Genomic DNA, 144,179 nt, shown 5'->3' on the forward strand with positions numbered 1-144,179 from the left:
TGCACGCTAAGGAGGAAATTAGGCATATGTGATCCTTTTTATTGAAAAAATATAAAAGGGAGCAAGTAGTCTCATGATACATTCCTCCAATTTCTAAAAATCCATGAAACATGAGTCACACTTGTTATCTATAGATTCCTTCCTCATGTATCATTGTCCCAGAAAGAATTTATAAGGATTGAAAGCAAGGAAAATTTTTAGAAGCAAAAAAAAAAAGGAAGAGAAAAGAAAAATTCTGCACTTGGGTCAACCCAACCCAGAATAGGGTCGACCCAACGTTGAGTCGACCCAAGAAATTTCTTGAGTCGACCCAACGTCGGGACCCCACTGTTAAAAGGGGGACCCGTAAGCTATCTAGGGCACTGTTTACCCTTTGTCCTCTTCCGAAAACCCTATTTCCCACTCTCAATTAGAGTCTCCCTAGGCTGATCTTAGCATCTATATTTAGAGCCTAGGCTAGAAATCTAGTTCTCGTATGTATCTTGCCTTTTCTCATATGTATCTTGCTTTTTCTCTTATGAATCTTGTCTTTCCCTTATATCTTTAAATCTTGATTGTGGAACATTGTACTTTTCATCATTTTGAGCATTAATATATAAAAATGTTCCTATTTTGATCAATGAAGTCTGAAGTTTGTTCTTTATTGCATCTTTTCCCATATATATGTTTTTGATGATAACAAAAAGGGGGAGAAGAGAAGGAAAGAGTATATAAAGGAGAAGAGAAGGAAAGAGTATATAAAAGAGAAGAGAAGGAAAGAGTATATAAAGGGAGAAGAGGAAAGAGTATATAAAGGAGAAGAGAAGGAAAGAGTATATAAAAGAGAAGAGAAGGAAAGAGTATATAAAGGGAGAAGAAAAGAGTATATAAAGGGGGAGACGAAAAGATAGAGTATTCACTCTAAGAAAAGAAAGAGTATTTCATTTGAGACGAAAGAGTATTACTTTTGTGAGAAAGAGTGAGTAAAGAAGTTATGAAAAGAAAAGAGAAATAAATGGGCAAACAAATTGAAAATCATATAAGAAAGCTTACATATCTAAGGGGGAGCAATTTGTAACAATGAAAATCATCAAATCAAAAATTTCTATCATAATTCAGAATTTGGCACATATAAATTCAGAATTTGGCACGCTCCTTTCTCACCCCGATACATAAGCTGAAACTCTTATTTTATCTCAAATTTTTGAAGTTTCATTGCTAATGAATTATAAATGAAAGGGGGAGCCATTCAAAAAATCAAATTGGCAAATTTTGAATGATATAGGGGGAGATTTTACTTATATATATGAAAAGCTGAAATTCTGAAATTCAATCCCTTTTATAAACTGATTTTAAAGACAAGTATCAATAGGCTTATACTCTTTATTTTGTAATCATCAAAAAGGGGGAGATTGAGGATGATAGTGTTATTTTGATGATTAACAAGCAATTCTCTAGAGTATGCTATAAGTTAAAATTGATACTTCATTTATAAGTTCATTGCTCTCAGTACATTTGCTTAATTGGAAATATATATATGGTCTTGTTCATTTGGATGAAACTAACCTTGAGAATGCAGCAAAGTGTGGATTGAGTCGACCCATAGGTTGATTGGGTCGACCCCGGCACATCGAGGAATCATTTGGCACACTCCTGCAAAAACAGCACAAATGAACAGTGAGTTGGGTCGACCCAAGGTAAGCAAGAGTCGACCCAACCTCCAAAGAACCTCAAAATGCAAAGGAAGAATGCTCTCTGGATTTACTGAGAGGGTCGACCCAAGAAGAAGTTGAGTCGACCCAAGTAAACCTTGAGTCGACCCAAAGAAAGGTTGAGTCGACCCAAGTGAAGAAAGGCTGAAATTCAAGGCTCTGAATTTTCTGAAGCTGACCTTGGGTCGACCCAAAGAAAGGTTGGGTCGACCCAAGGCAACAGAAGGCTGAATTTCAAGTTTCTGTGTTTTCTGAGAGGGTCGACCCAAGAAATGGTTGAGTCGACCCAAGTGAAGGTTGGGTCGACCCAAGGACAGGTTGAGCCGACCCAAACACGGGCTGAACATAACGGCTAGTTGTGCAGAAATGCTTTTTGGACTCCCAACGGCTATAAACGGCTAGTTTCTTCAATCCAACGGTCAGATAGGACTATTTGGAGGTTGGAGAAGTATTTAAGAGGGAGTATTCATCAGAGGAAGCAAGCTTTGGGGAAAAAACATCAAGTGCATTCAAGAGAGAACCCTAGGAAGGCAAGCTTCATCCAAGTGCTTCATTCAAGAATCAAAAGAAAGGGGTTGAGCAGTTTCAAAGAGCCATCAAGAGCTCCATCCTCCCTTGAAGAAGTGAAGCATCCTTGACAAAGAAGAGAGAAGCCACTTCAAAGCGATAAATATTTTCTAACTCTTCTTTGTAGTTTATATTGTTTCATTTGCTCATTTAGGAGTTTGAATCTTTCTTTTTGTTTGTCAAACTACTTGTTGTAAGGTTTGTTGGTAAGCCCGTAAAACCAACATTGTAGGTTGTTGGTAAGCCCGTAAAACCAACGTAGGTTGTTGGTAAGCCCGTAAAACCAACGTAGGTTGTTGGTAAGCCCGTAAAACCAACGTAGGTTGTTGGTAAGCCCGTAAAACCAACGTAGGTTGTTGGTAACCCCGTAAAACCAACATAGGTTCTTGGTAAGCCCGTAAAACCAATTGTGAAGGTTTGTTGGTGAGCCCGTAAAACCAACATAGGTTCTTGGTGATCCCGAAAAACCAAATTGTAAAGGTTTTGGATTGTGAGCCCGGAAAACAATCCTACTGTAATCCGAGGGGTTATAGTAAAATTCCCAAGGGGACGCTTGGGGAGTGGACGTAGGTGCCTTGGGGTGCACCGAACCACTATATATCGCTGTGTTTGTGTTGTGCTTGTTCTTATGCTTATTATTGCATTATCTTTCATCTTTACTCTAGTTTAATTCATTCAAGTAATTTAAGAAAGCATTCACCGCACTTAATTAAGAAAACTTTTAAAACACCAAAAGTTTAGAAGAAACCAATTCACCCCCCCCTCTTGGGTTGTCACCTCGGGCAACACTAACCATTGGGGCTTGTCCAATGGATGAAGGAAACTATTTAAAGTGGCACTATTCATCAGAGAAAACATCCTTTTGCAAAATATCAAAGAGTACACAAGAAAGACAAAGTGCCCTAACCTTCTTCATCCAAGTGCTTCATTCAAGAGTCAAAAGAAAGTGGTTGAGCAGATTCCAAGAGTCATTAAGAGCTCCATCCACCCTTGAAGAGTGAAGCATCCTTGACAAAGAAAAGAGAAGTCTCATCAAGCGATAACTATTCTCTAAACTCTTCTTTGTAGATTATATTGTTATATTTGCTCATCTAGGAGCTTAAATCTTCTTACTTCTTTTATTAATCACCTTGTAAAGGTTTGTTAGTAAGCTCGCAAAACCAACGGTGTAGGTTGATTGGTGAACCCGTAAAACCAATTGTAAAGGTTCGTTGGTGAGCCCGAAAAACCAACATAGGTTCGTTGGTGAGCCCGTAAAACCAACATAGGTTTTTGGTTAACCCGAAAAACCAAAGTGTAAAGGTTTTTGGATTGTGAGCCCGGAAAACAATCCAACTGTAATCCGCGGGATTATAGTGAATTCCCAAAGGGTCGCTTGGAGAGTGGACGTAGGTGCTTAGGAGAGCACCGAACCACTATACTTCTTGTGTGTTTGTATTGTGCTTTGTTAAATTCCACCAACTCATCAATTGACATAAGTAAGATAGTAAACATTAAGAGAAACCAATTCACCCCCCCTCTTGGCTTGTCACCTTGGGCAACAATGTCCATACATCATTGACCTTCATGGATTCTATTTCGGATTGCATGGCTCCAAGCCATGCATGAGAGTCATGCCTCTGCATAGCATCCATATAAGTGATCGGATCCCCATCATTTTCATCAAGTTCGACAGGATTTCCGTCCCTGACCAAGAAACCGTAGTATCTGTCTGGCTGACGTGGTATTCTACCTGCACCTTAATGGTGCATCTAAGATGGGTTCGGGATCTGATCTAATCAAATCTAACTCAATAGGTTCAGTGGATGGTGTTGGATCTTCTACATATTGAACTTTCCTAAGTTCTACATTAGAGCTTCTACTTCCTTCTCCAAGGAATTCCTTCTCCAAGAATATAGAGATTGCTTACGAACAACTTTTGTTCTTCAGCAAGATAGAAATAATATCCTTTAGTTTCTTTAGAATAACCGACAAAGAAACATTTATCAGATTTGGCTTCAAGTTTGTCTGTTTTCAAACGTTTGATATAAGCCGGACACCCTCAAACCCTAAGGTGAGAAAGCACCGATTTCCGTCCTGTCCACATCTCATGTGGTGTTTTATTCACAGATTTATATGAAACCTTATTAAGTATATAACAGGCTGACTCAAGTGCATATCCCCAAAAGGATATGGGCAGATCAGCAAATCCCATCATGGATCGAACCATGTCTAACAAAGTTTGATTTCTCCTTTCTGACACATCATTATATTGCGGTGTACCAGGAGGAGTCCATTGGGAAAGAATCCCATTTTTTTCTAGATATGTCAAAAACTCATTGAAGAGGTATTCACCTTCTCAATCTAATTGAAGAGTTTTAATACTCTTTCCAGTTTGTTTTTCTACTTCATTACGATATAATTTGAACATTTCAAATGATTCAGATTTATGTCTCATTAAATAGACATAACTATACCTAGAAAGGTCGTCTGTAAACGTAATAAAATATGAATACCCACCTCTAGCATTTGTGCTCATTGGCCCACATACATCAGAATGTACAAGGGTCAATAAGTCATTGGCTCGTTCATCTTTTTCGGTGAAAGGTGATTTGGTCATATTTCTAAGAAGATATGACTCACAGGTTGTCAATGATTCACAATCATTAACATTGAGGATTTCCTCTTTACTTAACCTATTCATCCTATTTTTGTTAATATGACCTAGCCTATGATGCCAAAGGTAGACATCCGTGACATTATTTATTCTAGGGTGCTTACTTGATTTGTACATTACATTAACAGGCTGTGACAATATATAAATTCCATTGCTCAAATGTCCATGCATTATAGTAACACCATTCATAATGATATCATAATAATCTCTTTTTATTGAAATCTCATAACCATTCATGGCCAAAAGGCCTACAGAAATTATGTTCAATAAAAAACTTGGACAAAAATGACAGTCACTTAAAATAATTTCTAAAGAATTGAATAAAGAATTGAATACAAGTTTCAGACTTTCTAAAGCTAGAACTGGAACTAATCTTCTATCTCTAATGTTCAGAAATCTTTCGCTTTCTCCAAATTTTTCACTGACTTGCAGTCTCTGCAACGAATTGCAAATGTTAAAAGGACTACCGGTATACAATACCCAAGTCGAATTATCACATATTGAGAAATTACAAAATATTATCATATAAGTACCTTGATCAACAACTGATTGCATCTTTCTCTTTTGCCTGTTTGGGTCAAGGGAGGCAATGTACTGAGGACAGTTCCTCTTCCAATGCCCTTGCTTTTTGCAGAAGAAGCACTCTGCCTTACTTTAATCAGCCTTCTTCTTCTTAGTCTGACTCGGCTCAGCACGATGCACCTTTTTCTTTTGATTCTTATTTTTCTTCTTTCCTTTCTTAAAGGGACCACGACCTCCGGATAAACCTCCCACTAAATTCACCAACCCTTTTGGGAGTTGGTGATCCTTTTCAAAAGTTTGTAGTAAACCCAACAATTGGTGATAATTTACTACCGATTTCGTCATATGAAAGTTGGTGAGAAATGGGCGGTACGAACCAGGAAGAGAGTTCAGTATAGCATCTTTTTCCAGTTGATCATGAAGGGAAAAACCGAGAGTGCTCAAGTGCTCGATCAACTCAATCATATACAATACATGATCGGTCACCGATGCTCCATCCTTCATTCGTGCACTGAAAATAGCACAACTAGTCTTATGCCTTTTAACGTCGTCGGGAGTACCAAAAGATTCGTTCAATACTTGAACGATCTCTTTAGGCTGGGCATTCTCAAACCTACGATTGAACTCATCATTCATTGCAGCAAACATAATGCAAATACGGTTACAAAGCCACTTCTGATAAGTGTCTCTGACTGTACCCCATGCATTAGTGTGGAGTGATTGGTTATATCCCTATTTGATTTTGATAAGCTCAAAGCATTTGAGTATATTTCATGTTGTACTAATGAATTCAATCTAGTGATTCAGGCAAATATATGTGAATTTATCTTTAAGAGCATCGAGCTTTTGTTCAAGATTATTTGGCTAAGTGTTGAACACAATTAAGCCAAAATCTGAAGCTCGAGTCGACTCCGGAAGCTTGCGAGTCGACTCCAAGTGTTTCAAAGGTTCTAGCACAAGCTCGAGTCGACTCCGGTACACTACGAGTCGACTCCGACTGAGAACAGACAGAAGGACAGAAAGATGAATTTCAGACCCTATCACCGAGTCGACTCCGATGCTTGCCGAGTCGACTCCCGACAGTTTCAAGTCGACTTCAAAGGGTAACAGACAGAAGGACAGAACGATGTTTGTTGGACCCTGTTACCGAGTCGACTCCAGAAGGTTACGAGTCGACTCCGAAGTTTGGCGAGTCGACTCCTAAACATGCAAGAGTCGACTCTCAGAGGAAAGCAGACTGAAAGGCAGAAAACCAAACAAAGTGACTCTGTGAACGAGTCGACTCCGAGAATACGAGAGTCGACCCCAACAAAGTACGAGTCGACTCCGAGGCAGTGCAACTCGAAAGACAGAGGATCAGTTTTTGGACTCTGAGAACCGAGTCGACTCCAAGATAATCCGAGTCGACTCCAAGGCAGTTCAACTTCAAAGACAGAGGATCAGTTTTCGGGCTCTGAGAGTCGAGTCGACTCGGATGGAGTCGACTCGAGAAAGAAATGCAGAAATATAGATCTCTAGAATCTTGAGAACGAGCCGACTCCAAAAGTGCCGAGTCATCTCCGGATATTGGTGAGTCGACTCCAGGTTTGGCCGAGTCGACTCCAGAACGGGACAGCACTTTAATTCAAATCCTGTACAGTGGGCGAGTCGTCTTCAGTAAAGCAAGAGTCGACTCCAGCAACAGCCGAGTCGACTCCAGATCGAGCGAGTCGACTCCGACCCCAATGGATACATTGTCAGGAGGTGCAGACTGTGCAGAACGGCCATAAATCAGTGTCTAACGGCTATTTCTCAAGTGGGACTGTTTAAATAGCCTGATTGAACAGTAGTAAACACCAAGAGAGTTACTCCATTTGTGCATGTTGCCCAGAGATGGTCACCCAAGAGGGGGGTGAATTGGGTGTTTTAAAACTTTTTGCCTAATTAAGAGTAAAACACGCAAATGTATGAACTAAAGTAAAGATAGAGGGATGAGAAGAGTCAATCGCAAACACAAGGTTTTATAGTGGTTCGGAGCTTCCACTGCTCCTACATCCACTCCCCAAAGCACCTTTGGGAATTTCCACTATAATCCAAGATTACAGTCCGGTAGTTTTGCGAGTGCACTACCCAACTCGTTGTTTTACACCGGGCTAACAACGAACCCTAAAACCCCCAATTTAACCTAGGCTTGGGACGCCTTTTCCTTGTTCCAAGTCCCTTGACTGGAACAAGCACAATATTGAAAGAGTTTTACAAACAATTAGAAAGCTCTAAATAAGCAAATATGATAATGATAAACAATAGAACCCGGAAGAATCCTTTTGCCGTTGGAAGCGTGGGAAATGGTGATTCTTCCGATGTGGATTGCGTAGGTTTGAGTGTGAGCTTTGAATCCCGGACGGAAGAGAGTAGTTGAGCTTGAAATCACTTGGGAAGCTTGAAAGCACTTGATTTCTTCACTTGAATGCACTAACTCCCTTGAACCTCTTTTTCTTTCTTCTCTCTTGAATGATTTTGCTTTGGGTTGGTAAAAAGTTTTTTGAGAAGCACTTAAGAGCTCCCTTTTATAGCTCAAAAAGCAAATATAGCCGTTAGAGATAAAGTAAAAGAGATTTGAAATTCAAACCAAACCTGTAAAAGCTGTCAGTCGCGTCCCAGGCGCTCCGGGGACGTCTCTGCTTCAACGAGAGACGTCTCGGCTACAAGATTTTACTTTTTACGTTGTCTGGGGACGACTCGGCTCTTTACGGGGACGACTCTGGAATTGTACCGTTTGAATCCTTGCCTTTCTGATTTGCTGAGAGGGTCGTCTCTGCACTTTACGGGGACGTCTCGGCTTGTTTGCACTTTTTGAATGGGGACGACTCCGCTGCCTCGGGGACGACTCCGCTTCTTTATCTCAGAAAAATATGTCTTCTGGAATTCCCTGAGAGAGTCGACTCCGCTCTTTCAGGGGACGTCTCCGCTGCCTTATCACCGAAAAAGTCATTCTCTGGAAAACCCTGAGAGAGCCGTCTCCGCTATCTTGGGGACGACTCGGGAAGTCTGCTTTTTACTTGCGGGGACGACTCCGCGTACGGTGGGGACGTCTCGCGCATATCTCTTGAAAACTGCCTTTCTGCCGCTACTGAGAGAGTCGACTCCGCTATCGCGGGGACGACTCGGCAGGTGCCAGGGACGTCTCCAGACGTGCCAGTTCTTCCTGTTTGTGCCAGAGACGTCTCTGAGACAACCCGGAGACGTCTCGGCTGTCCCTGAACTTTTTCTTTCATCTCAAAAATTCTTTAATAAGTCCTTAAAAATCATGGGAACTTGCCTAGACATTTCTTAACAATATTCCTAATAAAATACATGAAATCCTCAATTAAATTGTTAAGATAAATGGAAATATACTCTAGTGTTTTGTATTCATCAAAATCCATTAGGGGGTCAACAGTGCATTAAGTGTTTTCCATCTACCAAGAGTCTATTGAGAGAAAAGACAAGCAAAAGAAGGAAGAAACGCATTCAATACATTCCTAGAAGTCTTTCCTTCGCATTCAAGGCTCTTCCTCTGACATCAGATCTTCAGTGCACTCAAAGAAGAGACTCAGAGTTCGAGAAGCCCCTTCTTCCTCTTCCAAAATCTGTTTGAGGGCTTCTAACTCTACTCTATTCATATTGGTTTATATTTGCTTATTAAGAAGCTTTCCTTGTAACTTTTTCCAAATTATTTTCTTACTTGATTCAATCAGGGAATTGAATCAAGGGTTGTAAGATTTGTTGGTGAGCCAAGGTTAAAACCAACGGTGTAAGGGTTCGATTGTGATCCCAAAAAAATAATCGGGTGGTTCTAGTCGGTGAACCTGTGAAAACCGACCGAGTTCGTTGTGATCTCGCGAAAACAATAAGTTGGGTTGTGAACTTGTAAAACAACCGGCTGTAATCCAAGAGATTATAGTGAACTCCCAAGTGAAGCTTGGGGAATGGACGTAGGAGTAAGGGTTAGCTCCGAACCACTATAAATTGGTTTGTGTTTGTATTGGCTGCTGTCCTCTCTCTCTCTCTTCATTCACTTCATCTAGTAACTTAACTAGTTTGCTTGCAATAGATTTAGTTAATTACTAATCATAGTTTTTTAATTGGTCGAGATTTAATCCAAACCCAATTCACCCCCCCTCTTGGGTTGTCTTCTTGGGCAACAAGTGGTATCAGAGCCGGAGCTCTTATATTAAAAAAGTAAGAAGATCAAAATGACAACCCCTTTTGGATCTTCTCTTACTAAGGGGCAATCCACCAATAGGCCTCCATTCTTCAATGGAACTAACTACACATATTGGAAGGCTAGAATGAGGATATTTATCCAAGCCCAAGACTATGATGTTTGGAGTATCATAGTTAATGGACCATATATTCCTTCTATCTGTGTAGATAACATTTCTATACCCAAGCTTGAAAAAGATTGGGATGATAGTGATAGAAGGAAGGCACAACTAAATGCCAAAGCAATGAATGTGCTATTTTGTGCCTTAGACCCTAATGAATTCAATAGAATCTCTACTTGCAATTCTGCAAAAGAGATATGGGAGAGACTTGAAGTGACCCACGAGGGCACGAATCAAGTCAAGGAATCCAAAATAAACATGCTAGTTCATAAGTATGAACTATTCAAAATGAAATCTAATGAAACTATCACTTGTATGTTTACTAGATTTACTGATATTGTCAATGACCTAAAAAGTCTTGGCAAAAGTTATACTAACAGTGACCTTGTCAGAAAAGTTCTTCGATCTTTACCAAGGTCATGGGAAGCCAAGGTAACGGCGATCCAAGAAGCCAAAGACTTGAACAAGCTGGCACTCGAAGAGCTTCTTGGATCTTTGATGACACATGAGCTCACAATGAAACAACACAGTGAAGAAGAGTCCTCCCACAAGAAAAAGGTAATTGCCCTTAAGTCTACTTCTTCTAACAAGAATCCCTCTTGCAGTAGCAGCAGTGAAGAAGAAGACAATGAGGAAGATGAAGATGAGGCACTTCTTGTACGAAAGTTTAGAAGATTCATCAACCGAAAGAAGTCCTTTCATCAAAAGAGAGGTTCCTCAAGTTCCTACAACAAGGACAAAGATAAGAAAAGGGAAAGTGAGGGAATCGGTTGCTATGAATGCAAGAAGCCGGGATATTTCAGAATCGACTGTCCCTTGCTGAAGAAGGGCAGCAAATATAAGAAGAAGAAAGCTCTTGTCTCCGCCTTGACAGACTCCGATCAATCTTCATCATCATCGGATGAGGAACAAGAGGAAAAAGCAAATTTTTGCTTCATGGCAAATGATAATGAGGTAATATCTGAAACACATTTAGATTTTACCTTTGATGAATTGTATGGTGCCTTTAATGAACTAATAGATGAATATAAGACAATAAACCTTAAAAACAAAGAATTAAAACTAACTAATCTATCTCACACTCATAAGTATGATAAATTAATTAAGGACAAGAATTCTATCATCAAAGAAAACTTAGAACTTAAAACAAGCAACCAAATGCTAACTCAAAAAACTAATACCTTAAATAAAGATAACGAAAGACTAACTAAGGAAGTTTCAAAACTTAAAGACAGTAACCGAACTCTAAAAGATAACTTTACAAAAGATCTAAATTTACTAAAAATAGAAAACTAAACTTAACAAAAGAACTTGAAAAGTATAAACCTATAGTTGAGAAGTTTACCTTTAGTTCTGAAAAACTAGACATGATACTTAATAGTCAAAGAGCTGTATTTAGTAAAGCTGGCTTAGGGTATAAGCCTAACAACAAACAAAAATTTCTTAAAAACTTCTTTGTAAAAGCCGGAGAAAGTAAAACCAGAAATGCAACTTGTTTTCGTTGTGGCAAAGTAGGACATATAGCCAATGTATGTAACCACAAAAATCCTGAAATTAAAAGAAAGATTAAAAAGATTTGGGTTCCAAAAGGAACCAACATTACTAACCTTGAAGGACCCAAAAATACTTGGGTACCTAAAATTGTATGATTTTCTTGTGTAGGAGTGTCTTGCAGCCAAGGTCGACAAAAACTGTTGGTACTTGGATAGTGGCTGCTCAAGACATATGACGGATGACAAGGAGTAATTCTTCACCCTAGAGCCTAAAAAGGAAGGTGCTGTGACTTTTGAAGACAATAATCAAGATCACATCGTTGGTATAGGTAAAGTACAAATTACCTCTTCAACCTTCATTGATAATGTACAATTTGTAGATGGTCTTAAGCATAACTTACTTAGCGTTAGTCAATTATGTGATAGAGGTTTTGATATTTTGTTTAAGCTATCTTTATCCATCATAACCAACTCAATTGACAATGGCTTAGTATTTAAAGGAATTAGACGTGATAACGTCTATGTAGTAGATCTTGAAGATCTCGCTAAAAATAGTCCTTGCTTAGTAGCTAATGATACTAAGGTTAGTGATTGCACTCAAATTTCGTCGGCTGCTGTAGGACACATGTTTCTTTCATCTGAACGGTCTGATTGATATTCTGATACTTTTACGACCATTAAATTAATATAAACTTTGCTGCTGTCTGCTTTGAATTTTCTGTGTTTAATTTTTTTTGGTTTAGAATCAGAATTTTATTATCATCATATCTCATTAACCCTTGTTGCTACTTGAAAATTGATAAGAACTTTAAGAAAAGATCAAGGTTAATCATTATATAAAAAAAAAAAACAAACAAATAAATAAACTCTGAAATTTTGTATGCTAGGTTGGAATAGGGACAACACTGGACGTCTGAGTCGACAACCTTTTGACAATTCCTTAGGACACATCCTTGAAATTCCTTCGCAGTATCTCACACCTTGTGAGATGGCAAATTTTCCTGATGATGTAGGAAGTCACCATGGTGATGAAGGTAGACCCCCAGTTATGACACTTCGACAATACTTACATCCCACTAGGACTAGTCAACCTTCATGCATGATTATTCCTAAAAATGTAGGACACTTTGAAATCAAACCAGGAGTAATTCAATTGCTGCCAAAGTATAATGGAATGGAATCCGAGAACCCTTATCTTCACCTTAAGGATTTTGAGGAAATTAGCATCACATTTAGAGTGCCAAATGTATCGGAAGATGTCCTTAAATTAACCTTGTTTCCTTTTTCCTTGAAGGATAAAGCCAAAACATGGCTGAACTCCTTGAGACCAAGATCGTTAGGAACATGGCATGATATGCAAAGAGAATTTTTAAAAAAGTTCTTTCCCGCACAAAGGACTAATTTTTTGAAAAGGCACATTAGTAATTTTCAACAAAAAGACCATGAAACATTTTATGAATGCTGGGAGAGATTTAAAGATTTGCTACTCTCTTGTCCTCATCATGGGTTTGAAACATGGAGAACCATTAGTTTCTTTTACGAGGGATTGTCTCCACAATTAAAACAATTTATAGAGACTATGTGCAATGGTCTATTTCTGGAAAAGCAACCCGATGAGGCATGGGACTATTTAGACTCTCTCGCAGAGACTGCACAATTATGGGATACAGGGGATAGAGTGAATAAACCTTTGCCTAAGACTACTAGCATTCCACACGGGGGCCTTTACAACCTTAATACTCAGGATGATATTCAAGCTAAAATGGCAGCCCTTACTAGGAAGGTAGAGAAAATTGAACTTAGAAGGACTGAACCCGTCAAGACCGTAGAGCATAACAACGAGTGTTGTAGGATTTGCGAGATGCTTGGCCATCTCATCACTGATTGCCCCACAATACCCGCATTCAAGGAAGTCTTGCACGATCAGGCCAATGTTATGAATACCTATCAAAAATCTTTCAATAATCCTTTTTCGGGTACTTACAACCCTGGATGGAAGAACCATCCAAATTTTAGGTGGAGGAATGACCAACCTCAACAAGTATATAACCCAACTCCTCCACCTCCGCACCCTCATTATGCACATGCACCCCCTCAAAAATCCAGTCTCGAAGAAACTTTGCAATCTTTCATGCAAGGTCAAGCTAAAATCAATGATGACTTAAGAAATCAACTGACAACGCTGACCACTACTTTAAGTGCTCAAGAGAAGGGTAAGCTACCAGCTCAACCACAACCTAATCCTCAAATCTATGGCGGTAGTAATGCATCATCTTCAACTTCACATAAAGAGCAAGCAAAGAGTATAATAACTTTGCGAAGTGGAAAGATTATTGACCGACCAGTCCCAGAACAAACACAAGTCATACCTGATTCTGACCCTCCCAAGACAAAAGAAAAGGATAACGAAGAAACTGAAGCACCAACATCTACTGAAAAAATCAAATGTCCTTTTCCTGCACCATTTCCACAAAGATTAAAGCCCTTGCAAAAGCTTGAACCAAACTCTGAAATTCTTGAGCTTTTTAAGCAAGTAAAAATCAATGTACCTCTTCTTGATGCAATCAAACAAGTGCCTTCATATGCAAAATTTTTAAAAGATTTATGCACTGTCAAGCGTCGTTTAAATGTCAAGAAGAAGGCATTTTTGGCTGAAAATGTAAGTGCAATTTTACAGCATAACATTCTCCCTAAATATAAGGATCCAGGTTGCCCAACTATCTCGTGCATCATTGGCAATTTTAGGATTGAGCGAGCATTGTTAGATTTAGGAGCGAGTGTGAATTTGTTGCCATATACGGTATATGAGCAACTTGGTTTGGGTGAGTTGAAGCCAACAACTGTGACCTTACAATTAGCTGACCGGTCAGTGAAGGTCCCTAGAGGGATTATCGAAGATGTGTTGGTCCAAGTAGACAAGTTCTATTTTCCTGTCGACTTTATCGTACTGGACACACATCCGGCTTCCAATTCACCATCTCAGATTCCAGTCATCTTAGGACGTCCATTCCTTGCAACTTCTAATGCATTGATCAATTGTAGGAATGGTATCATGAAGCTTTCTTTTGGCAATATGACTTTGGAACTGAACGTCTTTAGTATAGGCAAACAACCCAGTGATCATGAAGAAAGTAAAGAAGTTGAATGGGTTGAAACCATTGCGGAAGAATATTTGTTAAAAGAAACATTTACTGAATCGGCCGACAATGGTTTGATAGATTGGTGTTCTGAAGGTACTGCTGATGATATGGTCCCACCTATTTTAGATAACTCGGATGTCATGATGGTCAATGGGTGGAGACCAAGAATAGAGGAATTTGAACAGTTGCCACCTCTAAAAGCAAAGATGTACCATCCCATGAACAAACACCTAAGCTCGAGTTGAAACCTTTACCGAAGGAACTCATGTATGCCTTTCTTGGATCCAAGGACACATTTCCTATAATCATCTCATCTGATCTGGATCATGCCCAAGAAAGAAAATTACTTGGTGTTCTAACGAAATATAAGGGAGCTTTAGGATGGTCTATTGCCGACTTGAAGGGGATTAGCCCTTTAATTTGCCAAAAACTTGATGCAAAAATAAAATTGTTCTCCCAAGTGCAGGAGAATCGCACAAGTAGTAAAATCTCGGAAGTCCGAGGTCGAATCCTCAGGGAACGAAATTTATAGATTATTAGCGTAATTTTTAGATTAATTAATTAAATAAAATTTGTGGATTAAAATGATGTTTTGATTTTCAGAAATTAAATGCAGAGAATAATAAACACAATTCAATGAAATAAAAATGGTAGGGATCTGGAATCCCCCTTGATGATATTGCATCCAAGGAATAAACTCTATGGTTCTTGATTAAAGATTAAATGTAGGATAGATCTAATCATGGTATATGTTTCATAAACATATGAACTCAATTTCTAAGCATTCATCGTGCTTTCTACGTCTACGACGAATCAAATACTAAAGCAATCCATATATCAATAATCATAATCCATTAAAGATCTATCTACGAAATAACTATGCATGGATTAAGAACATGTCAATAAATATAAATCATTGAAAGCAAAAGTTTAGAGTTTACTTCAAAGAGCAATACATCAAAGGTTCCTCCATCACCCTCCCTAGGACTTTAGCCTTCCATTTCCCACATTAATCCCCCTTTCATTTTCTTTCTTCTTTTTTTTTTTCTCTTTTCTTTTCGGAAACAGGGCCTCCCCTGTTTCCTCTCTCTGTTTTTTTCTTTGAATGGGGAAAGAGAAGGATGCGGGACGCTGGGTGGAAAAACTAGACATGATACTTAATAGTCAAAGAGCTGTATTTAGTAAGCCTAACAACAAACAAAAATTTCTTAAAAACTTCTTTGTAAAAGCCGGAGAAAGTAAAACCAGAAATGCAACTTGTTTTCGTTGTGGTAAAGTAGGACATATAGCCAATTTATGTAACCACAAAAATCCTGAAATTAAAAGAAAGATTAAAAAGATTTGGGTTCCAAAAGGAACCAACATTACTAACCTTGAAGGACCCAGAAATACTTGGGTACCTAAAATTGTATGATTTTCTTGTGTAGGAGTGTCTTGCAGCCAAGGTCGACAAAAACTGTTGGTACTTGGATAGTGGCTGCTCAAGACACATGATGGATGACAAGGAGTAATTTTTCACCCTAGAGCCTAAAAAGGAAGGTGCTGTGACTATTGGAGACAATAATCAAGATCACATCGTTGGTAAAGGTAAAGTACAAATTACCTCTTCAACCTTCATTGATAATGTACAATTTGTAGATAGTCTTAAGCATAACTTACTTAGCATTAGTCAATTATGTGATAGAGGTTTTGATGTTTTGTTTAAGCTATCTTTATGCATCATAACCAACTCAATTGACAATGGCTTAGTATTTAAAGGAATTAGACGTGGTAACGTCTATGTAGTAGATCTTGAAGATCTCGCTAAAAATAGTCCTTGCTTAGTAGCTAATGATACTAAGGTTAGTGATGTAAGTTGGTTATGGCACCGTAAATTAGGTCATGCAAGTATGGATACAATATCTAAATTAGTTAAAAGAGATTCCGTGATTGGTTTGCCAAAGCTAAAATTTGAGAAAAATAAAATTTGTGAAGCATGTCAATATGGCAAACAATCTAGAAGTTCCTTAAATTCATAAATTGTGTCTCTACTGCAAGACCCCTTGAACTACTTCATATGGATCTTTTTGGACCAACTAGAACCACAAGCCTTGGTGGAAACAAGTATGGTCTTGTCATTGTAGATGATTTTTCTAGATACACATGGATCATATTTTTAGCTCATAAAGATGAAGCATTTTCTGTATTTAAGAAATTTTATAAAGAAGTAGCCAACTCAAGAAATACTTCAGTTATAGCTATTAGGAGTGATCATGGAATAGAATTTGAAAATCATCTATTTGATGAATTCTGTAGTAAAAAGAGAATAACTCATAATTTCTCTGCACCTAGGACACCATAACAAAATGGAGTTGTGGAGAAAAAGAATAGAACCCTAGAGAAAATGGCTAGAACCATGTTGTGTGAAAGTAACCTCCCTAAGTATTTTTGGGGAGAAGCCGTTAACACATCATGTCATATATTAAATAGAGTTTTATTGAGACCCATTATAAAGAAAACACCTTATGAACTTTGGAGAGATAGAAAGCCCAAAGTAAACTATTTTCATATTTTTGGGTGTAGGTGTTTCATTCATAATAATGACAAAGATAACTTAGGCAAATTTGATTCCAAATCTGATGAAGGTATCTTTTTGGGATATTCTACATCAAGTAAAGTTTATAGAGTCTTCAACAAAAGAACCCTTGTTATTGAAGAGTCTATACATGTTGTTTTTGATGATACTAATGATGTCTCTTCTAGCAAGAGAGTAGTTTTTGATTATGATGCAGGGATACTTGAGGAAAAGATGAATGACATGACATTACAAGAAAATGAACCGAAACAGATTGGAGATACATCAACAAACCAAGAGGCAATTGTTGATCATGGGCTTACTAAGGCTTGGAGGTATGCTCATGGTCATCCTAAAGAATTAATCTTTGATGATCCATCTCAACCTATTAGAACTAGAGCCTCTCTTAGGAACTTAAATAATCATCTTGCATTTGTTTCACATTTAGAACCTAAAAACATAGAAGAAGCTGAGAGTGATGTAAATTGGATAAATGCTATGCAAGAGGAACTTAACCAATTTACAAGAAATAAAGTATGGAACTTAGTTGAAAGACCCACTGAATACTCAATAATAGGAACTAAATGGATATATAAAAATAAACTTGATAAAAATGGAATTGTGATTAGGAACAAGGCTAGACTAGTAGCAAAGGGCTATAATCAAGAAGAAGGTATAGATTTTGATGAGACTTTTGCTCCTGTAGCTAGACTTGAGGCAATTAGATTGTTACTAGCATTTGCATGCAATAAAGATTTCAAATTATTCCAAATGGATGTAAAAAGTGCCTTCTTAAATGGGTATATTAATAAAAAAGTTTATGTAGAACAACCTTCTGGTTTTGAGAATCATCAATATCCCAATCATGTTTATAAACTAAATAAAGCACTTTATGGTCTAAAACAAGCCCCTAGAGCATGGTATGAAAGACATAACAAATTTCTATTAGACCATGAATTTTCTAGAGGAAATGTTGATACAACTCTATTTTTGAAAAAGGAAAACAAAAATATGTTGGTAGTGCAGATTTATGTAGATGATATTATTTTCGGTGCTACTAACAATCGCCTTTGCGAAGAGTTTGCTGAGTTAATGCAGAGTGAATTTGAGATGAGCATGATGGAAGAGTTGAACTACTTCCTCGGACTTCAAATCAAACAATCCAAGGAAGGAATTTTCATCAATCAAGCTAAATACATCAAGGAAATGCTAAAGAAGTTTGATATGGATGGAAATAAGTCAATTGGCAACCCCATGAGCTCATCATGCAAACTAGACAAAGATTAATCAGGTAAATCAGTTGATCAAAAGCTGTATAGAGGTATGATAGGATCTTTACTATATCTTACAGCAAGTAGACCTGATATTATGTTTAGTGTATGCATGTGTGCTAGATATCAATCTAATCCTAAAGAATCACACCTAATTGCAGTTAAGAGAATTTTTAAATATCTCATAGGAACAAAAAACATAGGTCTATGGTACTCTAAAGAATCAAGCATAAATTTAATAGGGTACACTGATTCAGACTTCGTTGGTTGTAAACTTTATAGAAAAAGCACCAGCGGATCTTGTCAATTTTTGGGAGAAAACTTAATTTCATGGTTTAGCAAGAAACAAAACTCGGTTGCACTATCTACGGCTGAAGCCAAATATGTTGCTGTCGGGAGTTGTTGTGCTCAAATTTTATGGATCAAGCAACAACTTGAAGATTATGACATTAAACAAGATAAGATTCCCATAAATTGTGATAATACAAGTGCCATAAATCTAACTAAAAATCCAATTCAACACTCAAGAACTAAACATATTGAGATAAGACATCACTTCATAAGAGATTATGTGTTAAAGGGTGATGTAGTGCTTGAATTTGTTTGCACTGATGATCAACTTGCTGATATCTTCACTAAACCCTTACGTGAAGATCGATTTTGTATTCTTAGAAGAGGGTTAGGAGTGATTGATCCATTCTTATGATACTCCCCTCTAATTGATTGATTTTGATGATTAGCTTATGTTAGACATAGGATTTCTTATCTATGGTCATCAAATTAGTTTTTAAATCTTAGATATGTCCATAGCTCTCTCCTTTGGCACGGTAATAACAAGTTTGTTGGTTATGTGCCAGAGTTCGAGTCGACTCGAATAGATTTTAGAGTCGGCTCATGGGCGAGTCGACTCGCGCATATTTAGGAGTCGACTCGAGGTCGAGTCGACTCGCGACTTATCGGAGTCGACTCGAGGTCGAAAATCCGATTTTTAACCCTAATCGAAACGTTTATTCCTCACTTCTATTCTCGGCCGCCACTGTTCCAAAATCCTAGAGTCGTCTCCGACCTCGTCTCCGACCCGTTCTAGGTCCTCTTCCTCGAGTTTTCTTCCATTTCTCTTGTCCATCCCTCGATTTGTAGGTCAAAATGCCTAGGAAAGTCGTTGTCCCAAGCCGGAAGAGACATCTCTCCGCGAGCGGCACCGAGCGACGGTCCAAGGCACGGAACGAACCCGTGAGGCCACCACCTCCGGTTCCTTCCCCGCCCAGGCCGGTTCCCTCGCGTCCGTGCGCCGGAAGGGCAGTCTCTACCAGGAGGAAAGTCAACTTTGACTTCCTCTCCCGGGAAGGGTTCACCCTAGGGCATCATCTTAGGGCTCAAGGGTTAGAGTTGTTCTGTTCTTTAGACCTCCCTACCTACCCAGGATTAGTTAGAAAATTTTATGGGAGTTGTTAACCCCCTAATGGATTTTGATGAATACAAAACACTAGAGTAAAATTCCATTATATCTTAACAATTCAATTGAGAAATTCATGTGTTTTATTTAGAATATTGTTAAGAAATGTCTAGGCAAGTTCCCATAATTTTTATGAATTTATTGAAGAATATTTTGAGCTAAAGAAAAAGTTCAGGGACAGCCGAGACGTCTCCTGATAGTTTCAGAGACGTCTCTGGCACAAACAGGAAGAACTGGCACACTTGGAGACGTCCCCGGCTCCTGTCGAGTCGTCCCCGCGTTAGCGGAGTCGACTCTCTCAGTAGCGGAGTCGACTCTCTCAGTGGCGGCAGAAAGACGCTTTTCAAGGGATATGCGCGAGACGTCCCCGCTGTACGCGGAGTCGTCCCCGCAAGCAAAAAGGAGACTTCCCGAGTCGTCCCCAAGATGGCGGAGACGGCTCTCTCAGGGTTTTTCAGAGAATGGTTTTTTCGGTGATAAGGAAGCGGAGTCGTCCCCACTCAAAAAGCGCTAACACGCCGAGACGTTCCCGTAAAGTGCCGAGTCGACCCCAGATAAAGTAAAAAGTAAAATCCTGTAGGCGAGACGTCTCTCGTTGTAGCGGAGACGTCCCCGGAGCGCCTGGGACGCGACTGACAGCTTTTCAGGTTTGATTTGAATTTCAAATCTTCTCTACTTTATCTCTAACGGCTATATTTGCTTTTTGGGCTATAAAAGGGAGCTCTTAAGTGCTTCTCAACAACTCTTCACCAACCAAAAGCAAAATCATTCAAGAGAGAAGTTAGAAAGAAAAGCTCAATAGAGTGAGTGCATTCAAGAAAGGAAATCAAGTGCTTTCAAGTCTCCCAAGCGATTTCAAGCTCATCCACTCTTGTGTGCTCGGGATTCAAAGCTCACACCCAACCCTACGCGTCCCACATCGGAAGAATCAACATCTCCCACGCTTCCAACGGCAAAAAGATTCTTCCGGGTTTCATTGTTCATAAGTGCTATATTTGCTTTCTAGAGCTTTTGTATCCTTTTGTACACTCTTTTATTGTGGTGCTTGTTCCAGTCAAGGGACTTGGAACAAGGGAAAGGGCGTCCCAAGCCTAAGAGAAATTGGGGGTTTTGGGTTTGTTGTGAGCCCGGTGTAAAACAACGAGTTGGGTAGTGAACTCGCAAAACTACCGTACTGTAATCTTGGATTATAGTGGAAATTCCCAAAGGCGCTTTGGGGAGTGGATGTAGGAGCGGTGAAGGCTCCGAACCACTATAAAACCGTGTGTTTGTGGTTGTCTCTTCTTATCGCTTTATCTTTGCTTTAGTTCATATATTTGTGTGTTTTATTTTTAAATTAGCCAAAAAGTTTTAAAACACCCAATTCACCCCCCTCTTGGGTGACCATCTCTGGGCAACAAGTGGTATCAGAGCGGGTGCTCTTATATTCCTTGAAAGACCTAACCGTCTTAGCCAAAGATCTAGATGGCAACACCCTTTAACAATGTTCCAGCCGAGGGGCAAGCAACCAATAGACCTCCACTCTTCAATGGGACAAATTATACCTATTGGAAGACTAGAATGAGAATCTTCATTCAAGCACAAGACTATGCCTTGTGGAGGGTTATAGTCAAGGGACCACAAGAACCATCACATGTGGTCAATGGCATTCGAGTTCCCAAACCTGAGGAGGATTGGGATGAGAATGATGATAGGATGGCTCAACTCAATTCTAGAGCCATGAACTCATTATTTTGTTCCTTAGATGTAAATGAGTTTAATAGAGTCTCCACATGTACTTCCGCTAAGGAAATATGGGATAGACTTGAAGTTACCCACGAGGGTACAAATCAAGTTAAAGAGTCCAAAGTGAACATTCTAGTTCACAAATATGAGTTGTTTAAGATGGAACCCAATGAAACCATCACATGCATGTTTACACGCTTTACTGATATAATTAATGGTCTAAAGAGTTTGGGTAAATCTTATACTAACCCGGAACTTGTGAGTAAAATTCTCAGGTCTTTGCCAAAAGCTTGGGAAGCAAAAGTCACGGCGATCATAGAAGCTAAAGATCTTAACACCTTGGGGCTAGAACAACTTTTGGGCTCATTGATGACGCATGAGCTCACGATGAAGCAGCATGAAGAAGAGTTGCCAAAGAAAAGGACAATCGCACTCAAGGCTACCTCAAGTGTATGTGAAGAAGAGAGCTGTGAGAGTGAAGAAGAAAGTCAAGATGAGGACTTGGGTTTGATAGTAAGGAAGTTTAAAAAGTTCATGAGAAGAAAGAAACCCTTCCCAAGAAAGAAATTTGGAGGGAGAAATGATTGGGAAAAAGAAAAAGAAAAAGAAAGAGACCCAATTGTATGCTATGATTGCAAGAGACCGGGACATATTCGTTCCGAATGCCCTCAACAAAAGAAGTATTTTGGAAAGAAGAAGAAGAAGGCATTGAAGGCAACTTGGGATGATAGTGACACATCATCCTCCGAGGAAGAGACCGCCAATCTATGCTTCATGGCGTTCGAAGATGACGAGGTATGTCAAAACCCAACCATAAATTTTACTTTAGAAGAATTATATGAAGCCTTTCAAGAACTTATGGGTGATTGTAGTATGTTAGGAGCAAAGAATAAAGAATTAAAAGCCTCCAATCAAAAACTGAAGGAAAATATCGAAAACCTATTAATTGAAAAGGAGAGCGTTAAAAATATTAACACTACTAACCTAGAAATCAAAAATTCAAAACTTAGCATTGAAAATGAAAAGGCAAAAACACTAATTAAGGAATTAAATCTGAAAGTAAAATCCCTACTCGATAATATTACCTCACTTGCACAAAACATTGAATCTCTTAGAAAAGATAAGGAAGAACTAGTTAAAGAAAATTTGAATCTTAAGAATGAGGTACATAAGTACAAACCAATTGTTGAAAAATTCACACAAAGCTCTGAAAAATTAAATCTCATTCTTTCAAATCAAAGAGCTGTTTTCAATAAAGCCGGATTAGGATATAAAACTAATAAACAACAAAAGTATCTAAAGAATTTCTTTGTAAAAGCAAAAGATGTAAAAACTGAAAAACCTACATGCTTTCATTGTGGAAAGAATGGACATAAAGCCTACTCTTGTATTGAAAGAAAAATTCAAACTAACAAGAGTACATTTGTGAAAGCCAAAAACATAACTAAAGTATGGGTGCCTAAGGGAACCAACCACACTAACCACGAAGGACCCAAGAAAACTTGGGTACCTAAAAGCTTCACATGATCATTTTGCAGGTATGCCTTGCAGCCGGAAATAAAAAGAGAATGTGGTATCTTGATAGCGGTTGCTCAAGGCATATGACCGGTAACAAGAGTCTCTTCGTCACCTTGGAATCAAAAGAAGGAGGAGCAGTCACATTTGGAGACAATGCTAAAGGCCGAATCATTGGTGTTGGTAAAATCTCCATATCACCCTCCTCATTTATTGATAATGTATTGTTAGTTAATGGACTAAAACATAATTTATTAAGTATAAGTCAATTTTGTGACAAGGGCTTTAAAGTGTCATTTGAATCGTCACTATGCATAATTAGTAGTCCAATTGATAATGAGATCATACTCACAGGACATAGGCATGGAAATATTTACATGGTAGATCTTGATGATCTCACCATGAAGGATGGCCAATGTCTTGTAGCCATGAATCCCAAAGTCAATGAGACTAGTTGGTTATGGCATCGTAGGTTAGGGCATGCTAACATGGATTTAATCTCTAAATTAATTACAAAGGATCTAGTCAAAGGGCTACCAAAAATAGACTTTGAAAAGAATAAAATTTGTGCTGCATGTCAATTAGGGAAACAAACAAGAAGTTCCTTTAAGTCTAAGAACATAGTTTCAACATCAAAACCCTTAGAACTAATTCACATGGATTTGTTTGGATCCACTAGAACTGCTAGTATAGGGGGTAAGAAATTTGGTCTTGTAATTGTTGATGATTTTTCACGTTTTACATGGGTTTCATTTCTTGCACATAAAGATGAGTCCTTTCCCGCTTTTATTAAGTTTCATAATAGAGTTTCGAATGAACTCAATCTTAAACTAAAAGCAATTAGGAGTGATCATGGTACCGAGTTTGAAAATCAGTATTTTGAAAAATTTTGTGAAGAAAATGGTATCAATCACAACTTCTCGGCACCTAGGACACCCCAACAAAATGGGGTGGTAGAAAGGAAGAATCGCACACTAGCAGATATGGCTCGTACCATGTTGTGCGAATCGGATCTACCAAAGTATTTTTGGGCTGAAGCAATAAATACCTCATGTTATATTTTAAATCGTGCTTTAATTAGATCCATCTTAAAGAAAACACCGTATGAATTGATGAAAGGTAAGAAACCAAATATAAGTTATTTTCGTGTTTTCGGTTGTCGATGCTTTATTTTGAACAATGGAAAGGACAATCTCAGTAAATTTAGTGCTAAATCAGATGAGGGAATCTTCTTAGGTTCTTCCTCATCTAGTAGAGCATACAGGGTCTTCAACAAGAGAACTCTCGTTGTTGAAGAATCCATTCATGTTGTTTTTGATGAAACTAATGGAGATTCTTCTAGAAAAGAAGAAGATGGTGATGCAGGTATACTTGAAGACGGGATCAAAGAATTCTCCATACAAGACAAACAACATGAGGATGAGATCAAAGAGGATACAAATCAGCAAGATGAAGAAGATCAACCTCCATCAAGAAATCAAGATCTTCCTAAAGAATGGAGGTATGCACATGGTCATCCAAAGGATCTAATCCTTGGTGATCCTTCACAAGGTATAAGAACTAGATCCTCTTTAAGAAACACTAGTAATTATCTTGCTTTCGTTTCACAAATAGAGCCTAAATCACTAGAAGAAGCTGAAAAAGATGATAATTGGATGAATGCTATGCAAGAGGAATTAAACCAATTCGAAAGAAATGAAGTTTGGACTCTAATGAAAAGACCCCCTAATGTTTCAATTATAGGCACCAAATGGGTATATAGAAATAAACTAGATGAAGATGGGATAGTAATAAGAAACAAAGCTAGGCTAGTGGCCAAAGGATATAATCAGGAGGAAGGAATAGATTTTGATGAAACTTTTGCTCCTGTTGCTAGGTTAGAGGCTATTAGACTGCTTTTAGCATATGCATGCTTCATGGATTTTAAACTCTATCAAATGGATGTAAAAAGTGCATTCTTAAATGGCTATATAATGGAGGAAGTTTATGTAGGACAACCTCCAGGTTTCGAAAATCACTTACATCCAGATTATGTGTATAAATTGCATAAAGCATTGTATGGACTTAAGCAAGCTCCTAGGGCATGGTATGAAAGATTAAGTAATTTCCTAATTGAGAACAAATTTAAGAGAGGAAATGTAGACAAAACCCTCTTTATTAAAAGAAAAGGAAATGACTTATTGCTTGTACAAATTTATGTGGATGATATAATTTTTGGTGCTACTAATGATAGTCTCTGTCAAGAGTTTGCCAAGCTTATGCAGGGAGAATTTGAAATGAGCATGATTGGTGAGCTCAACTTCTTCCTTGGGCTACAAATAAAACAATCAGAGGAAGGCATCTTCATCAGTCAGTCCAAATACATCAAGGAAATGCTGGAAAAATTCAAGATGAAGGATGCAAAGGAAATCAGCACACCCATAGGCTCAAGTTGCAAGCTTGACAAAGATGAAAAAGGTAAAAGTATAGACTGCAAATTGTACAGAGGTATGATAGGCTCTCTACTTTACCTTACTGCTAGTAGACCAGATATATTATTCAGTGTTTGTGTGTGTGCTAGATACCAAGCATGTCCTAAGGAATCACACTTGCAAGCTGTTAAAAGAATTTTTAGATATCTAGTAGGGACATCTAATGTAGGCTTATGGTATTCTAAACAATCTGATATAAATTTAACTGCTTATTCTGATGCTGATTTTGCTGGGTGCAAACTCGACAGAAAAAGCACAAGTGGCACTTGTCAATTCTTGGGTGCCAATTTGGTTTCTTGGTTTAGCAAGAAACAAAATTCAGTTGCCTTGTCCACAGCTGAGGCTGAGTACATTGCAGCTGGAAGCTGTTGTGCCCAAGTTCTCTGGATCAAGCAACAACTTGAAGACTTCGGTATTAAAATGGACAATATACCAATTAAGTGTGATAATACAAGTGCAATCAACTTAACAAAAAATCCTGTCCAACACTCTAAGTCAAAGCATATAGAGATTAGGCATCATTTTATTAGGGATCATGTGCTGAAAAATGATGTGATGATTGAATATGTATGTACTGAAAATCAATTAGCTGATATCTTTACAAAGCCCCTTTGTAAAGACAGATTCAATTTCTTAAGGAATGCTTTGAGCTTGTATGATCCTAGCAAATGAATTGAACTTGTATTGCATTGCTTTGCTACTCGAACTAGTAATCCATCTCAAGGCAAACATAAGTGAAAACATGAATTCATCTAAACTAAATGACGAACTGTTTGACTTTCCGGAGGATGGTTACCCTCCCTTGGACTCTTCATGGAGATATTTTCAGAGCCTATTTCATAGGTATTCGAAATTTGGTCAAACGTTCCTCATTTCAATATTAATAATTCAAAAATCATTATCAAATTTTTATAGGATGTATCATTGAGGGGGAGGATCACAAACAAATTCACTCTAAGCTTATCAAAAGAGATCATATTGATTGGGGTGATTAAACAAAAAAGGGGAGAAGATAGAATACAGTCTGAAATTTTTCAGTACCGGAGACGTCTCTGGCAAATCGCAGAGACGTCCCCCCAAGCGGAGACGTCTCACCTTAGTCGCGGAGACGTCTCGGGGACCGAATGAGGCCTTTTTAAATAGGTCAAAATCGCTCGAGCCGACTCGAGCTTTCTCCCTCATTCCCGACCAAAACGGAAAGCCCTAGCCTCCATTTGCCCTAAATCACAAACCCTAGCATCCATGGCACCAAAGAAAGCTAGGACGACCCGTGGGAAGCGACCTAGAGTAGCGGGCGACGGTGAGGAACGGCGGGAAGAACCCTCCGCACCTTCTCCTCCGGTTGCTCCGCCAACCACAACGATTTCCTGTGCAAATCGCACAGTCACAACCGGTAGGTATATAGATTTTGCATTTTTAGATCATGAGGGGTTCTCTATTGGAGAGAGACTCCGAGCCCAAGGGTGGGAGCATCTTTGCACCCTCAATACCTCGACCTACCCCGGCCTTGTTAGAAAAATGTTTAGTGATATGGCTTTAGGGGACTTAGGGTTCACCGCACATGTCCGAGGGACATTAGTAGAAATTAATGAGGACATCTTATCCACTGTTTTGCAAATCCCTAGGGACGGCGAGGCTCCAACCTCACATCCCCAAAGGGAAGTAGCTCTAAACTTAATTTTAGGAAGAGAGGACTGCGGCCCTCTTGATGTTGTCAACTCCCAGGACCTAAATGCAGAGATGAGACTCCTTTTAAGCATTGTCAACCGGGTCCTATTTCCTAAAACCGGTCGCTTCGATTTTGTTTCGGAGCGAGACTTAGTTATAATGCATCACATCCTACTAGGGATCCCTCTAAACCTTCCTAGACTCATGCTAAATTACATTGCCCTATGTCATAGGTATTCTAGATTTAGTATACCCTATGGCATGATCTTTACCTTAATCTTCAAACACTTCAAGGTTTCCATTCCATCAAATGAACCTGCAAAGCCCTTAAGAAACACCGACTATTACAATGAGGGCTCAATGAGAAGAATGGAATTTCACAAGATAGATGGGTCTTGGGTCAAGGTTCCAAAAAGAAAAGCACAAACCATAGAGGCTGAGATCCCACATCATGAGTCTGACCATCACTCTCCTCCACCTAGCAACATGGACATCCCTGATATTCCCTCCAGCTCAGCTGGACCTTCCACATCCATGCCACCACCTCCTCCAGTCAGTGGGCCCTCCTTCCTATCAGAGGAGCAGATGCACACCTTAGCATCTGTTATTTGTCAGCAGATGAGGGAGGAGATGAGATCCATGATGTCTGCAGAGCTGGCCCCCATCAGACAAGAGCTGCAGGAAATTAAGGCTCAAATTGAAGCCCAAGAGCAACAAATAGTTGAAGTGGGTGCCACCCAAACCTGCAGATCATTAGAGCTCAAGGACAGCTTGAAGGCCATTTCCAAGAGCCTCAAAGAGTTGACAAAGCCAGATGGCAATGTGGGCACCTTAGTTGCCCAACTTAGAGGCAGAATTGAGATGGCAACCTTAGAGTTTGAAGCACTTGTGGCAGGTTTCCACAAGTCACAGGGAGATCACTTTAAGACCCTCATGGATTCTATCAATGGTTTCATAGATGCAGCCTGTAAGGCTTATGCACAAAGTACAACTGGTAGGCCCCATGAGCAACGACGCCGATGATGGATATCCTGTAGGATCTTCTTTTTGTAAATCCTAGGCCATTTTGAAACACTTTTGTATTAGAAATCAATACTTGTAATGATTTCTTCTTTTGACTATGTACTGACTTCAAAGATCTACAATGACATATGAATGAATACAATTTCTTTTGAAAACCTTGTGTACATTGCCAATTCTGTGTATGTGTTTCTGTGATTGTGTATGTGATTGTGTGATATGCCATAAAAATCCTACCACATACCTTGAGTATTCAAGTTTGATACAAAGAAACAATGCACATAAAACAGGGGGAGCACACCTTGAATATGCTGAATTTTACTAAAAAGGATAATTTGTCCTTCATGTTGATGACAAAAAGGGGGAGTAGATATTTGTATATTGAAAAGGGGAGTAGAAATTAGATATTGTATATTGAAAGGGGGAGTAGACATGGATATTGAATATGGAATGCAAATTTTTTAATCATACTCCAAAGTTGATTTAGAAAAGATAAAATTGAAGAATATTGATTTTAAGATAATTGCCCTTCTGGAAAAGAAAGGGGGAGTCAAAAAGAATCTAGCTTTCAATTATCTTCAGCATCAATATTTCATTCTAACTTGATTCAAACTCAGTTCATATGATAAAATCATTTAAGAACTATAAAGATCAATCTTATGCACAAGAAAAGAACTGAAAATTGAATATTTTGAGTGATGCACATTGTATCTAGTTCAAATCAAAACATTATACTTGTATATCTGATCAATACTGTGTATATGTTTAAATTTCAAATTTTGCATATACTCAGTGTTTTGTCATCATCAAAAAGGGGGAGATTGTTAACCCCCTAATGGATTTTGATGAATACAAAACACTAGAGTAAAATTCCATTATATCTTAACAATTCAATTGAGAAATTCATGTGTTTTATTTAGAATATTGTTAAGAAATGTCTAGGCAAGTTCCCATAATTTTTATGAATTTATTGAAGAATATTTTGAGCTAAAGAAAAAGTTCAGGGATAGCCGAGACGTCTCCTGATAGTTTCAGAGACGTCTCTGGCACAAACAGGAAGAACTGGCACACTTGGAGACGTCCCCGGCTCCTGTCGAGTCGTCCCCGCGTTAGCGGAGTCGACTCTCTCAGTAGCGGAGTCGACTCTCTCAGTGGCGGCAGAAAGACGCTTTTCAAGGGATATGCGCGAGACGTCCCCGCTGTACGCGGAGTCGTCCCCGCAAGCAAAAAGGAGACTTCCCGAGTCGTCCCCAAGATGGCGGAGACGGCTCTCTCAGGGTTTTCCAGAGAATGGTTTTTTCGGTGATAAGGAAGCGGAGTCGTCCCCAAAGCGGCGGAGTCGTCCCCACTCAAAAAGCGCTAACACGCCGAGACGTTCCCGTAAAGTGCCGAGTCGACCCCAGATAAAGTAAAAAGTAAAATCCTGTAGGCGAGACGTCTCTCGTTGTAGCGGAGACGTCCCCGGAGCGCCTGGGACGCGACTGACAGCTTTTCAGGTTTGATTTGAATTTCAAATCTTCTCTACTTTATCTCTAACGGCTATATTTGCTTTTTGGGCTATAAAAGGGAGCTCTTAAGTGCTTCTCAACAACTCTTCACCAACCAAAAGCAAAATCATTCAAGAGAGAAGTTAGAAAGAAAAGCTCAATAGAGTGAGTGCATTCAAGAAAGGAAATCAAGTGCTTTCAAGTCTCCCAAGCGATTTCAAGCTCATCCACTCTTGTGTGCTCGGGATTCAAAGCTCACACCCAACCCTACGCGTCCCACATCGGAAGAATCAACATCTCCCAAGCTTCCAACGGCAAAAAGATTCTTCCGGGTTTCATTGTTCATAAGTACTATATTTGCTTTCTAGAGCTTTTGTATCCTTTTGTACACTCTTTTTGTTGGATTGCCCCACAGCGGCGCGACGTTCGCGGCGGAATCCGCATGCCGGGCCCGGTGCATCGCATACGCCGGAACAGGATCGGGTAGATTTCAAAATTTTTCTGAATCAAAACGATTCAGAACCCTTTTGAATTAAGATGGGGACTAAACTAAGATCTAATAATTAATTATGAATTGTTAAACTACTAGAAAATCAGAAATATAAAATTTCAAATGAAGATCTCATCTTCACCTTTGTGCGGGTAGAAGAACACCGCAACCGATGATCGTGGTTTGGTTCCTTGTAGCCGCACAAACGTCCGGCCTCTACAAGTATCCACACGAGGTTGCTGAAGATCAGAGATGGAGCTTCACCAGGGTGCTAGCTCCTTGCAAAAGCCTCTCTTGGATGTCGAAGAAGAAGGAAGAAGAAATCACAAGGATCCCACCTTGTGCAGCCTTCAAAAGGAAGAAGAAAACCCTTCACCTTTTTATTCTTTTCTCTCCCTATTTGCTGATTTAAAAATCCCCAAAAATCCCTCTTGCTGCCCCACGGCTGGGAGAAGTTCTTCTCTACAAACATGGGACGTGGGGCTCCCTTTTTATGGGGTTCAAAACCCTATGCGCCAGGAAACCTATTCCTAATAGGTTTCCTGGTGCCTTTCTTTATTGGCGGGCCCCTTGATTCTTGGAAAGAATCAAGGGGCGTTGGCTCCCAGCAAAGAAGGAGAGGGGGCCACGCCCCTCCTTGTCCTCTTGGCTGCCCCCTCTTGCCTATTTTGACCCCTCAAAATAAGGCATCAAGAGGGAGGCTCCAATAATAGGAAAAATGCTGAATTTGGCAGGATTTTCAAGGACTCGATCTAGCCAACTTTTGACTAGGATTTGAGTCAAATTTCTTTGGGTCAGACCCAACATAATTTGACTCAATTAATCAGCAAAAGACTTAATTATAATCTAATTATAATTATTTAATTCTTCCATTTAACTCACTAACTCTTAGTGGGTTATTTTGTACATCAATCTTATTGACAATTGACATTGTGATTCTAAATCACAAATCGACAATCCTAATAATCAGAACCTCTAATGTGTGTGACCTCATAGGTTCTAATCTGACTGGTAATGAGACATATTGAGATCTCCATCTCAGTATCATTGAAAACTCCTTTCAATGGGTTGGAACGATTCCAACTCTACTCATTAGGGTTTATCGATCATCAAGATAATCCCTATGAGTCCCACCATCCACCAGTGACACCTAGCAGCATGTAGTGGCTACCCAGCAGAATAGAATGATGAACCTCTAGGTGCAGTTGTCATGTGTTACAGTCCTTCTATCGTGGATCCCTACAAGACGGAGGTCATGGATAACTCGTCAAACCCCTTCGTCTGTCATATGTCAAAATTTATTCGACTTAAGTTCGAGAGTGGAAAACTCTTTCTCCACTGTGCATACTGCCCCGGCCGAGGTCTTACGAACTCAGTCTTATAAATCACATAGGATCTCTCCTTATCTATCAAGGTCGATAGATTCCATATAGGTGCATACCCTACTCCTACAGTAAACTTACTGCAGCCAATCTACACTGCATGGACCCATATGGCTAGAGACCATGTATGTGTGCAGTCAAACTACAATAACCTCACTGTGAGTAGCCGAAGCACCGCAGGTCAAAGGACCAGTCACACTACTGCAACATCAAGCAAGTCACTGATGAGTGGATAGACATCCAAGTGACTTCTTGTCTTGGTCACGCTCAGTACCCTTGTTCTCTAACAAGCACCTGCACTATCATTTCAGTGTCCCTACACTGTGGACTCAAGTCTCGTCCATCCAGAAGGAAAGTGATCTGTGCACTGATCGGATCGATCACCGTCCTCGTGATGATCCATTGATCAAGAGCATTTAGAAACTAATCACCAATGATACATGGCTCAAATTCTCAACTCTTGAGAATATGTATCATCATCTTATTAATTTCTTGGACGATTCATAGACACATAAACAATATGAATGAAAAGATGCCTTTTATTTATTCAATAATAAATAGTCAAGTACAAAATTATGTCCCTAGAATCAATAATGTGTCAGCCAAATTGGCTTCTAGGGCATACATCTAACAATCTCCCACTTGCACTAAAGCCAATTGGTCATATATCTTAGGCCCATCTTCTCAAGGTGGGCTTCAGTCTTTTGCTGACTCAGCTGCTTAGTGAACGGGTCTGCCACGTTATCCGCGGAGTCTACTCTCTGCACCTCTACATATTTCTTCTCAACATAGTCGCGTATGAGATGGAAGCGCCGCTCTATATGCTTAGACTTCTGATGAGACCTTGGCTCCTTAGCAAGGGCTATGGCGCCATTATTATCGCAGTAGAGTGTTATGGCATCTGATGTCATCACGTCCAACTCTGCAATGAATTTCTTGAACCAGAAGCCTTCCTTAGCAGCTTCAGAGGCGGCGATGTATTCGGCTTCCATAGTAGAATCAGCAATGATCGGTTGTTTAGAACTCTTCCAATTTACCGCACCACCATTGCACAAGAATACATATCCAGATGTTGACTTCCTGTCATCGACATCAGTCATGAAGTCTGAATCTGTGTACCCTTCTACTTTTAACTCTGATGATCCTCCAAAAACCAAGAATAAATCTTTAGTTCTTCTCAAGTACTTAAGAATATTCTTCACAGCTGTCCAGTGTTCTTCACCTGGATTCGACTGATATCTGCTTGTGACACTCACAGCAAGAGCTATATCAGGTCGTGTACACAGCATGGCATACATGAGGCTTCCTATTGCCGATGCATAGGGAATCTTGCTCATGCGTTGAATCTCTTCAGATGTGTTGGGGCACATCTTCTTGGAGAGATGAATTCCATGCCTAAGGGGTAAGAGACCCCTCTTGGAGTTTTCCATGCTGAACCTCTTCAGCACCTCCTCTATGTACATTTTCTGTGACAGGCCAAGCATCCTTTTAGATCTATCTCTATAGACCTTTATTCCCAAAATATAGGATGCTTCCCCAAGGTCTTTCATGGAGAATTCTTTTGACAACCAGACCTTGACCGAGGTTAGCATGGGAATATCATTCCCAATCAGGAGAATGTCATCTACGTACAGTACGAGAAAAACGACAGCACTCTCACTAACCTTTTTGTAAACACACGGTTCCTCTTCGTTTTTGATGAAATCAAACGTTTTGATTGCTTCATTGAAACGAGTGTTCCAACTCCGAGATGCTTGCTTTAGTCCATAGATGGACCTTTGCAGCTTGCAGACCTTGTGATCTCCATCACTGGAAGTGAAACCCAAAGGCTGTTCCATATAGATATCTTCATCAAGATATCCATTCAGGAAAGCAGTTTTCACATCCATCTGCCAGATTTCATAATCATGAAATGCTGCAATGGCAAGCAATGTTCGGATGGATTTTAGCATGGCTACAGGTGAAAAGGTCTCCTGATAGTCAATGCCTTCGCGCTGACTATACCCTTTCGCCACAAGCCTTGCCTTATAGGTCTCTACCTCTCCATCCGAACCTATTTTCCTTTTGTAGATCCATTTGCATCCAATAGGTACAATACCTTCTGGTGGGTCTACTAAGGTCCAGACTTGGTTGGAATGCATGGAGTCTATCTCTGACTTCATAGCTTCCAGCCATTTCTCGGAATCGATATCAGATATCGCCTCGTTGTAGGTTTTGGGATCCTGTATGTGATCCCTATCTCCCACTAGGAACATTTCCTCGGTATCCTCTTCTAGTATACCTAAGTATCTATCGGGAGGATGGGAGACCCTACTAGATCTACGAGGTAGTCGAGGGACATCGTGTACTGGCTCTGTATGAATGGGTTCAATAGGATTCATGACTCGTTGCTTTTCAGAGACTTTCTCTTCAAGCTCAATTTTTCTCCCACTGCCTCTATCAAGGATAAACTGGTTTTCCAAGAAGATGGCATGACGGCTCACAATCACATTGTGATCCTCTGAGACGTAAAAATTGTATCCTAATGACTCTTTAGGATATCCTATAAAACGAGCACTTATGGTCCTAGCCTCTAGCTTGTCCGCCTGTAGTCTTTTGACGTGGGCCGGACATCCCCAAATCTTGAGATGACCAAGACTTGGTTTCTTACCATGCCATATCTCATATGGTGTGGTAGGAATGGATTTAGAGGAAACTCTATTCAATAAATAAATTGCTGTGAGTAAGGCATCTCCCCAAAGGAACATAGGTAAATCAGTGAAGCTCATCATGGACCTGACCATATCTAATAGGGTCCGATTCCTCCTCTCTGACACCCCGTTGAGTTGAGGTGTTCCCGGAGGTGTCCATTGTGAGACTATGCCGTTTTCTTTGAGATAGTCCCGGAATTCCCCACTAAGGTATTCTCCTCCTCGATCTGATCGAAGAGCCTTAAGAGGTTTTCCAGTTTGTTTTTCTACTTCATTCTTGAACTCTTTGAACTTTTCAAAGATTCAGACTTGTGTCTCATAAGATACACATACCCATACCGTGAATAATCATCGGTAAAGGTAATGAAGTAAGAATAACGTTCCCTGGCTAGCACATCGAATGGGCCACATACATCTGTATGTACTAGGGTAAGTATTTCAGTGGTCCTCTCCCCATGTCCTACAAAGGGCAGTCTAGCCATTTTTCCTTGAAGACAGGACTCGCAAACTGGATATGACTCGGAAGTCAATGAGCCTAAAAGCCCATCTTTATCCATTTTGTTCATTCTATCTTCTCCAATATGGCCAAGCCTGAGGTGCCACAAATATCTTTGGTTTATCTCATCCCTGGATCTTTTGGATCCTTTGGCACTCACATCTTGCTCGGTAACATTCACAGATACATCCATATGTAAATGATAGAGACTGTCGATCATGAAACCACGTGCGACTATTTTATTTCTTAAATAAATAGAACAGCAGTCTTTGTCAAATGTAAAAACATGACCTTCCTGTGCTAGACATGAAACAGAAATCAAATTTCTGCTAGCAACAGGTACATAATAGCAGTCTCTAAGTAATAAACTAAAACCAGACGGTAGTCGCAGATGGTAGGTGCCCACAGCCACAGCAGCAACTTTTGCCCCGTTGCCAACCCGAAGGATTACCGCACCTTCCGCCAGCCTTCTACTTTCCTTTAGACCCTGCATGGTAGTGCACAAATGAGCACTAGAACCAGAATCTATAACCCAACTAGAAGTAGAAGAAACCGTTAGATTAGTTTCAATTATGAGCAAGTCTATACCTTCTGAAGGTGTGTCAGCCTTCTTGTTCTTCAGGCTCTCGAGGTATGAAGGACAGTTCCTTTTCCAGTGGCCGTCGACATTGCAGTGGAAATATTTTTCTTTGTCATTAGCCTTTTTCTTTTGAACTTCCTTCTTTGGCTTCTTGTCTTTCTTCTGCTTCTTAGCAGGCTTCTTTTTCTTCCAAGTAGACTTTCTCTTGGAACCAGAAGTCAACTCAGCAGCAAGGACATTGCCCCTTGAACCTTTCAAGGCTCCCTCAGCAGTTACCAACATGTTTATCAGTTCAGTCTTAGTGCATTCAATCTTATTCATGTGGTAGTTTACTATAAACTGACCAAATGAATCAGGAAGTGACTGTAGGATCAAATCCACTTGTAATTCCTTGTGCATGTCCATACCGAGCTTCTCAAGCTCCTCTAGATCCTTGATCATAGTCAGACCGTGATCATGGACAGACTGCCCCTCGCGCATCTTCGCTTTGAAAAGCCTCTTGGACACTTCAAAACGAGCTGTGCGACTCTGCTCACCATACAACTCTTGCAGGTGTGCCAGTATGTCCCTAGCAGTCTTCATATTTTCATGCTGGCATTGGAGTTCATTTGACATGGATGCCATCATATAGCATTTTACTCTAATGTCATCATCCAACCACTTTTTATGCATCTCACGCTGAACATCAGTAGGACGTGTTGGTAGTGTGGGGATATCTGAATCGAGTATGTAGCCTATTTTCTCACAGTCCAAAACAATTTTGAGATTTCTAAGCCAGTCCTTGTAATTGGTTCCGGTCAGTCGGTTGGTCTCAAGAATACGGGTCAAAGGGTTTGAAGCCGACATTGTATCTGCAGAGAGTAAAGATTCTAGTTAGACTTTTGTACTTGATCCTAATCTGTTCTAAGGTCTTTTAGAACAAATGTAACTCCCACTATTTTCTCGAATCCCTCACACTCCCCTGGTAGGGAAACGGAAATCCCACACGACTAGGGTTTCTAGTGGGTACTGCGGTCCCATCAATTTACATGCCACCTCACCTAACAGTTATTGGTGACACATAGATTGATGAATGTACAACTCTTGTACAATGCTTCTGAAGCATGTTGCAGTGTAACTTGGTCTCTAAGCCATGAAAACCTCACCTAACAGTTATTGGTCCCATTTCTTAGTTAAGTCAGACCCACCGTATAACCGTAGGAATAAAGTCGTCATTGGGTCCTCACCTAACAGTTATTGGTGCCCAACCCCACCTTTACCCTACAATATCTCATGTCTATAGAGAGGTCCAGCCCCCCGATGCAACTTGACCACTGTGTCCAGCCGAGACAAATCAACATCAGAAAGGCCTTAGCAGCTCTACTACAGTGGAAGACCTATTGACTTAATATTGGTTAATCAGGTCTTTAGTGTTTGCAACTTGAGCTCTTCATAAGAGGTAATCGAACAATTGGCCAGGTAAGCAGGTGGGAGGCTTCCCTTACTCAGAGAGTAAGGTCTTAATTAAGTAACCACCTTTCATGCTTTCCTAGACACCAATTAGATCAATTAATCTAATATGACTTGCTCATGTCGGTTCACTCTCGACTTGATTGAGGAGGTTTTGATTTAGGTCTTAATTGGATTTGCTACATCACATGTAAACCTATCTACCCGACTCTCATTCACATCACATGCAAACGGTACATCACAGGCAGTTATAATCGCAGCATCAAATTAAAGCTAAACTTTAACTAGGTGATGATCATGGATTCTAATTAGGTCGTATTACAAGCACATGCACATCAATCGATCAAGTGGTCTTCAACTCTTGAATTGGTTCCAAGCCTCCTTGATTCGATCCTTGATCAACTCTTGATCCCATCGCCATCAACTGCTTAGATCACCTTTCATCTCATGCCTTGTCTTCAACTTGATCGTTGACGTACATCACATCACAGAAATACAACCAGATAAAAATAAAAATAAAAATAATTTACATCTCCTTTTAGGAGGCACGCAGGCCTCTCATAACATTAAATAAGATGCATGCAAGCATCTGAAAAATTACATGACATCGCAGATCACATCGCAGGTCATTACATTCGATACCAAAAGGGTTTGAATCCTATGATCATCACCACATGCATCTCATGCATGATTTTATCTAATCTGATTTTAATTTTATTATGCAACCATCTGAGATCCAGATCATGCAATTCCTTAATTTTAAACATCATAATCATATCATAATTTTAAAACTAACATCGCATGATCGATCTAACAAAATCAGCATGCTGAAAATTTTCAGCATCACGAAATTTCAGCACGCAGAATTTTTCAGCATGCATAATAATTAAAAAATCAGAACTAATTCACAATTAATTAACTATTATCTTAATTGGATCCCCAAAACCATGGCTCTGATACCACTATTGGATTGCCCCACAGCGGCGCGACGTTCGCGGCGGAATCCGCATGCCGGGCCCGGTGCATCGCATACGCCGGAACAGGATCGGGTAGATTTCAAAATTTTTCTGAATCAAAACGATTCAGAACCCTTTTGAATTAAGATGGGGACTAAACTAAGATCTAATAATTAATTATGAATTGTTAAACTACTAGAAAATCAGAAATATAAAATTTCAAATGAAGATCTCATCTTCACCTTTGTGCGGGTAGAAGAACACCGCAACCGATGATCGTGGTTTGGTTCCTTGTAGCCGCACAAACGTCCGGCCTCTACAAGTATCCACACGAGGTTGCTGAAGATCAGAGATGGGGCTTCACCGGGGTGCTAGCTCCTTGCAAAAGCCTCTCTTGGATGTCGAAGAAGAAGGAAGAAGAAATCACAAGGATCCCACCTTGTGCAGCCTTCAAAAGGAAGAAGAAAACCCTTCACCTTTTTATTCTTTTCTCTCCCTATTTGCTGATTTAAAAATCCCCAAAAATCCCTCTTGCTGCCCCACGGCTGGGAGAAGTTCTTCTCTACAAACATGGGACGTGGGGCTCCCTTTTTATGGGGTTCAAAACCCTATGCGCCAGGAAACCTATTCCTAATAGGTTTCCTGGTGCCTTTCTTTATTGGCGGGCCCCTTGATTCTTGGAAAGAATCAAGGGGCGTTGGCTCCCAGCAAAGAAGGAGAGGGGGCCACGCCCCTCCTTGTCCTCTTGGCTGCCCCCTCTTGCCTATTTTGACCCCTCAAAATAAGGCATCAAGAGGGAGGCTCCAATAATAGGAAAAAGGCTAAATTTGGCAGGATTTTCAAGGACTCGATCTAGCCAACTTTTGACTAGGATTTGAGTCAAATTTCTTTGGGTCAGACCCAACATAATTTGACTCAATTAATCAGCAAAAGACTTAATTATAATCTAATTATAATTATTTAATTCTTCCATTTAACTCACTAACTCTTAGTTGGTTATTTTGTACATCAATCTTATTGACAATTGACATTGTGATTCCAAATCACAAATCGACAATCCTAATAATCAGAACCTCTAATGTGTGTGACCTCATAGGTTCTAATCTGACTGGTAATGAGACATATTGAGATCTCCATCTCAGTATCATTGAAAACTCCTTTCAATGGGTTGGAACGATTCCAACTCTACTCATTAGGGTTTATCGATCATCAAGATAATCCCTATGAGTCCCACCATCCACCAGTGACACCTAGCAGCATGTAGTGGCTACCCAGCAGAATAGAATGATGAACCTCTAGGTGCAGTTGTCATGTGTTACAGTCCTTCTATCGTGGATCCCTACAAGACGGAGGTCATGGATAACTCGTCAAACCCCTTCGTCTGTCATATGTCAAAATTTATTCAACTTAAGTTCGAGAGTGGAAAACTCTTTCTCCACTGTGCATACTGCCCCGGCCGAGGTCTTACGAACTCAGTCTTATAAATCACATAGGATCTCTCCTTATCTATCAAGGTCGATAGATTCCATATAGGTGCATACCCTACTCCTACAGTAAACTTACTGCAGCCAATCTACACTGCATGGACCCATATGGCTAGAGACCATGTATGTGTGCAGTCAAACTACAATAACCTCACTGTGAGTAGCCGAAGCACCGCAGGTCAAAGGACCAGTCACACTACTGCAACATCAAGCAAGTCACTGACGAGTGGATAGACATCCAAGTGACTTCTTGTCTTGGTCACGCTCAGTACCCTTGTTCTCTAACAAGCACCTGCACTATCATTTCAGTGTCCCTACACTGTGGACTCAAGTCTCGTCCATCCAGAAGGAAAGTGATCTGTGCACTGATCGGATCGATCACCGTCCTCGTGATGATCCATTGATCAAGAGCATTTAGAAACTAATCACCAATGATACATGGCTCAAATTCTCAACTCTTGAGAATATGTATCATCATCTTATTAATTTCTTGGACGATTCATAGACACATAAACAATATGAATGAAAAGATGCCTTTTATTTATTCAATAATAAATAGTCAAGTACAAAATTATGTCCCTAGAATCAATAATGTGTCAGCCAAATTGGCTTCTAGGGCATACATCTAACACTTTTATTGTGGTGCTTGTTCCAGTCAAGGGACTTGGAACAAGGAAAAGGGCGTCCCAAGCCTAAGAGAAATTGGGGGTTTTGGGTTTGTTGTGAGCCCGGTGTAAAACAACGAGTTGGGTAGTGAACTCGCAAAACTACCGTACTGTAATCTTGGATTATAGTGGAAATTCCCAAAGGCGCTTTGGGGAGTGGATGTAGGAGCGGTGAAGGTTCCGAACCACTATAAAACCGTGTGTTTGTGGTTGTCTCTTCTTATCGCTTTATCTTTGTTTTAGTTCATATATTTGTATGTTTTATTTTTAAATTAGCCAAAAAGTTTTAAAACACCCAATTCACCCCCCTCTTGGGTGACCATCTCTGGGCAACAGGAGTGTAGCCCGAGGTAGTGGTGGTATCCAGGGAACCGTAGTAGGTGTCCCTATTTTTATTTCGGAGGACTTCATTGCTCGAATCCTCCATCTCTCCCGAGAGAGAATTTTTCCTACTCATTCCCAGGATAGGACTGAGGCCCTTACGGTCGTCTTAGGGAGCCCACCTCAATCCCCAATAGAGGAGGTGTTTGCAAATCAGCTTTCAGCTGAAATGCGGCTCCTCCTAAGTATCATTTCTAGGACTCTCTTTCCCAAAACAGGCAGGTTTGACTTCATCTCCGAGAGAGACCTAGCATTGATGTTCCACATTCTCCAAAACACTCCCATCAACTTTCCAAAACTCATCTACAAATACATCTGTGAACCCCTAGATAAACCTAGATTGAGTCTTCCTTATGGCATGCTATTCACACTCTTCTTTAGGGAGTTAGAGATCCCTATTCTTGAGGGGGAACCCTCTCGTTCACTTAGAAATACTGATCACATGAGTGAGGGGACTCTCCACAGAATGGGGTTCCATAAAGTCGACAATGTCTGGGTTAGAAAAACTTCTCATCCACTCCATCCGACCCAACCACTCATCACTCACCTAGTCCTGATCATGACCAGGACCACTACATAGCTCCTCCCACTTTTTCTTCCACATCTGGTCCATCATTCCCATCCACTTCAGCTGGACCCTCTACTGCACCACCACCTCAGCAGCCCCTGGAAGTCCTAATCAGCTCTGAGCAACTCCAGGAGATGAGACAGGAGATTGTGAGGGAGCTGAGAGATGATTTGTTGAGAGAGCTCCAAGGTCTACTCAGTACTTCCTTCTCTGAAGTTGTTCCCTCCTTAGCAGCCGTGTCCAAGATGGTTGCAGACCTGAAGGAGGAAATCTACAACATCAGGAGCCTTGTCCAAGCTCAATATTGGAATATGAGCGACGTAAAGGATGACACGAGGAAGATGCGAGATGGCATAAGAAATGAACTTGGTAGCCAAAGTCAGGGTGCAGAAAGGCTAGCACATGCCTTGATCTCCAAACTTGACACCCTCCAAGAAAGTTTGACACAGTTCACTTCGATACAGTCTAGGGCCACCTCGAAAATCATCGCACAACTAGGGAACGTCTCTGAGGGGCTAAGCATGGTCATGAAACATACTAGACTGAGTACAGGAGCCACATCCTCCACTACAAAGAGACCCTAGTGTTTTTTTGTTTGATGTACAGTCCCTTGAGAATTTTTTCTGTTATGTAATCTCACTTGTACTCAAATTTGACTTTAATACAATGAGTAAAAATTTACTTTCAACACTGTGCAATTTGAGTTCTTATACTTTTTCTGTATTTTGTGCCTTTTTGCTATGATGACAAAAAGGGGGAGAAGATATGATGAATTGAAATATAAAGGGAATCACTAAAAAGAAAATCTTTAAAGCAAAAAGTAATTTGTTCTTAGTGGATTCGATACCTCGAGGCTCATTATCTCTCTGTTGGGGCTTCTCAAGGAGTAATCTCCAGAATCTATTCAAGGGATATTCAAAGATTAGTTGAATCATACTCAAGAACAAATTGACAGATTTTTCCTCTGAAAGTAAAAATTTAAGCTCAAAAGCTTCATGACATTAAAAGAAAATTCAGAGAACCTAAACAAAATTGAATGTATATATTGAGAGAAAGAATCTAAAATCTTAAGAAAGCAAATTCATTAAATACATATAAGCCAAACAATTGATTGTATGATATGAAGGCTTATATAATTCCAAATGAAAGGGGGAGCTCTAATTTCAGAATTTATTGATTCATACCTTTCAATTTTGGATAAATTAAATAACTAGACATTTGAATTCATTTCAAAAATTTACTATAAATCACCTTTTGGTTGAGCAATTCTCTTTACAAATACTCAATGTTTTGTCATCATCAAAAAGGAGAAGACTGTGGAGTGATTGGTTATACCCCTATTTGATTTTGATGAGCTCAAAGCATTTGAGTATATTTCATATTGTACTAATGAATTCAATCTAGTGATTCAAGCAAATATATGTGAATTTATCTTTAAGAGCATCGAACTTTTGTTCAAGATTATTTGGCTAAGTGTTGAACACAATTAAGCCAAAATCTAAAGCTCGAGTCGACTCCGGAAGCTTGCGAGTCGACTCCAAGTGTTTCAGAGGTTTTGGCATAAGCTCGAGTCGACTCTGGTACACTACGAGTCGACTCCGACTGAGAACAGACAGAAGGACAGAAAGATGAATTTCAGACCCTGTCACCGAGTCGACTCCGATGATTTCGAGTCGACTCTGATGCTTGCTGAGTCGACTCCCGATAGTTTTGAGTCGACTCCAAAGGGTAACAGACAGAAGGACATAACGATGTTTTTTGGATCCTATTACCGAGTCGACTCCAGAAGGTTACGAGCCGACTTCGAAGTTTGGCGAGTCAACTCCTAAACATGCAAGAGTCGACTCTCAGAGAAAAGTAGACTGAAAGGCAGAAAACTAAACAAAGTGACTCTGTGAACGAGTCGACTCCGAGAATACGAGAGTCGACCCCAAATCAGCCGAGTCGACCCCAACAAAATACGAGTCGACTCTGAGGCAGTGCAACTCGAAAGACAGCGGATCAGTTTTCGGACTCTGAGAGCCGAGTCGACTCCAAGATAATCCAAGTCGACTCCAAGGCAGTTCAACTTCAAAGATAGAGGATCAGTTTTCGGGCTCTGAGAGCCGAGTCGACTCCAAGATGATCCGAGTCGACTCGAGAAAGAAATGCAGAAATATAGATCTCTGGAATTCTGAGAACGAGCCGTCTCCAAAAGTGTCGAGTCATCTCCGGATATTGGCGAGTCGACTCCAGGTTTAGCCGAGTCGACTCCAGAACGGGACAGCACTTTAATTCAAATCCTGTACAGTGGGCGAGTCGTCTCCAGTAAAGCAAGAATCGACTCCAGCAATAGCCGAGTCGACTCCAGATCGAGCGAGTCGACTTCAACCCCAACGGATACATTGTAAGGAGGTGCAGACTGTGCAAAACGGCCATAAATCAGTGTCTAACGGCTATTTCTCAAGTGGGACTATATAAATAGCCTAATTGAACAGTAGTAGACACCAAGAGAGTTACTCCATTTGTGCATTAAGTGTTTTCCATCTACCAAGAGTCTATTGAGAGAAAAGACAAGCAAAAAAAGGAAAAAACGCATTCAATACATTCCTAGAAGTCTTCCCTTCACATTCAAGGCTCTTCCTCTGACATCAGATCTTCAGTGCACTCAAAGAGGAGACTCAGAGTTCGAGAAGCCCCTTCTTCCTCTTCCAAAATCTATTTGAGGGCTTCTAACTCTACTCTATTCATATTGGTTAATATTTGCTCATTAAGAAGCTTTCCTTGTAACTTTTTCCAAATTATTTTCTTACTTGGATTAAATCAAGGGTTGTAAGGTTTGTTGGTAAGCAAGGTTAAAACCAACGGTGTAAGGGTTCGATTGTGATCCCGAAAAAACAATCGGGTGGTTCTAGTCGGTGAGCCGTTTTTCTTCTCCAAGAAAGAAAGTTAGGATCCTAAATTTTAGGAACTCTTCTCCATAATAAATTCTGGTTACTTGGACTCTTAATACTCATCAAATAAGGACTCTTAATTGACTTGAGTCAAGCCCAATCCAATTGAATCAAGTTCGATCAATTAGGTTATGCCCAATCGGCTCAGGTCGAACCCCTATCGAATTAGGTCAAACCCTAATTTAGCCCAAATTGAATCTAATTCAATTTGGCTTAATTAAAGTCCAATAATTCAATCAAATTAAATTTATTAGTAATCCAATTACTAATTAACCCTTCAATAATTCAATAATTATTTTAATGTAACTTTTGCTTAGGATAATTTGTCAATCGAATTGACCAAATTATCCCTGAATGATTCTTAATCATCAATCAGCCATTTGATCAATCTAGAAACTTCTATGCGTGTGACCCCATAGGTTCGAACCTAAGCCAGTAGCACAAGAATAACTTCTTGTACTAATCGAAATGACCATCTAGCAATAGTACCCGACGTCCGGATAGGCCGAATATATGCGAAGCAAATATTCTGGAACTCTGGACTATGGTTACTGTATAATTCATCCCTTTGACTCCTAATGCCAGGATGATTTCAGAGTTCTGTCAACTCTCTAATAAGTACATCCTCTATGTGATCAACTTTAGAAATCCTGTGACTCCTCACAAGGATTATCCTGGCCAAGATTTTGCTAAATTGAACACAAAGCATTATTTTCTATTTTCAGGAGGGGTCAATTCCATCTTGACTTACGCACTGATTTTGCAAGTACTTGACTGCACCTAGTAACCTTCCATCCCAGAATTAGAAATTCTGCAAGTCCGATACCAAAGTACAGTAAGTTGTTTACTAGTCACTATGGTGATCTCAGGTCTGAGGGATACTTATACCCATATCCACTCGAAATATCTCTCGATAGTAGAATGTTTCGGAATTGGTTACGTTCAGTGAAATGTACTCCTACACTTCACCTGTGCAATATATCAGTGTCTCCACACTCCTTGGCTAAGAAGACAACCAACATATATGTCTCACAACGACCTAATCTCGATAATGCTATCGTCTTATTAATAGCAAATCATTTGGTCGCGAACAGGTTTAAGGACTTGAAGATAAATTCTCCTTTATTATAAAACAAGTCCTAAGGACTTCATCATATAAGAGTTTATTTGAAGATGTACAATGAAATGTTGAACAATGCCAAATAACATTTTATTAATTTATCAATTTATTTACAAAATTCAATCATCAGCACACTGACGATTGACTCTTAGGATACAATTTTCAACACCCAGTAACCTTCCGTCCTAAAATTAGAAATTCTGCTAGTTCGGTACCAAAGTACAGTGAGTTGCTTGCTAGTCACTGTGGTGATCTCAGATCTGAGGAATACCTATACCCATATCCACTCGAAACATCTTCTGACAGTAGAGCGTTCTGGAATTGGTCACGTTCAGTAAAATGTACTCCTACACTTCACCTGTGTGACATATCAGTGTCTCCACACTCCTTGGTTAAGAGGACAACCAACGTATATGTCTCACAACGACCTAATCTCGACAATGTTGTCGTCCTATTAACAGCATATCATTTGGTCGCAAACAGGTTTAAGGACTTGAAGATAAATCCTTCTTTATCATGAAATAATTCCTAAGGACTTCATCATATAAAAGTTCATTTGAAGATGTACAATGAAATGATGAATAATGCCAAATAACATTTTATTAATTTGTCAATTCATTTACAAAATTCAATCATCAACACACTGACGATTGACATTTAGGATACAATTCCCAACAAGTTAATTGGATCACAAGTTATATAATCCCATCACAAAAAAGCTTATTGTAAGTAGGGATGTGAGGTTCGATGAAGAAAAGATTTGGGTCTTCAATCAAGATGGAGAGAAAGGCAAATCTGTCTAAATTGATATGGAAGAAGAAAGCACTGAGTAAGAAAATGAAGAAGTGCACAGTCTACCGCAATCTCCAATTTTATCTTCATCTTCTTCTTCATCTTCATCAAGTTCTAGTACCCCTCCTAGAAGGATAAGAAGCATACGGGATATTTATGAAGCTACTAGAAACATTGTTGATGATGAAGATATTGTAGATTTTGCATTATTCGCGGATGTGGATCCAATTAGCTTTGAAGAAGCTAATAGAAAAGAGAAGTGGCAGCATGCTATGGACCAAGAGATAGATGCAATTCGAAGAAACAAAACTTAGGAGCTTGTAGAACTTCCTAATGGCAAGAAGGCAATTGATGTGAAGTGGGTTTACAAGACCAAGTTGAACTCACAAAGAGAAATTGACAAGCACAAAGTTCGTTTGGTGGTGAAAGGCTACAAGCAAAAGTATGGTATTGATTTCCAAGAAATGTTTGCACCGATTGCCCGACTTGAAACCATTCAAATGGTGCTAGCACTTTCAGCTCAACGGTAATGAAATTTTTTTTACATGGATGTGAAATCAGCATTTTTAAATGGCTACCTTGAAGAAGAAGTGTATGTGAACCAGCCACTTAGATATGTAAAGAAGGGTGAAGAAAAGAAGGTGTGCAGATTAAGGAAAGCACTTTATGGTTTGAAGCAACCTCCTAGAGCTTGGTACAGCCGCATTGATGGATGTTTTATGAAGAAAGGATTTAAGAAATATCCATTTGAGCATACTCTCTGCACTAAAGAAGGCAAGCAAGGTGAGATTTTGATTGTTTATCTTTATGTTGATTTAATCATTACCGGCAATAATTCGTGTATATGTGAAGAGTTCAAAGAAGTTATGGAACATGAGTTCGAGATGACTGATATGGGTCTCCTACATTTCTTTCTTGGCATTGAGGTTAAGCAAAGTGAAAGAAGAATTTTCATTTCTCAAAAGAAGTATGTGTGGGTGCGTTAGCAAACCTTAACGCAGCCAAGATTTAAAAAAGGAAGATTTTTGGGGAGTGAGGAGAGAGAGGGAGTGACTTGGGATGTGTGCCTAGGTGCGCCAACTTTCGTGCGGCGGGTGGGGAATTTCCCCAAACGCGTGTGGTGAGTGAGGAGGGGGGTCCACGTAGCTTGGGTGGTGCATTAGATTTCGTGCTACCGGTGGAGCATTTGACCGAGCACTTGGCTGTAGTGGAGGATGGCGACATGAGATCCTGCTGAACCGGAGAAGACGGAGACGGGCTTGGGTGATAAGGGGGCGCGGCCTCACCTAAAGGCGGCCGAGAATGGCCGTACGTGGGTGGACATGGCAAAGGGTCCGTCGAGGATGCTGACCTGGACTAATAACCAGATCTCAACAGTGGAGCTGGAAGCCCTAAAACGGTGGTTTATGGATGTGGTGGAGATCTCACCGGAGAAGATGGAGACGGCCAGGGTGGCATGGCAAGACACCGCGGTGATCATGCACAACTTGGGTCGCCGTGTGCCGGTGGAATGGATCAGCCGGGAGCTGCGGGTGGCCGGAAAACTCGACTACGATGTCGAGGACTTCATGATGGCAGACAAGACTTTTGCTTTTTGATTCCAAAGTGAGAGGGATCGGGAGGCTGCAATGGAGCCCGGACCGTGGCTGGTGGCAGGTCAGCTCCTGGCTATGGAGCGCTAGCGGCCAAATTCTGGGGACCAACCAGATGTGTCAGGCTGTTGTGGGGCTTAGGTTTCCTAGTCTTCCGATGGAATATTGGATAAAGGAGCTGATTTGGGATATAGCATCGAAAGCTGGCCGACCTTTGGCTTTAGACAAGGTTACCGACCAAGGCTGGAAGCTGGGATTCACCTGCGTCAAGGTGGAGCTGGATACCAGTGTGCCGATCAGGCCTAGGACCTTCATCCAGGTAGGTTCTGATCTTCATTGGCAAGCATTCCGTTACAAATGCGCCCGACTGGGGCACGGGGAGGGGACCTACCCCTTTCCTCCCACGACTCCGGCGATGCCCGAAGAACCGGGAGATCAGCATACCAAGCAGACTGGGATGGATGGGTCTCCCCAGGAATCGACAACTGAGTCGAAGGAGGGGGACGGTTCGGGGAGCCGGCTTCCCTTCAGTTTGTGGCTGACGACTACCAAGTTACGGCCGCCTAAGGTGAACAAGCCGGTGAAGCAACCGGTCGAGCTGAAGGCTGACCAAATGCTGGTGCGGTTGTCCTCCGAGTCAAGGCCGCAGTCCCCTAAGGCTGCACCAAATCTCTGTGAGTCGCCGACGAACACGGATGGATGGCAAAAGCCAACCAAGTTGGCTAGGAGGTGGTCGCCGGAGAAAGATGCAACAGGCGGATCGGTGATGGATGCTGAGAAGGCTCAACTCGGTGCAGGGTCCGGATCAGACTCAGAATCCGCTGGAAGGATGGGCCAGTCTGTGCAGTTGGGCCAGCTGGGTCGGGCCAAGCTAGGGTGGGCCAAGGCGGTCAGGATGGATCCGGGCCCATGCCCGAGCCTGCTACTCCAAGGCGGGCCGGGCCAGGCGGTTGACAACGGGCTGGCCCACGGATAGGGCCCAAGTCCGATGAAGAGGGCCAGGAGCCCGGCCAAGGCAAAAAGGGTTTCGGGGGTGACTGAGCCGACTCAGCTCCCTCGGTCAGTGTCGTCGTCCTCATTCGAAGATCCGCATCTACGCCGGAGAGAGGAAGGAAGGCGGCACTTTCGGAGTGCCTCCCTGCCACCGGCGAGAGCCCCCAGTCTACCAGGGACAGGCCATGTCCAAGCTGCTGACGGCATTGCCGGGACCTCACGAGTTGAGGGTGCAGCACGCGCATCGAGCGGGCCGGTGGTGGAAGGTGTGGCCCCACAGTTGCGGGTGGCCGTGGCTAAAGGTGGCGAGACGGCTCCGACCAAGGGGAAGGGTCCGAAGGATGTGCTGACGGACCGGCTCCAACAAAGGGAGGTGGCCTTGGCAAGCGAGGCGGCTTCCTCATCATGCCAGAGAAGGAAGGGGAGACCTGAGATGGGAGATGTGGAGGTAGCTCCCAGCTCACTGACAATGCCGTTTAAGTGCTCCCCTGGTGCTTCAGCAGCGGTGGTGATGAGAGGAATTCCTGGGGGCTCGAGACAGGGACCTATTTCCCTTATTCAAGATCATGGGAAAGTTATGAATCTGCTGCGGGCTGTGATTCAGGGAGGGGTGGAGAAGTTAGGGGAAGAGGCCAAGCCTAATACACAGGGAGTGATCAGCCCATGGAGTCCAGGCCAAACTTCACTCTACAGTGTTAAATGAAGATTCTAGCATGGAATTGTAGGGGGGCGGCCAAGCCTTTATTCTTGTCGCCGTTCAAAAGGTTAGTTCAGTTTCATTGCCCTGAGATTTGTTTTCTATGTGAAACACGAGTGTCCGGAGAAGGCCTACGTCGGGTGCAGCGGCGTTTAGCAGTTGATTGAAAATCATTTGTAGTAGAGTCCCAGGCTTGTCTGGAGGTATTTTGATGCTGTGGAAGTGAGGGGTGGCCTCTATAGATATCTTTCGCCACTGTTCTCAGCAGGTTATGATGGTCATTTCGGAGCCAAATGAACCCCCATGGGTCCTGTGTGGGGTTATGCTAGTACTGATTATCGGACAATGAGAGTCCTTTGGGGTGAGCTGACATGTTTGTTGACTCAGGGAGTGCCGACCATGGTAGTGGGAGATTTTAATTGCGTTCTTAGCCCCAATAAGAAACGAGGCGATAGGATCTACTCTGATTCAGTGGACAGGAGGGAGTTTCGAAAGTTTCTGGATGTGACTGGCCTAGTAGACCTTGGTTTCTCCGGACCGCGATTCACTTGGTGCAACAATCAGTCTGGATGAGCGAAAGTGTGGGAGCGGCTTGACAGGGCTATTGCATCTCCGGATTGGATTCAGCAGTTCCCATCTTATCAGGTTAGTCATCTTGCTCGAATTGCCTCAGATCACTATCCTCTTTTGGTTTCTACAGCCTCGAGCTCCAGTCATTATAGCCCATTCCACTTTGAGAAGCTGTGGTTGTCATCCGAAGCTGTGATTCCCAAGCTTCCCAACCATCATCCGAATCCAAACTTCCCTCATCGACGGATTCCTCCCTGCATCCTTAGCTTCTTCCGCTAGATCCCGACCAAGATAAGCCTTCCGAGCTCCCAGATTTTCTCTCATTCCAGATTAACTCCATCCCGCGTTGTTCATGATTCGGCTTCATCTTTCCGAGCTTCACGGCATCCAAGCTTTTCCTCCCAACTTCTGGATCAACTCCATTCTCCCGCAATAAGATCCAGCTCCTCTCGGCCAAGATCCCAACGTCCCTCCCCTGCTTCGAAACAGGGTGCGGATAAGCTTCAATCTCAGCACTCGTGGATAGCTTCCAAGGCCGGATCCCATGATCCGTGATGATTCTTTCAGCATTCCCAGCACGTTCCTGCCAGATCCCCAAGCCTAAGCCTCCCAGCATCTGGATTAACAGCAGCATCCCGAGCTGATTGCGTCCCAAACAACTTCATCCCGAACACCACGGAATTCTCAGCATCACCATGGAACACATCGGTTCTTTCTCCCAGCACGAACAACAGCAAATTAAACTTTCAAATGGCATCATCACAACTGATTAAACATCTCAACCAGCAGTCTCCCGAGTTTCATGGATTACTAGCTTCGAACTTTATCTCTTTCCCGATGGATTATCACCTACTCCACGCGTACGGCTCCCTCTTACTCATCCAAACCGAATCCCCTGTTTCAGCCGTGAAGAGCAAAATTCCCAGCAAATTGCAACGAAACAACTGATTCATTCAAATCCCGTGCTCCTAAATCATCTCCTCTTCATCACGAATCATAGCAGCTATGTTCTTCTCGATGGATAAGCTCCCAGCCATCAAATCTTCGCCGGATCCCCTGTTACACCAAAACAAAACCTGAGCTTATCCTCACGGGTTGTTCCAGCCATCGGGACCAAAGATAGCATCTATAATGCGTCCGAAGATCAAGTAGTATCTCTCAGCCTCATCCAACTTCGATCCATCCTTATCTCCATAGGAAATAAGGAAGAGGAGAGATGAAGGTTGCAGCCTATAAAAGGCCCAGGCGTGAAATAGGGGGGACACACTTCTCTTGGGCGACTCCTTGGAATATATTATTTGAAGAGGGAGAATGGTTTGGGTATTTCGGGAATGACTTCCCACAAAAGTCCCACGGGAGAGGAAAGAGCCGGAAGGAAAAAGAGAGAAGAGCTAGTCACAATGAAGGACCTCTGCACTGCTGCTGTCACCCACGACTCCATGGAAGGCTGAGCTCTTCACTAGGGCCGAATGCAGCCCTAACAAAGAGCCAAGGGTTTTGTATTTTTGATTTCTATTCTTGGAGTTGTATAACCTTTATTTTGTTCTTAAGAAATATTTTATTTCATCTCATATTTAATTTCTGTGATTTTAAGTATGACGTTTATACAACTGTTCTTCATGATCACTAAGTTAATAAAAGATCACCCATGCTTAGGAAATATGCAGTGTCCTGCCACATTAGTTTAGGGTAGACATTTCATGCCAACCAAAGATAAATGTTCCTAAATTACTTTTGTGAGATTTTATTTGAATGCTTATTAGGCTTGTAGCCAATTTGCATGTTAATCCAAGAATAAATTAAAATACAATTAATCATTGTTGTTTTGTTAGTGATGAATTTCTTACCCTAGGTTCCCTCAAACTGATATCATTTTAATTGCATTTCTTATTAAATTGCTTAGTTTAATAGTCTTCACAAACTCTCTCTTTTACATTATTTTTAAGAAAACAACTGTACCCCAATCCCTATTGATCGATACCCGTAATCACTATCCTACCAGATATGTGCTATTGCGTGGTCTTTAAAGTTGACTATAAATTTTTGGCGCCGTTGCCGGGGATCGAACCCGGGTCAATGGTATGCCTTCGCCTTTTTTTCAAGCCACTATGGAGCTCCGCCAGGGATGCCCTTTATCCCCATACCTGTTCATCATCTGCTCTGATGCCCTCTCTCGTGCTCTACATGTAGCTTGCGAGAGCCAAAAGTTGGCTGCCTACAGTCTAGCCCCTGGGGCTCACCCCATTTCTCACTTGCTTTTTGCAGATGATTGCCTACTGCTTGCCAGGACGAGGGCGAGGGACGCACGAGCCTTCTAGGGAGTGTTGACTGAGTACTGTGTGACGTCCGAACAGAGAATTAATCTCCAAAAGTCATCTATACACTTTATTCCGCGCACGGAGCGGAGGGTGCGATGGAAGATTAGGGTGATATTGGGGATGCAGGAGCAGGAGGGGGCACTGGACTACTTTGGGGTCCCCATCACAGGAAGGAGTTTGCGGGTGGCGGAGTGCTTTACTTTGGTGCAGAGGATGCAGAGTAGGCCTGAGGGTTGGGAAGTATCTGTCTATGGCCCTGGCGCGCACTAGATGGTTGGTTGGCGACGGATGGAGCATTGACGTAATGGAGGACCCATGGGTGGATGCACTTCCGTTGAGTCTGTGGCCGATGATGATCAACGATGAGGGGGTTGAGGGGCTACGGGTGTGTGACCTTCTCATGCCGGGGGTGGCAGAGTGGGATGAGGACAGACTGGGCCAGTTATTCAGGGAGCACTTAGCAGAGCGGGTACGGGCTCTTCCTGTTTCGGAATCAACAGGGCTAGATGTCAGGGTATGGAGCACCACTTGCAGGGCCAGAGTCAGGGTTGGTGATGTTTCTCGGGTTCTCCAGCAAGGGTCAGAGCTTGGCAGGGATTGTGGTTGGGTCTGGAGATTTGGGCTACACCAGAGGATTGCACTGTTCCTCAGGAAGGTAGCCTGGGACCGTCTGCCGACGAGCTGAGCACTGAGCCGACGTGGTGTTAGCATTCCTTATGTGTGCCTGTATTGTGAGGTGGATGAGTCAGTGGATCATGCACTATTCTAATGTGTTTGGGCGAGGTGGACTTGGAGACTGTCCGGGATCCTGGAGGGTGCCTGGAGCCGGAGGGACTACTTTCTGGAGGAGGTTCGGTGATGGTCTAGCTCCCCTCATATGCGCTTTGTGGCTATTAGGGCATCTTGCACAGCTTACCAGGTATGGCTGGCCAGGAACGCCCAAGTTTTTGGCGAGCTCCGTCCGTCCCCATGGTTTGTGATGGAGCGGGCTCGGACACATGCAGCAGAGCTCCTTCATGCAAGGTTGGATAATAGACCTTTGACAGCTCGGGACACCTAGGCTCCCATACTGCTTCGGTAGCTTCTCATATGGTGTTTTTCATCTGGGAGCCCCCATCCTCGAGTTTCCCCAAGGTCAATTTTGATGGCTCGGTCCTGGATGGAGGTAGGAGGGGAGGGACGGGTTTTGTTGTCAGGGGCCCGAGTTCTAGCATGGTGGCAGCGGCGGGTGTCAGATCTTCGACACTTCGGTCCCAGGGGCAGAGCTACGAACGACTTGGATGGGATTGCGATATGCGCGATGGGTACTTCGGGTGAGTTCTATCGTCCTGGAGGGTGATTCGTCCACGGTGATCAGCTGGGTCCAGCAGGTCCCTCATAGTGATGGAGGAGGAGCTCATCCTTTGCTCCGTGACATATGGTTGATGGTGGGGGAGGAGATCACCTTTCGGGCTATGCATATACATCAGAAGGCCAACGGGGCTGCGGACTGGGTGGCAGCGTATGTTGCTACCACTCAGGAGACACCCTATGGGTTGGTGAGGATAACTTACGCGGTGCATTTCGGAACCTTTTGTTTGCAGATTCGTTTGGGTGTATTCGTACCCGTCTTGTATGAAACATCTGCTTTAGCAAAAAAAAAAAAGTCTATAAGAGATTTGTTGAAGAGATTTAGAATGAAGGATGCTACTCTATTGAACACACCTATGGAAGTAGGCTTGAAGCTAAGCAAATCAGATGATGAAAAAAGTGTTGATGCAACACTTTATAGAAGACTTGTTGGTAGTCTTATGTACTTGACAACTACAAGGCCAAACATTGTGTATTCGGTGAGCATGCTTAGTAGGTTCATGGAAGCACCAACAAGAAATCATTGGGCAGCTGGAAAAAGAGTTCTAAGGTATGTAAGTGGAACCATTGACGAAGGCATTCACTATGCAAGTATTGAAGATGCATGGTTGGTTGGCTATCATAATAGCAATTGGGGGGAAATTGTTGATGATAGCAGGAGCACTTTCGGATATGTTTTTAACATTGGTTCAGATGCTATTTCATGGGCTTCACAGAAGAAATCAGTGGTGAAACTTTCTACAGCTGAAGCAGAGTACATCTCTTTATTGTTTGTATCTTGTCAAGCACTTTGTCTAAGATGGGTTTTAGAGGAGCTCAAGCATTCACAACAAGAAGGTATCATATTATGTTGTGACAACAAATCAGCTATTTCTCTCACCAAAAATTTAGTTTTTCAAGGCAAGAGTAAGCATATAAGAATCAAGTATCATTTCATTCGTGACTTAGTGAAGAATGGTGACGTGAATATGAAGTATTGCAAGATACAAGAACAAGTTGCTGTTATCTTCACAAAAGCTTTGAAAGTGGACACATTCAAGCATTTGAAAAAGAAATTGGGTATGACAGTTGTCTAGCTTAAGGGGGGCTCTTAGAATTTGTAAGCTGGACACATGTTTGTCTCTTTAACTTCTGTGGTTAATGTTTGTCTCTTTAGCTTCTCTAGTTAATGTTTGTCTCTTTGGCTTCTGTGGTTTATGAATTTTCTGGTTTATGAATTTCGTTGGTTGGAAAGAATTTATTTCTTACTTTGAATATGTTCTAGGAACTTGGTTCTTGTCTCTTAGAAAGTTGTGTCATTAATTAATGTATGAATCTAGTCTAAATTCGTATGAAAATTTGCCTATAAATTTTTCAGCTTTGTAACTTCATATTAATCACTTGAATTAATAAAATGTGAATCCATTATCTAGTAGGAACACCCTAGCCTCATTTCTCCATTGTGCTTCAACAAGAACACCTTTCTTGATCAATTTCTTGTGGCGTTTATCTTCAACAGGGTACTTATTAAATTTGGCCTTCCTCACATTCTCAAAAGTGTCAAGAAAGACCACGGGTGCTCAAAAGATACAAGAAAGAAACAACCTTTCTACCCATGGATAGAAAAGGGTTAGAGAGAAGAAGCGGATGACCTATCCGAAGAAAAAAGTACCACCAACCTTTGTCTCGATGCTCTTTCAATTAGAAGAATGCTTAGAAAATCTTCAAAGATGATGGTAAGTTGTGGAGAGGGAGAAAAAAGAGAAAATTGACAATCATCTGTCATGCATTCGAGACGAATTACATCGGGACTAATTGAAAACTTACTTTTAAGTTCGATGAAGAAGTTTGAAATGGAGAGCTTAAAAGTCTACCTGTAGAGTTTCCTCCAGGCACAACTTATTGGCTCCACCAAATGTGACCCTATCAGAAGGTCTGGGCAACTCAAGGGTGAATCTAGATGGAATAAAAAACTCTACCTTGATCCTTCTAAGGTCCTCTTCACCAAAAACACTCTTCTCAAGGCTTGAGGTGAAAGAAGGTTTGGAAGGGTTGTCTAGAACACTTGAGGTTCGATCAAGAGACAATTGAGCAGCTCTGTGGTTAGATGGTCGCTCTTCATCTAAAAAACCCATCCTTAGTCGAACCATGGAGTTAAAGAGGAAAGAAAATGGTGCTAATCCAACCAAGCAAAGTGAAAAAGGGGAGGAGAAAGTTGATAGAGGGAAAATAAAAGAAAGAAAAGGAAAAGGTAAGAAACCTAAGAAGCCCTAGACTGAAAAATCATGAACAAGAGGCGAAGAAAAAAAGAGAATGGAGACCTACTAGGGCACCCTTAGCCTATCGACGGATAATGCCTAGATAGAAAAGATGTAAGTAGCACCGCCTCCTTCCTCTTCGGCAAAAACCAATGCTTGGGCGCACGGATTTGTCAAAGATAGCAAGAAAACAAAAGTGATTCCACTAATAAATACACTGAGGCCCCGTTTGGAGGAGCTTTTTGAGGGCCAAAAAGTACTTACTGACCCTCCAAAAGTACTTTTAGACAAAATAAGGGTGTTTGGTAAAAAATTTGAAAAGCTATTTTAGTTTTTTCAGAAAGCTAAAAATAATAGCTATCCTTGACTGGATTGGACTAACTGCTTATCTAATTAAAATTAGTAATTCAATTCAAAATGGTAGATTGGCATGACTGCTTTCTTCATCCAAGCAGAAGATAATAGCTCAACCCCAAAAGTAGGAGGCAACTATTATACCTAAATAATAGCCTACCAATGAAAAGCTACCTCATGTCCACAAAATGAGCTCGAACTAGCTTAATTGAAACTAAGTGTTCAAAGCTTGCCATGTGGCCTGCCTCTCTCGAGATGCTCAATGGCATAACGATCTCAACTGATTCAATAGAAAGTCAGTGCATGCCAACAACCTTAACTGACCTAACAAAAGATCAGTGCCTCCCAATTGACCCAATGAGAGATCGGTAAATCCTAAGCAACTCAACGAAAGACCAATACGTCACAACCGATCTAATGGAAAGCTAGTACATCCATAACAAATCTCTAGCAGATTCCACCGAGCTCCATCTAAAAATATGACCGCCCTGAGAAACCTCCCAGTAAGCTAGGTGGGGAGACACCTAATGTACAAGACTGGTCTCCTTACTCTTTCCTGCTCTCTGTCTCCCCCAAATCACTCCTGTTTCTCTGAGATCTCTATTTGATTTAAGCATCGGAAGGTCTCCTACCAAACACTCCAATGAGTGGCCTTTCTTCCTATTTCAAGTTAGTCCTAGCACTGTACGACCTTTCTTCATCATCTCGCAGACCTGCATTGAGTTTACACTGACCCTCCCAGCTAGGATGAGATATTTCCAATCTCTCCAGCCACCTCTTCAATTCTTTGCTTAAATCAGCTCAGATTTCAGCACCGATAGATAGATTCACAAGCACCTCTAGCAAGAGGAAAGCATGCGCCTACCCAACCATGTAATATATACTTGTAGCACGAGTGTGCCCAAGGCCCTGATATCTGTTAAAAAGAAAGCATGGAATGAAGCTAGGACTTGGTATGATTGGATTGGTGGTAAATAGTAATGAGCTGACCACCACATTAATCTTAAGCATAATATGAGGCACATCTTAGCATGCTAAACGGTAACTTTCCAATACGGAGCTGTCGCATTGGTAGGATTCCTCTCCTTTTTTTATTATTCTTTTCTCCCTTTCTTCTTAGGAATGGGGGATGAAAGCTCACCATTGTTTGATGAAGAGCTAAAAGTTTACAGCCACATCAGAGGAGAGAACAGATGGTACAAAGAGAGTAAAGCCAGGTTACAGCAACGAGGGAAGAGTTGATAAGCAACTACAACCTCTATCATAAACAGAGTCATGTTTAGATAGGAGGAGGGAACGCTTTTCTTTAAGAAGGTATAGTGCTTTGAACAAAACCACCTTCATTTAGTACATAAGGAGAGGATTGAGGTCATGCCATTGAGAGCCAATCTAAAACCCCTCTAGCAAACGCAATCGAAGAACATATGAGATGCAAACGATTTTGCAAGAGAACCGACATCTAGTGCCGATGGTTCATCCCTTTCTTGCCAGAACATCTCCTGAAGCCGTTGATTAGCTAACAAGTGGCTATTATTAGCTAATTTCCAGAAGAAAAGGTAACATTTGGAGTGCTAAAAGAGTCTCCTACTTACTGTGGACAGTCTTCTCTATCAAATATTAACCGTAGGTAAACTTCCCTACGTTTCACCGCCTTTACTTTATAAGAACCCAATGAACCCAAGCTTGTGGTCCAGTTGATCAATGGTAGCCATCTCTAGGAGAACGAATGAACTGCTAGCGGTCGCTGGACATTTTTAGCTTGTTTGGCAGTCATATCCAGTCGCCTCCCACAGGCTTTCTACCAGAGTATTGAATGAACCCTCAGGATGTTCTTCAGCATTTAGCTATTGATTGGAAGATGAAATTTGGAAGTGCTACTTTCTCTCCAGTCTTCCATGCACGTTGAAAGATTGATTTAAGCCATGTTTTCAGGTGTTTGTTTCGTGGAAGAAAAGACCTACGACCATTGAGAGACTACAATCTTCAAAACAAACGTTGTTAACCACCAGATAAATCAACAAACAAAAAAAAGGATGTCTTGCAATGCATTTAAATTTTTTGCACACTTATAATGAGCATCAGGGATGGTTCAATAGGCCTGGACAAGATTTCACCATGCAATCACCCGTACCGGACCTGTTCCCCTGAATTTGAGCTTTGTCTGAAGGCAAGTGATGACCGACTCAGGTTGTTTTATGATTTATTGATAAAAAATCATCGATACCAAATTTTGCCGTCGCGTTGTAATGCTTCTTCCTCTAAAAACATATCTAAAGAGCCAATAGGGTGCATAAAACAACTCTTATTTTAACATGGATAAGCATCCAGCCAAACTGCAGCATTCGCAACATGAATGAAATGAATGACAACCAAATATGATAACAGATTAGCAATGGAAATCATAGAAAGATATCAGGGGATCAAGCAGTTTCAAGTCCTGTCATATCACATGAACTTATCTTCCCGTTACTAGTTCCTTCTAATTCTTCAAGCTCCTGCTACTATTACAGCAAAAGCAAAAGATGTGTCAATAAACAGCACATGTTGCCTTGGCAAGTGCCAGAAAAATTGCAGCAGATAGAACTTGACAAGGGCTCTTGTCACTACGAAATCTAGGAAAGGTCGAATGTACACATATTTACCCCTGCATCAGGAGAAGCTTTTTCTGTGCCTCAAACCCATGACACGTCATTCTTACTATTACACCAATCAAAGATCCTATGCAAAATAATTTTTCAGGGTGCCAGCAAAGGAACTCAAAAGAGTGGAACCAGATCATTCCAATAGTATCTTGTTATAAAATAACTTACAGAAGTGAGAACCAGTTAAAGAAACTTATTTAGTGAAAATAACCAACCCACAAAGACCACTTAAATTTTTAATTAGAAAATAAGAAAATCAATGCCTGAAAATTAAATCTCTTGCCTCTACAAGATCATTTTAATTACAAAAAAAGTAAAGAAAAGAAAAGAAGCAAAATAGAAAGAAACCCACAGGGAGCAGGAATCCACAACTTATTTTGCAAATGATACATGCTGCTTCACTAGTGCTGCTTGGCCATCTCTGCTGCCTTCCTCAGAAAGAAAACGAGTCCATTACTTTACTAACAGACAAGGGGTGCATTCCATCGAATAATAGATTGATCTTTATCCCCATACAATCAATCAAAGCAGCTCAAGATAAAAATGTAAATCTATCTTCCAAAATATCTGCAACCCTGTCCCCAATTTGTTAGCAAGCATACACTTGCTTCTTGTATAAGAAAAGCCTGCAACAACAGGGTCATAGGAAATAATCGGGTGTTCTACGAGTTACATCAGGTTCTCCTCTCCTGGGTGCTGGCTCAAACTGCAACCATAAACACACAACTTTGAAATCTATTTCCAAAACATATCACACAAAAACCCAGGATTGACATTAGAATATCAGTTAACAGGAAGTCTCAAGAACTACAAGACCAGTCAAACATTTTATGAGCATCACAATGCAACCAACATTCCATCAATATTAGTGAAAAATATTATGGAACTCGATAAACAGCAAGATCAAGTAATATAAGCAGTTCAACTAAGCATGGACTATTGAAAGATCTGATGTCTGTTAAAGGTTGAACATGTGCCTGACAAGCAAAGTTCAGCCTTCAATCACCACTTCCCTGCATAAATTCAAATATATTCTACCAAGATCTGTCAAGAAAACCAACAGGAGTTATAATTCGAAGCTCATCTAATCATTAATATCATAAACCGATTGGGAAATTTATGGAGTTAATATTCCCATTATTCTTACCATTACTCTGATTTGAGACACAGCATTTCATCAAAGTTGATATGGCAGCAGGTAACAACCCTAAACAAGAGAAGTACTACTAGGTGTGATGTGAACCTGCCATTGAAGGTCAAGCGAAGTAGAGGCATAAACTCCCAACACCAATAACCCACCCTTGATACACAAATGCCTTTGATGATCAAGGTACACACCCATCAACATCTAAAAGAATTTAATATCTGGTTCTCAACCTGATGTTCACCCTAGCAACTTCTGACAGGAGAGAAACCAAACATGAAATTTAAAGACCACTCAATGGGTATTACCTAGTTTAAGCTCATGCAATTAGTAAGAAACCCTCCAAAGATTCCCCTAAAACTTGGAGAGAGTCTCAAAGAAGAGGAAGACAAGTTCAACATAGGGAACCACTCTCATTTCTGAGACACAGTATAAGATGGACAGCCACATTGAAACACAACATTCTAGCCTAAAAGTAAACTATATGGAGTAATTAATTCAGGACTCCAAAAGACATCATAATGATATCTTGATAATATTGTTTGTATGGTATAAATATGATAAAGAAACAACCTGGAATCTGCTTCAATGTTGAATACACCAATGAAAAGAATCTAAAGTTGGTAGAATATGGCCAAGCTGTCATACTGAAATAGGGTCCAGAATATTAGAAATGCAGAAATGGCCAGCAACCCCCCATCTATACATTTGGTGCTCTTACAGAATCAAGGCAGACTATAGTTTTCGATGACTACAGATAGGATAGGGTCAAAATTTCTTTTAAGGTGTTAGGCAGTAGTTTTTTTAACAAGGATCTAAAAGTAGTTGTCAATCGGTGATAGTCTGTAAGTGACTTGTCAGGGGAGTTCGGGTTTCAGTGCAGAAATTTAAAATAAAGTGAACAATTGCATTAAATATGTGGGTAGGAAAGAGGGGGGAAAAAGAAGAAGAAAGGTACAGAGGTATCTAAGATAAATTTATGTGTGTGTTTTCAATAGTCTACCAGCTAACAAGCAAATGAAAGGCAAAAGATATCAGCTCAAATAGCAGAAATAAAGTGATATGATTGGAGCCATCTTTTGTTTTAACAAGCACGTCCATCTTTTAAAACCAGAGCAAAGACAAGAAAATGTGCAGCATCCAAAGATCAAATATCGTAAAGGCAGTTAAAAGGTGCCAGTGTGTTCTGGTGACCAGCTACTCATTTAATGTTTCTACTTTCTAGATTCCAAATGTTTCTGCAAACCCACTGTTTTGACCAAAATATGTCATGTGGGGGTAGCTAAAACAGTTCGCTTCAGGTTTGGGTTTCAGTACAAACAAAGGTGTTTTAATATGAATGAAACATGTATGAAACAAAATAAAATCATCTCAACAAACTATTCTAGATCGCCATGTTAAGAATCCAACCATTTAACCAAAACATAAGATCTCACTGAAGACCTCGAATCCTATATAATTTAAATAAAGTATTCAAGTTGCTTTTCTACTTTCTTTAACTTATTATTTGAAAAAAATGGATACCTAACAAAAAGTGTTTAGTTCTTTAATTAGCCGATATGTAACGAAAATGTTAAGGATTTTCCTCAAACCAATGAAGAGAAAACAAAGAATTCAATGCGCATAAAAAAGCAAGACAAAAGAATTGTTTTCTTTGCTGCGACTTGCTTAATAGTATATAAAAAATAAAAAAAATCCACACAAACCTTGGAGAAAATTTATCAAAATATTACCTACTTTGGGTTAGTGAAAACCAAGAGTACAAAATTAGACATTCCATGAAACTAGGTTCCTATGAAATATCATTCAGAATAAATAAAAGACCTAAACACTTCATTGATTGGAAGTAGAATCATTCAAGGCATAATTGTAATGTCCCCCACTTAAGGTATAAGGTACAAAATAAGCACCACATATGAACTCGCTATTCATTGCTTATGCCTCTTTTAGTTTATTTTCATTCATTAGCCTTAAAACATTTTTATAGAGCCTGCTTCGGAGCCTTAAAAAAGCCCTGAAGTCAATTTTGTGTTTTGAGAAACATTTATTCTTTGATTCCATCTGTAACGGAATTTGCGAGATTTTGAAAACTGGAGACAGACCTATATTGCTTATTTCAGTCATTTATTGCTATTATGTCAAATAGTTTGAATAGCATCTGTCAAATTTATCCCAATTTCTTAAGCCTGCCCAGCATATTCCCATGAAGTGATACCTCTTTTACCTTTTCCAATTCCCCTTACTTATGCATAAAATAACCACCAATGAGCATATCCTAGCCTTGTCTCAACTATTTAGGGTTGGCTGTACAGATCCTCATTCAGCATTATAAAATAACAACAACAATAATAGTAGACATTATAGTAACAATTTTAGGATATGTTAAATAGTGAAGTAGACTATGTTAATTAGCATACTGTATCTTATAATAATATTATAACCATAATGCAAGTATTTGAAAGTACACTTATTATCATAATATGATATATGTTTTACTATTGTGAGAAAAGATATAGAAAAACTTGAAATAACATCAAAGTCAGTTCTAAATAGGAGTGCTTGGTGAATGACGATTCATAAAGCCAAACCGTTTTAGGGAAAAGGCTTGATGCTTAAAGTCATGGTTATGGTTAAAATATATTCTCTACATTAATTAATAAAGTTCTACTACTATTATAACAGTTCAAAATCTGTATATATGAATATATATTAACAAATAATAATAATAATAATAATAATTATAGATAAAACACTAGTATGCTTTAGTACATCTAGTATTTGATGACATATAGTATTTGTTATCATATATTATAGAACTATACCACACTAACTAGTGCCCAACTGATGCCCCTAGAAATGCTTGCATATCCATGCTAGTAACATATTCATTTAGTGCTAACCCATGCATGCATAGGCCATTGAACTTAGTCTTGTGACTTGATCAGGACTGAAGGGTAAAGCTGCACTTTCAGAATGAAAGCTCACTCTATTTCAGAATTTGAGAATATTCAACCTTTGTAACCAAATAGCAATGTAGCTAGTCCAACTAGAACATTCTCAACTAGACAACATTATGAGCAAAATCTTTGCACAACAGCTTACTTGGAATAAGTTATCTTGCTCCATTTTCTTCTATTCTGCTACCTAAAATGGTCTGACTTCAGACTTGAGGTACATGTAATGACATAGAAGAGAAAATGGCAACAGAATGCACTAAATCCAATGTTGATTACAAAACAACGATATTATTTAAGGAAAAAGCTTACAGATATCTATAAAGCTATATACTCTTATGATATTGGATTAGTAATGTGTTTGTTACAACAGTTAATAGAGGGCATCAAAGGGTATTTGTAATCTCTATTGCCTAAAATATGATCTCATATAAATCATCCCTAGTTTAGATTACTTATTTGGATATTATTATTTTTCTGAAGCTGTTTACAGTTGCAGCACACAAATTTCATGTATTTTAATTACTTATCAATTACAAGTGTGTAACAGCACTTCAATGAGATTTATCTTTAAAATACTCTTCCCTAACCCCCATATATTTTTATCTCTTGATTCCTTCTTTATTTACTTTTTTTTTTTAATTACAATCTACAAAATCTAAATGAAATGTATTTAAAAAGGTTCAAAAGTCAGTGGATCCAAAATTCTCTCTCTTCCTTTCTTTTTAGTTTTGATCAAAGGTTTCAAAAAGTATCATATCTGAAAATAAAATCAATCATAAGGGTTTCTAGGGAGAAAAGACCAATACATCATTTGGAAACTTGAGTCGTTACTTTCAAATTAGTTAGACAATTATTAAGAAAAGCTCATTTTTGTTAATAGGTGCTTACACCTTTTTCCCAGGTTAAGCAGATCAGACACAAAACATTGCCAAATGTTGACATCCATCATCCGCACGGATAATTTGAGAAAAAACACCAAAGGAAACAACCAGATGTAGAGGAACAGGGCGGGAATGAATAAGACCTGGATAAATGTCTGTCCTTTGCAGTCATCAACTTCCAAGATCGAGGCCATGTTCCCACACCGGTAGCAATAGTTAGGTGCACTGAATATGGTTACCACCTTTTGTTCCTGTTCAATGAGAATATGATACGAACACAATCTGGCCTAAAGAAAAGCTAGCATAAAAGAACAGACTAAACAAAACAGCTAGCATAAAGGAAGAAACGAAACAAGATGAAGAACAAATACTTACATGTCCCCAATTATATCCCTCCATGACTAACTGATGAGCTCTAGCAATAAGTTTAAGGTTGTTGGTATGATTGAATTGCTCTGATATATCCTGAAATTAACAAAATAGAATGATTGAAGACATGGATTAATTTCAAAATTACATTATGAAAGACAAGAAATCAGTATTGTACTTGACCAAAGGTATATCCAGCACCACGAGGAGATATACCCCAACCACATCGGTCATCTGGGTCAGACCATAGGAGATCACACATAGCACCCTCATGAGGCACTTCTTGAACACGATCAAAGTTACGTATGTTGTCAAGAGTCTCAATAGATGGAGACAGACCACCATGAAGGCAAAATATTTCTGACTCAACCTTCAGAAATGCAACAATAAAATTATTCAGAGTGATACTCATAACACCAACAGTAATAGAAGCAGACCACAATAATCAATCTAAAGACAACCACCAGCATTTACAGAAATTACAGCCAATTAAGCGTTAATGCAAGCTGGCTATCCAATTTGACAAAGTCAAAATGTAATTCTAAAGGTTGGTTTTGGACATATTTTTAATGGTACGCTTCATAAATTTACCTCTTCTAGTGAAAATGTAAATACTAAAAGGCAATCTGCTAGCTAGAAGCCAAGTTGCATAACAATAATAGCCATTTCCTTGACAAATTTTATACAGGTCATTAGCAGAGAATTCTCATAATTAATTGTGAAATAGAAAAATATAATAACCTTTCATACTTACTTAATTTTGAAATAAAAATATAATAACCTTTTTAACAGATTTCTAGAACAGATAAAGCAAGAAACAAACTTAAAACCAACTTGGGGTATCAAAGGTACATCCTTCCACATAATCATAATATCCACACGTATAAATATTCTTGTTTAAAACCTGTATTGAAACTTTAAAATTATGACATTACTGTCCTGCACCATCTGATATAACAAAACTGCTTAGCCAACAGAGCAAAGCTGACTAGCATGCAGAGATCATTATATAGTCATTACCCACTATCTAGGTGTACCTTGTTTTCAATGTTATACAGACCAATATAATAGTCAATAATAATAAAATATACCTGAAAAACAATAGCAAACAGATCAAAATTGGTATTCAAAATAATATCACAGTCAATTTATTAAAATCAGTATTTACATGAAGAAACAGTTACAGGAATGGAATTAACATTTTAAACTCTTGGTACCACCACATAGTGATTAAATTCATTTATTGATTATGAATAAAATATTAACCTGCAAAACTCTAGCAGAAACATGACGAGTTTTTTTTTTTTACTCTTATGGCACTGAATGTGTTGCAGTTATATGGCCCTGCCTTGAACAAGCTTTCACCAAAGCATCTAAAATTATGTAAAAATTGTCTTGAAACTGAAAAAATATTTAAGCTAATTTCTAGTTGGAACCTCAAACCTAACATAGCTTAGTTTTGTTCAGCAGAAGTGACAAGGTGGAGATCTCACAAAACATTTAAAGCAAAGAGCAACCAAGGAAGCAGGCATGGCAGATAGATTCCAAAAGAAATTCTGAAGTGGGTGCAGCACCCTAGGTAAAAGTTTCTGGCTAGCAAGTGACGGCGTGTTCCTACTTAATTACAAGATACTTAAATAACAAGCATCATATGTAATCCCACAGCAATGGGGGAAAGAATATTTTTATGATGTACTACCTTAATGCCCTAGGTGGGTCAAGGGTTCTGGGTTGGGTCAGGCCTAGGCCCGAAGCAAGCCCGAATATTAAACCACAGGCCTAAGCCTTGCCTGGGCCAGACCAGGTCTGATGGTATCAGGACCAAGGCTGACCCCACTAAGAGTTTTTTTCCCTTTTTCCTTCCAAGCCTGGCCAGATGCAAAACAAGCCTGTTTATTTTCGCAAATTTCAGGCCTGAGGCCAGTCAAAGGCCCTAAAACCTGATCCAAGGCCTAGCTTTTCAAGTCAGGTCTTCAGGCCATTCAGCCTGGCCAAGCCCATTAACAGCCCTAGGTGGGTGCATACTGTAAATTGCTTCGTCACCAAAAGCGGGAGCAGGTTTTAGAGTGGATTCACATGACATACTATTACCAAAAAGTCGGTCTACCAAGAAAAAACTAGAATAAAGGAACACTTATGAAACAGGTGCAATTTCCAATGTGGGTACACCAACCTAAGTTTCTGGCTGCCAAGACCTGACCTTCATGCACGGCCATATTGCTACACACTAAATCATGAATAATTCAACCACCATCGGCGGAAACGACCCGAACCGGGCGGTTCCGCCCGTTTCGAACGTACTAGTGGCTCCCTAGTACGGTTGAAGAAAACAGGACGCGTTTCCGGAGCCAGAGGAGAAGGAAAGATCGAGCGGGGGAGGGAGGAAGAGGGAGAGGAAAAGAATGCAAGCAGAGGGCCGATGGAGGGCCGGTGGAGGCCGCGAGGGGGCCAACGCCGGAAAAGAAGGGCCGCTTAAGCGGTCGACCCTTGTTACGTTCGAAACAGGGGTCGGCCACTTAAAAAATTTCGCAATCCGTAAGTAAAGTCGGTAAATCGAATACCGACTTCACTTACAAATCGGCAAATTTTTTAAGCGATCGATCCTTGTTTCAAACGAAACCGGGGTCGGCTGCTTAAGCGGGCCTTCTTCCCTGATGCCGGCCACCTCGCGACCTCCGCCAGGCTGCGTCGGGCTCCGCCGGCCCTCCGCCGGCGTCCCTCCCTCCCTCCCCCGCTCTCTTTTCCTCTCTCGTTCTCCCTCTCCCTCACCTGTTTCGTTGTGTCGATACGGCCCGGTGCAGTACGATGCGGCACGGCGCGGGCCTGTACCGAGTCGTCCCGCCGGAATCCGGTACCGGTTCCTCCGACCTTGAATTTATCATAGAATAAAAGTATAAACAGTAGGATTGTGGGCATCACCAATAACTTTAAGATGAGAACAACTTTTCTAGCCAGTACCACAACCTAAAAATGCATTTGTATTCTGCCTACACTATTTGTCCTCAATACTTCTATATATTACCTCCGGAAGAATAAAAGTGAAGAATTTATTGCTCAGCCCACATCTAGAAAAGTAACACCATAATGATTATCTTTGCTATAAAATAGTGCTAATAAATAATAAGATAAAAATTATTCCTTTTTTCACAAAAAATAATGCAATTTTCAAAACATAATATGCTTTGAATTTGCGAATAATTATTACAGTGCATTTGCATGGTCCATGCCACTTAGGCCCCATGGAAAACCAATCTCATCAGTCATCAAAAATCATGAACAATGAAATGTAAATCTCAAACAAGCTATCATGATTTATATGCCTACCAACGGCGCAGAAGAATCACTATGGTATAGACCAGATAAATGTTTAATTGATGAAAAATGGACAGGATACTCAAAATTATTGATCATCATTTCCAAAGAACAAAATAAATCACATAAAGGACATAAACCAAAAGAAAGCATTGTGGAAATATAAAAGATGAATTAATCATACTGAGGAATGTCACTGCAAGTTCACAGCACTAACCAATGCTGTCAATGGAAAATAGTCAAAAAGATCTGTAAAAATCTTCCACACATTTGCATTACCATATCTGTCAATAAGGAACCAGATGTAAGTGCAATTTTAAAAGATCCATTGACCAGAAATAAATCTCACAGAGCATAACAGGTAGGAAAATGATGGAACATCCATGCAGACTTCAAATATAGTTAGGTAGAAAAGCACAAAACATAATCAAACTATGATAGTACAGTTCTTCCTTCAACAAAATTTTAAAAATAAAATATGGAAAGGGTACAATAGTCATTAATTTTCACCTAACCAATATGAATTATATAGCATCCTTCCCTCCTCCACTACTGTACTCTTACAGCTGCCATCCCTGATAGACTTATATTGGACTTGCTAGCAAGAAAAGTTTTCTAACCATTCAAGTGGCTTGGCTCTCCCATAACCATAAATTTGGCATTTTTTCTCTTTATTATTATGATTAGATCTTTGGTTTCTTAATCACTAAATGGGTTCATTTGAGTTTACTACTAATGCTTTATAACAAGTACATGTTCACAACCAAAGAATTACTTGCTCACGCACTCCCACAACAATAAGTTTAAGTTTTCGCATTTGTTGACCAAAGATACACAATAGTGCTTATGCATCGAAGCATATACTGTTTTTTTTTTGGAGTAGGAATGCCAGTCATGCATTCACCAAATGCCAATGAAAGGACAAGATATGTACATCTTCGGTCCAAAAAAGTAGGAAAGAAAATGAAACAAACTTAAGTGAACTAAGGCATGCTCGGCTTTACTAATTTCTATCCTAACTTGAACTGTTCAACCAAGCCCCATTCACTGGGTGGACAAGAGAACGAGATCCTGCTGGTTTAACTGAGATGAGCAAAAGAAATTTAGGCACAGCTTGTTCAAGCAATTGGGGAGAACCATGGGAAGTTTATATATTTGATTCAAACTAATTGTGATCAGGATACTTAAATATAAATGCATAATTACACATTTTGTGTATATATATAGATCAAGCTAAATTGAGTACACAATTTATGCAATACTCAAGCTTGAAAAGAAACTATTTAAGCTTTGGTCTCTGACTCTTTGCACAAGTTCATGTACAGCCAAAAATCAAACCAAACACAATCTGCAACAAGATTAAGAACAATAATGATTTACAAATAGACAAATTATGCATAATGACATGCCTGTATATTTTATTCATCAATTTAAATCAAGCAAAAGAAAAGCTACAGTGCTACAAAATTCTCAAGCTTGACAGGAAACTACTTTGAGCTCAGGTCTCAAACTGAAATTCAGTTTATTAACTAATTGAGGAAGCTCTTACAAAAACAAATATCAACCTGAACACAATCTCCACAATATTAAAATATAATAACCATTTAGAATAAACAACTTTGTGCAAAAGAAAAAGAAAAAGAAAAAGAAATAGAAAAGCTAATTAGAAAACAAATGACTTGTGGTAATCAAAGTTAATACGGCATCGCCTACATTTCCTGCAAGATAATAGGAAAAATGGGAAAGTAGGTGAATACAACATGAATCAGTCAAACTAGCTTGGTTGCATGAAGGTCAAACCAAAGTTAGCCGAACGGGTACCGAGACCCATGCCGGTCGGCTACCGGTTTGGTAGGGGATGAACCAGGCAGTTCATCCCGGTTCAACAGATCATGATTCAAACCTTTTGAGAAATTGAAAGAGAGGGGACCAGTTCGAACCAGTTCAAACCAGTGCGAACTGAGCGGTTTGCACCGGTTTCGCTCCAAATCACCCAATTCCGCTCCAAACTGTCCGATTCGGAGCAATTCATGCTATTTTCCTAAAAAGAGCACCGCACTATGTTGGTTTCATGATGGTTCAATTCGGTACAGGGTGAACCGAGTGGTTCAGCCTGGTTCAGCAAACTGTGGGTCAAACTAGAACTCACATCTATCATTTTATTGGTCCACCTCATAATGTTCAAAATTACACAACTCAATTATAAATTTAATGCTTGCTTTCAACAAGGCATTTATGGCTACGAAATAGTGATCATACATGGACTCTTACAACCACATTTGGCAGAAGTTGGCCATGTTTGACTAAACATATGTATAGTCATCATAGTTGACCATGGCCATGCTTGACCATGGTTGGCTATGTCACTTTCATCACTTTTAAAACTTCTTCCAAATTTAGATTTTTCACCTTTCAGGAACTCCATTTTCAAGAACTATTCTACAGAACTTCCCCTAGATGTAAATAGGCCACACTAAGGTTCACAGAAGACATTTGCTTAATGCCCCAAATGTACAGTAATCTCATAAATAAATTGAAAATGAAAACTAACAATACACTATGTTATGATGTTGAGGAAATTCTTCCATATCAGTTTCACACATCAATAGGCAAAGAAGAATATATGAAATCAAGATTAGTAAATAATGAACTATGATAACAAGGAACTCACTTTCTTAAACATTCATCATAGAATCCATAAACTTGTGTAATCTGCAGTTTAGTTAAAAAAAGAAAGATCATTAATTAAAATTTTCAAATAAATAAGCAATTTTAAATTATAATAAGTAACTGAATCTAATTACATAAAGGAAAAAATAAGGTCCAAATCAACAATGTACCTGACGACTCTCATGGTTTCCCCTCAGGATGGTAATGCGTTGAGGGTGACGCACTTTTAGGGCCACCAAAAGCTAGTCAAATATGAATCAATTTTATCAGCATGCATGCAATTTTTACCAAATTCTACAAGCCTAGACTAATAAAAAATGTAACTTAATGATACATAGGACAATTGCAAGGAAACCAGAAAAACATCAACATATTACTCCAAGCAAGATATTATAAATTCATGAACAAAAATATCTAACCTTATGTCTTCTATGTAGAGCTTCTTTTTGTTTCCAATCTTTCACGACAACTTAACTAGTCTACAATTTGTCACAGGATGACTGCCTTATCCAATTAAAATTGGTACAACATTCTAAACATTGACCAACTAACATGCATACTATTCTATATTCAAAGAAAAGAGAGAAGCAAAATATTCGAAAAGAAATCAATCAGAACCTTAAGTTGCACATCTGAAACTAAGCATATTATACAATTGATACCAAGAGCATTTGTCCATATGCTTCAGCTATCTAACAAGAAAATGGGCTCATCAACCAAGAGCTAAAAAACCGAATCTATAAGCTACCTACAAATGATGATTTAAATCATTGTAATCAAGAACTTAACTATCAATCAAAAGATAGAATACATGATGCAGCAACTTGGAGCATTCAACTCTACAACAAGAGAGAAGATGGTATTTTACGCTTTGTCCATTTATCGAATTGCATATGCTAGCAAATGGGTCCTATTGCATATCTTTTAACAATAAGCACGTCCAATAATCCGTATTCCCAAGGTTACCACACATCATTAAATTGCTCATTGGAAGTAGGTGTAATTTGCCAAAGCCAGCTCAAAATACATGAAAAAGCAGTACATATGTATCTATCAAAGAATGCAGAACCGTCCTAAACTGCCCGGTTCAAAGCGTAGCAAGCCATGCCAGCGACGAACTAGGACGATTCTGACATTCAAAACGAGAAACTAATGAAGGAGAGGGAGAGGAAGAAGGATCAAGAGGAAAAAAGAGAGAGAGGGGAGGGAGTGAGAGGGCGAGGGAGAGGGAGGGAGAGAGATGGAGGCTGCAGAGGGCCACCAGAGGCCCGTAGAGAGCCAAGGAGTGGTGCAGAGGAGCAGAGGACGGGTTCCGCCTTCTAGACCATTGTTTCGAACCCCTATTCCATTCCCCTAGGGCCAGTTTTTTATTTTGAAAATTTTAAGTGAATGCCTACTTCACTTAATATTTCCAAAATAAAAAAACAGCATCTTTATTTTGGATATATTAAGTGAAGTCGACAAGGAGGTTGCCAACTTTACTTAAAATTTATAAAATAAAAAAAAGGACCTCGACGGACCCTTGTTTCGAAAGGGCTCTCGCATCACCCGCTCGTTTGACTTATGACTTGCTTTTCAACCTAAGTGATTATATAACCAGAAAGAAAGGCCTCTTTTTCAAGATCAATCATGTCCTCGATTCTCTTCCCCACCCATCGCCCATTTAAAATGTCATTATCGAACTTAAGTTGGAGCTTCTTACCCTCGAGCTCGATCTACATCTAATAAGGAAGGAAAGTCTTCGAGCATGCTCTGCCTCTAGTGTGGTCTTTCGCTCCATCTCTAAATATTCCTTCCTACCCCAGCTCCCTTCGGGGAACCTTCCTTCACTACTCTAATATCATAGTTACGAATATGGGGTAAGCTAGACGAATAGTCGGATTGAATGTTGAGCAATGGAAATGTCCGATGGCAGACATTATTTTTTTATGAGCTTCTTACCCTCGATCTTGATCTACATCCTAATAGGGAAAGTCTTCGAGCGCTCTCTGCCTCAAGTGTAGTCTTTCGCTCCATCTCTAAACATTCCTTCCCACTCTGGCTCCCGTCGGGGAACCTTCCTTCACTAGTGTAGCGACCCACCCACCGACCAGTATGGGTACCAGTACCGGTTCGGCAGACCTTATTTCTAGCATTTTCCTACTTGCTCCTCTACCATCCCATCAGGTCCAAATCTACTAATGATTACTTGTGTGATTATCACACCAATTATATCACTTGTACATTGTCCTTATCCAACAAGTTTTCTTATATATAACTTGATTGAATTGAATTTTAAGTGAGCTATATTCACTACTAGGCATGAACTTCTCCAACATAATAGGAACGAAGCAAAAAGTTTCCTCCCATTCCTGATTGCATGATATGCCATTTCTCATGACGTACATTTGAAAAGATACACTTTAATTCAAAGTCTACAAAACTAATATCTGACCAAACTTCATCTCTCATTCTAATCTTTTTGAGACACAAATCCAAGTCTACTCGTCCCAAAACCAGTCTAACTTATCAACAATAACCTCGAGAACCAAGGCTCTAGCTACAATGCCACATGAAAGTACATCAAACTGTGTTGAACCTAAAGGTTGATTTTGATGATGCAAAACAGTTAAGTTAAAAGTTGACTAATCTATTTGCTTTGAGTTTAAGTGACTAATTTCAAAAAGTAAAGAAGAAAGCCTTTAGCTACTCTCAAAAGAAGATCATCCATCTGAAGCACCATATTAAAACACTAAAATCCAAAAGGCCATGAAAATATTTCTTGAAAGCTACTTGCAAAGACAAAAAAATTCATCCAGAGCTATCTCAAGAGTCAACCCCAAGCTTCCAATGAGTCAACCCGGCACATTGTCACTAACTGATGCACCTTCGCGATCCGACTCCAACAATCGCGAGTCGACCCCAGAATAGTCTCGGAGGATAGACAGAAATCGAAGGAATTCATCACATCAATGAGTCGACCCATGAAGTACTCGAGCCGACTCCAGCATAGCAAAAGTCGACCCCAAACAAAAGCGAGTCGATCCTAGAATGGCTAGAAAAAAGATAGAGAACTAAAAAAATTACTGCATTGGTGAGTCGACCCATTGAATTCACGAGCCGATTCTAGTCAAACTAGAGTTGACTCCAGAAATAGTCGAGTTGACCCCAAAACGGCCATAGTGAAAAGATAGAAAGCAGCGAAAGACAGTTCGTTAAAGAGTCCACCCTTGATATCAATAAGTGGACTCCTAAAAATCTCAAGTCGACCCCTAAACTAAGAGAGACGACTCCACAAGCGCCACAAACAAAAGACAAGGCAGCAAAAACAAAAGCAAGCTCGAACCAACTCCTGAAGATCATGAGTCGACTCTTAGAAATCTCAAGTCGATCTTAGAAGACGGCGAGTCGACCCCTCTACGCCTGATAACTGTAACGGCTAATTTTTTCTGCAAGTCTAAACGGTTGTTTTCATCTCACAATAGCTCTATTAATTGTCTAACGGCTACGAAAGTGTTCCAACTTTCTCCAAAAAGTATAAATGCATGGGAACACCAAAGAAAAAGAGCTCAAGCACTACAACGACAAATTCTTTAGAGCCAAAAAAAGAGAGCAAAAAAAAAGAGCTTCAAAAAAGATATCATTTAAGAGCATTCATTGTGAGCTAAAAGATCACATCTTCAACATCAGAGAGTTGGTGAAGCACCTTCAAGAGCATTCAAGTCAACCAATAGAGTGTAACTCCATTTATTATTTTGTATTTATTGTCTTGGAGTTGTATTCACTATAACAACATTTAATTCTTTATAATCTTTGTTGTAACAAGTTTCAAGAATTGAAACTTAAGAAAAAGGTCCATCCAAACTTTAAATTTGATTGTGTTGAGCCTAGGATAGGCTCGAGGTAGGTTTAGGTTGATTGCCCAGAAAATTAACTAGGTTGGTTCTAAACCTGAAAAACAATCGGTTAAGATTTTGGTTAATTGACCAAAAAAAATCAACTAGATTTGGTTATGAACCTAGAAAACAACTAGGTTGTAATATGAGTTATAGATTATAGTGAAATTCCTAAGAAGTTTTGGGGAGTGGATGTGGGTACAAGGTTGGCACCGAACCACTATAAATTTCTTGTATTTGCTTTGTTTTTTCTTTCTTCAATTTCTTGCATATTTACTTAGCGCTTATCTGCTGATTTAAATATTCATCTATTAAGCATTTAATTCTGCTACATTATTAGTTAAAATTTTTGAAAAATCCAGTTCATCCCCTCTCTTGGGCTGCATAGCTGGGCAACAAGTGGTATCAGAGCCTGGTACTCAAGCCACTCATTGACCTAACCATCAAGAGTTAAAAATCTATGACAGCCCCTGATAGTGCCTCTCTTGCCGAGGGACAATCCACAAACAGACCCCCTCTATTTGTTGGCACAAACTAAACTTTTTGGAAAGCATCCATGCGCATTTTTATTCAAGCAGTTGACTATGACATAGTGAGTGTAATAGTTAGTGCACCTCACCCACCCACAAAAGCTATTAATGGTGTGTCTCTTCCCAAACCCAAATGGCAATGGGATGAATTAGACAAAAAGATGGCGCAGTTAAATGCTAAAGCCATGAATGTTTTATATTATTCATTAGATGCCAATAAATTTAATCATTTTTCAACTTGCTTATCTGCGAAAAAAATCTAGGATAGGCCGAAAATAACTCATGAAGGCACTAACCAGGTTAAAAAAATCTAAAATCAATATACTTGTTCATAACTACAAGCTCTTCAAAATGGAATCTAGTGAGTCAATTTCTGACATGTTTACTCATTTTACAAGTATTATAAATGGACTTAAAAGTTTTGGTAAATCAAATTCTAACAATGATTTGGTAAAAAAGATTCATAGGTCATTGTTGAGAGCTTGAGAGGCCAAATCACTACCATTCAAGAAGCCAAAGATCTCAATGCTCTTCTCCATGAAGAACTGCAAGGTTCGCTGATGACTCGCGAATTATCCATGAAGCAGAGCCTGGAAGAAGATGAATCAAAGAAAAGAAGAACAGCTGCTCTCAAATCTACTGCTCAACTAAAAGAGGAGATCCACTGCTCAACTAAAAGAGGAGAGTGAGGAATCAAACAGTTCAGAGGGTGATGAAGAAATGGCGCTCATTATAAGAAAATTCAGAAGATTTATAAGAAGGCGAGGATTAAGAAGAGGGTCTTTGGCCAAGAGGGAGCCAAGTAAGAAAAGGAGAAATAGCAGCCGCTAGTATGCTATGAATATAAAAAACTTGGCCACTTTAAAGCGGATTGCCCATTACTAAAGATGACCCTAAAAAAGCCTAGAAAGAAAGTAATGGCCGCTGCTTGGAGTGATAGTGATGAAACAAGCTCAGAAGAAGAAACCTAAGAAGCACCAAACATATGCCTTATGGCTCATGAGGATGAGGTAAATTCTAAACCTCTAAATGATTTTACTTTGTTGAACTTCAAGAAGCCCTTTATGATTTATCAAATGAAATTAAAAAGCTCTATCAAAACAGTAAAGAGCTAAAATTGAAAAATCAGACTCTAATAAATGAAATGAAAATATTTCAAAAGCAAAACAAACTCTACTGCAAGAAAATCAGAATTTAAAGAAAGAATTAAACAAGCTAAAACCTTTTGTTGAAAAATTTACCTTGATCTCTTTAAAATTAAACATGATTCTTCATAGCCAACAAGCTGTTTTTGATAAAGCTGGACTTGGCTATAATCCTCTGTTAAAACAGAAATCATTATAGAAAATATTTATCAAATCTTCAAACTTTCAAACAAGGAAGATAACATGTTTTAAATATGGATTTACTTGACACAAGTTCTTTACCTATAGTTATAAAGCAATTAACTTAAATTATAAAGTTGCTATTAAGAAAATTTGGATTCTGAAAGAAACCATAATTGCCAATCTATAAAGACCCAAGAGAGCTTGGGTACCTAAAATAAAATTTTGATTCCTGTGTTGCAGGTGTGCCTAGCAACCTATAGAACAAACAGAAAATGGTACTTGGATAGTAGGTGCTCTAGACACGTGACGGAGGATGAATCTCAATTCATTTTCCTTAAAATAAAAGGATGGGTGGTCACCTTTGGGGACAACGACAAAAGAAAGATAATTGGAATTGGTTAAGTTAGGATTACTCCTACATTTATTGAAAACGTCTTACTAGTAAATGGACTAAAGCATAATATTTTAAGTACAAGTCAATTATGTGATAAAGATTTTAAAGTAACTTTTGAGTTATCTATATGAATTGTCTAGTACCAATGATAATGGCATAAGGTTCATAAGGCATAGGCATGGCAATGTATACTTGGTCAATCTTAACTATTTAACCATAAAAAATATGCAATACTTAGTTGCTATGAATGCCAAAATCAATAAGACTAGTTGATAGTGGCATTGTAGACTAGCTCATGCAAGTATGGACCTTATTTCTAAACTAGCTAGAAATAGGGGTGGCAATCGGGTCGGGTCGGACATAAACGGATCGGGTCAAATGCAGATCAGGTCAGAAAAGCATAAACTTGAACCCAACCTATTTAATAAACAGGTCAGGAATAAAAATCTGAACCTGACCTGTCTAATAAACAGATAACCCGACCCAACCCGTTTAACCTATTTAATAAACACGTCGGTCGGGTTCAGGTTTATGCTTTTCAGACCCGTTTAACCAAACATTACTATAAGTAAATACCCAGAAGAAGAGGCCGACCTTTTTCGAAAGGGGCGCTGTTGCCGTGCTTCCCTTATCCTTCCCACCGGAGAGCTTATCGGCGCTCCTCGCCCCGCTATCGCCATCATCCATCTTCCTTTCGCCGACCCCTTCCTTGATCTCATCCCCAACCAACCCTCCAACCGCGCCCCCGCCCTCCAGAAACCTGATCTCCTCCCTCGGCTCGGCGGACATGTTCACCAGGTTCTCATTCACCGGAGGCGCCTTATTCCTCAGCGCCCTCCTCCTGGCGGCGGTCGGCCTCTCGGCCTGGACTATCAGGTTCGCCTGTGCTCGCCCCTTCCGCACTCCACTACGGAGCTCCGGCATCCTTCATCCATCCAACCTCATGCCGAAAAAACCCTATATCTCCCAGATTCTCCAAACCCTATCTCGCCGACGAGGAAGAGAAGAAATCCGGAGAGACTCAAGCGACGACGACAAGAGCGCCGATCGGGCGCCTCGATGGGTTCCGATTGAAGATTCGATGATAAAAAAACGATTCGATCGCCTCTTTGGAAGGATCGGGGGGCTAGGATTTCCGTGCGGGGGAGAGCCTTCCAAGGGTTTGCAGGTGATGATGAACAGAGGAAAGGCCGAAAGGAGAAAACTGTGGTTGTGACTCGTAAGGGATACCGGACACGGATTAGAAAAATATTTATAGGTTAAACGGGTCAAACAACTAAAATATGTATCCGACCCAATTAATAAACAGGTTAAACGGGTCAACCTGTTTACGATCCGAACCTGTTTAAGCCAAACCCAAACCTGTTTATGGCGGATCGAACACGAGTCGGGTTGGTGGGTCGGGTCATATTTTGCCACCCCTAGCTAGAAAAGATCTAGTCATAGGATTCCCAAAGTTAAGCTTTGAAAAACATAAAAACTGCGATGTATGCCAACTAGAAAAATAGACTAGAATTTCATTTAAAGCTAAAAATATGGTTTCAACTTCTAGGCTTTTAAAACATTTACATATGGATTTATTTGGGCCAACAAAAACATCAAGTCTTGGTGGCAAGCATTTTGGCTTTGTCATTATTGATGATTTTTTCAGATTTACATGGGTGTTATTTCTTGCTCATAAAAATGAAGCATTTTCAGCTTTTTCAAAACTTCTTAAAAGCATTACAAATAAAAAAGATTTACATGTTCTTAAAATAAGAAGTGATCATGTAACTGAATTTGAAGAGTTTTGCAATGAAAATGGAATAGAACATAATTTTTCTGCACCTAGGACACCTCAACAAAATGGAAAAGAATAGAACTCTTGAAAAAATGGCTAAGACTATGCTGTGTGAAAGTCATCTTCCAAAATACTTTTGGGTTGAGTCAATAAACACAGCTTGTCACATTTTAAACAAAGTTTCTATTAGACCTTTGTTGAAAAAAACATCCTATAAACTTTGGAAAAATAGAAAACCTAAACTCAGATATTTTCATGTTTTTGGGGGTAAATATTTTGTGCTTAACAATGGTACAGATAATTTAGAAAAGTTTGATGCCAAATCTGATAAGCAATCTTTCCTGCATACACTTCATCTAGCAAAGCATATATATTATTCAATAAAAAAACTTTAGTGGTTGAAAAATCCATTCATAATGATGAAACTAATGACTTTTCTTTAAGAAAGAAAAAAGATTTTAATGATGATACAGGTTCATTGAGCAAGGAGATAAAAGACCTAACCTTGAAGAACGCATATACATAAAATGCAATGGACCAAGAAGAAAAAGATGATGGTAATGATCAAGAAGAAGAGGATCAGCCGCAACAGCAATCTCAAAATAGACATGACTTACCTAAACACTGGAGGTACGTTCATAGTCTCCCTAAAGAATTAATTATTGGTGATCTTTCACATAGGATAAGAACTAAATCATCTATGAACGATATTTATAATTATTTAGAATTTATCTCTCAAATTGAACCTAAAACAATAGAAGTTGAACAAGAACATAATTGGTTAAATACTATGCAAGAAGAACTTAATCAATTTGAAAGAAATAATGTTTGGCAACTTGTAAGTAGACCCAGAGATTATCCTGTTATAGAAACTAAATGGGTTTACAAAAACAAACTAAATAAAGATGGAATTGTAACAAGAAATAAAGCCAGATTGATTGCCAAAGAATATAACCAAGAAGAAGGCAACATTTTTTATGAAACTCTTACACCTGTAGCAAGACAAGAAGCCATCAGACTATTACTTCTATTTAATTGCTGCATGAACTTTCAATTGTTCTAAATGAATGTCAAAAGTGCCTGTCTAAATGATTTTATTGCTGAGGAAGTTTATCTAGAACAACCACCTAGTTTTGAAAATCATAAATTTTCAAATCATGTTTTTAAATTAAACAAGGCTCTATATGGTTTAAAGCAAGATCCTAGAGCTTGGTATGAAAGACTAAGTAAATTTTTATTACAAAATAATTTTTCAAGAAGAAATGTGGATAAAATCTTGTTTATAAAAAGAAAAGATGATGACACCTTAATTGTGCAAATTTATGTAGATGATATCATTTTTGGTGCCCTTAATGAAGTTTTATGTCGAGATTTTATTAAGTTCATGCAAGGAGAATTCGAGATGAGCATGATGGGTGAACTTACATTCTTTCTCAGTCTTGAAATCAAGCAAACAAGAGATGGGATCTTCATTAACCAAAGCAAGTATACAAGAAATCTTGAAGAAGTTTGACATAGAGAATGCAAAGCATATCGTTACCCCTATGAGCCCCTTATGTAAATTAGATAAAGATGAGCATGGTAAACACATTGATCTAAAACTTTATAGAGACATTATAGGATCTTTGCTATATTTAACTGCAAGTAGATCTGATATTATGTTTAGTGTTTACATATGTGCTAGATATCAGTCTAATCCTAAAGAAACATACTTATTTGTAGTTAAAAGAATATTAAAATATTTAACTGGAACACGAAACATAAGTTTATGGTATTCAAAACAATCAACATTAAACCTAATTGGATATTCGAATGCTGATTTTGCTGGCTACAAAATTGATAAAAAAGCACTAGCCAACTAGTAGTCCACAATAGGGTAGAAAAGGAGAAAGAGACAGGACGAAAAAAAGGTTCGCAATACGAAAAATTGATACTGTATCAACCAAGGGTGGATATAAGTTTAGTACTGAGGATCATGCCAATAAAGAGTATCAATTAGTACACATTGATACATCCCAAACACCCTTGGTATCAACTTTCTTGGACTCTAAACTCTGATTTTGGGTTTTTAATCATACGTTCCTGTCTAAACCTATGATTTTGAAGAAAAAGGATGAGAGTGTTAAGTTCCCTAGTAAGATTTTTTGTGTATGATGAAATATTAATATGCATAAATATCACATAATATCACATAATCGGCAACCTAAATACATCTAACATATATGTGTTAACATTAAGCAATTGAATAAAATAAACAAGTATATTTATAATATATTTAACAATAATAGCACATATGATTAAAAATCATTCAAAATGATCACTACTATCATCAATGATTAAATACTAAGCACTAGTTTAGTTTTCCACATTTTTTAATCAATTTTAAAATTTTAAAAAAATTTATAACATGACCGAAGTTCAATTTCATGAGATGCACTTTTCTAGAGCATTCACTTTATTTCTTTAGGTGCACAAATTTATATTCCCTTTTTCTAGTGATTTGTCTGAAATTACACCTAATTTTTTCAACAACTTAGTTTTATTAACATTTTATAAATAATTAATTCAAATAAAAGAATTTAAGGTAATTTTGAAAATATATTTACTTGTTAATTGATTGACCCCATATGCACAATATATTAAAATCAACCAAATAGAGGTGTTTTCATGGGGTTATGAAGCATGGAAAAGGACATGGGATATGGATACAACATGATACGAAGACAATGATATGGCAAATCTTGAAAAGCAGGATACAATATGGCAAGGACATGGAAATATTTATATACATATATACAAACATACATATAAGTCCGAAATTCCATAAATGATAATGAGTTATTCAAATAATAATAGTCCATATTTTATATGATAGTATTATTTTGTCCAACTTAATCAAGTTATCATTCACATCTATAGACTCCACTCCTCGTTTCATACTATAAAATCAAAATCACAAACTCCAAATTTAGTCATTCATTAGTAAAATGTTAACATACATCAAAAAAAAGATAAAAAGGAAAAGCCCTTCCTCTCATTTTTGGAAGTTGTGAAGTATCTTGAGCATACGTGAGAAGCTGAGACGTATCCTAAGTGCTTTTATAATTTTAAGAAAATACTTATTCTAATTATCAAACATATATTCTAGTAGTATCCCATGAATATAGATATCTAGTGCATATCTGATATGGACATGGTATGCAATTTGAGGTATCCGAGCTTCCGAGTCATTACGTATTTGAATTTACGATAATTTCTGGCCTCAACTTGGGTGAAACCTGCACATGCCCAACTACATCAATTGTGGATGAACATCATGAATGCAAACATGTTACCTGTTTTATGGAAATTAACATTTTTCTATTTATAATTAGTTCTCAAAAATATTTTTTTAAAAAAAATCAATATCTTGAAAAAATTAATCCGACCGAATCGTAGAAAGAACCCTTCTCTAGAACATATTTGACAATCATCCCGAACAAATACCAATTGTTTGGGTTATTTTCAAAGTTGCATGAGTTTTGGTATAGGTTTCGGGGTAACCATAAAATTTGTTAATTTTGATCTTGAATTAATTTCTAGGGCATCAATCTAATGATCAAATAAGGGCTAACCTAAATTTGGCAGAGTTTCCCCATAATTTCACGAAGTAATCACGATCCACACTCAATTCAGGCAATACAAACAATCTTTGTCCGGATTGAGCTTCCCTATAGTACAGTACAGATGAAGAGATATACACTAAACTGCTGGGTATTTCGAAACTTGTATATGAGAGGGTGAGAGAGAGGGAAGGTAGGTGCCAGAGTTAGTGAGCATCCCTATTACAAAGGAGGTAGGGAAAGAAAGATGAAAAGAGCAGACAACTAATTTGACCACCATCTGCAATCCAACTAGATTTGGCCAAATCCAACAATCTTCAACGAGAGGGATGAGAAAAGGTCAATGAAGTGGTCATCGGAGCTAAATGCCCATCGAAAGAAATAGGCAGTTTTTGAAAAATGGTGCTGTGGTGGAGGTGCGTCTAATTTAATGGGGTGACTTGCATTCCCATCTCAATTGCAATTAGAGCTAGAAAACCACTCACATGTAATTTTCACTGCACATGATTTTGCAACAAATGAGCTACAAACCACAACAAAGTTGCTTTCAATTGCAGAGACTTGCAAGTCACCCACAACATACTTGCATTCGAAATAAATGGGGGATACTTAAAAATGGTGTCGTGGTGGAGGTGCGTCTAATTTAATGGGTGACTTGCATTCCCATCTCAATTGCAATTAGAGCTACAAAACCACTCATGTAATTTTTGCTGCAAGTGATTTTGCAAAAAATGAGCTACAACCACAACTAAGTTGCTTGCAACCACAGAGACTTGCAAGTAACCAAATGCCTGTAAGTCACCCACAACATATAGACTTGCAAGCTGCCAAGTTAGAAGAAACCAAATAAACCTTAAGTGAAACTTGGTGGTTAGTTCAAGCCAAAGAGGAGGATTGCTTCTCATACAATATGTTTGGTGGAGATAACCAACTCAGTGGAGCTTTAAACATATGCAAAGTTTTCGTATTTACCATTTTTAATGATACTTTGCATACACACCCTTTAACATTTATAATTTTTCATATATGCCCTCGCAATTTGCAATTTGCATGAATATCCTTTCAAATATATTTTTTTTTGCAAAAATGCCCCTGCTATTAACTATGACTAGCAACCATCAACCTAATCTAGAATTAAATTTCTTTAACCTTGATTTAAACTAATACAAAATGGCGTAAATGCCCCTTAAAAACTGATCTAATCATTGGAGATTAGTTAAGGCTCAAGGGTGTTAATGTTCACTAGAAAGGAGCTAATTTAACACTATTCAAACAACTAGTTGACAATGAGGGCAATTATGCAAAACAATCATATTTAAAAGAATTCATTCAAACTGCAAATTAAAAGGGCATACCTTAGCAGTAGGAATCTTCTGTCAAGTACACTCACTTCGAAAGCTCCTCGGAAACTCATTCCTACACTTCCTTCCTAAGTACTATTTGTTAATCATTCAAGAGACTCACCTCCACATAGCCACACTGGACCCACTTCCACAACCAAGGTATACACGCAAGATTGGAAGTTTGATGGATATATATAACAATTACAACAGGATCCTTTGTCCAATCTTGATATGTGCCATTCCCATCCTACATAATTATCATCAATTCATTACCATAATCACCACTCATTCCTATTAAGAGTAACTTCAACATTACTACAAGCGTTGATAACCATATCGAGCTTAGGTGCCTACAGCCAGTCAGCCACCAACCCCACCAACATGCACACTCCTCTTCGCATACCCCTTGTCAAGAACCTCTTCAACACTTTATCAATTGGCATAACACCTAGACCATTAGTCAACCCACTGCTCTCTCCATTTATTTGAGCTTTAGCACAAACCAACTTCAACACTTTGACAGTCTGCATTGCATTGAAATTTAATAAAATTTGCTCTTAAAGCCAATAAAGAAAGAGTCGAACACATAGCATTTTTAAATGCAACTGTTCACTTCATCCACTTAACCCTAATTGTAATTGATATTTATACATCCATCACTACATCCTTGTGCACAATAGATTGAAAAAATAAACTAAACCAATCATACTATTGTATCCTTTACCCATTATTTTTGACTGAAGCCTCATTTTTCATTCTTGTTTCCATTGAAATTTCTTTCCATATACTTTGTTTTCATTCCACCAATTTCTTAGCTCTTAAACATCTAAGGCATTAGTCATATTTCCAATATATTTAAGTCATCTTCTCATTAACTAAAACTATATCAAGAGCAAGTAATATATAAGCCATGGTTCATCTTCATGAATATTATTGGCAATCTCAAACCAGGCATGCTTTGTGCTATTCCATCCATGCTCACCTTAACTAGAACTTTACTAGCCCCACCCACATATATCATTGACATTTGTCGCTGCCTGGGCATATAATTAGAAAACAAGTCCAACATACCATTTATGCACAGATTTCTTCCATAGTGTCATACAAATTAATTTTCAGTACTAACATACATGCTTTGTCCAAGTTGGTAAAGATCATTTCTAGACTTCTTAATCATCCTCTAAATATTTCCATCAATTGCTAAAGCAAGAAGATGACATGGAGACTGTGTTGGCATGCATCGAAATTAGTTCATTGGCACTGTTGCATTAACATCACTCATGCTGATTCCAAGTCTAAATATAAAAGGTGGAGGTTCGATCTTCCTTTGACAAGCATATAAAGAAGCTAAAACTATGGGATGAATCTATCATCACAACATAAAAAGAGTGGGAAGACCTTATAAAATGTAATACAATGCATGGTAAATATCAAAATGTTCGACCACCCACATTACCCAAATAAAATACAGAACGATCTTAAAAATATATAGAATCACTAAATTTCTTTCGTTAAAAGCAGAGGTTACAGTGCTAAAAAGGTCATAGAAATCTACTACATGCTGTTGGACAAAAATTGTAAATGAAATGAATACTTCGCCAGTTAACAGAAATTAACAGAAAAGTAAAAATAAAACAAAAACATATGAATGCTTAGGCCAAACTCTTACCGTAACAGTTTCAACGGAATAATACCCACGATCTACATAATCTCCCATAAACAAGTAATTGGTATCTGGACTCTAGCAAACAAAAAAATAATACATTCATAAGATTCTATTTGGGGAATATGGATGAAAATCATTCAAATTCTGAATATAAAGACAGGAAAATAAAAAGACTAGTTAAAAAAACATGCAAGTTGTCTGAGCTATTAGTTAAGAAATATAAATAGTAAAAAATAACTTGGCCAACACTAGCTCAATATATTTATCAGATTTATTAGCTAACTACAATACTGATTACTAAAGAATGATCCCTGCAGATATGGCCTCATGCATCAACATTACATGTGTTACGATATAATATGTATCTTTAAGTAAGCATGTTGTTAGGTTGACAGCAGCACTGTAAGTCATTAAAATTAGATATCATCAAGCTTAAGTGGTTTATAAAGCAGTAAAAGAAGAAACAACCAACATGTTCTATCCCAATAAATATAAGTCTTTGGGTTATTTGGCTGGCTAAGAGATAGCAAATTACAACATGCAAATAATTGATAGTGGCAATCAATGTTCTCAATGAATTGTACATTTTACTTATTCAGAATGTTGTTCCCTTTGCATGGTACTGATACCTGCTTGACATTATCTCTTTCTTTTATACCTAGTGGTTGATTTATATCATATTGATATATATGAGCAAACCATTCAGTCCCTGTTTCGATGATCAATTAGTGTATCCACTGATAGCTTCCCACCACCGAGAAAGTGGAGATAAGTAACAAAGGGCAATAATCTGGGGGATCAGGATTTCCCACAGCTCCCACAGTCCCCAGATTTTTAAGCTAATGTGTTCTACTTGAAACGTAATTTATATAGTCCCGGAAAAAAGAGATAAAAAGCATAAAGGATCCCATTAAGGCTTCCATCCATCAACTAACTTCTCTTTCCATTTGGATTCTTTTCCTTGCACTTCCCTGCTGTGCAAAACCTATCACACAGATAAGTTGTGAACATCCAAAGAGGCCTAAATTCACATCTTAGAAACCAATTGTGGATTTTTGAGCAAATTAACAAATATGTAAATACTTACAAATAAAGAGAATTCATAAAAATTTTAATGATTAAATATATCAACTTCTATTTATCCTTAATGTTCATTTTTTATTGATAAACTTTATCAGATGACATAGCAATGAATGAAAAAAATCATGCTTTCAGGAAAATACCTTTCCACCAATCCGAAATAGCTCTGCAAGATCATGAAATTGCCCATGAATGTCACCACATATTGTTACAGGGCTTTTCACAGGCTGAAATGCAAGGAAGAAAAATAGCTTAGTCTCAACATGTATCATGCAGTCTATCATTTGCATATCTGCATAAAGATGCAGATATGGCATAAGTGTTTTTAGTCATTAGATGTCATCTTGCATTGATATAACAAGATTTGCATATACTCTGAAATAACAATGCATACAAATAATGTTCATCTGAATAGTTCAAAATAACATAAAATACTAAAATAACATATATAACAGCAATCCACATGCAGTATCAATGCTAAGTTAACATATACAATAGTAGTTCCCACATGTAAGATAAGTAGGAAATGATAACTGAGTTAAATGTCAAAAAATAAAAATAAAAGAGACTTCTCTTTCAATATCTACTGATGATCGAAAATATTTGACTCCACTATAATATTGTAATTTAACAAATTGAATTCAGACTTCTATTCTTTTCTAGAGGACGAACTACAAACTTTTTCTCATTTTGTCCATGATTTCACCTTCAGTCATGACAGAACAAATACCAAAAAGTATCATGCATCTAAAACATTCTAGCAAAGATCAAAAGATTTAACCAAATATTAAAAAAAAAAAGGATGCATATAACCTTATATATTAAGGAATCGGTTGCACGCACTCAATGATAGTAAAGCTAAGACAACTAGCAATGATAGCAAGCAAGGCAAGAGCAGCAAGACCAAGCGGTCAGAGAGGAATGATACCAGCTGTAAGCCACTGAGACTGTTTACCGGTCAGACAGGAGGAAGAAAAAGTAGCAGTAGAAGGCCTAATTCCTCCACAGAAAATAGATATAGATATAGATATAGATATGTATGTACGTATGCATGTATGTGTATATGCATATGTATCTGTGTAAATGCATATGTATGTGTGTATATATGTATGTGTCCATATCTCCATGTTCTGTTACTTGGAAATATCAGACATTAATGAATTGGGAGTCCTTTTCTTTCTTGAGAACTAGTGGATGATTCAGGGCTTTGTGATATCTACATTGATGTTGATCATAAGCTGATGGTATCAGGTCAACAAAGTTTAAGGATCGGTTAGAGTAATGACCATAATGATGCAGCACTAATCTGAGAATCATTAGATTGGCATACCGGGATGTATTGTAGTCAAAAACAAACAAATAAGCCTCCAAAAGACAACCTTTCTTGTCTAGTCATTGAACTTGAAAAATCTTATACTTTTCAAAATTTCTACTCAAGATCTATGGGTGATATTTCATGATAATAGCCAAATTCGAATTTTCTAAGGATTGTAGTGAACAGAGGCTAAAAGTGAGCTGCCTAGCACCAAGGTGCTACGTGGGATTGGAGACAGCAGAGGCAGAAAGTGGGCTGCCTCGCATATAGCTGCCAGGCAGGTGCCCAGGTAGGCATTCAGAGGCCAAAGGCAACACCAACATAATTCATTCGAAACAGTAATAAATATAAGATATATAAAAGTTAATAAATATAAGATACATACAAGGAAAAATTAGTTACATATTAAAAAAGGAAGCATGACATGTCAATTAAAATACATCAAGCCATTGTAAATTACCAACTTGGCAATATTCTATACAATTTCATAAGTCAATCTCATCCTCCTTGACCAAAATTGATGCAAAATTCAAGTGGGCACATGTGGCTATCAAGCAGCCCCACCTAGGGAAGCACCTAGGTGGCCACTAGGTGGCCAAGGCAGCGGCTATTAAAACATTGCCAAATTATAATGCTTAAGGGTCACCTCACATACTAGCTAAAAGTTGAAGATGTGATTAACAGACAGAATTGTTTCATTTTTCCATAACATTTTGCTCAAGGGTTTATAGAATTTTGTATGACCTGTACGTCAGGATCAGAAGTCTAGAGTTTATATAATTGAGGATGTCCTCAATCACCTAAGCAGAGATGTGTATATATAAATTTGAAGATTTTAAGATTCATAGAAGATGAGATTTTGAGACCAGCAATTATACAGTTTACCACGAATTACATCACACTTGATAGCCTCCTTAAGAAGAAAGCAAGCCTGTATTAGATGTTAGTCAATATCGGATGGCAAGATAGCAGATATGAGAGGGCCAAACTGAAGGGAGCCATGTAATAACCCCAAAATATTTTTTTTATATAAAAAGGGATAGAATTGTCCTTTAAAATTGATATAAGGGGTAAAATTGGAAGGAATCAACAGATAATGGCATAGTTGTAGATGCGTTGAAGTGGTAAGGGTAAAATTGAAAAGGAATCAAAAGTTAATGGCATAACAGTAGATATGTTGAAGTGTTAGGGGCAAAATGGAAAATTAATAATATTAAAAAAAGGGTGAATAGTATTTTGATGTGACTTAATTGGGAGGGTTGTGCTGTCGGTGGAATGAAACCGAGAGAGAGAGTCACAGAGGGGGGAGTCTGAGGCGTGAAACAGAGAGGAAAGAAAGAAAGAAAAAGAGAAGAAGAAGAAGAAAGAAGAAGAGGAAGGGGATTCGAGGTACAAGAAAGCTCCGGTTGCACTACGAGCTGAAGGAAAAAATGTAGATCTCCTTCTTCTCTACGCAAGGATCTCGATTTCCAAAAAGAAAAAGGTAAATATCCGTTCCTATCTAGTCTTTTGATGAAATTAGGCTATACAAAGGGTGGATGTAGTCTAGAGGGGTCGGATTAGGGTTGTAGAGGTGGTTAAAAGAGGAAGAATCGGATTTCGACAAATTTTTCCGGCACTACGGAAAAACTGTGTCGAAGTCCCAACTTCGGCGAATTTATTTGGGGGTCAAACGGCCTCCGATAGTGATGTATGTTACCTTTTTGGAATCCCCTATGAGTGTAGAATGTTAGGTAAAAATTTCATCAAATTTGGAGTCTGAAAAGTGGATCAAACCCGGGATGAAGTAACCGGCTGTCGGTCCAGGTTACTGTTCATCCGGGTGGAAATTAGGGGATTTCATGCCATAATAGGGTATTAAGCCTAGATTAAGCTAAGGGGACCTTGTACTCATGCAAGGGAGTCCCTAATACACATAAATGGTGAGTTAATTAATAGAAAAAGAAAAAAAGAAAGAAAAGAAAAGATTTAGGGAACGGGGGAGTTGAATCAATTAAAGTCCCCTATATTATAATTGGCACGTAGATTATAGCCCTTGATACAAGACTAAATGTATTGTAAATGCATGTCACAGTTGGGCAAGAAGCTAAGGAACAAGAGGAAGAAGTTCCCCACTGCCTGCTGTAGATTTTTGGAGGCGTATCAGGGCTGTGCCGGATTGACAGGTGAGTGGGAGTCATGTACTTTGCACCATGAGCATTCTTAATTCATTTTCATGAATGTCGCCAAGTGTGAATTGATTCCACTTGTGCATATTGACTGATATTGTAGTAGATTCCTCTATAATCTTGATTCTCCATGCTTGATTATTCTGTACATGCATTTGAGGGAACATTGAGAGGAATTACGAGAGGTTGATGAGTAATCAAATTGATTCCGAATTGTGAAATGATTTCTTTTGTGAATTGATTTCATTTCCTCTATTTCAAAGATTTGTAGAGCCTTTTTAGTGGTATATTGAGTTGTATTGCACTTCCTTGACCCTCACTTCTAACCCTGATGTTAGTTTATGATTGGGTCATGATCAAGTGAGTGGTAGTCTTGATTATACTCTTTTTTAGTAGAGTATTGGGAGGGTGCATTATGGCATTTTTGCATGGCTTGGCAGTATCTGCAGGACACCTATAGTCGATGGGAGTTGAACATCGGCCTTTGTGCACATAGTAGCCTTCTGGGTGGGCGGAGCCCAGTCCCTTCCTAGGGGGGACACGGCTCTAGGCGTAGGATCGGCCGGTCCTACGACTTATATTCTGCTTGCCGCCGGGCATAGTAAGACCCCGCGAGGTGCAGTATGGCTTTCCGCGGATGTAGAATTCCCGCGAGGTGCCGTTTAGTATATAGATGTGAGATGGATTTCTGTTCTGGATACTGGCCAGCATTTATATGATCAGTGTGGTATCTTATCCTGCATATGCATGTGACAGTGGAGAGTTGTTGCTAGTTCGCCTGGGGCGTAAAACCCACCTTCCGACAGCTGTCTAGCATTTACATTATCAGTATGGTGTCTTATCCTGCATATGCATGTGACAGTGGGGAGTTGTTGCTGGTTCGCCTGAGGCGTAAAACCCACCTCCCGACAGCTGTCGGGTGATGATTTACATATTGGTGTGGTGTCATATTCGATGTATGCATATGGCAGTAGGGAGTTGTTGCTGGTTCGCCTAGGGCATAAAACCCACCTCCCGATAGCTGTCTTGTTGATGATTCAGCCTATTGACACCTGATTTATATGATTCAGTACTATGACCTGTTGAGCATATTCATGTTATCATACATACTTATTTGATTATTCTATATATGCTCCAGATGAGTTGATTGGGATTGTGATGATTTACTCCTTATTTCTTATGTTGAGTTATGTGTATCCTGCTCTTGATGACTGCTCATATGCTCTTGAGATTTCACCTCGAGCCATGATTATATCTGGTCTCATGTGCATAATACTCTCTACTCCACTCACTGAGTATTCATATACTCACTCCCCAGTTTGATATTTTGATTGCAGGGCAGGTATTGTATAGAGAGGAGCAGGATTAGTGGTTGCCTGCTAGCTGTGCCGCTCCATAGTATAGTATAATGTAGATAGAGGTTTATACCCTTTTGGTGTATTATAAACCTTCTGTTGTATATAGTGTATAGTTACAGTCATAGATCCTGTTGTGGATATGGGTTTAACCATGGATGGAATAGGAACCAGATTTTTATACAGATGAGTTATATGCCTGTGATGATGTATTGATATATATTGTCCAGGTTCATTATGTGACAGATTATGTGATTGCTGCTCTGACAGGTAGTGTTGTTGTATGTAATGAAATAATCCTGACAGGTCACCATAGGAAAGGTGATCATTTTGTGCATGCATCATGCCAAAATTTTTCAGAATTTATTGATGATTGATAGGTAGTAGGGTTCTACGTGGTGGCTGGTGGCCTTATGCCTACCCGCACCCTAGGACCGTCGCGGCGGCCTGCCGGGAATGGGGCGGGGGTCGTGACAAGCCACGTGGAGAGCTTGGTGATGAGCCAGTAGTTCTGGTAGCAGGCTGACAAAATTGTGAGGGTCATCAAGACATTATATAGAGTGCTTCGGACCATGGACAATGCGAGATCCCCAGATAGGCTTTCGATACCATATAATGATAACGGCAAAAGATAAGATCAGGCAGGCAAATTTGAAGCATACGCAGGAATACATTGACATCATTGAGCAGAGGTGAAACTATCATATGGGTAGAAAATTGCATCTAGCAGGTAAGAATGTACATTAAAATACTTATTTATTGACTACTCTTATAGCTATAAATATTTTACTTGCAAACTATACTCGCAGCTTGCTACTTGAACCCAAAGTTACAGTACCGCATTCCTAGAATTGTATGAACGAGGAACTTCTAGACACACTACGCAATATAATCTACAAAATGGAACCTGATCCAAAAGTTGCAACCTAGTGTCTTCAAGAGAAAAGTTAATTTAAGTGGCATACGGGCAATCAACTCATGTCTTCTATCATTAACATATTAGAATATATCTCGTTTACATAGACAAAAATATCTATGGAGGGCTCCAAGGTACACCACTTTGGTACTGTATTGGTACGCCCAGTACGGAGATCGGTTTGGCATACCGAGCATCAGTACGCCCGCCGTGCCACGTACCAGTACCGAACTGATACGATACGCCCCATACTGTCCAGTTCGGTACGGTATGCAATACCTTGGAGGGGTCTAATAACTTTGGCTACATAATGGTCTAATAACTATTAGTTGATGTTCTATAATTTCTACTATCTTTTATGTAAGTTTCTTCAATGCTTTTGCAATTGAGTGGTGGTTTCAAGTTGGAGGATCAACAAGAAATCCTAGACAGCGATCTGAATCCTCTTACAGAAGGCCTTCTCCTATGGTGGTTGTAAGCGCAACTGATCCATCTTCACCCTCGTCCATAGCAAATAGAAGAATTGTCTCATGCAAAAGCACCTCAATGACCTTGTATATGTTTACTATGGTATGTGGTTGAGGCTAAAGTGCATTGAGGTGGAAGTGGAGTTGAAATACAATGATTCGTTCCAAATGACATCATACGGGATGAAGAAGATTCTATGATTGGCTGGCCTACGGGCCAACAGCGGCAACTAGAGCTCAACAAGCTAGGATTGCCTCCACGACCAGCCAGTTCCGAATCATACTATACCGAATCCTATTATCTACAGGCAGGCTACGACCCATAAGAACATGGTATGCCTGAGGTATCGTCTTTCAGTGGCTATTATCCTACGCGTCCTAAAACATCTTATAGATTAAATTTTGATGTCGGCATATTCGAATAGGTCACCCATAGCTACAATATCCGACAGACGACTTGTCCTAGAGCCAAAGCCAAAATCCCAAGACTATTTATGACCAAAGTTGTGTACCTTATAAGATGAGCTTATAGGAGTATAATGCCATACGAGAGGGGTGGTGTGATGTGCCCCTTGAATAGGTAAACGACCCCGACATCAACGACAAACATCAATACTCCACCAGATTTTAGATATCGGTACGTATATTGTACCTAAAATACATTAAATTAATTAGACATTTTTTATTCACTAATTTTCTTTACAAATATATTGATTGGTCTACTTTAATTGTATTACATGATAAAATTATGATCAATTTAGGTCAAGAAGCATCAAATAAACAAATCGCCCATCAAAAAATTTCAAAAGACATTAAAAAACAACAAATTAGGATCAAAATCACTTAACAAAACCAAAAAATTAAGAAACAAAAATAAATTTAAAAAATAAAAAAAAGCATGCCATATGTCGGCATGGTACCGAACCGATACCGTACCGAACCGGTACCATACTGAACTGGTAGCTGACCAGTATAGGTCCCAATACCAGTTGAACTTTAGCCATGGACTATTGTATATCATCATCTAAATTCTTAATTATGATCAATTTAATTATTGGGAGAACAATGATGCAAACCAACCGTTTCAAGGTGTTGCATAATGATAGCATTAGGAGAATTACTCTATTATGCATTGATTTAGAAATATCATTATTGTAAACCTTCACCAATAGTAATTTATATAACCCAAAAATCTGTTTTGAAAACATAATGGCTTAATAATATATCAAGGTAATAGTCCACAAATTGTTATGGATGAAAAAAAACTAGAACAATGTCTAAACATGTCCGTAAGAACTCCCTAATTTGTCTCTAAATTTTTAGCTGGTCAATGATTTTATTATATCAGTTCCTTTTATACATACAGCATTTTTATTCTCCAAATACTATAGAATTTCAATGTCAACTCAGCTGCTTTGGCTCATTTCTATTTAAAATATGATAAGTTAAGCTCAAAGCATGTAGATATAACTTCACAGGCCAACAAAAGGTCATGTGAAAAGGAACTGAAAGTAATCATGTAAAAGACCGCAAGACCATAAAGATAAATGGCATTAAGATAATTTAGATTGGCCCCAAAACAAATTCCATTATGGTTATGCAGTCGCAGTGTGACATTTATGACAAGCCATAGTACCCTTCAGAAAACATCGTTTAATTTCATTAAGAAAACTTAGAAAGATTATAATTGTCAATCCATTCTATTGACTATAACAAAGAAATTTTGTTATTTAATCTCAAATAGAGAAGCTCCAACAGACCAAAAGGATAGTCATTAAAATATATGAACAAAAGTACATATGTCAATATATATGTGCAAAAGCACACCAATGTTAGAAATTATAATTGAATTTAATTCTATAATTGTGTCTCATCTATTTTGCCACAATTAGTACATGTTCTACACAAAAAGAAAGAAAAAAGACAAAGAAGACATTAAATCAACTATTTATATTGTATACTCATGAAGATGGAGTATTAGAAAATTCCAACTAGAAATAAGAAAATCTAGAAAAGGGGTAATAATAAGAAATGAAATAGAACTTACTTGGACATTGCTTTCTTCCATCAAAATTTCCTTAGCCTTACCACAAAGAACTCTTACCTACATCAAGAATATGATCAATAAAGAAAGAGCAGTTGAAAAGATTATATTCTTAACTTCGATGGGGAGAATATGCAATTTGAAAGAAGTAAAATCATAAGAAGAATGTTCAAAACATAGGTCAGTAAAGCTTCACTATGAAATCCATCTATAACTTCTTGCTTATCACAGACTCCAGTATGGACTTCAACAGCTAATCTGGAACAAGAAGTTCATAATGGTAGTGCTCTTATGAAACTCCTCTCATATTGCAAAAATAGAAAATTTGGGTAGTTGACTGGATAGCAAGCCCAATAGTTCAGCATGTGATGAAGAGTGGCTGAGTGGATTTAAAGGAAGATCAGAGGAATTTTGGCAGCAAAAAGATATTTACTAGTTTGGTGAATAGCCTAAATTGATGGGGACATCAGAGCCGTTCGTTCAGACGATCTAGCCATCAGAGCCGCTCGCTCGCGTTCGCGCCAGAGATTGATATCATTATAGCTAGGAGATGATTTTGAGCCACCGGATTAAATCAGGCCCCGGATTGGGTCCATTCGAGTCTGCATCATGTTTCTTTTATTGCCTTATTAGTTGCTTTTGTTTGAGTCGATTTGGTTGTGTTTTTGTTATTTTAGAGTCGATTTGGTTGTTGAGTCAAGTGATTAGATCAATTGATCAATGTAAGACCTAATTATAAAGGTCCAATTTTGGGTGTGATCAATTGGTTTAATGGTCTAATGTTAATAAGGTTTAATTTAGTATGTAATCAATTAATTGACTTAGTCAATTAATTGAAGAGTCCAAGTTTGGTTAGTTGTTAATTGTTTGACTAGGTCAATTCATGATATAAGGCCTATATAAGGGCCACTTTGTTCATGAATTAGAAAATTGAATGATTGAATAAAAAAACCTAGCCTCCTTTCTGCTTCTTCTTCTTCTTCCTCCTTCTCTTATCTTCTTCCTGCGTCTCTATAACCTCTTCTTCCTCCTCCTTTCCTTCTTCTTCCTCTTTTTCTTTTCTTCCTGCAGTGGTCCGCCATCAGCTTGATATCAGAGCCAGAAGCTTTGCCTCCGTCGCCAAAGCTCTTCGATCTTGCAGACCTCAGACTTCGCGCGATTTGGGTGTCGACTCCCTCAGCCGAGAAAGGGTCCCGAGTCCCCTTTTTCTGGAGCCGTAGTCCTCCGTGGTCGTCCCGTGGGGATCAAGCCTCACAGGGGAAACAACAACAACAACAAAAAAAAAAAACCTACAAGGGTCCCTCTCTCTCTCTCAATTCTCACCAGAGGCAAAGGAAACAAAAAAAAACCTTTCGGTAGATCCTTCCCACTAGCCGCCAGACCCGCGGTCCCCACCTCCACCACTCACCGCCGGTTGCAACGCACGCCATCGCCGCCCCTTGGTTCACCATCGGAGATCATCGCGTCCCACAGAAGTACCGTCGTGCCCCAACTTCCCCGCATCTACCACCGGTCTTTCTGTGACCGGTCGCCGGAAGTGATCGCCGCCGCCGAAGAGACCGTGGCCGGCCGCCCCTCCGTCACCAGCCCGTCGACCGTTCCGCCGCCGCAGCCCTCCCCCGCAGTTGCCACCGCGAGAAGCGGCCCGCCTTCCCAAACACATCGGGAGGTTGAAGAACAGGTCAGTTCCCAACCCGTTAACCATCTACCGGTAGCCCGGATCTGAGTTAAAAAAAAGAAGGAAAAAAAGGAAAAAAAAGAAAAAAAAGAAAAAAAACTGCTCACCTTCTCCCTCCGTTCGTGCCACCGCCACCCATCTCCGTCGCCCGCCATCGCCGCTCCCCGTCGCCCGCCGTAGCCCGCCCCGCAGCTGCCGCCACCTCACCTCACAGCAACGTCGAGGCCTCCACGGGTGCCACCTCCGAGGGCCGCCTCCTTCGGGCGCCTCCTTCCCCACAGCCGACCGCAGACGACCAAGGTCTGCCGCCATCCAGCCCGACACCTCCTCGCCGCCCCTTGTGGACTGCCCCTTCTCCGTCTTCCTCTTCTTCTTCGATCGTAGCCGGTTGTCGCCCCTTCTGCCTCCCATAGTTTTCCTCCTTTCGGCCAAGTCTCACACGATCTCCCCTTTCCCTCTGCGGCTGCAGCTCACCCGACTTTCCCCCAATCCCCAAAACCCAAACCCCCTGCACCAAGGCCCTTCCTCTCCCACCACCTCTCTAGACCACACCCGAGCCCAACGCCAGAAACCCACCCCTCCCTCTCTTCTTCCCCTTCGTTTTCCTCTTCCAATTTCTTTCCCAAAACCCAAGCCCCGTCTTCCTCTATTTTCCCCTTCAACAATCGGCCTTCTCGGCACCGACCCTATCCCTCCCTCTCCTTGTTCTTCTTCGGCCACACCTCACCCGACTCCAGCTGTCCATCACCCGCACATCAAACCCCCCCTCAACCGAGCCTACGACCCCTTCCTTTCCCCCCAAGCCCTCACACCCCCTCCCTGCTTCGAGTCCAAGACCAACAGGCCCAAAGTCCATAACCCAGCCACTTCTCTCTTCTGCGGCCCAATCCCACCAGACCTACACTCGACGGGGTCGAATTTTTTCCACCTGGGAGGAGTTGATGGGGACATCAGAGCCGTTCATTCAAACGATCGAGCCATCAGAGCCGCTCACTCGCGTTCGCGCCAGAAATTGACATCATTATAGCTAGGAGATGATTTTGAGCCACCGGGTTGAGTCAGGCTCCGAGTTGGATCCATTCGAATCTGCGTCATGTTTCTTTTATTGTCTTATTAGTTGCTTTTGTTTGTGTCGATTTGATTGTTTCTGTTATTTTGGAGTTGATTTGGTTGTTGAGTCAAGTGATTGGATCAATTGATCAATGTAAGATCTAATTATAAAGGTCCAATTTTGGGTGTGATTAATTGGTTTAATGGTCTAATATTAGTAAGGTTTAATTTGGTATGTAATTAATTAATTGACTTAGTCAATTAATTGAAGGATCCAAGTTTGGTTAGTTGTTAATTGTTTGACTTGGTCAATTCATGATGTAAAGCCTATATAAGGGCCACCCCGCTCATGAATTAGGAAATTGAATGATTGAATAAAAAAATCTAGCCTCCTTTCTGCTTCTTCTTCTTCTTCCTCCTCCTCCTCTTATCTTCTTTATGCATCTCTATAACCTCTTCTTCCTCCTCCTTCCCTTCTTCTTTCTCTTTCTCTCTTCTCCCTGCAGTGGTCCGCCATAATAGAACTAATTTGGTGAATAGGCTAAGTAGTTGAGAGAGAATGAAGGGAAGATTTTAGAACCAATTGTTGGATAATTTGGATTTACAGGAAAGCCCTGTCTTTGCAAGACAATGAAGAGAGATATTGGACTTTGCAACATGACATGTGGACTTTAGAGGTCAAGGCTTCCTACAAGGCAGGGGGAACCTTTTGTCAACTTTTAATTTTGATGTGCATCCAATTTGTGGTTTTTTAAATTAATAACTGCTTAACTATTCATTTTCATCCATGTATCCAAATGCTTTATGCCTTAATTCATATAAAATTATAGATATTTCTTCTTCAACCTTAAAAGGGCTTCCGCAAACCTCAATGAAAAAATTCAATCTAAACTAATACTGCATGCAACAGAATTTAAATGAATTTATCAGAACAAATATCACACATGCATCATAGGGAAAATTTAGAAAAAAATGTGACATCTTTTTACTAATAAAGCATGTCTTTGCAGCTTAAGATCCATAGGACATACAAAAAAGAATGTTACAAGAAAATATCAGATTTCTTTAAAGCATATATAGAAAATTTTGAGTATGCAACATTCTTTGAAGTGCGGAAATCCAATAAAATGAATTTTAACAAGAAAGAAATTGTCGCTATACTCAATTCACAAGTTATCTACATCGGCAACAGATCGTCAGCATTACTAAATATTGCCGGCTTGACTGCCATGAGTCATTTGCAGCTTTAACTTAACAGGATACCATCTCAAAAACTTAAGCAATCAATATATAATTGTTGAGCAATATTTTTTTCTTTTCAGTGAGAACTGCAAGCCTGTTTCAAACTGAACATTTACATATTCTCAACAGTAGAAATTCCAAGCCAAATTTTAAAACAAAATGATAGAATGTCAAGTTGGTCAGAAAGAAATATAAGGATACATAATAAGTTACAATTTATTTATCTCTACTAGTTGCAGTTCTTCTTCTACTTCTTTTTTTATCCCGCCTTAAATTATCTGTCGTTTGACTATATGGCATTCAAACTTGTTTTGTACGTACTCTCTCTTCTGATAGCAGTATATCACCACTGCAGATAAGCTTGTCATTTTTCAATTTTTTTGAACATGGTGAAAGTAAAGGAGGAGCAGAATCAAGAACTCCTAAACTTTTTCACTGACCTAAACGCCACAAACAGTAATAATGAATTAAAAAACTTATTTTCAGAAGGAAAAACTTATTGCAAGATAAAGCTATAGATAACTTTTATTCAAGCATGCATAAGAATACATTAATTGATTTCAGATAGAAAAGCAATATCATTAGCTTACAAGGTTAAGCATGTCGTGCTTGCAAAAGTGATAAAATTAATATGTACAGGCACAAAAACTAAAGTAGATTTCCAACAATGTTTGCGGCCATACAGTTAGAACTGTACATAGTTCATCCCAATATATACAGCATGCTACTTAGTACAACAGTGCATCAGCAGATCAGATCGAATAAATTAATAAATGGGCCTAATCTTGGAGCAGATGCAGGACATTCACCCAAAATATACAACGCAACATTCGCCGATCTCGTACAAATTTCCCCTCTCCAGACGAAGCTGAAAACCCTAAATCCACAGAAGTGAGCTCATTGCCAGATCGCAGAGAATTGATTCGGGAACACCAAAGAAACCGTTTTTCCTAGCAGAAAACTTCCCTGATCCGTCGGGAAAACGCTCCGAATCGAGCAAATTGTCCCCAAAAAAGATTAAACATGCAAGAAGGCAAGTTGAACGGAGAGGGTACGAGGAAGAACCTCTTGCTCGGATAGCGGCTTGCAGTGCATGAGCTGCGAAATCTGCTCATCGAGGTTGCCATGGGAGTTGGCAAGGGCCGTCATCTTATCCTCCAGTTTTTACGATCCGAGAGGACGCGACCAGAAACCCTAACCCTAACCTTAAGCTCTCGTCGCTTTTCCTTTCCTTTCGAATTCGATATGTCGTGCCCCCTCTTCTTTCTCCCTCTCCGTTTCAATATATGGTCGCATTGCATCGGGGGTTAAAAAAAAAAAATATCCCGCGGCCCCTTGCCTGGGCCTGTCAATAAGTGCCCGTGGGACGAGGGAGAGTCCGAAAAGACCTCACAGGCTTGCCCACCGATGGCCATACATTACCATCACCATCTATCTCTATATCTTCTGTACCTGAAAGGAGGAAAGACTCGATCCCTCTCCAAAATTTAAAAAATAAATAAATAAATTTAAAAAAATCTACATCAATAGTAAATATATATATATTAGAAACTCTATTAAAAAGAAAAAAAGAAAAAGTCAACTTCCCCCCAAAATTCAGAAATTACAAAAAATCGTAGAAAAAAAATTCACTTCTTAATAAATTTAGAAAATCCATGCATGGAAAAAAAAAAGATTTTAGGAACTCCACTCAAAAAATAATAATTCATTTTTAGCAGCACCCTTCAAAAAGAAAAAAAATCATTTCAAAAGCGTACAAACAAAATCTAAAAGCTAGATGCAGTAGCAACAATCAATGTGTGCAACTATTATCTGTTAGTATAAATAAATGAAAATTATATCTTGTAAAGATCCTTGAACATCCAATCCAAGAAATTTTGCCTTATCTTTGTTATACTCTGTTAATAGTTTCGGCCTTAGAAATAGCTGTAACTTAGTTTTTTTTCGTAAATCAACAGTACAACCCTCTATTACAGTCTAGTGCTGCATCCTTTATCCATCTTTTTCGAACGATGGTGTGATGATGGTAAAAGTCCTTAAAGATCAAGATATTTGGACCTATACTACTCTCTATCTTTTCTTCAATTATCATCTTTCCGACTGATTCGACGTTGTTGGCACGCCTGCCAGTGGGTTCCACGACATGTCCAAATAGAGTAAAAAGAGTGCCAACAACATTTCATAAAAAATTATGTTATATTATGTTAAAAAACATGTGAAATTTTTTTTAAAAAAATTAAAGTCAGCTATCTCTATATCTCTCTTTCAACCAGATATCTCTATACCATTCGGTCAAAGACACCATTGCAAGGAGCCAAGAGTAGCACTAGAAGAGAACTTCAGATATCGCTATCTCTTTTTGCTCCAGCAACCTCTAATCTCTCATTTCTTTGAGAAGACAAAAGGTGAACAAGAAAGAAGAGGTCCAATGGCTAGGTGGGACTTTGGTTTTCTCCATGTTTTCACTAGACTTACTTTATCTTTTCCCTCTTTTTTTAGTTTTCCCATTGTTCCTTCTTAATCAATAACATGCTGTCACGCTCCCAACCAGAGATCGTGAGCCAGGGGTCGCAACAACCGCCGCATATTTATAAGAAACTCTCCTCACAAGCATGCAATGCATCTCAACTAATATCATATATAAGTGGCAGAATAAATTTAAATAATTAACATTCAAATTCTAATTTAAATAACATAATTAAAAGTCTTACAAAACCAATAATATTATAAAATCTTGCATCATCTCTAAAATAAAATCTAGTTTAAATAAAGATGTCCAAATCTTATCCCTAATTGTTCTCCCATAATAAATTTCGGAGTCAAGCTAATTCTTCATATCTATAAATATAATAAAAAATCTTTTAATCAGCTAGATGGCCCAGTAAGTAATAATACCTTAACTAGACAATTTATGGAATAACATAAAATATAAATACAAATTACAATAAATCAGTATAAAGACATAATCAATTCCGTTTCAAAATACTAATCCATGCCATAACTAACTAGTCTCACTAATTTTGGCATTCATTGCAACTAAGCATTACATATTTTTTATTAATAAATGGTCAAAATTTACCAAGTATATATTTTTTATGCTTATGCCCTATAAACTTAATGCCATCATTATTCGGACTAGAAATAATTAATATAGAAGATTCAAAAGTTACTCTAAAACCTTTATCACACAATTTGCTAATGCTAACAAGGTTATGTTTAAGGCCATCTACAAAGAGAACATTTTTAATAAATGAAGAGGGAGTGATACAAATTTTAGCAATTTCAATGATGTTTCCTTTATCGTTGTCGCCAAAGGTGACCGACCACCCCTCCTTATTTTTTTTAAGAGAAATAAATTATGATTCATCCCTTGTCATGTGTCTAGAACACTCACTACCTAAGTACCATTTTCTGTTTGATCCACGGGCTGCTAGATACACCTGCACCACAAAATCAAGCTTTTATATTAGGTACCCAATCTCTCTAGGATCCTTGCAAGTTAGCTATAATGGTTCTTTTTGGAACCCATATTTTCTTAATAGTAATTTTACTATTTAAGCTATTTGTTTTAAAATCACAAGTAATGAATTTGTGGCCAGTTAAAGCAAGTTATCTTTCTTGTTTGATTGCTTGAAGATTTGATAAGCATTTTTTTAATGATTTTTGTTTTAATAGAGGATTATACCCAAGTCCAGCTTTATCAAAAATATCTTGTTGGCTATATAGAATCATGTTTAAGTTTTTAAAGCTTAAAGTAAATCTTTTAACAGTTAGTTTCAATTTGTTTACCTCTTTATTTAAGTTTTGATTTTCTTGTAGTAGTATTTGTTTAGCTTCAAAAATATTTTTATTTTTATTTATAATAGTCTGATTTTTCAGTTTTAGCTCTTTATTTCTTTGACTAAGCTTTTTGAACTCATCTATTAAATCGTAAAAAACTTTTTGAAGTTCATCAAATGTAAAACTATTTAAAGGTTCTGAACTTACCTTATCCTCATGTGCCATGAGGCATAGATTGGCTGTTTCTTGGATTTTTCTCTTCTGAACTCGATTCGTCGCTATCACTCTAAGTAACGACCATGGTTTTTTTTTTGTGACTTCTTGAAAGTTTTCTTAAGCGATGGGCAGTCTGCTTTAAAGTGGCTTGGTTTCTTGCATTCATAGTATATAACAGCTACTTTTTCTCCTTTTCTTTGCTTTGTTCTACCTTAGCCAAAGGCCCTCTTCTTATTTCTTGCCTTTTTCTTGTTATAAATCTTTTGAATTTCTTCGTTATCAGAGCCATTTTCTCACCCCCTTCTGTATTATCTAATTCTTCGCTCTCATCTTCTTCTTGAGCAGTTGACTTGAGAACAATGGTTCTTGTCTTCTTTGACTCATCTGTTTCAAGGTTCTAGTTCATAGACAACTCATGAGTCATCAAAAAATCCAACAATTCTTCCAGAGATACGACATTGAGGTCTTTAGCTTCTTGAATGACAGTGACTTTGGCTTTCCAAGCTCTCGGTAGTGGCCTGAGAATTTTTCTTACTAAATCATTGTTAATATATGATTTACCAAGACTTTGAAGACCATTAATGATATTTATAAAATGAGTAAACATTTCAAATATAGACTCACTGGACTCCATTTCTGATTCTTTAACTTGGTTAGTGTTGCCTTCATGAATTACTTCCATCTTATCCCAAATCTTTTTAGCAGAAAAATAAGTTGAAATGTAATTGAATTCATTAGCATCTAAAGAGCAGTGAAAAACATTTATGGCCTTAGCATTTAGCTGTGTTGTCATTTTATCAAATTCATCCCATTCTCTTTTGGGTTTGGAAAGAGACACAGCATCAATTATTTTTATGGGTATGTGAGGACCATTGACTATGATATTCTATATATCATAGTCTAGTGCTTGAACAAATATGCGCATGTGTGCTTTTCAATAAGTGGAGTTGGTGCTGTTAAATAGAGGGGGTCTATTTGTGGATTGTCCCTCAATAAGAGAGATAATAATTGGAGCTGTTATCAATCTTTAACTCTTGATGGTTAGGTCGATGAGAGGCTTGAGTACCAGGCTCTGATAGCACTTGTTACCCGGTTATGCAGCCCAGGAGAGAAGGTGAATTGGATTTTTTGAAAACTTTAACTAAAGCAGCAGAATTTAAAGCTTGACATATGAATATGAATTTCTGCAAATGAGTAATAAGTAAATATGCAAAAAATTAATGCAAACAAAACAACCAATGTAAATACAAAGAATTTATAGTGGTTCGGTGCCAACTTTAAACCTACGTCCACTCTTTAAGCCTTTTTTTTGAAAATTTTATTATAATCTTTTTAGATTTACAGTTCGATTATTCAAGAGTTGACTCGTCGGATAACAGGGGTCGACTCATTATTTTCAAGGGTCGACTCTTCAACAGACTAGGTTTTACTACTTTCTGTTTTCTTATTGGAGTCGTTCGGGGTTGACTCGCTTGTCTCTGGTCAACTTTTGTTTGACCAAAGTCAGCTCATAATTTTTATGGGTCGAGTTGCTAAAGCAATGATTTTTCTAGCTCTTTGTCTTTTCTCTATAGCCATTCAGGAGTCAACTCATTTATTTCTAGGGTCGACTCATGTTGGACTAAAGTCAGTTCATATTCTTCAAGTGTTAATTTGCCAATGTGATAAAAACCACAGCTTTCTGTTTGTCTTCTAATACTGATCTAGGATTGACTCGCTATTTGCTGGAGTCGGCTCATAAAGGCATATCAGACAGTAATAGTGTGCCGGAGTCTGTTGGAAAATGTGTCCTAAAAGTTAATCATCAACCTATTGATGATTGTAATGTATATGAATTAATAAATAATAAAAGTTATTTGGCATTTTTCATCGCATATTTTGTACATCTTCATGAACTCATGTAATATAATGAAATCCTTAGGATTCTTATAAATGATAAAGGAGGATTTATCTACAAGTTTTTAAACCTGTTCACAACCGAACGATATGCTATTACTAGAACAATGGCATTATCAAGTATAGATCGTTGTGTGCCAAATTTGTTGGTTGTCCTCTTAACTAAGGAGTGTAGAGACTCTAGTATGCCACACAAGTGAAGTGTAGGAGTACATTTCACTGAACGTGATCTAATTCGGAACACTCTGCTATCAGGAGATGTTTCGAGTGGATATGAGTATAAGTGTCCCTCCTATCTAAGATCGCCACGGTGACTAGCAAGCAACTCACTGTATTTTGGTACCAGACTATCTGAATTTCTAATTCAGTGACGAAAGTGTTCTGGGTACAGTCAAATACTTGCGAAGTCAGTGTGTGAGTCAAAAAGGGATTGATCCCTCCTGGTGACAGGAGATAATACTCTTGTATTCAATTTAGCAAAACTTTGACCAAGATAATCCTTGTGAGGAGTCACAGAATTTGTAAAGTTGAAACTCATTTTGAATGAACTTATTAAAAAGTTGACAGTAAACTCTGAAGTCATCATATTTATTCGGAGTTATAGAGATGAATTATACGGTAATTATAGTTCAAGGGTTCTAGAATGTTGCTTTGCAATCATTCGACCTATCCAGACGTCGGGTACATGATAAGTGCTAAATAATGAATAAATTTATCTATTTTACATAGCACTTATTATTATTTTTATGCACATATTTTAAAGTTAAACATAAAGAAATATGTTTCCCTTTATCATTGTATTTTAATAAATTATTAGGTAATTCAAGTTTGGTTTAATTATTTTGGTCGAATCTAATGTATGCAGGTCGATTCGAACTCATTTGGGATAATTCCTGAATCCAAATTTTATGCACCCCGTAAATCAGATCTTTTCAGATTCCAATTCGGTCGTTCATCCCAACTTCCTTATTTCTTTCCCAACATTGGGCTCAACAACCGACTCCCCTATTCACGCCTTGCCGAGTCCATCCCATGTCCAGCCATCCCGAATAGCTTCCTTTCACGAATCCAAATCCCGTGTGTCCCAAACCGAGTCTCAACCGCGTTCAAAAAAATAAATAATAACACTCCAGCCTTCATCCCATGTGCATGTCATTCGGACCCAGGAATAGAGCCGTGTCCATTTTTCTCCTCTGCGTTGAAATAGTGTAATCCTATCTTCCGAAGTAGAACAGCATCCCAGCCGTGTCCACGGAGTGCTTCCCAGCGAATACAACCTTCCTCTCATTTTGGATTCCTCTCGATTCACGAACAAATCTCCGCATCCCGTGTGCCCCTTCCTTATCCGAATCCCCTGCATCTCGTTTGTTCTATCCTCTCCATGTCTTTCCCAACTTCCGGATGAGAACCAGCCTATCCACAGCTCCAAGTCCAACAAGTCTCTCATGTTATCTCCCCTGTTCTTCGTAATCAACCTTATCCCAAAGAATAGAGCCACCAAAGTCTCAGCTCCTCCCAGCCGAGATCCTCTCAACATCTTCATCTCCACCGCGATTAAAGCAGCATCACCTCCTCCCAGATTTACTCTTCCGAATCAAGCCAGCTTCTTCCGCTAGATCCCAGCCAGGATGAGCGTCCGCAGCATTCTTCCCAGCGTTTCGGATTAACTTCATCGTCCTTCTCTTCTAGATTGATCTTAACATCCCATGCTCATCTTGTTTGTGATCTTCTCTTCATCCCATTCGGATTGGTTCCATCTCCACGGGATAAACTCAAATCCCAGCAAACTTCCCAGCATCGAAGGATCAAGTCCTCTCAGTTGGATCATCATCCAAGCTCTCATCCGTGATCAGCTCCCAGCTTCTTCCAAATCCCCTGCATCCCAGAACAGAAGTCATCTTCTCCGAAAATCAAGCATCCTGTGAGCCATATCCTCCCATTCGGATTAACTCTCTTCTCCCACGGATCATTCCCTTCCACGTCCACAAACAAAGCCACGTCTTCTCCTTCCGAATTATCTCCCAGCCGTTCCAACTCTCTTGTTCCGAGTTCATCCTTATCCCACGGATCAGCCAAGCCAACTTCTTCAAACGCCCCTTCCAGATCATCTCCCAGCATCCCATCTTCTCCCACGACCGGTTATTCCGCGATTCATCTTCATCCCGTGAGCATCCCAAGCCTCACAACCTCCTCCCGCATCCAGCTGCTCACCCACATGCATCCCGAGCTTCACGAGTCGTTCTCCCATCCGGATTAGAGCCAACAGCGTGCCCAACGCGTCCGAAGATCAAGCAATGATCTTGCAGCTTCATCCCGCTTCAATCCATCCTTATCTCAACGTGAAATAGGGAAGAGGAGAGAGAGGTTGCAGCTTATAAAAGGCCCAGGCGTGAACAGAGGAGGCATTCCTTTCTCGCCCAAAAATTGTATGCTTCGGCTTGTTCCGGGAGTCCCCATTCAGTGAATCCCAGAAAAGTCCGAGAAGGAAGAAGAAGGAGGAGGAGTCCACCATTGCAATGGAAGTCTTTGGCATTCCAACCATTGTCCACCACTGCATGGAGGCTTAAATTTTTCACTAGGGCTGGATGTAGCCCTAACAAAGGGACACGGGTTTTATATCTTTAGTTTCATGTTCTCGAAATTGTATAGACATTCTTGCTTTTAATGAATATCATTTTATCTTATGCTTAGATTCTGTGATTTTAAGTATAATATCTATACAAATATTCTTCATGATTATTAAAGTACAAGTAGGATAGTTCATCCTTAAGAAAGATGCGATGTGCTGCCACCTTAGATTAGGATAGACATTTCATGCTAACTGAAGATGCACTATGCCTAACCTACTCTTGTGAGATCTTATTTGAATGCTTATTAGGCTTGTAGCCAGTTTGCATAATAACCTGAGAACGAAATAAATTACAAATAACCCTTGTTCCTCTATTAGTGGTGAATTTCTTGCCCTATGCTCTTCTACTTATATCATTATCAATTGTATTTTTATTAAATTTCTTAGTTTAATTTTCTTCACAAACTCTCCTTTTCAAATATTTTTAAAAAAACAACTGTACCCCAATCCCTGTGGATCGATACCCGTAATCACTATCCTACCAGATACGTGCTATTGCGTGATCTTTAAAGTTAACTATCAGTACCATTGCTAGATGGTCATTTTGATTAGTACAGGAAGCTGTTCCTGTACTACCGGCTTACGTTCGAACCTATCGGGTTATATGTATAGAAGTTTCTAGGTTAATCAAATGGCTGATCGACGATTAAGAATCGTCCAGAGGTACATCGGTTAATTCGATTGACAAATTATCCTAAGCAAAGGTTGCAGTAAAATAATTATTGAATTATTGAAGGATTAATTAGTAATTAGATTGCTAATGAACTCAATTTGATTGAATGATTGGGCTTAGATTGAGCCAAATTGAATAAGATTCAATTTGGGCTACATCAGGGTTTGATCTAATTGGATTGGGTTCGACCCAAGTAGATAGAACTTGACCCAATTGATAGAACTTGACCAAATTGGATTAGGCTTGATCCGAGTCAATTAGAAGTCCTTATTTGATAAGGATTCTAAGTTCAAAAATTCATAAATTGATAAAAAGAAGAATCTCTAAAAATTAGAAACCTAACTTTCCTTCTTGGAGAAGATTGACACCTAATCATATCTTCCTAGACTCATGATGCCTCTTTTCATTTTTGGGCCAATTGTTGGCGTGAGGAATCAGAGGAGGCGTGGGATTTATTTTTCAAATAGGTGGTGCCACAAAACTCTTAAAAAGGATAGCAATGAATCCCTATTTTCTTGGTGCCAAGAGTTGGCGTGAAGAAGGATCTTGGCAGCATATCTTTAAGCGCATGACTCCCTAATTTCTAAGGAGTCAAGGCGCTAAATTGAGATGGAGAAAGAGGGAGTCAGACTCCCTCTCTATTCAGCATGGAGATCTGATTGGTTATTTCAATTTCAAAAATAAACCACGCAATAGCACGTATCATGTAGGATAGTGATTACGGATGTCGATCCACAGGGATTGGAGACAAGTTTTTTTCCCTAATTAAATAATTACTTTAAAGGGGATAAGCTAGAGTAAATGATAAAAACTAAGAATTAATATGGGTGTAGTAGTATGAATTATCTATGGAGAGAGGTATTTAGGGCTAGAATCCACCGATAGATTTATATTCGTGACGCTTTCAATGATTGAGTTGTATTTAAGACTTGATTGCTTCCGACTACAAGCCAAAGCAATCCATAAAAGAAAATTATAACTAATTCCCAGCATGAATCATCTAAGTCTAGCACAAACCATCTACTCTAACGATAAGCATGACCTGTCTAACCTAGCATGATGCATCTGATCATTAAATCATAAAACATGAAATCGATGTCACATGAATATCTCCTCCAAACCACAGGTGTTGGATTTGATGATATAGATCAATTTATGTAAAATATTTCATGCAAGATAAATGATTCACATAAATTGGATAAATCGTAAGATCAATTGATAAATTCTTCATCATGCAACAATCTTACAATACAAACTCAAATCAATAAAAATGAAACGAATACTCCTCTATGGCTTCATCAAACCCCTAAACCGAGGTTTAGCTGCTCATGATGTTCGGCGACTTTGATCGGCTTGCTAAGATACTCCACGCCATTCGTCTCAAGTCCTTCCTTCTTTTTTTTTTCCTTTCTTTCACTAACTCATCCGCTCACAGCATCCCTCTTTTTTTATTCTCCCTTCTCGGCACCATAACAGAGCATGCTCTGTTCTCGAACCGAGCTCTCCCCCTTTTCCTCTCTTCTTCGTCTTCCTCTTGTAGATCGCCGAAGACCAGCGATGGATCCCGAGAGAGGAGGAGGGCGTGATGCTGGGAATGATCTCGCGGAGGCTTGATTCCTGCTGCACGCGAGGGCGTGATGCTGGGAGAATGGCTGTGAGGATGATAGTGTTATTTTGATGATTAACAAGCAATAATCGAGAGTATGTTATAAGTTAATTCGATACTTCATTTATAAGTCTGTTACTCTCAGTATATTTGTATAACAAGTTAAAGATGCATTTCATTGTTTACTTGGATGAATCTAACCTTAAGTTGCAGCAAAGTGTGGATTGAGTCGACCCCAAGGTTGATTGGGTCGACCCCGGCACATCAAGAAAGCATTTGGCACACTTCTGTAAAAATGGCACAGATGAACAGTAAGTTGGGTCGACCCAAGGAAAGCATGAGTCGACCCAAACTTCAAGCTTCTCAACAACTCAGAAAATGGTTCTCTGAAAATACTGAGAGGGTCGACCTAAGATGAAGTTGAGTCGACCCAAGCTTGAGTCGACCCAAACCCTGAGAGGGTCGACCCAAAGGCAAGACAGAACAGATGACAGAAAAGGTTCTCTGGAAACCCTGAGAGGGTCGACCCAAGAAGAAGTTGAGTCGACCCAACTGAACCTTGAGTCGACCCAAAGAAATGTTGTCAACCCAAGTGAAGGAAGGCTGAATTGCAAGTTTCTGTGGTTCTGAGAGGGTTGACCCAAGGAAAGTTTGAGTCGACCCAAGTGAAAGTTGGGTCGACCCAAGGACAGGTTGAGCCGACCCAAACACGGGCAGAAGCATAACGGATAGTTCTGCAGAAGTACTTTTTGTCATTCCAACAGTGAGTAACGGCTAGTTTTTGAATTCTAACCATTGGGGCTTGTCCAATGGATGAAGGAAACTATTTAAAGTGGCACTATTCATCAGAGACAACATCCTTTCTAAAGAATATCAAAGTGTACACAAGAAAGAGAAAGTGCCCTAATCTTCTTCATCCAAGTGCTTCATTCAAGAGTCAAAAGAAAGTGGTTGAGCAGATTCAAAGAGTCATTAAGAGCTCCATCCACCCTTGAAGAGTGAAGCATCCTTGACAAAGAAGAGAGAAGTCACATCAAGCGATAACTATTCTCTAAACTCTTCTTTGTAGATTATATTGTTATATTTGCTCATGTAGGAGTTTAAACCTTCTTACTTTGTTCATTAAACTCATTGTAAAGGTTAGTTGGTAAGCCCGCAAAACCAACGTAATAGGTTGATTGGTAAACCCATAAAACCAATTGTACAGGTTCGTTGGTGAGCCCGTAAAACCAACATAGGTTCGTTGGTGAGCCCGTAAAACCAACATAGGTTTTTGGTGAACCCGAAAAACCAAAGTGTAAAGGTTTTTGGATTGTGAGCCCGGAAAACAATCCAACTGTAATCCGCGGGATTATAGTGAATTCCCAAGAGGTCGCTTGGGGAGTGGACGTAGGTGCTAAGGAGAGCACCGAACCACTATACTTCTTGTTGTTTGCATTGTGATTTGTTTAATTCCACTAACTCATCATTTAACATAAGTAAGATAGTTAAAATAAGAGAAACCAATTCACCCCCCCTCTTGGCTTGTCACCTTGAGCAACAAGTGGTATCAGAGCGAGGTGCTCCAATAGTACTTATTGATCTCACAATCAAGAGTTAAAGATCATGACAACCCAAGTGGGATGTTCTATGAGTGAGGGACAATTAATTGATAGACCTCCACTTTTTAATGGCATAAACTATACATATTGGAAAGCACGCATGTGCATTTTTATTCAAGCACATGACTATGATTTATGGAGTATCATAGTCAATGGACCACACACAAGCACTAATCATGATAAGAAAATGGATCAGCAAAATGCAAAAGCCATGAATGTGCTATTTTATGCATTAGATGATAGTGAACTTAATTGCATATCTTTTTGCACAACTGCTAAGGAAATATGGAATATGCTTGAAGTTAAATATAAATGCACTAACAAATCTGAAACATCATGTGTAGAAGAAGAGCAGCATCATATTGTAAATTCATGCTTAATGGCACATGAAGATGAGATATATGAGGTACATGCTAAAACTAAAAATGATTTTACATTTGATGAACTTTATGATGTCTTTTCTGATTTGTATTTAGAACATAAGAAACTTATTTATAGGAACAAGAACTTGAAGAATGAAAATCAAATCCTAATAGATGAAAAACTAAAACTGACTAATAAAATTGAAATCTTAATTAAAGAAAATAAAGAACTAAATCAGAGAAATCAATTTCTCACTGAAAGCCATGACAAACTTAAGAAAAACAATGAACTGCTTTCAGAAGATAATGAAAAATTAACTAAAGAAGTTGATAATTTGAAACCTACTGTTGAAAGATTCACTCTCAGCTCTGAAAAACTGAATTTAATGATAGAAAATTCAAGAGCTGTATATGACAAAGCTGGATTGGGATATCAACCTTGGTACACTCAAAAATCTTTCGAGAATATATTTCTTAAATCCTCCACTATTCATCCTAAAACAATTTTTCACAAATCTGGTGAAACTAATAAACAGAAACAGAAAACTGAAAAGTCATTATCTGTTTTTGCTAAATCTATGTTGTTTAAATTTAGCAAGAGTATGCAGAAGTATATTACTTGTAATCCTAAAACCTGCAAACTAAGAGACAAAATGGTAATTAAGAGAATATGGGTTCCAAAAGAAACAATTATAGCTAACCTGCAAGGACCCAAAAGAGCTTGGGTTTCTAAGTTGAAAACATGATCATTTTTAGCAATGTGTCTAGCTACCCAAGATTCCAATGAAAGATGTTATCTGGACAATGGGTTCTCTAGACACGTGTTAAAGAATGGAACTTAAAATATAATTAAGAAGAGTGACCAAAATGGAAGAAATAATGAAACTAGTAATCCTTGCATCCTCTCATATTGAAATTGTAGCTAGTATTAATCATTTCTGTGATATAAGTGATACTTTTGGTATGAAAAGAAAATATATCCAAATCACTCCATCTTTCTATATTATGCTTCAGTTATTGATGGATAATTTACTTAATCAATACTCTTAGAATAACTCTTTGAATTCTCTATATACTTGATTGAGAGTTCTTATTCTCGGCATTATCTTCTATTGATCATAAACACAAGAATGTCTACTTGGTATATTTTTTTTTAATATATACATTAAGAATACCAAGATTAAATAGACTAGTTTTGGCATATAAAATCAACTCATACTAGTATGGACTTAATCTCAAAAGACCTTGTCATTGGTTTACTTAGATTAATTTTTGCAAGGTCAAAGTTTGCTATGTATGTCATCTAGAAAAACAAACTAGAATCATTTCTAAATCTGAAAATATTGTTTTCACCTTTAGCCTTTGAAAATTCTCCATAAGAACTTATTTGGATCTCTAGGATTGTGAACCTAGGAGATAAGCTTTCTGATTTTGTAATTGTGGATAATTTCTCAAAGCTAATATTGGTTTTGTTCTTGGCACTTAAATTGAAATATTTTCTGCATTAGCACAAACTTACAAAAGATTTCAAATGAAAAAGGTTTGCAATTTGTTAATAAGGTTTGCATAGAAAATAATATTGAATACAATTATTTTTGCACCAAGAACACTATTGCATATAGGGGTTATAAAAATAGAACCTTGGTTGTGTAAGGACAATGCCTTGTGATAGCAGTTGATTAATGCTATCATCACAACTTGTCATATTATAAGGTTTCTATTAAATCTATTTTTGAAGAAAACCCTATATGAACTAATGAAAAACAGAAAATCAAATGGTGCATACCTTCATGTTTTTCAGTTATACATATTATGTTCTCAAGAATGAAATATATGCCAAATCTGATAAAACAAGTACTTCTTTGGATATTACTCTTTAAGCAAGGCATACAGAGTATTCAATAAAAGAACTCTTGTAGTCGAAGAGTCAGTTAATATCATATTTGATGAGTCTGATAGTGAGTCTGCTAGGAAAGAAAATATTCTTGATGATGATACAGGAATTATTAACTTTGAAAAGTTGAATATTGATGACGTGCCAATTCAAGATAAGGGAGATGATTGCGTGCCACCACAATCTCAAAACTTGCCAAAGGAATGGAGATAAACAAGGAAGGGGATCTTCATTGACCAAAGTTAGTCCACAAGAAAACTCTTATAGAAGATTGGCATGAAGAAGGTATGTTTATGACCCCATCTTGTAGAATTTGAAAAGAATGAGCAAAGTAGATCTATTGTTTTAAAGCTGTATTGAAGCATGATAGAATAATTATTTTATCATACAGCTAGTAGACCAGATTGTATGCTCATTATGTGCCCTTATGCAAGACTTCAATCTAACTCTAATGAATCATATTTTATTGATAACAAATGAATCATAATCTGAATTTTGATAGAAATAATTGTTTAAGGCAATTTGATCAAAACTTAGCTAGCATGCCTTATTGACAATTATCTTAAGCAAATAGAATCTAAGCTAAATTGATTTTGAAAATAAGAAATTGATTTGATCTTGATGAATCTTTCTATTGCCTCACATGCTTGTCCTTGAACCATCTTGGTTAATGAAACTATCTTTTTAGTTCAAGTGATATGTGCTTGCTTATATTTAGGCAATCTCTTGAGTAAAGTGACTCAACATTCAACTATTGTCATATCTTATATTGAGTCATCTAGTTAAAAATATGTTGGATGAATGTTTTGTATCTTGAAGAAACTAATGACTTTCTTTCAAGAAAGAAAAGGAGTTTGTTAATAATGCAGGATCCTTGAGCAAGAAAATGAGAGATTTCAACTTGAAGGACACCTCCACATAAGATACAATAAACATTCACATGCAAACAAGAGAGAGGACCTTTTTCAGCCAAACGTTCACACATAAGAAATATAGTTTGACTTGAAGAATATAGAATGAATCGGTAATTTTAGATACCTCTCTCATAAATTAGCTGAGCAAAGTCAATAACTTAAATCTTATTGTGGCATGGTTAAAATCTTTAATTATTAATTTCTTGATATCATGTCTATATATATATTAATTGACTTATGCTTTTAGAAATTGATTCGTGGTTTGCTCAAACTAAAATGTTCCTTTGCCTATATCATAACCATAAAATACACAAGTATATGCTTAAAATGCTGATTTGAATTGACTTGTGAGAAGCTATGAATTCTTGAGCATAATGAAAATGTTGTTTGCATGATATACATCTATATGATACATAAGATTATTTCTTTATTTTGCTCTTTCATGTAAATTACTTGAGAATAACAAAAAGAGAGAGAGATAAAGAAAAGAAAATGGATATTATTCAAGAGAAGTAAAATCTAAGTAAAAGCAAATACTTCAATCTTAAGGAAAAGCAAAACAAGCATAATACATTCGGCACATTTGTGAGACTTGTGAAAGGGATAAAATCCGTAATTAATTACACTTAAACAGGAAGAGTTTGAAGTGAACATTTTAACATTTCTATATTGCTCATCATAGGGATGGTGCCAATGGGGAGGCTAGTGGTAGTATCCGGCACTATTTGACCCAACTATTTGATGTAGGGTATATTAGGGACGGCATAAGAGGGAGGCTAGTGGTAGTACCTCGTGCCCCTTCCAACTCCACCGGATAGGGAGCAAATAGAGTATAGAGCATAAGAAGGTAAAAATGAAAGACAAAGTAAATGAAAGTATATAAGAAGAATCAAGTCAAATTTTTTAATCACTTGAAACACACTTTAAGGATGAAATCAGTGCAAGATTATATTTAAATAGGGGGAGTTTATTTGAAAAGAATTGATTTTGATCCTTGACATGCTTGTTCTTAATAATTTTAATGCATGACTTAACACATAATATATTTTGCATATGGCATGATGTTTTGAATTATGGGTTCTCAATATTTTGTAATGCTCCATGCTTGGATAAGTTGATTGAAATATGTTTTAACTTTGCTCACAAGTCTTTGCTTCACCCTTGCCTCAAACTAACTTGTGTTCCAATGCTTGAATGTTTGAAATACTACATAATTTTTTTTTAAAGTAATATTAAAAGAAAATTTCAGTTTTATCATTCACGATTATCTTTGAAAGTTAAATAGATTTACAAAAAGAAGAAGAGAAGGGATAGATTTTGATGAAACATTTGCTCCTGTAGCTAGATTAGAGGCTATTAGATTACTTCTAGCATTTGCATGTTTCATGGATTTCAAATTGTATCAAATGGATGTAAAAAGTGCATTCTTAAATGATTTTATAGAGGAAGAAGTATATGTAGAGCAACCTCCTGGTTTTGAGAATCATAAATTGCCTCATGTGTTTAGATTACATAAGGCATTATATGGATTGAAGCAAGCACCTAAGGCTTGGTATGATCGATTAAGCAAATTTCTGCTTAATAATGACTTTAGTAGAGGAAATATAGATAAAACACTGTTTCTCAAAAGAAAGGACGAAAATCTATTAGTGGTACAAATATATGTAGATGACATAATCTTTGGTGCCACAAATGATACTCTTTGCAAAGAATTTGCTGATCTAATGCATGGAGAATTCGAAATGAGTTTGATGGAAGAACTAAGTTTCTTTCTAGGATTACAAATCAAACAAACTAAAGAAGGTATTTTCATTCATCAAACTAAGTATACAAAGGAAATACTAAAGAAGTTTGGGAATGAAAATCATAAGGGAGTAGGCACTCCAATGAATCCTACTAGTAAGCTAGACAAAGATGAAAAAGGAAAGAGTATTGATATTAAGCTTTATAGAGGACTAATTGGATCCTTGCTCTACCTTACTGCTAGTAGGCTAGACATCGTATTTAGTGTAGGAATATGTGCTAGATACCAATCAGATCCTAAGGAGTCACATTTAAGTGCTGTTAAAAGAATCCTTAGATATTTAAGAGGAACTACGAACATAGGATTATGGTACTCAAGAGACTCCTGTCTAGATTTGCTTGCATACTCAGATGCTGATTTTGCTGGATGCAAATTAGATAGGAAGAGCACTAGTGAAACATGTCAATTCTTAGGAAACAACTTAGTATCATGGTTTAGCAAAAAGCAGAATTCAATAGCACTGTCAACAGCTGAAGCTGAATATATAGCTGCTGGTAGTTGTTGTGCTCAAGTACTATGGCTTAAGCAACAACTAGAGGACTATGGAGTTAAGCTAGATAATATTTCTATTAAGTGTGATAATACTAGTGTCATCATCCTTACAAAAAATCCGGTTCAGCATTCTAAAGCCAAACACATAGAAATAAGATATCATTTTATTAGGGATCATGTGCAAAATGGAAACATATGTATTGAGCATATATGCACTGAAAAATAATTAGCCGACATATTCACAAAATTCTTGAGTGAAGATAGATTCTGTACGCTAAGGACGGAATTAGGCATATGTGATCCTTTTTATTGAAGAGACATATAAGGGAGCAAGCAGTCTCATGATACATTCCTTCCATTTCTAAAAACCCATGAAACGTGAGTCAAACTAGTCATCTATAGATTCCCAACTCATGTATCATTGTCCCAGAAAGAATTTATAAGGATTGGAAGCAAGGAAAATTTTTAGAAGTAAAAAGGAAGAGAAAGGAAAAAATTCTGAACTTGGGTCGACCCAACCCAGAATAGGGTCGACCCAACGTTGAGTCGACCCAAGAAAATTCTTGAGTTGACCAAACGTCGGGACCCCACTGTTAAAAGGGGGACCCGAGAGCTTTTTTAGGGCACTGTTTGCCCTTGTCCTCTTCTGAAAAACCTATTCTCCACTCTCCAAACTCCTCCAATCATCTCCAAACAGTAGATTACTTTAAGATCTTGGAGAAATGGGACCCAAAAGAGCCGTAGCCAAGAGATCCGGAAGAGTCTCACGGATCCAACGTGAGGAAAGACATGCTACGGAACCATCTATAGTGTCTCCACAAAGTGAGGCACGTGCAGAGCCACCTCCTCCTCCCTCCCCCTCAGTACAACTTGCAAAGTTTGCGGGGAGACCAGTTACAACGGGGAGAAGGATCCATTCCGAGTTCTTTGATCAAGAAGGGTTCCGTTTGGGGGAATGGATCCAAAGGCAAGGTTGGGAGTATCTTTGCTCCCTAGATGTGATGATCTACCCCGGACTAGTTCGGGAGTTCTATGCCTTCCTCAAAACTGGGATGGGAGGGCTCATTTCGGAAGTTCGAGGAGTTAGGGTTCGAGTTTCTGAGGAGAGTTTGAGTGAGTTGCTTCATCTTCCCTGCGAAGGAGCCACTCCAGAAAAGCCTGAAAACAAGATGAGAGCCCTGCAGTTGATAATGGAGAATGAAGACTTCGACTTTTCGGAGAAGGTAATAGCTAGCTCTCTTTCTGCAGAAATGAGGTTATTGCTCAGCATCATAAATAGGATTTTATTTCCGAAGAGCGGGAGATTCGATCTCATCACAGAGCGAGATCTAGTAGTGATGGAGCATATTATTCGGAGTATTCTCCTGAATCTCCCGGCCATGATCCTGAGGCAGATGAGGAAGGTGATCTGCAACTCCAGAGTATCCCTGCCTTATGGTATGATACTCACTTTGATCTTTCGACAGCACGACATATCTGTCGAGGGGGAGGTATCCAGGCATCTACTTTTTACTGATACATACACTGCACAATCACTTATACGCATGGGCTATGAGAAAGTGAACGGGCAGTGGATTCACACTGGAGCAAGGATTCAGGGTGATGCACCAGAGGGTGATGCACCAGATATTGGAGACCCTATCTCTGAGGATGAGGAGCATATGGATCATCCTACTGCACCTTCAGAGGCTGGACCATCGTCATCTGTTCCTGCGGGAGATACAGATGAGTTCTGGAGTAGGATGACAGAGCTTATGTCAGCTCAGGCGAGGACTATCACTGATGGGCTGACGAGCAGATTAGATATCATGTCTGCTGAGATCAGTGATCTGAGGCAGCAGATATGAGCTCTACGGAGAGAGAGAGACTCATGGACCATCTGTGCCACAGGCTGCTGAGTCAGAGATTTCGGCACAGAGTCATCCAGCTCATCGTGCTCCACGACAGACTCAGTCTCACCAGGCTCGACCTCCCCTCGCCACGTACACTAGGAGGGTGAGGACTAGATCCCAGCCATTAGATACTCCTTAGGCTGATATTAGTATTTCTGTTTAGAGCCCAGGATAGGTATCTAGTTCTCATATGTATTTTGTGTTTATCATGTATTTTGAACTTTGATTGAGGAACATTGTATTTGCTTTTGTTTTTGGCATGATTGTACTAAAATGTTCCTATTTTGATCAATGAAGTTTGAATGTTTGTTATTTATTGTGTCTATTCCCATGCACCTATTTGATGATAACAAAAAGGGGGAGAAGTAAAGAAAGAGAAATAAGTTGTGTAAGAAAAGAAAAATAACTTGTAAAACAAATTGAAAATTATAATGGGAAAGCATATACATTTTAGGGGGAGCAATTTGTAACAATGAAAATAATCAAATCTAAAATTTCTATTAAATTTCAGAATTTGGCACATAGAATTTCAGAATTTGGCACGCACTTTTCACACCTCGATACATAACCTGAAACTCATGCTTTATCTCAAATCTTTGGAGTTTCATCTTTAATGAAATATAAATGAAAGGGAGAGCAATTCAAAAAGTTAAATTGGAAACATTTGAATGATATAGGGGGAGACTTCACTCTCATATTTGAAAAGCTGAAATTCCGCAACTTGAGCCCTTTTAAAACTGATTTTAAGACAAGTATCAATAAGCTCATACTCTATATTTTGTAATCATCAAAAAAGGGGAGATTGAGGATGATAGTGTTATTTTGATGATTAACAAGCAATAATCGAGAGTATGTTATAAGTTAATTCGATACTTCATTTATAAGTCTGTTACTCTCAGTATATTTGTATAACAAGTTAAAGATGCATTTCATTGTTTACTTGGATGAATCTAACCTTGAGTTGCAGCAAAGTGTGGATTGAGTCAACCCCGGCACATCAAGAAAGCATTTGGCACACTTCTGTAAAAATGGCATAGATGAACAGTAAGTTGGGTCGACCCAAGGAAAGCATGAGTCGACCCAAACTTCAAGCTTCTCAACAACTCAGAAAATGGTTCTCTGGAAATACTGAGAGGGTCGACCCAAGATGAAGTTGAGTCGACCCAAGCTTGAGTCGACCCAAACCCTGAGAGGGTCGACCCAAAGGCAAGACAGAATAGATGACAGAAAAGGTTCTCTGGAAACCCTGAGAGGGTCGACCCAAGAAGAAGTTGAGTCGACCCAACTGAACCTTGAGTCGACCCAAAGAAATGTTGAGTCGACCCAAGTGAAGGAAGGCTGAATTGCAAGTTTCTGTGGTTCTGAGAGGGTCGACCCAAGGAAAGTTTGAGTCGACCCAAGTGAAAGTTGGGTCGACCCAAGGACAGGTTGAGCCGACCCAAACACGGGCAGAAGTATAACGGCTAGTTCTGTAGAAGTACTTTTTGTCCTTCCAACAGTGAGTAACGGCTAGTTTTTGAATTCTAACCATTGGGGCTTGTCCAATGGATGAAGGAAACTATTTAAAGTGGCACTATTCATCAGAGACAACATCCTTTCCAAAGAATATCAAAGTGTACACAAGAAAGAGAAAGTGCCTTAATCTTCTTCATCCAAGTACTTCATTCAAGAGTCAAAAGAAAGTGGTTGAGCAGATTCAAAGAGTTATTAAGAGCTCCATCCACCCTTGAAGAGTGAAGCATCCTTGACAAAGAAGAGAGAAGTCACATCAAGCGATAACTATTCTCTAAACTCTTCTTTGTAGATTATATTGTTATATTTGCTCATGTAGGAGTTTAAACCTTCTTACTTTGTTCATTAAACTCATTGTAAAGGTTAGTTGGTAAGCCCGCAAAACCAACGGAATAGGTTGATTGGTAAACCCGTAAAACCAATTGTAAAGGTTCGTTGGTGAGCCCGTAAAACGAACATAGGTTCGTTGGTGAGCCCGTAAAACCAACATGGATTTTTGGTGAACCCGGAAAACCAAAGTGTAAAAGTTTTTGGATTGTGAGCCCGGAAAACAATCCAACTGTAATCCGCAGGATTATAGTGAATTCCCAAGGGGTCGCTTGGGGAGTGGACGTAGGTGCTAAGGAGAGCATCGAACCACTATACTTCTTGTTGTTTGTATTGTGATTTGTTTAATTCCACTAACTCGTCATTTAACATAAGTAAGATAGTTAAAATTAAGAGAAACCAATTCACCCCCCCCCCCTCTTGGCTTGTCACCTTGGGCAACAGACTGGATCTCGGGCGAAGATGGGGATGGAGCTCGAAACGGGTGCCAATCTGAAAGGAGTTGGGTTACCGGCTCGTTGAATTCAGTCGACTGGGATCACGGTGAAGGCTGAATCACAGGGATTGGAGCTGGGAATCGATGGGATCTCTTCTTGGAACGAATCCGGGTCAAGCTCGGGATGGCTGGAATGCTTGGAGGAAATGGTTGATTTCCGACTGCTGGGAGGTGGAACGGGCGGCGGATGGCACGCGGTTGATGCGGCTAGCACGGAGCTGATGCGGTGGTGCTGGATCTCGGCTGAACCGCGTGGGACTCGTGGCTGGAACGGTCAGGGGGGCGCTCTGTGAGGCGGGATCACGGGAAGGATAGATAGCGGGAGGAAGGAGATAAACAGTGAAACTGTTTTATTTTTTTTAATTATATTATTTCTTTTTTTTGGTAACACTGTTCATATGAACAGTGTTTTTACGGGACACTGTTCATATGAACAGTGAATCCAGTGATTCTTTCCGAAATTATTTTTATTTATTTTATTATATTCATTATTTTCTTTTTTTTATTTTAAATTTATAAATTTTATATGAAGGCAGGTAAGGAATTGGTTGGAAATTGACTTTGGGTTTGAGGTGGGTCATGACCGTTGATTTGCTTGAACTTACTCTCGAGCCCAATGTCGTTTAAATTTAATTATTGCTAAACAGTTTCAGACCGGACTCAACAAGGCTAAAAGCAGGACCGTGACTTAATAAAAAGGGTTAATCAAACCTTTTTCCTCATACAAGAATAATTATCTAATCAGGACCAAAACCTATTTAATCATAGCCTTAGCTTGATTACAACTCCATCAGGTTACTAAACCAGGTCAACACAATCTCCTCCTTATATGTTTTCATGAAAGATTACAACCAGGAGAGAGACAAGTTCAGAGTCTGTTTTGAGAAAAGAATTATTTACCTCTTACCATAATTTAAATTTATTTCAATGTTTATTCAATTTGATGGTAAAATATGTATTTATCAGTTTAAAAACATAATAAGTGCTATGGGAAGATAATTAAATTATAAATTATTAAGCACTTATCACACCCCCAAACCTATGTTTTGCTAGTCCTCGAGCAAAATAAAATTAGAAAAAAAAAACTCTAACTCACTTTCACAGGCATCGCGATTGCATTTACCATATGCAACAAGGCTTTAAACTCCTAGGTTACCCTAGTGGATGAGTTATAGTCTCGTGAGGGTTTCCAATGAAGATACCCACAAACTTCAATATCATTTATTGTTATGATTAATTTGTTGTTGTTTTTTTTTTATAATCGATTGATGAAAATCAAATTCCAAGTGCATACTAGCTAAGAATTTCAAAAACTCTTTTTTTTTAAAAATCTAATTTAAGATACATAAATGATAAGAATTTCAAAGCACACACGGTTTTATTTACTAAGTCAGCCCAAATTCTAGGTTAGTATGCAATCTTAGTTAAAGTCATTAAGTTTCCATTTAGGAAGTTGTAAGACTTATTTATACTGGAGTGCTCGGTGAAATCTGGACCGTACACAAGCTAAGAGTTCGGATCTCCAAAATATTGCTAATACTAGGAGTTTCTAAGGATTGGTCGAAAAGACCTGCTCACTAATTTAAAATCATCTTATCAGCAGGATTTCGAGAGTTGTGGATGTTTACTTTAGTACCTCACGGTCTTTATCTGTAATATTCCAGTTTACTCAAATTTTTACAACGATGGCTTTCACACTATTGTCTTCTTTTTTCTTTTTCTTTTTCTTTTTTTTAAGGTCAATACAGAACCTTTTTTTTTAATATCATAAATTGTGTACTTTTACTCTTGTGGTGATTTCTCTGTGTAACGAGCAATCAGTCGATAACTCTCACACCAGTTGGCATAAGGTGTCGGGCATCAAGACTCCCCTACGGACTTATGCTCAGAGTCTTCATCACAAGCCCACTTGACCTTTGACAATAGGTAGCCCTTTTCGATGTTCCTGACTAAATCCATTTTTATTGATATTTGTTTTTTTGGATTAGATAAGTATGATTCATCAGGATCCAAGGTTGCTACTATACTATCAACATAATGTCGAGCCTAGACCTTAGAAGTGTTGGCAGCGACCCGCACCGGAACCCACTCACACCGGTACAACCACCAACGTCGGACAAGCAAAGAGAGAAGCAAACGGATAAGCACTCTCTCGCTCCCTCGACACCGGACTCAAGGATCACCGCTTCGCTTCCGCTACGAAGGGCAAAAGATTACCCCGTGGTATCAATAGGGTAAAACACTTGAGCACCGCAGCGGATTATCAAACCAAAAGAAGAAGAAATAGGAAGAAAATAGCAAAGCAAACACAAAGATGTAACGAGGTTCGGCTACAAGTAGCCTACGTCCTCCACCGCTCCAAATCTCAATTAGGATGAACAGATTACAGAGATAGCACACACCAGAACGATCACAAGCGATCGATCTATAAGAGATTCACACAGAATTCCCTTTGCATAAGAAGTAGGATCCCAATCCTCTTCTTCTCTAGAACCCTAGCCGCACAAAACAAGAGTCTTTCTCGAAATATCCTTGAATATTTATCCTCCTAGGGCTCTCATGAGTCCTATATATAGTCTCAAGACCTTCAGATGATCATAGCCGTCGAAACGCCACCAAAAACACCAAAAAAAAATCGTCCGTACGATTTTTCGCGAGCCCGAGTCGACTCGGCTGTGGTTCGAGTCGACTCTGGCACGTCTGGACAAAACTGGCACGATCTCGAGTCGACTCGACGATGCTTCGAGTCGACTCGACGATGCTTCGAGTCGACTCGACGATGCTTCGAGTCGACTCGACTGTAGCTCGAGTCGACTCTGACAGTCGAGACAGAAACATGGTTTTCTCGGTCTTCTGGCCTTTCTCCTCCCGGGTCGACTCGACTGTTCCCGAGTCGACTCGACTGTAGCTCGAGTCGACTCCGACAGTCCGCCAGACAGAATTATGCAGAATTGATTCTCCTTCAATTCTCTTCATCACCAATGGTCTCCACATACCCCAACAATCTCCCACTTGGAGACCTTGGGTATATTCTCTTGTTACTTGGCTCTCCTCTGTGCTCCCACTGAAACTGAATCATCCTAGTGAGATAGGTACGATGCCTCCTCAACGTCTTCAAGCATGAAGACCAGCAGAAGCTGAACAACTCCTCAGCTTCTCCACCGTGACGACCTTCGTCAACATATCTGCAGGATTCTGACTTGTATGAATCTTCTCCAACTTGACGAGTCCCTGCTCGAGCAATGACCTCACAAAGTGGTACCGTATGTCAATATGCTTCGTCCTTGAATGGAAAGCTGAATTCTTTGCCAGATGAATTGCACTTTGACTATCTGAATATAACATGCAATCCTTCTGCTCCTTCCCAAACTCCTTCATCAAGCCCTGAAGCCATATTAGTTCCTTGCACGCCTCTATGGCTGCCACATACTCCGCCTCCGTAGTCGACAATGCAACAACTGGTTGCAACCTGGAAATCCAACTGACGGCTCCACTGCCCAGGGTGAACAAGTACCCTGTCGTGCTCCTCCTGCCGTCCAAGTCCCCTGCCATGTCTGAGTCCACAAAGCCCTGTAACCGGATCTCAGAACCTCCATAGCACATTGATATGTGCTCCGTGCCTCTCAGATACCTCAGTATCCATTTGACCGCACGCCAATGCTCCAAGCCTGGGCAGCTCATAAAGCGACTCACAATTCCCACTGCTTGAGCAATGTCAGGTCTCGTACAGACCAAAGCGTACATCAAGCTCCCCACCGCCGATGCATACGGGATTTTTGACATATTGAGCTCCTCCACCCACGTCTTCGGACTTTGTCCTTTTGAAAGCTTTAAGTGGGCACCTAGTGGTGTGCCAACAGGTTTGGCACCCTCCATGCAGAATCTCTTGAGTACTCGGCTGATGTACTCCGCCTGAGATAGTCTAAGGATATGTTTAGGCCTATCTCTGCTGATCCGCATCCCAAGGATCTGTTTCGCTGCTTCTAGATCCTTCATTGCAAATTTTCTTGACAGCTTCAGCTTCAATTTTGCAATCTCATGCATGCTAGCTCCTGCAACTAACATGTCATCAATATATAATAGCAAGATAATATAAGATGTACCGAAGTCCCGGAAGTAGCAACAGTGATCCTCCTGACATCTCCTGTATCCTATCTCAAGCATGTAACTATCGAACTTGAGATACCATTGCCTGGGCGCCTGTTTCAAACCATAGAGGCTTTTCTTCAATTTGCAAACCAAGTCACCCGTGCCAGCTGCAATGTATCCCTCCGGCTGCTGCATATATATCTCCTCATCGAGATCTCCGTGAAGAAAAGCTGTCTTCACATCAAGCTGCTCTAAGTGAAGATTCTCTACTGCCACCATGCTCAGCACCGCCCGAATAGAACTCATCTTGACTACAGGAGAAAAGATCTCCGTGAAGTCGATACCTGCTCTCTGCTGAAATCCTTTTACAACCAGCCTGGCCTTGTACCGTTTCTTCCCATTCTGCTCTTCCTTCAGCCTGTAAACCCATTTGTTTGACAGTGCTTTCTTCCCCTTGGGCAGATCCACCAAATCCCACGTTTGATTCTGCTCCAATGACTCCATCTCATCATCCATGGCCAACTCCCACTCCTTCCTGGTATCAACCTCCAATGCCTCCGTGAAGCATTCAGGTTCGCCATTATCTGTGAGCAGCAAATAACTAAGAGTCCCATCATACCTTTGAGGAGGCTTCCCATGAGTACTACGAGTGGACCTTCTTAGTTGTGGAGAGGGTGCCAATACTTCAGGTTCTTGCTCTGACTGAGTCTTCTGACCAGAATTTGTAGACTCCTCTTCAGGATCCACAAAACACGGCTCAACAGGTTTTGTTTCTGATTCAGTGCTCTGCTGCATTTTCTCATTAAATACCACATCATTACTACGAATGATCTTCCTGTGTTCGGGATCCCAAAAACGATACCCAAACTGTTGAGCTCCGTATCCAACGAAAATGCACTTCTTTGATTTGGCGTCTAATTTGCTTCTTTGATTGGAATCAACATGGACATAACTGGTACAACCGAATACTCGTAAGTGCGCCAAATCAATCTTCTTCGCTGTCCATGCTTCCTCAGGAATTCCAAATTCAAGTTTCTTTGATGGCCCTCTGTTGATCAAGTAGGCAGCAGTGTTAACTGCTTCTGCCCAAAACTGCTGTGGCAATCCAGCATGTATCCTCATACTCCTGGCACGCTCATTAATTGTTCTGTTCATCCTTTCAGCAACTCCATTTTGTTGTGGTGTCCCTGGAACTGTCCTCTGCCTGACGATCCCAGCTTCTGCACAGTAGTCCTCAAACTCTCTGCTACAATACTCACCACCGTTGTCTGATCTCAGGCATTTTAACCTTCTTCCTGTCTCGAGTTCTACCATTGCCTGCCATCTCCTGAAGACCCCAAATACCTCTGACTTGTGCTTCAAGAAGAACACCCAAAGCTTCCTGGTAGCATCATCAATAAAAGTAACATAGTACTGAGATCCACCAATGGAAGAAACCGGTGCAGGCCCCCACACATCCGTGTGCACGAGATCTAGCTTTTCTTGCTTCCGAGGTTTACCTTCTTTGTTGAATGAAACACGCTTCTGCTTTCCGAGAATACAATCCTCACAGAAGTCCATCTCAACACTCCTGAGACCCTGCAGCTTTCCCAACTGGTGCATCACCTCCAGTCCCTGATAACTCATGTGCCCAAGTCTGCAATGCCATAACTTGGCGTCCACATCTGCTGCAGCAACTCCAATAGAGTTTTCCGTGCCGTTGGCAATATAAAGTGTCCCAACCTTCTTGCCACTAGCCACCATCAACGAACCCCTGGATATCTTCCACTGATCAGCTGTGAAAATAGTCTTGTACCCCTGGCTCGCCAACTGTCCAACATAAATCAGATTCCTCTGCAGTTGAGGCACGTGCCGTACGTCCTCAAGCTCAAGTGAAGATCCAGAAATCAACTTCACTTCCGCGCTTCCCTTTCCTTGTATGGTGCAAGGCTCTCCATCCCCTAAGTAGACTTTGCCGAAGTCTCCCTTCTCATATCCTCCAAGAAGCTTCCGTTGGAATGTAGCATGGAAAGACGCGCCTGAGTCTATCATCCAAGACTCGTCACCGGTAGATAAAGATAGAACGAGGGCATCCATGTCACCGTTTTCAGCAAGATTTGCCAGATCCTTGCTGACTCCTTCGGTGTGGTCGCCTTGCTTCCCTTTAGGAGATTTGCAGTCCCTCCTAAAGTGCCCCATCTTCCCGCAGTTCCAGCACTTCGCTCCCTTGTTCTGAGGTGCTCGAGACCTGCTGGATCTCGACTTCGAGTCGCTTCAAAATCGACCATCCTTCTTTTGTCTTCCCCGGTTAGAGATGTTTAGTGCACTTTCAGACGACTCCGTAGCTCCAGAAGATTTCCTTCTTGCTTCTTCACTCAGAAGCACTTCCACAACGTCATCAAAGATCAACTTCCCCGTCGCCGAAGAGTTGCTCACTGCCATCACCAGGCCCTCCCAGCTATCAGGCAGTCCGGAGAGGATTAGCAATGCCCGAATCTCATCGTCAAAACTAATCTCCACTGACTCCAACTGGGCCGTGAGTCCGTTGAACTCGTTGAAGTATTCTGCTACGCTGCCGCCATTTTTCATACGAAGATTAAACAACCTCTTCATGAGAAATACCTTGTTTGATGCTGAGGGTTTCTCGTACATCCGCGACAATGTTGCCATCAACTCCATCGTCGTCTTCTCGTTTTTGATGTTGAATGCCACTTGGGATGCAAGTGACAATCTAATGGTGCCGAGCGTCTTCCGATCGAGGACCTCCCAGTCTTCATCGGACATCTTCTCTGGTTTCTTCGCTCTACCTCCAAGAGGTAAATAGAGATCCTTCTGGTAAAGATAATCCTCTATTTGCATCTTCCAAAATCCGAAGTTCGTGCCATTGAACTTCTCAATTCGCAACTTCTCTTCATCCGCCATTGCAGAATACCAATAGCTCTGATACCAGTTGTTGGCAGCGACCCGCACCGGAACCCACTCACACCGGTACAACCACCAACGTCGGACAAGCAAAGAGAGAAGCAAACGGATAAGCACTCTCTCGCTCCCTCGACACCGGACTCAAGGATCACCGCTTCGCTTCCGCTACGAAGGGCAAAAGATTACCCCGTGGTATCAATAGGGTAAAACACTTGAGCACCGCAGCGGATTATCAAACCAAAAGAAGAAGAAATAGGAAGAAAATAGCAAAGCAAACACAAAGATGTAACGAGGTTCGGCTACAAGTAGCCTACGTCCTCCACCGCTCCAAATCTCAATTAGGATGAACAGATTACAGAGATAGCACACACCAGAACGATCACAAGCGATCGATCTACAAGAGATTCACACAGAATTTCCTTTGCACAAGAAGTAGGATCCCAATCCTCTTCTTCTCTAGAACCCTAGCCGCACAAAACAAGAGTCTCTCTCGAAATATCCTTGAATATCTATCCTCCTAGGGCTCTCATGAGTCCTATATATAGTCTCAAGACCTTCAGATGATCATAGCCGTCGAAACGCCACCAAAAACACCAAAAGAAAATCGTCCGTACGATTTTTCGCGAGCCCGAGTCGACTCGGCTGTGGTTCGAGTCGACTCTGGCACGTCTGGATAAAACTGGCACGATCTAGAGTCGACTCGACTGTAGCTCGAGTCGACTCGACGATGCTTCGAGTCGACTCGACTGTAGCTCGAGTCGACTCTGACAGTCGAGACAGAAACATGGTTTTCTCGGTCTTCTGGCCTTTCTCCTCTCGGGTCGACTCGACTGTTCCCCAGTCGACTCGACTGTTCCCGAGTCGACTCGACTGTAGCTCAAGTCGACTCCGACAGTCCGCCAGACAGAATTATGCAGAATTGATTCTCCTTCAATTCTCTTCATCACCAATGGTCTCCACATACCCCAACAAGAAGGGTCGGCCAGTGTGTAGTGAAATTCCAAAGTGTTAATTAGCTTACAACTCCCTAAGAGAGACTTAATAAAAAGAACTTAAATTTGTATTACTTCCGACTAGTCATTGGGCTTTTTAGATTTTATATACCTTGTGTGTTTATCATTCTCACATAAATGTATAGAAATTAGGTTTTTAAAAACAAAAACTTTTTTTTAATTTATTATTATTATTATTATTTTAAATGAAAATGAACGCATTTTTTTCTATTTTTTTTTGAATGAAAATCAAGATGAATACCCCCAAACCTAAACCTAACATTGTCCTCAATGTTAAAAAAAATCTAAGAGAATTGGGTTGCCTTCCAACAAGCGCTAAGTTTACTGTCTTCAGCCAGACACAGTAAGGTAGTTTTTTGCATCTCCTTCTATGAGTTCATCTATTTTGTCTATCATAAAACACTCAACTTTCCTCGCGGGTTGGTCGTCCGCATTGAACACATTTAATTTTACCTTCATGTTCCCGAATGATATGTTCATTACCCCTGTTCTACAATTGATGCATGCATTAGCTGTTGCTAAAAAGGGCCGCCCAAGGATCACGGGGATTTGTTTCTTAGGATTAGGTTCATGTTCGATATCAAGGATACTGAAATCTACTGAAAAATAGAATTTGTCTACCTTGACAAGAACATCTTCAATTATCCCACATGGTATTTTTACAGATCGATCAGCCAATTGAAGGGATACCGAGATTGGTTTTAACTCACCTAACTCAAGTTTCTCATAAACTGAATAAGGTAAAAGGTTGACACTTGCCCCCTAGATCTAAGAGTGCTCGATCAATGAAATTATTTCCTAAGACACAGGAGATGGTGGGAGCACCAGGATCTTTGAATTTGGAGGGGTGTTGTGTTGAAGAATAGAACTCACTTGCTCAGTTAGGAAGACCTTTTTAGGCACATGTGTCCTAGATTTTTGCTTTTGTGTACAAAGGTTTTTGAGAAATTTGGCATAGGAGGAAACTTGTCTAATAGCATCAAGAAGCGGAAGGTTGATTTTCACTTGTTTGAAAACCTCCATCATTTCCTCTAGTAAAGTTCCCTTTTTGCCAAAGGGAGAGGGTGAATTAAGAGCTTCAGGAAATGGGGCCTTTGGGATATGAGTTTTGGCAGAAGGTGGACTAGCTGAAGAAGAAGAAGAAGGTTTTAGATTTTCATTTGACACATTTCTATCCTCTTCTTCACCTTCCTTATTGTTGTCCTCTCTAATCTTATTGTCTACTACACGTCCACTCCTTAGGATAGTCAAAGCATTGGCTTGTTCATGATGAATTGCATTTAATTGATTTTCTTGAGCCATGTATTATCCCCTAGGATTACTTAGTGGTTGGCTTGGAAGCTTTCCTTCCTCTCGCTTGTTCAGTGCATTAGCTAGTTGCCCCATTTGGGATTCTAGCTTGGCGATGGATTGCGTATGAGAGTGCACCAATTGTGTAATAGTTTCCAAATCTTGAAGGGCGTTCAACACTTTCTCCTCAAAGGCTGTGTTTCTTTGGGGTGGAGGAGGAGTGTGTTGAAATTGAGTCGAGGGACGGTAGGGATGAATATTTTGTGGGGTTTGAAAATTCTGAGGATTTTGAAAATTTTGGAAATAGGGTTGGTCTGTATTCGAAGCTTGCTGCTTCCAAGAAAAGTTTGGATGATTTCGACATCCCGGGTTATATGTATTGGAAAATGGGTCATTACCCGGTCTAGGCTGTGTTTGAGCAGCATTGATGTGTTCTTACACGAGTTCGAGGAATTGGGGCGCTGAAGGGCACTCATGAATAGGATGGGATGGGCTAGAACAGATAGTACACACTTGTGCTTGGGAAGAGTTCATGTAATACCCATCTATCATCAGTTGGTCAATCTTATGGGATAATGCATCTACCTTGCTAGACAGGTCCATAGAATGACTTATTTCACAAATGGTCCCTTTTCTTTGAGAACTCAGGGATGCTTGACGAGAACAAGAAGCATGATGGAGGAAGTTTTCGTTTAGATTTTTAAATAATTGCCATGCTTCATGCTCATTTTGAAGTATGAATGTCCCCCCGCATGCGGCATCAATCATCTGACGATTTCGTTCAGTCAATCCGTCATAGAAACATTGCACTAGCTGCCATTTAGGTATTTGATGATGTGGACATTTATGGATTAGGTCCGGAAATCTCTCCCAAGTTTCATGAAATTCTTCTCCCTCGGTTTGGGAGAAGCTTGTAATGGCACGTCTAAACTGGTTCGTTCTTCCTATGGGAAAGTATTTTTTAAAAAATTTAGATAATTGGGAATTAGGAAGACTTAAAGAAGAGAAAAATGAAAAGACTTATTTCTGGTTTGAAAAACCTCTTGTAACTTTTCTTTTCGATTATAAATGATGGAATTGTCCATTGCGATATATAAAAAATGATCGGTTTAAAAATGCTGTACGAAATGAAATGTCACAATATTTTTTTTATACATGTCCAAGTAATGGAAAAAAAAAAATATCTTTTACATATCCACCTAGTTTATCGACTTTTTCGGAAATGATAGAACGAAAAATGTCTTTGTACACGACAAAAAAATTATCCCATGAAGACCTGTATAATTATTGGGTTTATACCAATGAACAAAAAAAATAATAAAAATATTGATACATAAAAAAAATATAAAAATAAATAAGACGAGATTCGTCCCCCCCCCCATATATCTGATACCTTCACCTATAAGGGAACTTGTAAGGCCAACTCCATTTGTAATTCCATCAATTATATGTCTATCAAAAAACTGAGTTAGCTCGGTTAATCTTCTTATACCCATGACTAAAACCCTAGTATAAAAAATATCTATGTAACCACGATTATATGACCAATTGTATATAACACTTTTTATTTGGTCCAAGATAATTCTCTTAGGGCTCCCTTTTACAAATGAATTGATTAAGTCCAAATTCTGGAAAAATGAATAAACAGACCCATATAAAATATATGCTATGAATAATCCGAAAATAGCTATACTTACTGAAAAAATGGAATTTGTAAAAAATTCATACCAATTCACAGAATAATTCGAATTTGGATGTAAAAGATTTTGGGATGGGGTTAACCATTTCGATAATATATCAAAATCCATTACTTCTTGATCAAAAGAAATTTCTATTGATCCAACGAACAAAGTAAATAGTACCAATACAAGCAGAGGAAATAGCATAGTATTGTCTGATTCATGAGGATACGTGGAAGTATATTTATTTCCAAAGTAAGTACTAAAGTATCGTATCTTATCATTATCAATAATTTTATATGTATCTTTTGAAAAAAAGTAAACCTTATTATTCATTGTTGATAAAAGTAAATTTTTATTGAATGTTTTTGGTGCTTCTTTTCCCCATAGAGATATTGAATAGAACAAATTATTTTTAAGCGTAATGATCATACGTCTGTAATGCATTGTATGTCCCATAATAGGTCCCATTCTTCTACCCTTTCCCGGGAGTCGATGACTATTCATAGCTATTACCTTGACACCAAAGAAGAGTTCGACCCAATGCTTTATTTCTGTCCTAGTTGATCCTGATTCGACATTAGAAGTATATTGATTGTTCCCCAATAACCGAATACTTTTTTCTGTAAATACTGCATATTTGATTCCATCCATAAATCCATTTTCTTCCCTATGAGTTCCAGTATCGATAAGAATTCTAGTTCTTAGCTGACAACGCAACGCGTTAGCGAAGCGTCATTCTCATAGCGAGGCGCTTCGAGTTAGCGAAGCGCTGTAGTAGCGCCGAAGCCTATGTTGTTGCATTTGATCCCAAGAACGAATCAAATTGGCTTCTAAAAAATTCAGCCATTGCTTGGCTCTATCTTTAAGGGAGAAGGGGAATAGTCTAAGTTTCAGAGCATCATCAATGAAGTTCTTGAATCTTGACAGTGGTGCAAATCTCAAAGAATTCATCTAGGTGTTTATATGGTTCTTCGTTGGTGAGCCCGTAAAAAGATGGGAGTATTTGGATCATACTAGACTTTATTTCGTATTGTACAGCTGCTACCTCAGGTAATCGAATGCAAGATGGGGAAGTGTAAATGGTGGGAGTAAAGTACTCCCTCAGGAGTTTGGGTTGTTCTTCAGCCATCTCAGAAGGTGGGGATGATTCTAATGTTCTGATCTCAGCTCGAATATTCCTAAGGGTCCGTTCTATTTCAGGGTCAAAGGGTAATAGGTCACGTACTCTAGAACGACTCGCTTGCATACACTAGTACTTGATCAGTCAAGCATGCAATAAAAGAAAAACATATCAATCCTTGTATTTGTCCTAAAATCACTAGACAGCTCCTAATTGGTTTAAAGAGGGCACCTAAGCCTCCAATTCGGTCTAATGAACCGAGTTAACCAGGTAAGCTCCCAGGTAAGTGGAGGGGTCACGATGCGTTCGCGAAGGTCCCACTTAAAACCCACTTGCCTCGAATAGATGAACTGTCTTCCTTATAGAGACAAAGCTTGCCTAGACATCAACTAAGCCACAGAGCGAAATTGGTGCAACTTTCGGTGATCTTCGTCCTATTGAGCTCGAATGTCTCTAGGAGCCAACATCTAATTGATTTTAATTAAAGTGACACTATGTGCGATTGAGTTCACCTAAGTTGGGCAAGAATCCGGTGATGAAATCCGGCTCTTATCTTGTTGGGGTGATTGCCCTTACTATGTACGGATTAATTTGTGTATGTGTATCAAGCATGCATTCACACTTTTGCTGAAATTAAAATCAAACAATCACCACAAAATTTCAAGCTAATAATTAATTTAAATAAGAAAGGTTTAGAGGTTACCAAAGAAAATTTTTCCAGCAATTTAAATTTTTTTAGGCAAACCTTTACAGCATTCCTTTTCCAGCTATTCTCCTTTTGATCATCTCAGATTTTTCCTTCGATTCCTGATCAAATAAGACCAAAAGAAAAACTGGAAAAAAATTAGTAGAAGAGAAAAAGGAGATAAGAAAAGTAACAATAATAGAAAATAATTTTTTTATTTTATTTTAGATATATATATGTTTTTTTCTGAAAGTTTTTTTTTAATTAATTTTTTTTAATGATAGGAAAAATAACTATGCTAGCAATCCTTGGCAACGGCGCCAAAAATTGATCGGTTATTTCAATTTCAAAAATAAACCACGCAATAGCACGTATCCTGTAGGATAGTGATTACGGGTGTCGGTCCACAGGGATTGGATACAAGTTTTTTTTTCTAATTAAATCATTACTTCAAAGGGGATAAGCTAGAGTAAATGATAAAAACTAAGAATTAATATGGGTGTAGTAGTATGAATTATCTATGGAGAGAGGTGTTTAGGGCTAGAATCCACCGATAGATTTATATTCATGACGCTTTCAATGATTGAGTTGTATTTAAGACTTGATGGCTTCCGACTACAAGCCAAAGCAATCTATAAAAGAAAATTATAACTAATTCCCAGCATGAATCATCTAAGTCTAGCACAAACCATCTATTCTAATGATAAGCATGACCTGTCTAACCTAGCATGATGCATCTGATCATTAAATCATTAAACATGAAATCGATGTCACGTGAATATCTCCTCCAAATCACAGGTGTTGGATTTGATGAAATAGATCAATTTATGTAAAATATTTCATGCAAGATAAATGATTCACATAAATTGGATAAATCGTAAGATCAATTGATAAATTCTTCATCATGCAACAATCTTACAATACAAACTCAAATCAATAAAAATGAAACGAATACTCCTCTATGGCTTCATCAAACCCCTAAACCGAGGTTTAGCTGCTCATGATGCTCGGTGACTTTGATCGGCTTGCTAAGATACTCCACGCCATTCGTCTCAAGTCCTTCCTTCTTTTTTTTTCCTTTCTTTTACTAACTCATCCACTCACAGCATCCCTCTTTTTTTATTCTCCCTTCTCGGCACCATAACAGAGCATGCTCTGTTCTCGAACCGAGCTCTCCCCCTTTTCCTCTCTTCTCCGTCTTCCTCTTGTAGATCGCTGAAGACCAGCGATGGATCCCGAGAGAGGAGGAGGGCGTGATGCTGGGAATGATCTCGTGGAGGCTTGATTCCTGCTGCACGCGAGGGTGTGATGCTGGGAGAATGGCTGGATCTCGGGCGAAGATGGGGATGGAGCTCGAAACGGGTGCCGATCCGAAAGGAGCTGGGTTACCGGCTCGTTGAATTCAGTCGACTGGGATCACGGTGAAGGCTGAATCACAGGGATTGGAGCTAGAAATCGATGGGATCTCTTCTTGGAACGAATCCGGGTGAAGCTTGGGATGGTTGGAATGCTTGGAGGAAATGGCTGATTTTCGACTGCTGGGAGGTGGAACGGGCGGCGGATGGGATGTGGTTGATGCTGCTGGCACGGAGTTGATGCGGTGGTGCTGGATCTCGGCTGAACCGCGTGGGACTCGTGGCTGGAACGGGCAGGGGGTGCTCTGTGAGGCGGGATCACGGGAAGTATAGATAGCGGGAGGAAGGAGATAAACAGTGAAACAGTTTTTTTTTAATTATTATATTATTTCTTTTTTTTTGTAACACTGTTCATATGAACAGTGTTTTTACGGGACACTGTTCATATGAACAGTGAATCCAGTAATTCTTCCCAAAATTATTTTTATTTATTTTATTATATTCATTATTTTTTTTGTTTTAAATTTATAAATTTTATATGAAGGCAGGTAAGGAATTGGTTGGAAATTGACTTTGGGTTTGAGGTGGGTCATGATCGTTAATTTGCTTGAACTTACTCTCGAGCCCAATATTGTTTAAATTTAATTCTTGCTAAACAGCTTCAGACCGGACTCAACAAGGCTAAAAGCAGGACCGTGACTTAATAAAAAGGGTTAATCAAACCTTTTTCCTCATATAAGAATAATTATCTAATCATGACCAAAACCTATTTAATCATAGCCTTAGCTTGATTATAACTCCATCAGGTTACTAAACCAGGTCAACACAATCTCCTCCTTATATGTTTTCATGAAAGATTACAACTAGGAGAGAGACAAGTTCAGAGTCTATTTTGAGAAAAGAATTATTTACCTCTCACCATAATTTAAATTTATTTCAATGTTTATTCAATTTAATGGTAAAATATGTATTTATCAGTTTAAAAACATTAATAAGTGCTATGGAAAGATAACTAAATTATAAATTATTAAGCACTTATCAAGATCCCTATTTTTTAGGAATTTCCACACGCCATGATCAAGTGATAGCGTGGGGCTCCTAGGCTATAAAAGGACTGAGGATGATAGTGTTATTTTGATGATAAACAAGTAATTATCTAGAGCATGCTATAAGTTAAATTGATACTTCATTTATAAGTTCATTACTCTCAGTACATTTGTTTAATTGAAAATATATATATGGTCTTGTTCATTTGGATGAATCTAACCTTAAGAATGCAGCAAAGTGTGGATTGAGTCGACCCATAGGTTGATTGGGTCGACCCCGGCACATCTGGGAATCATCTGGCACACTCCTGCAAAAACAGCACAAATGAACAGTGAGTTGGGTCGACCCAAGGTAAGCATGAGTCAACCCAACCTCCAAAGAACCTCAAAACACAAAGGAAGAATGCTCTCTGGATTCACTGAGAGGGTCGACCCACACAGTGGTTGAGTCGACCCAAGCTTGAGTCGACCCAAACTCTGAGAGGGTCGACCCAAAGGGCAAGACAGAAAGACAGATAGAAAACGGTTCTCTGGAATTACTGAGAGGGTCGACCCAAGAAGAATTTGAGTCGACCCAAGTGAACTTTGAGTCGACCCAAAGAATGGTTGGGTCGACCCATGGGAAGAAAGGCTGAAATTGAGGTTTCTGTGGTTACTGAGAGGGTCGACCCAAGAAATGGTTGAGTCGACCCAAGGCAAAGTTGGGTCGACCCAAGGACAGGTTGAGCCGACCCAAACACGGGCTGAACAGTAACGGCTAGTTCTGCAGATGTACTTTCTGTCCTTCCCAAGGTATGTAACGGCTAGTTTTTTCAAATCTGACGAATGGGGCTTGTCCAAGGAAGGTTGAAAACTATTTAAAGGGGCACTATTCATCAGAGGAAACAACTTTTGAGTGGGATATCAAAGAAAACACAAGAAAACAAAAGAGCCCTAATCTCCTTCATCAAGAGCTTCATTCAAGAATCAAAGAAAGGGATTGAGCACATTCAAAGAGGCATCAAGAGCTCCTTCCCCCCTTGAAGAGTGAAGCTTCCTTGACAAAGAAGAGCAAAGCGACTTCAAAGCGATAATTTCTTTCTAACTCTTCTTTGTAGTTCATATTGTTTTATATGCTCATTTAGGAGTTTGAATCTTTTCTTTTTATTTGTTAAACACTTTGTAAAGGTTCGTTGGTGAGCCCGCAAAACCAACAAGGTTTTTGGTGAACCCGGAAAACCAAAGTTGTATAGGTTCGTTGGTGAGCCCGCAAAACCAACAAGGTTTTTGGTAAACCCGGAAAACCAAAGTTGTATAGGTTCGTTGGTGAGCCCGCAAAACCAACAAGGTTTTTGGTGAACCCGGAAAACCAAAGTTGTATAGGTTCGTTGGTGAGCCCGTAAAACCAACAAGGTTTTTGGATTGTGAGCCCGGAAAACAATCCAACTGTAATCCGTGAGATTATAGTGAATTCCCAAGGGTACGCTTGGGGAGTGGACGTAGGTGCTAAGGAGAGCACCGAACCACTATATATTGGTGTGTTTGCATTGTGTTTGTGCTTTCATTTTCCCTTGCTTTATCTTCTATTCTTGTATTAGCTTAACTCACTCAAATAACCTAAGAAAGCATCCACCGCACTTAATTACGAAAGTTTTTAAAAGCACTAAAATTTAGAAGAAACCAATTCACCCCCCCTCTTGGATTGTCACCTTGGGCAACAAGTGGTATCAGAGCCAGGTTCTCTAATAGTGCTAATTGATCTAACAATCAAGAGTTAAAGATCATGGCAACCCAAGTGGGAGGTACAATGAGTGAGGGGCAATCCACGAATAGACCACCTCTATTTAATGGCACAAACTATGCATATTGGAAAGCTAGAATGAGGATATTCATTCAAGCTTCAGATTATGAATTATGGCAAATAATCACTAGAGGACCTCACACACCCACACTCAATATAGAAGGCACTATCATACCCAAACCAGAAATGGATTGGAATGAAAATGATAGAAGACTAGCACAATTAAATGCAAAAGCTATAAATATACTTTATTGCTCTTTAGATGTAAATGAATTCAATAGAATATCCACTTGCTCCACCGCCAAAGAAATTTGGGATAGACTTGAGGTCACACATGAAGGGACCAATCAAGTCAAGGAATCAAAGATAAACATATTAGTACATAAGTATGAATTATTTAAAATGGATTCTACCGAGTCCATAACTGATATGTTTACTCGTTTTACTGATATTATAAATGGGCTTAAAAGCTTAGGAAAATCTTATTCTAATTCTGATTTGGTGCGAAAAATTCTCAGGTCTCTACCAAGAAATTGGGAGGCCAAGGTAACCGCCATACAAGAAGCAAAGGACCTCAATACACTACAGCTAGAGGAGCTTCTAGGGTCACTCATGACCCATGAGTTGACTATGAGGCAAAATTCAGAAGATGAGGTCAAGAGAAGAAAGCCTATAGCCCTAAAGACTACCACCCCTAGACAACAATCTGAATCAGAAGATTCAGATGATGATGAAGATATTGATGAGGAAGGGATGGCAGTACTTGGCAGGAAATTCAGAAAATTCATGAGAGGTAAGAATAGATTCCATAAAAAGAAGCCCTTCTCTAAAGGTAACTCAAGCAAAGAGAAGGGTAAGGACAAAGAAAAGGGTAAGGACAAAGAAAGGGAGAAAGAAACTCCCATTTGCTATGAGTGTAACAAACCCGGGCATTATAAGATAGATTGCCCAGATTTGAAGTGGATGGCAAGAAAATTGAAAAAGAAGAATTTTATGGCTGATTGGAGTGAGAGTGAGGAATCAAGTTCAGAGGATGAAGATCATCAAGACACGGCCCAAATATGTCATATGGCCAATGACGATGAGGTAGATTCTGAACTTGACTGTGATTTTACTGTTGATGAATTACATGATGCATTTTTAGAACTCATGGAAGAACATAAGAAAGTAATTAATAGAAATAAAGCTCTAAAAGAAGAAAATCAATCTCTCATTAAAGATAAAATAAAACTGTCTAATAACTATGAAACGTTAAGTAGGAAACTTGAAAATGAAACCAAGAATCTAATTGCTGAAAATATTAAGTTAAAAGAAGATGCTGAAAAGTATAAATCCTTGGTAGATAAATTTACTCTTAGTTCTACCAAATTGAATATGATACTTGATAGTCAAAGAGCTGTATATAATAAGGCTGGTTTAGGTTATAGAACAAATACAAAACAAAAATTCTTAAAGAATATCTTTGTAAAAGCTAAAAATGAAAATGTTACTTGTTATTGTTGCAATAAGATAGGACATAGAGCATATGAATGTAACTTTAGAAAGTCTAGTCAAAACAAATCAAGTAATAATCAAAAGATTAAATTCAAGAAAGTTTGGGTTCCAAAAGGAACATGGAGTACTAACCCTAAAGGACCCAACTTAGTTTGGGTACCTAAAGTTTCTTCTTGATCTTGATTGCAGGTGTGTCTTACAGCTGATAAAATGGAAAAATGATGGTATCTAGATAGTAGCTGTTCAAGACACATGACCGATGACGAAGATCAATTTATCACTTTGGAACCAAAGAAAGGTGGAGTAGTTACCTATGGAGACAATGGTAAAGGACATATCATTGGAAAGGGTAAAATTTTCATTGCTCCATCTGTTTTTATAGAAAATGTTTTGTTAGTTAAAGGTTTGAAACATAATCTTCTTAGTATAAGTCAATTTTGTGATAAAGGATTTAAAGTTACATTTGAAGCATCTGTATGTATAATCACAAATCCTAAAGATAATAGCATTGTACTTGTAGGACAAAGGCAAAGAAATATTTACTTAGTAGATCTTTATGAATTAGGCAAGAAAAATGGTTTATGCTTAATTACTAATGAAGAAAAGAAGAATGAAACTAGTTGGCTTTGGCATCGAAGACTAGGACATGCTAGTATGGAATTAATATCAAAACTAGTTAAGAAGGAATTAATAAAGGATGTGCCAAAATTGATTTTTGAAAAGGACAAAATATGTGGACCATGTTCATTAGGAAAACAAACTAGATCATCTTTTAAATCGAAAAATGTAGTATCAACAATTAGACCATTTGAACTCATACATATGGACTTATTTGGACCTACTAGAACTACAAGTCTAGGAGGAAAGAAATATGGACTAGTCATTGTTGATGATTTTTCAAGGTATACATGGGTTTCATTTTTGGCACATAAGAATGAAGCATTTTCAGAATTTTTGAAACTATACAATAAAATCATAAATGAAAAGAAACTCACATTGGTAGCAATTCGAAGTGATCATGGCACGGAATTTGAAAATCAACACTTCGAGGAATTTTGCACTAAAAATGGAATATCACATCAATTTTCAGCACCTAGAACTCCTCAACAAAATGGGGTTGTTGAAAGGAAAAATAGGACATTGGCAGAAATGGCACACACAATGTTGTGCGAGTCAAATCTTCCAAAGTACTTTTGGGCTGAAGCTATAAACACTTCTTGCCATATTCTAAATCGAGTTTTAATACGACCTATAACTAAGAAAACTCCTTATGAACTTTGGAAGAATAAGAAACCCACTGCAAAATATTTTAAAGTGTTTGGATGTAGATGTTTTATCTTAAATAACGGCAAGGAGGACTTAAGTAAATTTGATGCCAAGTCAGATGAAGGTATCTTCTTAGGATACTCCACATCTAGCAAGGCATACAGAGTATTCAACAAAAGAACCTTAGTAGTGGAAGAGTCGGTAAATATTATATTTGATGAGTCTGATAGTGAGTCTGCTAGGAAAGAAAACTCTATTGATGATGATACAGGAATTATCGATTTTGAGAAGTTAAAAATTGATGACGTACCAAATCAAGATACGGGAGATGATTGCGTGCCACCACAACCCCAAGACGTGCCAAAAGAATGGAGGTATGCACATGGATATCCTAAAGACTTAATTATTGGTGATCCATCTCAAGGGGTAAGAACTCGATCTTCTCTTAGAAATTTAAATGATTATCTTGCTTTCGTTTCACAATTAGAATCTAAAACTTATGAAGAAGCTGAAAAAGATACTAACTGGATAAATGCCATGCAAGAGGAATTAAATCAATTTAAAAGAAGTAATGTATGGACATTAACTGAAAGACCAAAGCATAATTCAGTAATTGGAACAAAATGGGTATTTAGAAATAAACTAGATGAAAATGGAGTAGTTATAAGAAATAAGGCCAGACTCGTAGCTAAAGGATACAATCAGGAAGAAGGAATAGATTATGATGAGACATTTGCTCCTGTAGCTAGATTAGAAGCTATTAGATTACTTCTAGCATTTGCATGTTTTATGGATTTTAAATTATATCAAATGGATGTGAAGAGTGCATTCTTAAATGGTATTATTGAGGAGGAAGTATATGTAGAACAACCTCCAGGATTTGAAAATCATGAATTGCCAAATCATGTGTTTAAATTACATAAGGCATTATATGGATTAAAGCAAGCACCTAGGGCTTGGTATGATAGACTAAGTAAATTTCTGATTGATAATGATTTTTGTAGAGGAAATGTAGATAAAACTCTATTTCTCAAAAGAAAGGACAAAAATCTACTAGTGGTACAAATATATGTAGATGACATAATCTTTGGTGCCACTAACGATACTCTGTGCAAAGAATTTGCTGATTTAATGCATGGAGAATTTGAGATGAGTTTGATGGGAGAACTAAGTTTCTTTTTAGGATTACAAATCAAACAAACCAAAGAAGGCATTTTCATTCATCAAACTAAGTATACAAAGGAAATACTGAAGAAGTTTGGGAATGAAAATCATAAGGGAATTGGCACTCCAATGAATCCCACTAGTAAGCTAGACAAGGATGAAAAAGGGAAAAGTGTGGATATTAAGCTCTATAGAGGACTAATTGGATCCTTGCTCTATCTTACTGCTAGTAGACCCGACATTGTATTCAGTATAGGGATATGTGCTAGATACCAATCGGATCCTAAGGAGTCACATTTAAGTGCAGTTAAGAGAATCCTTAGATATTTAAGAGGAACTACCACCATTGGATTATGGTACTCGAGAGACTCCTGTCTAGATTTGCTTGCATATTCAGATGCAGATTTTGCCGGATGCAAATTAGATAGAAAGAGCACAAGTGGGACATGTCAATTCCTAGGAAATAACTTAGTATCATGGTTTAGTAAAAAGCAGAACTCAGTGGCACTATCCACAGCTGAAGCTGAATACATAGCTGCTGGTAGTTGTTGTGCCCAAGTATTATGGCTCAAGCAACAATTAGAGGACTATGGAGTTAAACTAGATAATATTCCTATTAAATGTGATAATACGAGTGCTATCAATCTCACTAAAAATCCAGTTCAGCACTCTAAGGCCAAACACATAGAAATAAGGTACCATTTTATTAGGGATCATGTGCAAAATGGAAACGTATGCATTGAGCATATATGCACAGAAAAACAATTGGCCGACATATTTACAAAACCATTGAGTGAAGATAGATTCTGTATGCTCAGGAGGGAATTAGGTATATGTGATCCTTTTATTGAATGAATATGAAAGGGAGCTAATAATGTCATGATACATTCCTCTAACTTCAAAAATCCCATGAAACATGAGTCAAATTTGTTATCTATAGATTCCTTACTCATGTATCATTGTTCCATAAAGAGGTTATAAGGATTGGAAGCAAGGAAAACTTTTTAGAAGCAAAAAGGGAGAGAAAACAAAATTTCTGCACTTGGGTCGACCCAACCCAGAACATGGGTCGACCCTACGTTGAGTCGACCCAAGAAAATTCTTGAGTCGACCCAACGTCGGGACCCCACTGTTATAAGGGGGCCCGAGAGCTCATCTAGGGCACTGTTTGCCCTTTGTCTCCTTCCGAAAAGTCTAGCCCCCACTCTCCAATCTCCACTAAACTCCTCCAAACAGTAGATTTCCTAAAGATCTTGGAGAAATGGGACCCAAACGAGCCGTAGCCAAGAAATCCGGAAGAGTGACCCGAGTCCAACAAAAGGAAAGGCATCCTACCGAGCCTTCTCCCGTGTCTCCACGACGTGAGGCACGTGCGGAGGTCCCTCCTCCTCCTTCCCCCTCAGTGATCCTTGCAAGATTTGCGGGGAGGCCGGTTACTACCGGGAGAAGGATTCATTCGGAGTTTTTCAACCAAGAAGGATTTCGGATTTGGGAATGGATCCAAAGACAAGGTTGGGAGTATCTTTGCTCCCTTGATGTGGTGATTTACCCCGGGTTGGTCCAAGAGTTCTACGCCTTCCTCAAGACTGGTATGGGAGGACTTATTTCAGATGTTAGAGGGGTTCGGATCCGTGTATCCGAGGAGAGCTTGAGTGAGCTACTACACCTACCCTGCACAGGAGCTACTCCGGAAAAGTCAGAAAACAAAATGAGAGCTCTACAGTTAATCATGGAAAATGAGAACTTCGATTTTTTCACAAAGGTAATAGCTAGCTCTCTTTCTGCTGAGATGAGGTTGTTGCTCAATATGATAAATAGGATTTTATTTCCGAAGACCGGGAGATTCGATCTAATCTCAGAGCGAGATCTTGCAGTTATGGAGTGTATGATTCGGGGGATTCCCCTAAATCTTCCGGCCATGATATTGAGGCAGATGAGAAAGGTGATAAGCAGCAACAGGGTATCACTACCTTATGGCATGATACTCACATTGATTTTTAGACAGCATGGGTTACCTCTCGAGGTGGAGGCATCCAAGAGTCTGTATTCCACAGACACGTACACTGCACGGACACTCATACGCATGGGATATGCGAAAGTGAACGGGCAGTGGATTCACACCGGTGCAGGCATTCAGGGTGAGGCACCAGAGGGAGAGGCACCAGAGGATGAGGATGAGGAGCCTATGGATCATCCTACTGCACCCTCAGCGGCTGGACCATCGTCATCTGCTCCTCCGACAGATACGGATGACTTCTGGAGCAAGATGACAGAGCTCATGACAGCCCAGGCGAGGACTATTACTGACGGGCTCACGAGCCGATTGGACGCCCGGTTGGATGTCATGTCTGCTGAGATCAGTGATCTGAGGCAGCAGATAGGAGCACTCCGGAGAGAGAGAGAGACACATGGACCGTCTGTGCCACAGGCTGCTGAGTCAGAAATATCGGCACAGAGTCATCCCGCTCGTCGTGCTCCACGCCAGACACAATCTCACCAGGCTCGACCTCCCCTCGCCACGTATGCTAGGAGGATGAGGACTAGATCCCAGCCATTAGATTCCCCCTAGGCTGATCTTAGCGTCTATGTTTAGAGCCTAGGCTAGATATCTAGTTCTCACATGTATCTTGCTTTTCTCATATGTATCTTGTTTTTTTTTTTTTTTTTCTTTCTCATATGTATCTTGCTTTTCCCTTATATCTTTAAATCTCGATTGAGGAACATTGTACTTATCTTTATTTTGGGCATTAATGTATGAAAATGTTCCTATTATGATAAATGAAGTCTGAAGTTTGTTCTTAATTGCATCTTTTTCCATATATATGTTTTTGATGATAACAAAAAGGGGGAGAAGAGAAGGAAAGAGTATATAAAGGAGAAGAGGAGAAAAGAGTATATAAAGGGGGAGAAGAAAAGATAGAATATTCACTTTAAGAAAAGAAAGAGTATTTCATTTGAGAAGTTAAGAAAGAGTATTAATTTTGGGAGAAGTAAAGATAGTGTTTAAAGAAAGAGTATTAACTTTGTGAGAAAGAGTGAGTAAAGAAATTATGAAACGAAAAGAGAAATAAATGGGCAAACAAATTGAAAATCATATAAGAAAGCTTATATATCTAAGGGGGAGCAATTTGTAACAATGAAAATCATCAGATCAAAAATTTCTATCATAATTCAGAACTTGGCACGCTCCTCTCGCACCCCGATACATAACCTGAAACTCATATGATATCTCAAATTTTTGAAGTTTCATTGCTAATGAATTATAAATGAAAGGGGGAGCCATTCAAAAAGTCAAATTGGCAAATTTTGAATAATATAGGGGGAGATTTCACAAGTATATATGAAAAGCTGAAATTCTGAAATTCAATCCCTTTTATAAACTGATTTTAAAGACAAGTATCAATAGGCTTATACTCTTTATTTTGTAATCATCAAAAAGGGGGAGATTGAGGATGATAGTGTTATTTTGATGATAAACAAGTAATTATCTAGAGCATGCTATAAGTTAAATTGATACTTCATTTATAAGTTCATTACTCTCAGTACATTTGTTTAATTGAAAATATATATATGGTCTTGTTCATTTGGATGAATCTAACCTTAAGAATGCAGCAAAGTGTGGATTGAGTCGACCCATAGGTTGATTGGGTCGACCCCGGCACATCTGGGAATCATCTGGCACACTCCTGCAAAAACAGCACTAATGAACAGTG

At 39.2% G+C, this 144,179-nt stretch overlaps 1 protein-coding gene, 1 non-coding gene and 1 pseudogene across 7 annotated transcripts; 1 reads left to right on the forward strand and 2 right to left on the reverse strand.

Moving 5' to 3' along the window:
* Positions 1–12,686: 12,686 nt before the first annotated feature.
* On the reverse strand, positions 12,687–12,784 carry LOC120105539 (small nucleolar RNA R71; annotated as a pseudogene).
* Positions 12,785–58,432: 45,648 nt separating this feature from the next.
* On the reverse strand, positions 58,433–98,916 carry LOC103724106 (serine/threonine-protein phosphatase PP2A catalytic subunit-like). 6 transcript variants are annotated; one of them, XM_088714359.1, is made up of 12 exons: positions 98,553–98,745; positions 98,297–98,364; positions 93,521–93,577; positions 85,396–85,479; positions 84,176–84,247; positions 69,825–69,896; positions 69,656–69,696; positions 67,202–67,268; positions 63,851–64,042; positions 63,679–63,768; positions 63,447–63,590; positions 58,433–59,027 (listed from the first exon to the last, which is right to left on the reverse strand). In XM_088714359.1, exons 2-12 carry the CDS (start codon positions 98,315–98,317, stop codon positions 58,962–58,964), a joined length of 906 nt encoding a protein of 301 aa, XP_088570485.1. In that variant the 5' UTR covers positions 98,318–98,364; positions 98,553–98,745; the 3' UTR covers positions 58,433–58,961. The 6 variants fall into 6 exon arrangements, with proteins under 6 accessions (XP_088570485.1, XP_008813485.1, XP_088570483.1 ...); XM_008815263.5 differs by lacking the exon at positions 98,297–98,364 and having other exon boundaries at positions 63,447–63,554; positions 98,553–98,916; XM_088714357.1 differs by lacking the exon at positions 98,297–98,364 and having other exon boundaries at positions 98,553–98,916.
* Positions 98,917–129,700: 30,784 nt separating this feature from the next.
* On the forward strand, positions 129,701–129,806 carry LOC120112681 (small nucleolar RNA R71). Its single transcript, XR_005514253.3, has one exon. It is a non-coding gene; the product is annotated as a small nucleolar RNA R71 (small nucleolar RNA).
* The last annotated feature ends 14,373 nt before the right edge of the window (positions 129,807–144,179 follow it).

Source organism: Phoenix dactylifera, chromosome 18 (assembly GCF_051530095.1).
Source record: "Phoenix dactylifera cultivar Ajwa chromosome 18, Ajwa_hap1_PhDact_Kaust_v1.1, whole genome shotgun sequence".
NCBI classification, from domain to species: Eukaryota; Viridiplantae; Streptophyta; class Magnoliopsida; order Arecales; family Arecaceae; genus Phoenix; species Phoenix dactylifera.

Excerpts from the sequence above, each read along its gene's own strand:
- LOC103724106 (XM_088714357.1), bottom strand. The coding sequence starts at position 98,636 with ATGACGGCCCTTGCCAACTCCCATGGCAACCTCGATGAGCAGATTTCG. Across the intron at positions 93,578-98,552 it reads AGCCGCTATCCGAGCAAGAG|GTAAGAGTTCTTTGTGGTAA; the intron begins GTTCTTCCTCGT and ends TTCTTGATGTAG. Across the intron at positions 85,480-93,520 it reads TGGAAGAAAGCAATGTCCAA|CCTGTGAAAAGCCCTGTAAC; the intron begins GTAAGTTCTATT and ends CTTGCATTTCAG.